Below are 144,179 nucleotides of genomic sequence, written 5' to 3'. Positions count from 1 at the left end.
GAGAGGAATGGAAGATTCGATATAGGCCGATAGTTTTTTATAATTTCTGGGTCAAGATTCGGCTTTTTCAAGAGAGGCTTTATTACTGCCACTTTTAGTGAGCTTGGTACACATCCGGTGGATAGCGAGCCGTTTATTATGTTCAACATAGGAGGGCCGAGCACAGGAAGCAGCTCTTTCAGTAGTTTAGTTGGAATAGGGTCCAGTATGCAGCTTGAGGGTTTAGAGGCCATGATTATTTTCATCATTGTGTCAAGAGATATAGTACTAAAACACTTTAGTATCTCCCTTGATCCTAGGTCCTGGCAGAGTTGTGCAGACTCAGGACAATGGAGCTTTGGAGGAATACGCAGATTTAAAGAGGAGTCCGTAATTTGTTTTCTAATGATCATGATCTTTTCCTCAAAGAAGTTCATAAATGTATTACTGCTGAAGTGAAAGCCATCCTCCATTTGCGAATGCTGCTTTTTATTTAGCTTTGCGACAGTATCAAAAAGAAATTTCGGATTGTTCTTATTTTCCTCAAATAAGTTGGAAAAATAGGATGATCGAGCAGCAGTGAGGGCTCTTCGATACTGCACGGTACTGTCTTCCCAAGCTAGTCGGAAGACTTCCAGTTTGGTGTGGCGCCATTTCTGTTCCAATTTTCTGGAAGCTTGCTTCAGAGCTCGTGTATTTTCTGTATACCAGGGAGCTAGTTTCTTATGACAGATGTTTTTCGTTTTTAGGGGTGCAACTGCATCTAGGGTATTGCGCAAGGTTAAATTGAGTTCCTCGGTTAGGTGGTTAACTGTTTTTTGTCCTCTGACGTCCTTGGGTAGGCAGAGGGAGTCTGGAAGGGCATCAAGGAATCTTTGGGTTGTCTGAGAATTTATAGCACGACTTTTAATGCTCCTAGGTTGGGGTCTGAGCAGATTATTTGATGCAATTGCAAATGCAATAAAATGGTGGTCCGATAATCCAGGATTATGAGGAAAAACATTAAGATCCACAACATTTATTCCATGGGACAAAACTAGGTCCAGAGTATGACTGTGGCAGTGAGTAGGTCCAGAGACATGTTGGACAAAACCCACTGAGTCGATGATGGCTCCGAAAGCCTTTTGGAGTGGGTCTGTGGACTTTTCCATGTGAATGTTAAAGTCACCAAAAATTTGAATATTATCTGCTATGACTACAAGATCCGATAGGAATTCAGGGAACTCAGTGATGAACGCTGCATATGGCCCAGGAGGCCTGTAAACAGTAGCTATAAAAAGTGATTGAGTAGGCTGCATAGATTTCATGACTAGAAGCTCAAAAGACGAAAACGTCATTGTTTTTTTTTTTTGTAAATTGAAATTTGCTATCATAAATGTTAGCAACACCTCCGCCTTTGCCGGATGCACGGGGGGTATGGTCACTAGTGTAACCAGGGGGTGAGGCCTCATTTAACACAGTAAATTCATCAGGCTTAAGCCATGTTTCAGTCAGGCCAATCACATCAAGATTATGATCAGTGATTAGTTCATTGACTATAACTGCCTTGGAAGTGAGGGATCTAACATTAAGCAACCCAATTTTGAGATGTGATGTATCACGATCTCTTTCAATAATGGCAGGAATGGAGGAGGTCTTTATACTAGTGAGATTGCTAAAGCGAACACCGCCATCTTTAATTTTGCCCAACCTAGATCGAGGCACAGACACGGTCTCAATGGGGAAAGCTGAGCTGACTACACTGACTGTGCTAGTGGCAGACTCCACTAAGCTAGCAGGCTGGCTAACAGCCTGCTGCCTGGCCTGCACCCTATTTCATTGTGGAGCTAGAGGAGTTAGAGCCCTGTCTATGTTCGTAGATAAGATGAGAGCACCCCTCCAGCTAGGATGGAGTCCGTCACTCCTCAACAGGCCAGGCTTGGTCCTGTTTGTGGGTGAGTCCCAGAAAGAGGGCCAATTATCTACAAATTATATCTTTTTTTTTGGGGGGGGGGGGGGGGGGGCAGAACACAGAAGAATTGAAGGTGCCAACACATTTTATAGTTATTATAAGAATGTTTTACTGTCAAATATAAAAATCTGCTCCTCCCTCGATGGGGATCGATCAACTTCACGTTTTTCGGCTTCTGCCCACAACTTATAGGCTACTGCATATTTGAATTAATACTTGAGAGAGTAGCCCACCATTCACATGCTATTCCATATTCTGAGCCATAGGCCTATCCAAGCCTTTACACTCAATGTAGTTGGTCCAAAGTTGGCATCACGACACTCACTTTAATTGGATTGATAATGTATTTCTATCCCAGTTCACTTTCACTACAACAAAGTAATCAGCCTCTGTTTTCAGGTAGATACTTGTTAAATTTGATTCATGATAGAATCTTCAGCTTATTAGGACTGGACATGATTTCCTTTACAACCATGTATGTATGTATACTTTTAATGAATTGATACTGCAATTAAATTGTGTAATCATGTCAGCAGTTTCTTGACTTTGAGTGCCTCGACTCCTTTTAAGTTAATTGAGAATTAGACATTATTAATTTTGTGCCATAGTCTGGTCTAGTAGTAATGAGGTGTTTAGTCCCAGGATCCTTAGCTTAGTGATGAGCTTTGAGGGAATTATGGTGTTGAACGCTGAGCTGTAGTCAATGAATAGCATTCTCACGTAAGTGTTCCTTTTGTCCAGGTGGGAAAGGGCAGTGTGGAGTGCAATGGAAATTGCATCATCTGTGGATCTGTTTGGGCGGTATGCAAATTGGAGTGGGTCTAGGGTTTCTGGGATAATGGTGTTGATGTGAGCAATTACCAGCCTTTCAAAGGACTTCATGGCTATGGACCTGAGTGCTATGGGTCTGTAGTCATTTAGGCAGGTTGCCTTTGTGTTCTTGGGCACAGGGACTATGGTGGTCTGCTTGAAACATGTTGGTTTTACAGACTAAATCAGGCACATGTTGAAAATTCCTCTACTTTTCTGTCACCCCCCTCTCATTCATAACTTGATATCTCAACGAAGAGAGAGAAAATACTAATATATACTGCTCAAAAAAATAAAGGGAACACTTAAACAACACAGCCTAGATCTGAATGAAAGAAATAATCTTATTAAATATTTTTTTCTTTACATAGTTGAATGTGTTGACAACAAAATCACACAAAAATAATCAATGGAAATCTAATTTATCAACCCATGGAGGTCTGGATTTGGAGTCACACTCAAAATTAAAGTGGAAAACCACACTACAGGCTGATCCAACTTTGATGTAATGTCCTTAAAACAAGTCAAAATGAGGCTCAGTAGTGTGTGTGGCCTCCACGTGCCTGTATGACCTCCCTACAACGCCTGGGCATGCTCCTGATGAGGTGGCGGATGGTCTCCTGAGGGATCTCCTCCCAGACCTGGACTAAAGCATCCGCCAACTCCTGGACAGTCTGTGGTGCAACGTGGCGTTGGTGGATGGAGCGAGACATGATGTCCCAGATGTGCTCAATTGGATTCAGGTCTGGGGAAAGGGCGGGCCAGTCCATAACATCAATGCCTTCCTCTTGCAGGAACTGCTGACACACTCCAGCCACATGAGGTCTAGCATTGTCTTGCATTAGGAGGAACCCAGGGCCAACCGCACCAGCATATGGTCTCACAAGGGGTCTGAGGATCACATCTCGGTACCTAATGGCAGTCAGGCTACCTCTGGCAAGCACATGGAGGGCTGTGCGGCCCCCCAAAGAAATGCCACCCCACACCATGACTGGCCCACCGCCAAACCGGTCATGCTGGAGGATGTTGCAGGCAGCAGAACGTTCTCCACGGCGTCTCCAGACTCTGTCATGTCTGTCACGTGCTCAGTGTGAACCTGCTTTCATCTGTGAAGAGCACAGGGCGCCAGTGTCGAATTTGCCAATCTTGGTGTTCTCTGACAAATGCCAAACGTCCTGCACGGTGTTGGGCTGTAAGCACAACCCCCACCTGTGGACGTCGGGCCCTCATACCACCCTCATGGAGTCTGTTTCTGATCGTTTGAGCAGACACATGCACATTTGTGGCCTGCTGGAGGTCATTTTGCAGGGCTCTGGCAGTGCTTCTCCTGCTCCTCCTTGCACAAAGGCGGAGGTAGCGGTCCTGCTGCTGGGTTGTTGCCCTCCTACGGCCTCCTCCACGTCTCCTGATGTACTGGCCTGTCTCCTGGTAGCGCCTCCATGCTCTGGATACTACGCTGACAGACACAGCAAACCTTCTTGCCACAGCTCGTATTGATGTGCCATCCTGGATGAGCTGCACTACCTGAGCCACTTGTGTGGGTTGTAGACTCCGTCTCATGCTACCACTAGAGTGAAAGCACCGCCAGCATTCAAAAGTGACCAAAACATCAGCCAGGAAGCATAGGAACTGAGAAGTGGTCTGTGGTCCCCACCTGCAGAACCACTCCTTTATTGGGGGTGTCTTGCTAATTGCCTATAATTTCCACCTGTTGTCTATTCCACTTGCACAACAGCATGTGAAATTTATTGTCAATCAGTGTTGCTTCCTAAGTGGACAGTTTGATTTCACAGAAGTGTGATTGACTAGGAGTTACATTTGTGTTGTTTAAGTGCTCCCTTTATTTTTTTGAGCAGTGTATATGAAGAAATTAGTAATTTCAAGACCATGTACTACCCATACATGGTGAAGGGAACATAAATATAATAATGGGTTTTGACATTGGTGGTGACTTTCTGAACCCTTATAGTTAGAGCAACAGTTTAAAGTAATACAGAAAAATATTGGTATTTGAGTTCTGATTGACTACATTGACAACTTTTTCAGGAAAGTTGTTGTATTTTCCCTTCAATTGACCAGAAACAACCATTCACAGCTATTTGTTTAAAAATGCCTTAGCACAATATGTGTAAATTACATAGTAACTTAAATAGTATAGTATATGTTCCTGCTGTTCTCTCCTTTTTCCTTTTCTTCTAATCTGGTATCAGCTGGTCTTCATCCATTCATCACCCCTCATGTCTGTTTCTGCAGTCACGAAACCCCACTTCCTGCCACCATTGTCACTGTGATAACAGAACAGAACTACAATGAGACCAAAGATGGTGGATAAATGAAGATAGTTCACTCAGGCCGTTTACCACTGTCTGCTTGAGGAGGTGGCTCCTTAAAAACCTGTTACGGCTAGATGTTCTGCGAGCGGACAACATCCGGTGAAATTGCAGAGCGCAAAATTCAAATTAAATTATTAGAAATATTTCACTTTCATTAAATCACAAGTGCAATACACCAAAATAAAGTTTAACTTCTAGTTAATCCAGCCACCGTGTCAGATTTCAAAAAGGCTTTACGGCAAAAGCAAACCATGTGATTATCTGAGGACAGCACCCCACCATACAAACACATGAAAATCATATTTCAACCAAGCAGGTGCGACACGAAAGTCAGAAATAATGGTATAATTCATGCCTTACCTTTGAAGATCTTCTTTTGTTGGCACTCCAATATGTCCCAGAAACATCACAAATGGTCCTTTTGTTCGATAAACTCCTTTTTTATATCCCCAAAATGTCAATTTATTTGGCGCATTTGATCCAGAAAAACACCGGTTCCAATTTGCCCAACATGACTACAAATGATCTAATAAGTTACCTGTAAACTTGGTCCAAACATTTCAAACAACTTTCCTAATCCATCCTTAGGTATCCTAAAACGTAAATAATCGATAAAATTTAAGACGGAATATACTGTGTTCAATTACATTTTAGTCATTTAGCAGACGCTCTTATCCAGAGCGACTTATAGTAGTGAATGCATACATTTCATTTCATACATTTTATTCATTCTGAATAGCCGTACTTCTTAATTTCTCAAAGGAAAAACATCAACCTATATCTAAAGATTGTTGACATCTAGTGGAAGCCATAGGAACGGCAACCAGGTGCTTCATTAATCCAGTTTCCCATAAAAAGTTGTCTTTTTCCTGGATGGTTTGTCCTCGGGGGTTTCACCTGCCAAATAAATTCATTTATACTCACAGACATTATTTTAACAGTTTTAGAAACTTTTGAGTGTTTTCCATCCAAATATACCAATTATATGCATACCCTAGCTTCTGAGCCTGAGAACCAGGCGGTTTACTTTGGGAACGCTTTTCATCCGGACGTGAAAATACTGCCCCATATCCCAAAGAGGTTTTAAGCAGACAACAATGCGATAGTGGTCTGCTTAGTTAATTGACTTCCATTGGGTGGGAAAATGAAGGAGTGGGCTGTCTTGCTTCTTCTTCCGTCTCTGCTTGAGACTACAGAATGCTGAGTCACAATGACAAGGCAGAAATACAGCCAGGGCAGAGCCTAAGTCAGTCCATACTGTAGTAGAACCAACAGGAGGTTATGACAGGAATAAGCGGGGGCGCAACTTTCACCGGGGACAGGGGGACATGCATTTTTGCCCCCCCCCCCAGTATTATCATTGGAATGTGTTACAGAACAAGGCAACGGTGTGCTTTAGGACCATGCGGATAACTCCGAGCAGTCGGGTAGGCTGTTTGCAGTGTTTATTCGACCCCCCCAAAATATAAATATATATGTCCCCCCCACATCTAAAACCAAAGTTGTGCCCCTGGAAAAAATAGTGGGAGGGATCAATAGGGAGAGAGGGGGAAAGAGTACAGACTAAAAACACTGTGTCAACCTCCAGAACTTCAATAGAAAGAGTTATGTAATGGTTAACCATTTACAGTATTACTTACTGTTTATAACTTTGTGCGGCTGGTCACATGATGGACCCGGACGTGACTTTAACAACTTAACACAGGTTCTTGGGGTTGAACATTACAGAAAAGATTTGCATCAAAAAAATAAGACAATTCTTTGTCAATTTCAATTTTAATGCTATGCTTGTACTTCTGCAAAAATAAGGTCACTTAGAACAACCTGGACTCAGGGGTAGACGTAACATAGTAAATGTAAATTCCAGATACTCCAATTAGTATGACATGTTTTGTATGTATGAATTAATTTGTGGATGTCCATCATCCATTTCATATTATATTTTACCAATTGTAATTCGTATTATATGTTACGAATTGCTAAACATATGATATGTTACGAATTCCAATTTGTTGTGGCTAACGTTAGCTCGGTGGCTAGGTGCTAATGTTAGCTAGGTGGCTAAAGATAGCTAGGCTAGGAGTTAGGGTTTAAGGTTAGGTCTAAGGTCAAAGTTAGGAGTTAGATTAAAGGGTTACGGTTAGGGTAAGGGGAAGGGTTAGCTAACATGCTAAGTAGTTGCAAAGTAGCTAAAAAGTAGTAAATCATTGTAAAGTTGCAAATTAGCAAAAAAAGCTAAAGTTGTCCGTGATGAGTTACAAGCAACCATTGGGATGCTAGACGTTCGCGTTATATGATCACCCAAACTTATCCTTTAAGCATGACACATAATTTAGTCAAAAAGTGATGTCCCTTTTCGCAAAAAAAAGGAATGCCAAGTATGTCACAGCCCTTTTAGTAACACCGGTTTAAGCATAAGTCTACTGTCACTCCCAAAGTCTGAAGAGGCTTCGACTCATTGTCTCCAAAACTTTGTTTGCGCTCATAATGAAAATATTACGCTATAAAGTGAGGTTCAGTCTAAAACAGTTGCTCAAAGTAACAGAGAGCAGGGCACATACTTCAAGGACTATATATGTTGAAGACCCTTACCCCCATTTGAAGCAGCTTCATAATTTTTCAACAAACAATGAACCTAGATAGTAGCTGTGACAAACTGATAGAGCCTGTTTTGGCATACATTTTAGGAAAAAGGGGGTCCTGTTCTCAAACAACTGGAGAAGAGGCACTACCTTACATACTAGGCCAGGAAAGACCAGGGGCTGTATAAATCAGTGGAGGCTGGGGGGAGGAGCTTCCCCGTCCATGTAATGTTATTCAATGTGATCGAAAAGGCTAAACTGATCCGAAATCGGCACTCTTACTCTGAGAGGCTTGATGCATACTGCCCCAGAAGACCTAAGCTGTGTTCGAATACCCATACTAACATACTGTATACTACATACTTAATGAGTACATACTGCATACTATATACTATTAGTTCATAGGGTTCCCGAATGGCGCAGCGGTCTAAGGCACTGCAACTCAGTGCAAGCGACGTCACTATAGTACTTGAAAATAAGAATTTGTTCTTAACTGACTTGCCTAGGTTAAATAAAGGTTACATTTGAGTATACTGTAAAAGAACTGTAAACTTTTAGTTGAGCTTACTAGCACTTTGACTGTCTACCAGAAGCTGATGCTGTTGATATGCAACCTCTTGCTAGCTTGTTAGCATAACAAATTACTAGCTAGACATCATACGATTTCAGCTGTGTTTGTAAATTCAATCTGGAGTGCCAGAGTACGCTCTGGGCGTTTGTAAATTCAGAGCGTTGTCAGATTGTCCATTCATAAATTCAAAGTGTTTTGCTCTCTGAGCATTCAGAGCCCATACTGGACGCTCTGGACGAGGAGTAGGGTTCATCCAAGCGTTCTGACCTCACAATGGCAGTCAAGCACCCAAGCTAACTGGCTAACTTTGGCTAGCTTGCTAGCTACTTCCAGACACAAATGAGAGAACACTTCACTCTGACCATTTTACTCACCCTAGCAGAGCTGGTTAGGCTGCTTTCATGTTATCCAGAGCATTGGTGACTGTAACTGTGGTGCTGGCAAGAATTTTATTACTCTTTTTTGCAGACATTTACTGACACCAGTTATATTCAATGGGTGTTACGTTTGTAAATTCATCAATTAATCTGCGCTTTGGCACACTCAGATGAGAGTGCTCTGAAATCGGAGTAGATAGCCAGAGCAAATTAACTATGTCCATTGAGAACGAACAATGTCTATGCCACTTAGCTAAGCCTGATGTCTTAATAGCCAACTAAATGTATGTTAGGTAGCTAGTTAACATAAAGATATATACTACTGTAATGATATGCTATGCGGTTCGTAAGTATAGCGTTGCTAAAGAATTGTAACGTAACTTATTTGAAAATTAATTACATCGCTGAACATTTTCTTAACATTTGTCATAGCTAGTTAAAGCAATGAAATTGTATTCACTCTCGTCGGACTTCAGCTGCATATTTTCCGACATTTTCTTAAAATCTGAAACCGTTGGGAGGCCACGCCCGTTTTCTGAAGAATTGCATTATGGGCCTTGAAAGCACAGAAATAATGTCAATTTTGGCTAATTTAGTACGACATCCGGGAACTTCTGGCATACTAACTATATCCATACTGTGACCAATAACCATACTACATACTCCACTTACATCACAAATAGTATGGTTAGTGCAGTTAGTATGAGTATTCGAACACAGCTCTAGTTCTTATGAATACCAGTGATGTTGCAACTACATGGATGTATTGAACAATAACCCAGCACCCTGAAAGCACCCTGTCAACAGTTGTGGAAGATCAGGTCATGTGAACTGAAGTTCTCAGGAAGGTTACTTTATTACTGTAGTCTTTGATTTTCATTAGCTGTAAAAAAAATCCACTTCACAGTTTTAGCTTAATAACCCATGTATTGTTAGATTTATGTAGCTACTGATTTTGTGTAGTTATTTCTAGGCTAATGTAATCAACTTTGATATACCATTTGTCAACTACAACATGTCATTTGAAACCGAAAGGTCTATCATCAAATACCATTTCTACAAAAGCCAGCCTTTCTTTCTCTGTCCACTACTGTATTCCCATACATCATACTGAAAATTGAATTAATATGAAAAAAGTGTGATAAACCCTACAGTTTTTCTTTTGACTGCATTCTGGAAAAGGTTAATAATTAAGCTAAATGTGCTACTGAAACATGTGCTCTTAGAGAATGAAACAGAAGTTTACAGAACTGCGTCTCAAAGTTCCATTCCTTTTATATCCTAAATCAAATGTAGACATAGACTATTTATCAATTAGCCCAATATTAGAATGAGTGTTCAAATTCTTCCTATTTTCTTCTAATGATATAACACACACACCTTTTTCAACAATAAGCGCTGTAGTTAGACCTGCACTGTAGCATTGCTTTTGGCTGATACTACCGCTTTAGTTGTTTCCAATAAAATGTTACTTTGTAATAAACAAAGTTTTAAAAAAATTAACAGACCGAGATGAAGAGGTCAAGGCGAGAGCATTTACTCCGCCCAAAATCTGTCCGCGTGAGATAAGGCCATTTATTTGTGGAGGTATATAACAGAATGTCAAATTACTTAAGGATTTTGATCGAATAGAAGTTTCGTAATGTTTAAGCTTTTACAAAAGCTTTTACAAACGCCGACATGTATATTATATGTTGATGCACCTTGCATTCCGGCAACTTTGAGAAAAACGACCTTGAATTGTGCGTGTTGTTTACACGCGTACCTGCCCTCTCATTGGTTAGAATCTTGCCTGTCTTCAATCGTTGAGCGTTCGGAACAATAAATAGAGGGAACAAGGCTCCTTCCACTTCAAAAGTCTGAGAAGACGCATGAAGAAGTTCTTGCTTCAACAGTGATTGAACGGAACTCCTCTGCCTTCGTCCCGCACTATAGAACATTCCGGATTGATAACATAACACCTACTTGTACTACAATAGCAAAATAGTCTGAGAAACCCTATTTTTGTACCTTTCATTTAGATATAGAAGAAAATCTGCCAAGATGGAGTCTCAGATCCGCCAGAACTATCACCACGATTGCGAAGCTGCCATCAACCGGATGATCAACATGGAGATGTTTGCCTCCTACACCTACACTTCAATGGTAAGGAGTCTACCAAGATGACCGTTTTGTTGATCTACCTATGTATTATTATTCCTGAGCCTAAATGCCATTTTTCACCTGACATTTCTACTGGCCTAGACAATTAAAGAGCGAAGAAATTTAGCTTCCTGAAGTTCATATTTGAGTTTTTACTTTGTTATTAAGAGCTTTCAGATAGATACAGCATTCAAATTAAGCCGGGAATCTATCCTACCTTGGACAGAGCACGTAACAACTCCTTGACGGGTTACTTGTCAGGTTACCAAGTAGACTACAGACTAGACTGATTCATGCCTTGGTCATCAAGTTTAGTTGCAACAACAAGAATAGAATGCTGTCATATTTTTTTTTTCTTCTAAACACTGTTTTATGTTTATCCACCCAGGCTTTCTATTTCTCCCGTGACGATGTGGCTCTGCCTGGCTTCGCGCATTTCTTCAAGGAGAACAGCGACGAGGAGTGGGAGCACGCCGACAAGCTACTCTCCTTCCAGAAAAAGAGAGGTGGACGCATTTTACTCCAGGACATCAAGGTGAGCCCCTGAGCATCTAAAAACCCAGTTAGATTGTAGGCTGATAGAATTGTCTTTACTCCATGGAGGAGAGTGTCTACAGCATTAAGTTGATGTAGAGAACCTGGAGTAGTCCTGAACATACTGTCTCTAACCACTGAACTGACAGTGTGAGGGGTGTAATTCTGTTCACTTTATCCTAACCTTAATGTCTGCTAGTAGTCCCTAACACTTCTGTGTTCACTCTGTCCTTTGTAGAAGCCAGAACGTGATGAGGGGGGGCAATGGGCTGGACGCCATGCAGTGTGCTCTGCAGCTGGAGAAGAATGTGAACCAGGCCCTGCTGGACCTGCACAAGATTGCCTCTGACAAGGTTGACCCCCATGTAAGTTATGGTGGATCTGCACATCACATGTATATATCATATAGAATACAGGTACTGTCCCAGGAGATGATCAGGTTGTTGTAGCTCTGATAACTAATGACACAGGATTGTGACCTGCTTCACATGCACACAATAGTCCACAGATGCACACTATACACACAATGCAGCTAATGCATAAGGGGTGGCAGGTTGCCTAGTGGTTAGAGCGTTGGGCCAGTAATAAAGGTTGCTGGATTGAATCCCCTAGCTGACCAGGTAAAAATGTTCTGCCCCTGAACAAGGCAGTTAACCCACTGTTCCACGTTAGATTCTCATTGTAAATAAGAACTTGTTCTTAACTGACTTGCCTAGTTAAAATAAGCTGGAAACACATTATCTGCACTTATGCCATTACCACCGGGCTCTTGTTACTGTATCTACAATAGTCTGTTATTCTCTTGTCTGACCTGTGTTTTCCCTCTTTAGCTGTGTCACTTCCTGAAGACCCATTACCTGAACGAACAGGTGGAGGCCATTAAGAAGCTGGGTGACCACATCACCAACCTCACCAAGATGGATGCTGTCAAAAACAAGATGGCAGAGTACCTGTTTGACAAGCACACCCTGGGAGGCCAGAGCTAAACCACTTCATCCCCAGGCTACAGCATCCAGCCTCAGACCAGGACTCCTGGCTTCTCTGATAGATCCTACTGGCTTTGCATTTATGTAGAGGGGAGAGTGTTGAACTGGTGCAGTGCAACACAGCTGTAACATTGAGGTGTTTTTGTTGACAACACTATTGTATTGGAGGCAAGGCGTCTTGTAAAACAATTAAAAATATCACTAAAGTTTATTTTTTAAGTGTTGACCTGTATTAATGGATGTTGTAACAGTCTATTCAGGTTCTTTGCTCTGTCTTACTGAGCATCTCAATTTCCTAGTGATAAATACTGACAATTGTGGATCTACTGAGGGTCATAACAATAGAAGTTTAACATGAGGTTTATAAAGGACATTACATCCTCCACAGAGGTTGTCCTTTACCAGAACTTGTAATAGTGCCATGTCAATTAAGGGCCCGACTGTCAACTCTAGGTCCATAGGAGTAAAATGGGTAACTACAGTTGATGTAGACTTTGACTCTGCATCACAAGTTTAGAGGGCAATCAAACCCTTGCGTTCTGCTCGGTAAATCAGTTAGCCAGCTGTTATGGTGCATTTCTCTAGTGATGGGAAGTTCAACTATTACTGACACATCTTCACTCATTTTGTTTATTTCAGGTGGTAATGTCCATAGTTCCCCTACAGCAAACTATGAACTGAATACTCCAAATAGTAATGATTCTACAAGCCTCTAGTTCACCATAAGGGGCTTATTGGAGCTGTCATATGGTTGTAAAGCTACTGGTAAATTACTGAAGACTTTAATTTTGGTAATTAACAGGCAAGCTGAACTTTAATTCTAAAACTGAAAAAGATATTGCTAGACATTTGTAATGTGTCCATATAGTAAATGAGTATCTAGTGGGTAGACCATTTGGTTAAAGGGGAAAATAGCCTAACGAGAAAAGCGTCTAATCAGCAATGGCATTTTAAATAATTGCCATTGTATTTCACAACTGACAACATTTACAATCAAGAAGTGTTGACATGGTAAAATAATTGAGTACATTTTATTAAAAGATGGGTATGTTATTCACTAAGATGGTTTATATTTAGGATAATGTTTAGCAGCTTTGTCATGTTTGAAAATATACTTTACATGTGATGAGGCCACACAGGGCCAGAGATTTGTGATAATCTGACATATCCAAAAAGCCCACTAGATGGCATCTGATTCATTTGTAAATTCCATAATTGACCAACATTTGTATTTGTTATGGATCCCTATTAGCTGCTATCAAGGCAGCAGTTACTCTTCATGGGGTCCAGCAAAATAAAGGCAGTTCTATACAATAAAACTAACATTACATAACTAAACAGATTTCACAACACATTAAGGGTTTTCTCTCAGGCCACTACTCTACTACCACATATCTACAACAACATCCATGTGTGTGTCTATAGTGCATATGTTATTGTGTCTGTGCCTATGTGTCTCTTCACAGTCCCTGCTGTCTCATAAGGTGTATTTTTATCTATTTTTTATAATGATTTTACTGCTTGCATGAGTTACTTGATGTAGAATAGTAGCCATGTCATGGCTCTATGTAGTACTGTGCACCTCCCATAGTCTGTTCTGGACTTGGGGACTGTGAAGAGGCCTGGTGGCATGTCTTGTGGGGTATGCATTGGTGTCTGAGTTGTGTAGTGATGAAGTCAATCTCTCCTCTACTCTGAGCCATGAGAGATTGACATTCATATTAATGTTTGCTCTCTGTGTACATTTAAGGGTGAGCCGTGCTGCCCAGTTCTGGGGCAATTGTAATTTTCCTAAGTCCTTCTTTGTGGCACCTGACCACACGATTGGACAGTAGTCCATTTGGGGTGTTTCTCCCATTCTTCTCTGCAGATCCACTCAAGCTCTCAGCTCTGTCAGGTTGGATGGAGAGAGTCGCTACACAGCTATTTTCAGTTCTCTCCAGAGATGTTCGATCGGGTTCATGTCCGGGCTCTGGCTGGGCCACTCAAGGACATTCAGAGACTTTTCCCGAAGCCACTCCTGCATTGTCTTGGCTGTGTGCTTAGGGTCGTTGTCCTGTTGGAAGGTGTACCTTCGCCCCCAGTCTGAGGTCCTGAATGCTCTGGAGCAGGTTTTCATCAAGGATCTCTCTGTACTTTTCTTTGTTCATCTTTCCCTCGATCCTTACTAGTCTCCCAGTCCCCTGCCGCTGAAAAACATTCCCACAGCATGATGCTGCCATCACCATGATTCACCGTAGGGATGGTGCCAGGTTTCCTCCAGATGTAACACCATTCATTCAGGCCAAAGAGTTCAGTCTTGGTTTCATCAGACCAGAGAATCTTATTTCTCATGGTCTAAGTGTCACGCCCTGATCTGTTTCACCTGTTCTTGTGATTTTCTCCACCCCCTCCAGGTGTCAATTATTTTCCCTGGTGTATTTTCAGTGTGTTTCCTGTCTCTCTGTGAAGATTCGTAATGTCAAGTCAACCAGCGTGTTTTTCTCATGCCCCTGCTTTTTCTGATCTCTCTTTTGCCAGTCCTCCCGGTTTTGACCCTTGCCTGCCCTGACTCTGAACCTGCCTGCCTGCCTGACCTGACCTGACCTCGAGCCTGCCTGCCACTCTGCACCTCCTGGACTCTGACCTTGTTATGATCTTTTTGCCTGTCCACGACCATTCTCTTGCCTGCCCCTTGGATACTAATAAATATCAGAGACTCAAACCAACTGCCTCTCGTGTCTGCATCTGGGTCTCGCCCTGTGCCCTTATACTAAGAGTCCTTTAGGTGCCTTTTGGCAAACTCCAAATGGGCTGTCATGTGCCTTTTACTGAGAAGTGGCTTCTGTTTGGCCACTCTACCATAAAGGCCTGATTGCTGATGCAGAGATGGTTGTCCTTCTGGAAGGTTCTCCCATCTCTACAGAGGAACTAACCCCCTTAATAAGATAGATTTTTTTGTTGTTGTTAATATTCTGAACAAATATTGTAATCAATGTTCTGCAACATATGCTTCAACAATTAATGTGTTTGCTGTGCTAGACCTAAGGGATAATGTTAGCTTCATAATTGTTATTTTATGTTCAAAATCTAGAAAACCATGCCAGATTGCTAACTAAATTAGCCCTGGAGCATTTAATATGGCTATAAAACAAAACAAAAATATGTTTGGAGATTTGTATTACACATTTATGAATCATCTAAATGTTAGCATTAAACAATCAAGGCCTTTAAACACTTGTTTGACTATAATTGTACAAATGTACCGCCTTTTATGGTGTCTGACGGAGTTGACATAAATCCACTTAGTTGCATTTAATGAACAAATAGGTTGTTCCTTTACATGGTGTTAATAGCTGATACTTTGGTCTGTCAAAATATAAACTTCACATTTTGTTAATATTAAGACAAATAATTGTAAAATAAAGTTGATTGTCCAATCTGTTAAGAATCGATGAGCTCTAAAACAGCAACATTTTCGTATCTGCCCCATGGCAAAAAATTATATTGATTGTAGCTACACTAGATATGATATAACCAAAGATTGTTGTTATCCAGCATTTCTGGACATTACAGGTTTGCCTAATCAAAACACTGCAGTAGATTCTACAACTAACCTGGTATTGGCAGTACTCTCTTCATTCCCAATTCTGGAAACCAGATATCTTATACATGTCCTTGTCCAGTTGCAGGTGGTTCTAGAAGTACCAGAGAAAACGCAGATAGATAGCAAATAAAAATATATTTCTGAGTTTTCTCTAGTGTTTGTGCATTTGCCTGTTGCCTTTTCTTTGTTGCCTTATACATTTTAGTGCAAGAGTATTCAACTCTTACCCAATGAGGCCTGGAGCCTGCTGGTTTTCTGTTCTACCTGATAATTAATTTTTTATTGTTTTCTCCAAGATGGCGTAGCAGTCAGGCATCTTTTGTCTTCGTCTTGTCATGTCCCGTGTATATATATAAAAAAAATTTAAATCTTTTTTTCTTCACATATATTTTTTTTTATTTTTCTTAACCCCAACTTCAACATACTTTCCTGCAACCCGCCTCTCCCAATGTGGTATGGATCTACTATTTTCTTTACTTTAGAACCGGAACCCCCAACAGAAGCTAGCCAGCTAACTAGCTACTAGCTAGTAGTCAGCTAGCCACTGCTAGCGGTCATCAGCTAACCTTTAGCCCGGACAACTCCTGCCAGTCTGCACAGCATGATTCAACCCAGAGCTTATCAGACACCTTTTTCTCCATATCTCCGGAATCCTACCGCAAGCTCTGAACCTCTTCACCTGGATCATCGCAGCTAGCTAGCTGCTGTCCTGATTGGCTTCTCCTGGCTAACGTCCCTCTCCCGAAGCAAGCACCAATTAGCCTGGAGCTAGCCTATGCTAGACCCATCTCCCGGCTAGCTGAAGAGGTCCATCAGCCACTCCTTGGGCTACAATACCTATTTTGCCAATTGGCCTGGACCCCTTTTATTGCCGATACGGAGCCCCGCCGATCCATCACGACTGGACTACCGATGTAATCCGCCCGGTGTTTTTCAACAGGCTTCTCCGTCGCGACATCCCCTGAATGCCCATCTGCTAATCTCGGCCCGTTAGCTGTCTAGAGCATACCGGTTTGGTAGCTGAAGTGGTCCATCAGTCAATTTCTTAGGCTACTATACCTATTTTAACAATTGGCATGGATCCTTTTACTACACAGACCCCTGCTGATAAATCACAACTGGTTTGCCGACGTAACCGCATGAGCGGACGACAACAGACTTCTTCCGTCGCGACGTCCCTCTAAGGCCCTTCTGTTGGCCTGCTAGCCCCGGCCCGCTAGCTGTCTGAATCGCCTTGTCTCCAGCCCGTCCAGCTACTCATTGGACCCTACGATCACTCGGCTATGCATGCCTCTCCCTAATGTGAATATGCCTTGTCCATTGCTGTTTTGGTTAGTGATCATTGTCTTATTTCACTGTACAGCCTCCAGCCCTGCTCAATATGCCTCAGCTAACCCTCTTGTCCCACCTCCCAAACATGAGGTGACCTCACCTGGTTTAATTGATGTCTCTAGAGACAATACCTCTCTCATCGTCACTCAATGCCTAGGTTTACCTCCACGGTATTCACATCCTACCATACCTTTGTCTGTACATTATGCATTGAATCTATTCTACCGCGCCCAGAAACCTGCTCCTTTTACTCTCTGTTCCAAACGTACTAGACGACCAGTTCTTATAGCCCTTAGCCGTACCCTTATCCTACTCCTCCTCTGCTCCTCTAGTGATGTAGAGGTTAATCCAGGCCCTGCAGTGCCTAGGTCCACTCCCATTCCCAAGGCGCTCTCATTTGTTGACTCCTGTAACCGAAAAAGCCTTGGTTTCATGCCTGTTAACATTAGAAGCCTCCTCTGTAAGTTTGTTTTATTCACTGCTTTAGCACACTCTGCCAACCCAGATGTCCTAGCCGTGTCTGAATCGGCCACCAAAAACCCTGACATTTCAATCCCTAACAATAACATTTTCTGACAAGATAGAACTGCCAAAGGGGGCGGAGTTGTAATCTACAGCAGAAATAGCCTGCAGAGTTCTGTCATACTATCCAGGTCTGTGCCCAAACCATTTGAGCTTCTCCTTTTAAAAATCCACCTTTCCAGAAACAAGTCTCTCACCGTTGCCACTTGCTATAGACCACCTTCTGCCCTCAGCTGTGCCCTGGACACCATATGTGAATTGATTGCCCCGCATCTATCTTCAGAGCTTGCGCTGTTAGGTGACCTAAACTGAAACATGCTTAACACCCCGGCCATCCTACAATCTAAGCTTGATGCCCTCAATCTCACACAAATGATCAATGAACCTACCAGGTACAACCCCAAATCCGTAAACACAGGCACCCTCATAGATATCATCCTAACCAATCTGCCCTCCAAATACACCTCTGCTGTCTTCAACCAGGATGTCAGTGATCACTGCTTCATTGCTTGTGTCCGTAATGGGTCTGCGGTCAAACGACCACCCCTCATCACTGTCAAACGCTCCTTAAAACACTTCAATGAGCATGCCTTTCTAATCGACCTGACCGGGGTATCCTGGAATGATATTGACCTTTTTCTGTCAGTAGAAGATGCCTGGTTATTCTTTAAAAGTGCTTTCCTCACAATCTTAAATAAGCATGCCCCATTCAAAAAATGTTGAACCAGGAACAGATACAGCCCGTGGTTCACTCCAGACCTGACTGCCCTTGACCAGCACAAAAACACCACCAATAAATCCCCAATAATTGAGAATTTCAATAAGCATTTTTTTACGGCTGGCCATGCTTTCCACCTGGCCACCCTACCCTGATCAACAGCCCTGCACCCCCCACAGCAACTTGCCCAAGCCTCCCCCATTTCTCCTTCACCCAAATCCCGATAGCTGGTGTTCTGAAAGAGCTGCAAAATCTGGACCCCTACAAATCAGCAGGGCTAGACAATCTGGACCCTCTCTAAAATTATCCGCCGAAATTCTTGCAACCCCTACTACTAGCCTATTCAACCTCTCTTTTGAATCGTCTGAGATCCTCAAAGATTGGAAAGCTGCCGCGGTCATCCCCCACTTCAAAGGGGGAGACACTCTAGACCCAAACTGCTACAGACCTAAATCTATCCTACCCTGCCTTTCTAAGGTCTTCGAAAACCAAGTTAACAAACAGATCACCGACTAATTCGAATCCCACCGTACCTTCTCCGCTATGCAATCTGGTTTCTGAGCTGGTCATGGGTGCACCTCAGCCATGCTCAAGGTCCTAAACGATATCATAACCGCTATCGATAAAAGACAATACTGTGCAGCTGTATTCATCGACCTGGCCAAGGCTTTCGACTCTGTCAATCACCACATTCTTATCGGCAGACTCAACAGCCTTGGTTTCTCAAATGATTGCCTCGCCTGGTTCACCAACTACTTCTCAGACAGAGTTCAGTTTGTCAAATCGGAGGACCTGTTGTCCGGACCTCTGCCAGTCTCTATGGGGGTGCCACAGGGTTCAATTCTCGGCCCGACTCTTTTCTCTGTATACATCAATGATGTCGCTCTTGCTGCTGGTGATTCTCTGATCGACCTTTAAGCAGACGACGCCATTCTGTATACTTCTTGCCCTTCTTTGGACACTGTGTTATTAACTAACCTCTAGACGAGCTTCAATGCCATACAACTCTCCTTCCGTGGCCTCCAACTGCTCTTAAATGCAAGTAAAACTAAATGCATGCTCTTCAACCGATCACTGCCTGCACCTGCCCGCCCGTCCAACATCACTACTCTGGACGGATCTGACTTAGAATATGTCGACAACTACAAATACCTTGGTGTCTGGTTAGACTGTAAACTCTCCTTCCAGACTCACATTAAGCATCTCCAATCCAAAATTAAATCTAGAATCGGCTTCCAATTTCACAACAAAGCATCCTTCACTCATGCTGCCAAACATACCCTCGTAAAACTGACTATCCTGCCGATCCTTGACTTCGGCGATGTCATTTACAAAATAACCTCCAACACTCTACTCAGCAAATTGGATGCAGTCCATCACAGTGCCATCTGTTTTGTAACCAAAGCCCCATATACTACCCACCACTGCGACCTGTATGCTCTCGTTGGCTGTCCCTCACTTCATATTCGTCACCAAACCCACTGGCTCCAGGTCATCTATAAGTCTTTGCTAGGTAAAGCCCCGCCTTATCTCAGCTCACTGGTCACCATAGCAGCACCCACCCATAGCACGCTCTCCAGCAGGCATATTTCACTGGTCACACACAAAGCCAATTCCTCCTTTGGCCGCCTTTCCTTCCAGTTCTCTGCTGCCAATGACTGGAATGAATTGCAAAAATCACTGAAGCTGGAGACTCATATCTCCCTCACTAACGTTAAGCACCAGTTGTCAGAGCAGCTCACAGATCACTGCACATGTACATAGCCCATCTGTAAATAGCTCATCCAACTACCTCATCCCCATACTGTTCTTTTTTTCCTTTACACCCCAGTATCTCTACTTGCACATTCATCTTCTGCACATCTATCACTCCAGTGTTTAATTGCTAAATTGTAATTATTTCGCCACTATGGCCTATTTATTGCCTTACCTCCCTTTTCCTACCTCATTTGCACACACTGTATATAGACTTTTTTCTATTGTGTTATTTACTGTATGTTTGTTTATTCCATGTGTAACTCTGTGTTGTTGTTTGTGTCGCACTGCTTTGCTTTATGTTGGCCAGGTCGCAGTTGTTAATGAGAACTTGTTCTCAACTAGCCAACCTGGTTAAATAAAGGTGAAATTTAAAAAAATTATTTAAAAAAAATTCACACCTGTTGTCCCAGGTATAAATCAGTCCCTGATTAGAGGGGAACAATTTTAAAAAGCAGTGGAACTGGCTTCTTGGTCCAGAGTTGAGTTTGAGGGGTATAGTGCATTTTAGAGTTGAAGAGCACCAACCACAGATAAACATGCACTCTAGACCATCTCGAAGATTAAATTCAATATAGAATCAGTGTGACGAGGTGACAAAGAGATTGTTTTACTATTGTAACATGCAATGAATAGAATTCTGTTGTTCTCTGGTTTAGAAATCAAACTCTGGTTCTCTTATTTCAGACCAAATTGTATACATTTTCCCCAGTTGTTTTTTTAGAGAACATTGTATTGCAAGGTATTCTACAGTATATGTGTAGGATATGCTGTGTTGGCTAATTTGCATATGCAGCTTAGTTTTTAAACCTCCATTCTAGCATACATGACACACACATCTTTCTATCTATATGCTTTTATTTGGCTTTCTAATAAAAGTATATGATTTAATGTTTCTTTAAGCCAGCAGCTAATTAATTGAAAAGAGACATATAATAAGACCAAAACATGACAACAACAAAAAATGTCACTGACAGATAGCAAATAAAACACTAGCATGATGAGCAGGCAAATTTACATTTCCAGTAGCAGGCTAGGCTAGTCAAACTAACATTGGCTAGCTTTAAAAAAAAAAGGCAAAATGGTGAACAGAGTTACCTCTTAATGGAACAATTTGTATTGCATGCTGCATTTTTCAAAGTGCACTCAAAAACAGATGTTTATCTTATTTCAGTCTTTGGGAGTTCATCAAACACATACAGCAAGCAGTTTGAGTTTTCAGACCTCACTTGAGGCTGTGTTTACATCCTAGATAGAAGCAGTGTTAAACTATACTTTTTATGAGAAAATGTGCAAAAATTGAAATTGCCAACAAATCTTATAGTTATTATAAGAATGTTTTACTGTCATATACAAAAAATCTGCTCCTCCCTCGATGGGGATCGATCAACTTCACGTTTTTTGGCTTCTGCCCACAAACTATAGGCTACTGCATATTTGAATTAATACTTGAGAGAGTAGCCCACCATTCACATTCTATTCCATATTCTGAGCCATAGGCCTATCCAAGCCTTTACACATAAGGTAGTTGGTCCAAAGTTGGCATTGCGACACTCACTTTAATTGGATTGATAATGTATTTCTATCCCAGTTCACTTTCACTACAACAAAGTAATCAGCCTCTGTTTTCAGGTAGACTAACACAATACTTGTTTAATTTTATTCATGATAGAATCTTCAGCTTATTAGGACTGAACATGATTTCCTTTACAACCAATGTATGTATGTATGTATGTATGTATGTATGTATGTATGTATGTATGTATGTATGTATGTATGTATGTATGTATGTATGTATGTATGTATGTATGTATGTATGTATGTATGTATGTATGTATGTATGTATACTTTTTAATGAATTGATACTGCGATTAAATTGTGTAATCATGTCAGCAGTTTCTTGACTTTGAGTGCATCGACTCCTTTTAAGTTAATTGAGTATTAGACATTAATTTGGTGCCATAGTCTGATCTAGTGGTAATGCTGCACATGGCCCTTTGCAGCATGGATTCAAACCCTGCCTACGCCTTCAAATCTGTATTCCTCTACCTTTCTGTCACCCCCCTCTCATTCATAACTTGATATCTCAATAAAGAAAGAGAAAATACTAATATATATAAAGAAATTAGTAATTTAAAGACCATGTACTACCCAAACATGGTGAAGGGTTCATAAATAGAATAATGGGATTTTGACATTGGTGGTGACTTTCTGAACTGTTATAGTTAGACCAACAGTTTAAAGTAATACAGAAAAATGTTGGTATTTGAGTTCTGATTGACTAAATTGACAACATTTTCAGGAAAGTTGTTGAATTTTCCCCTAAATTCACCAGAAACAACCATTCACAGCTATTTGTTTTAAAATGCTTTAGTAAGTTACACAGTATATGTAAGTTGCATAGTATAGTATATGTTCCTGCTGTTCTCTCCTTCTTCCCTTTTTCCTTTTCTTCTAATCTGGTATCAGCTGGTCTTCGCCCTTTCATCACCCCTCATGTCTGTTTCTGCAGTCACAAAACTGCGCCTCCTTCCACCATTGTCACTGTGATAACAGAACAGAACTACCTCGAGACCAACGATGGTGGATAAATGAAGATAGTTCACTCAGGCCGTTGATCACTGTCTGCTTAAGGGGGTGGCTCCTTAAGCCGACAACAATACGATAGTGGTCTGCTTAGTTAATTGACTTTCTTTGGTTGAAAAAATGAAGGAGTGGGCTGTCTCGCTTCCTCTTCCATCTCTGCTTGAGACTCCAGAATGCTGAGTCACAACGAAAAGGCAGAAATACAGCCAGGGCAGATCCTAAGTCATTCCATACTGTAGAAGAACCAACAGGAGGTTATGACAGGAAAAATCAGGGGAACAAATTTCACTGGGGACAGGGGGGACATGCATTTTTGTCCCCCCCAGTTTTATCATTGGAATGTGTTACAGAATAAGGCAAAGGTGTGCTTTAGGACCATGCGGATCCTTCCGAGCAGTCGGGTAGGATGTTTGCAGTGTTTATTCGACCCCCCCCCCCCAAAAAAAATAATAATAATATATATATATATATATATGTGTCCCCCACATCTAAAACCAAAGTTGCGTCCCTGGTTATAATAGTGGGAGGGGCAAAGAGTACAGACTAAAAACACTGTGTCACCCTCCAGAACTTCAATAGAAAGAGTTATGTAACGGTTAACCATTTACAGTATTACTGTTTATAACTTTGTGGTCACATGATGGACCCGGTTGTGACTTAACACAGGTTATGGGGGTTGAACATTACAGAAAAGAATTCCATAAAAAAATTAAGACAATTCTTTGCCAATTTTAATTTTAATGCTATGTTTGCCCTTCTGCAAAAATAAGGTCACAACCTGGACTCAGGGGTAGACGTAACATAGTAAAAGTAAATTTGTGATACTCCAATTAGTATGATATGTTTTGTATGGTATGTATTAATTTGTGGATGTCCATCATCAATTTCGTATTATATTTTACGAATTGTAATTTGTACAATATGTTACGAATTACAATTTGTACAATATGTTACGAATTGCAATTTGTACAATATGTTACGATTTGCTAAACATATGATATGTTACGAATTCCAATTTGTTGTGGCCAACTTTAGCTCGGTGGCTAGGTGCAAACGTTAGCTAGGTGGCTAAAGTTAGTTAGGCTAGGGGTTAACCTGTCTGGGCTATGGGGCAGTATTTTCACGGCCGGATGAAAAACGTACCCAATTTCAACAGATTACTACTCTGGCCCAGAAACTAGAATATGCATATTATTAGTAGGTTTGGATAGAAAACATTCTGAAGTTCCTAAAACTCTTTGAATGGTGTCTGTGATTATAACAGAACTCATATGGCAGGCAAAAACCTGAAAAAAATCCAAGCAGGAAGTGAAAAGTCTGAGAATTGTAGTTCTTCTTTTGATTCTCTATCGAAGCTACAGTGTCTGTGGGGTGACGTTGCACTTCCTAAGGCTTTCATTGGCTGTCTAAAGCCTTCAGAAAGTGATTTGAGCATTCTCCTGTCACTGGGCAGATAATAGGAGCTCAGTTACTGAGAGGTCCGCCTGGCAACAAAGGGATTGGATATGCGCAGTCACGCGAGCACGCCGTTCCTTCTTTTTCTTCTTGAATGAATATGCTATTGTCCGGTTGGAATATTATCGCAATTTTACGTAAAAAATACCATAAAGATTGATTTTAAACAGCGTTTGACATGCTTCTAAGTACGGTAATGGAACATTTTGACTTTTCGTCTCTCGTTCCGCGCTTGCGCGTTATGCCTTTGGATAAGTGATCTGTACGCACGAACAAAACGGAGGTATTTGTACATAAATATGGATTATTTCGAACAAAAACAACATTTCTTGTGGAAGTAGCAGTCCTGGGAGTGCATTCTGACAAAGATCAGCAAAAGTAAGAGAATATTTCTAATACTAATTCTGAGTTTAGGTTGCCCCGAACTTGGCGGGTGTCTGAATAGCTCACCGTGATGGCTGAGCTATGTACTCAGAATATTGACAAATGTGCTTTCTCCGTAAAGCTATTTTAAAATCTGACACAGCGGTTGCATACATGGGTAGTCAATCTATAATTCTTTAAATAATTGTTATATATTTTGTCAATGTTTATGATGAGTATTTTTGTAAAATGATGTGCACATTCACCGGACGTTTTGGTGGGAATACATTTTCCTAACATTACGCGTCAATGTAAAATGCTGTTTTTGGATATAAATATGAACTTTATCGAACAAAACATACATGTATTGTGTAACATAATGTCCTAGGAGTGTCATCTGATGAAGATCGTCAAAGGTTAGTGCTTCATTTAGCTGTGTTATGGGTTTTATTGACACATGTCCTTGCTTGGAAAATGGCTGTGTGATTATTTTTGTCTATGTACTCTCCTTACATAATCTAATGTTTTGCTTTCGGTGTAAAGCCTTTTTGAAATCGGACAATGTGGTTAGACCAACGAGAAGTTTATCTTTAAAATGGTGTAAAATAGTTGGATGTTTGAGAAAGTTGAATTATGACATTTTTTTTATTTTTTATTTTCCGCCCTGATATTTCACTAGCGTCCCACCTAGCCCATAGAAGTTAAGGGTTAAGGTTACGTCTAAGGTTAAGGTTTGGAGTTAGGTTACAGGGTTGCGGTTAGGGTTATGGGAAGGGTTAGCTAACATGCTAAGTCGTTGCAAAGTATCTAAAAAGTAGTAAATAGTTGCAAAGTTGCTAATTAGCAAAACAGCTGATGTTGTCCGTGATGAGTTACAAGCAATTTTTGGGATGCTAGACGTTCGCCTTATATGCTCACCCAAACTTATCCTTTAAGCATGCCACATAATTTAGTCAAAAAGTGATGTCCCTTTTCGCCAAAAAAAAGGAATGCCAAGTATGTCACAGCCCTTTTTGTAACACCGGTTTAAGCATAAGTCTAATGTCACTCCCAACAGTCTGAAGAGGCTTGACTCATTGTCTCCTATTCTTTGTTTGCTCTCATAATGAAAACATTACGCTATAAAGTGAGGTTCAGTCTAAAACAGTTGATCAAAGTAACACAGAGCAGGGCACATACTTCAAGGATTATCTATGTTGAAGAAGACCCTTACCCCCATTTGAAGCAGTCTCATCATTTTTCAAGAAACAATAAACCTAGATAGTAGCTATGACAACCTGATAGATAGAGCCTGGTTTGGCTTACATTTAAGGAAAAAGGGGGTCCTGTTCTCAAACAGGTCCTGTTCTCCAGCGTCGTCCGGGTTTGACTGGAGTAGGCCGTCATTGAAAATAAGAATTTGTTCTTAACTGACTTGCCTAGTTTATATAAAGGTTACATTTGAGTATACTGTAAAAGAACTGTAAACTTTTAGTTGAGCTTACTAGCACTTAGACTGTCTACCGGAAGCTGATGCTGTTGATATGCAACCTCTTGCTAGCTTGTTAGCATAACAAATTACTAGCTAGACATCATACCATTTCGGATGTGTTTGTAAATTCAATCTGGAGTGCCAGAGTACGCTCTGGGCATTTGTAAATTCAGAGCGTTGTCAGATTGTCCGTTCATAAATTCAAAGTGTTTTGCTCTCTGAGCATTCAGAGCCCACACTGGACGCTCTGGCCGAGGAGTAGGGTTCATCCAAGCGTTCTGACTTCACAACGGCAGTCAAGCACCCAAACTAACTGGCTAACTTTGTCTAGCTTGCTAGCTACTTCCAGACACAAATGAGAGAACACCTCACTCTGACCATTTTACTCACCCTAGCAGAGCTGGTTAGGCTGTTTTCATGTTATCCAGAGCATTGGTGACTGTAACTGTGGTGCTGGCAACAATTTAATTACTCTTTTTTTGCAGACATTTACTGACACCAGTTATATTCAATGGGTGTTACGTTTGTAAATTCATCAATTAATCTGCGCTTTGGCACACTCAGATGAGAGTGCTCTGAAATCGGAGTAGATAGCCAGAGCAAATTAACTATGTCCATTGAGAACGAACAATGACTATGCCACTTAGCTAAGCCTGATCTCTTAATAGCCAACTAAATGTATGTTAGGTAGCCAGCTAACATAACGGTACATACTACTGTAACGATATGCTATGCGGTTCATAAGTATAGCGTTGTTAAAGGATTGTAACATAACTTATTTGAAAATTAATTACATCGCTGAACATTTTCTTAACATTTGTCATAGCTAGTTAAAGCAATGCAATTGTATCCACTCTCGTCGGACTTCGGCTGCATATTTTCCGCCATTTTCTTAAAATCTGAAACCATTGGGAGGCCACGCCCGTTTTCTGAAGAATGCATTATGGGCCATGAAAGCACGGAAATAATGTCCATTTTGGCTAATTTATTACGACATCCGGGAACTTCTGGCATACTAACTATATCCATACTATGACCAATAACCATACTACATACTCCACTTACATCACAAATAGTATGGGTAGTGCAGTTAGTATGAGTATTCGAACACAGCTCTAGTTCTTATGAATACCAGTGATGTTGCAACTACATGGATGTACTGAACAATAACCCAGCACCCTGAAAGCACCCTGTCAACAGTTGTGGAACATCAGGTCATGTGAACTGAAGTTCTTAGGAAGGTTACTTTATTACTGTGGTCTTTGATTTTCATTAGCTGTAAAAAGTTTTCCACTTCACAGTTTTATCTTAATAACCTATGTATTGTTAGATGTATGTAGCTACTGATTTTGTGTAGTTATTTCTAGGATAATGTAATCAACTTTGATATACCATTTGTCAACTACAATATGTCATTTGAAATCGAAAGGTCTATCATCAAATACCATTTCTACAAAAGCCAGCCTTTCTTTCTCTGTCCACTACTGTATTCCCATACCTCATACTGAAAATTGAATTGATATGAAAAAAGTGTGATAAACCCTACAGTTTTTCTTTTGACTGCATTCTGGAAAAGGTACATAATTAAGCTAAATGTGCTATTGAAACATGTGCTCTTAGAGAATGAAACAGAAGTTTACAGAACTGCGTCTCAACGTTCGATTCCTTTTATATCCTAAATCAAATGTAGACATAGACTATTTCTCAATTAGCCCAATATTAGAATGTGTTCAAATTCTTCCTATTTTCTTCTAAGGATATAACACACACCTTTTTCAACAATAAGCGCTGTAGTTAGACCTGCACTGTAGCATTGCTTTTGGCTGATACCACTGCTTTAGTTGTTTCCAATAAAATGTTACTTTCTAATAAACAAAGTAAAAAAATAAAAAAAATAAAAGACAGAGATGAAGAGGTCAAGGCGAGAGTATTTACTCCTCCCAAAATCTGTCCGCGTGAGATAATGACATTTATGTGTGGAGGTATATAACAGAGTGTCAAATTACTTAAGGATTTTGATCGAATACAAGTTTCGTAATGTTTAAGATTTTACTAAACCTTTTACAAACGCCGACATATTATATGTTGATGCACGTGGCATTCCGGCAACTTTGAGAAAAACGACGTTTAGTTGTGCGTGTTGTTTACTCGCGTACATGCCCTCTCATTGGTTAGAATCTTGCCTGTCTTCAATCGCTGAACACCTGTATTTCCATTGTTAGAGTTGTCACTCGTCTCTCTTGTTAATATAATAATCTTAGCTTTAGGTCATGAGGTGTACGAGTGGGCTCGTCGTCAAATTATCCGCCTAGTTCCTGTTGAAATTCTAAAGGTGATTGGCTACGCTCTGTGAGGGTGGATTTCACTGACGCGTTCCGTTCGGAACAATAAATAGAGGGAACAAGGCTCCTTCCACTTCACAAGTCTGAGAAGACGCATGAAGAAGTTCTTGCTTCAACAGTGATTGAACGGAACTCCTCTGCCTTCGTCCCGCATTATAGAACATTCCGGATTGATAACGTAACACTTACTTGAACTGTAATAGCAAAATAGTCGACGGAAATTTATTTTTGTACATTTCATTTTGATATAAAAGAAAATCTGCCAAGATGGAGTCTCAGATCCGCCAGAACTATCACCACGATTGCGAAGCTGCCATCAACCGGATGATCAACATGGAGATGTTTGCCTCCTACACCTACACTTCAATGGTAAGGAGTCTACCAAGATGACCGTTTTGTTGATCTACCTGTGTATTATTATGCCTGGGCCTAAATATTTTTCTGTACACCTAGGCAATTAACATCCTTGGGGTAGATCTATCATTCAAATGAAGCTGATTGGCTCTGTCCAAGGATATATTTATCTTCTTGGCAGGTTACTAAGTAGGCTGAGTTTCTGGATCATATTGCTGTGTCAATCATGCATAGATCCCTCAATAATAGAATGAGTCATGTTTGACATGTTTCTAAACACTTGTCTGTCCACCCAGGCTTTCTATTTCTCCCGTGACGATGTAGCTCTGCCTGGCTTCGCGCATTTCTTCAAGGAGAACAGCGACGAGGAGCGGGAGCACGCCGACAAGCTACTCTCCTTCCAGAACAAGAGAGGTGGACGCATTTTACTCCAGGACATCAAGGTGAGCCCCTGAGCAGCTAAAACCACATTTACATTGTATACTGCGCAACAAAAAGATCGTACATTTCTTCATAGAGGAGGCTTCTCTGGTAGCAATGGTTCTTGTCTCAGTTGAAAAGGTTCTACCTGGAAACAAGTGGTTTATCTAGACTGTATGGCAAGAAGTCTAAAGGACCCTTTATAGTCAATCTAGAGCCTTTTCTTTAATACTGTGAACTTCAAGTTTTGGATGAGTAGTCATTCATGTTAATACAGTTCATTGTAAGGCACGCCCTATGTGGCTGCCCTGGTATTAGAGCAAGGTGGCCAGAGGAGAAAATGTCCTGACTGATTAGGCCTGAACACACTGCCTGCATGAGGGGTGTAACTCCATCCACTCTATCCAAACTCTCCCAATGTTAATATAATACATGCTCACTATTGGTCACGTGCACCGACTACAACAGGTGTAGACTTTACAGTGACGTGTACTTATGAGCCCATTCCCAACAATGCAGAGTTAAATGTAAATATTTGCTAAATAAAAAAGGAAATGGTAAAACAAAGAATAGCAAGGCTTTATACAAGTACTGAGACCATGTGCAGGGGTACAAGGTTGTTGAAGGAATACAGTATGTAGGTAAGGTGAAGAGTGACTAGGCAATCAGGATATGTGACTGGTGTCAATATGCATGTAGGCTTATGTAGTGTCTGGGGGTATGGCCTAGTGAGTGTGAAACAAGTGGTTTATACACATCTACTCAGACCCCTGTTTGCCTCCAGAACAGCCTGAATTTTTGGGGGGATGTTCAGATGGTGTCTGAAACAATCCACATGGATGTTGGTCCATGTTCACACGCTGAAATCAGGCAGTTGCTGCAGATTTTACGGCGACGTAGTCATGCTGTGAACTGCCCGTTCCAAACATGCTCTATTGGTTTGAGGTCTTGGGACTGTGCAGTAAACTGAACTCACTGTTCCGGGCAAAGTTTTTCCACTCAATTGCCCACTGGAGTCACTTGTTTTTAGCTGAAAGGAGTGTAACCCGGTGTGGTCGTCTGCTGCAATAGCCCATCCGTGAGAATGATCGAGTTGTGTTCTGAGCTTGGGTTCTGGAAACCTTTGGGGTTGCAAGCGCCTTGCTCTATCCACTGAGCCACACCGGACCCATGATATGTGCTTCATAAACTCTAGCTTATGTGGTTGTTCATAGTCACTGTTAAAGTGACTCCATCTTGGTCTTTCTGCGTTGGTTCCAGTTTGTCAGATATACTCATTTAATTGACTTTTAATTGTCTAAACATCTGTTAGTAGTCCCTAACCCTCCTGTGTTCACTCTGTCCTGTGTAGAAGCCAGAACGTGATGAGTGGGGCAATGGGCTGGAGGCCATGCAGTGTGCTCTGCAGCTGGAGAAGAATGTGAACCAGGCCCTGCTGGACCTGCACAAGATTGGCTTGGACAAGGTTGACCCCCATGTAAGTTATGGTGGATCTGCACATCACATGTATATATCACATAGAATACAGGTACTGTCCCAGGAGATGATCAGGTTGTTGTAGCTCTGATAACTAACACACAATGCAGCTCATGCAGGAGTTACAGCTGCAAACACCTCATTATCTGCCCTTATGCCATTACCACCAGGCTCTTGTGTGTTACTGTATCTACAATAGTCTGTAGTTATTCTCTTGTCTGACCTGTGTTTTCCCTCTTTAGCTGTGTGACTTCCTGGAGACCCATTACCTGAACGAGCAGGTGGAGGCCATTAAGAAGCTGGGTGACCACATCACCAACCTCACCAAGATGGATGCTGTCAAAAACAAGATGGCAGAGTACCTGTTTGACAAGCACACCCTGGGAGGCCAGAGCTAAACCACTTCCATCCCCAGGGTACGGCATCCAGCCTCAGACCAGGACTCCTGGCTTCTCTGATAGATCCTACTGGCTTTGTGTTTAGAGGGAGGGGAGAGTGTTAAACTGGTGCAGTGCAACACAGCTGTAACATTGAGGTGTTTTTGTTGACAACACTTGTGTTTTGGAGGCAAGGCATCTTGTAAAACAATAAAAAGAAAGTGTTGACCTGTAGTAATGGATGTTGTAACAGTCTATTCAGGTTCTTTGCTCCGTCTTACTGAGCATCTCAATACCAGTGATAAATACTGACGATTGTAGACCTACAATAGTAAATCTTTAACATGAGATTTATGAAGGACATTACCTCTGACCACTGTCCTCCACCATATCTTGTAATAGTGCCATGTCAATTAAGGGCCCAACTGTCAACTCTAGGTCCATATGAGTAAAATTGGTAACTACAGTTGATGTAGACCTTTACACTGCATCACCAGTTTAGATGGCCTAGAGGTCAATTAAATCCATTAGCCAGCTGTTATGGCGCATTTCTCTGGGAAGTACGGCTCTTACTGACAAATCTTTACTCATGTTTATTTCAGGTGGTAATGCCCATAGTTCCCCTGAAGCGAACTATGAAATGAATACTCATTGTAATGATTCTACAAGCCTCTAGTTCATAAGGGGCTTATTGGAGCTGTCATATGGTTGCGACGCTACTAGTAATTTACTGAAGACTTTCATTTTGGTTATTGACAGGTAAGTTAATGTTTAAAACAAAAATATTGATAAACAATGTGTCCATATAGTACATGAGTTTCTAGTGTATAGACCACTTGGTTAATTGGGAAAATGGTGTAACGAGGTGTCTCATCAGCGGTGGCATTTTCTATAATGGCTACTATTTTATTTTCACAACTGCCAACCAATCAGTATTGACATGGTAAAATAATTGAGTACATTTTTATGGTATTGACTAAGTTGGTTAACATTTGGGGTGACGTTTCACAGCTTTGTCATTCTATTTGAAAATATATTTAACTTGTCAAAAGGATATGCAGAGGGGCAGAGTTTTGTGATAATCTGACATACCCAAAAAGGCCACTAGATGGCATCTGATTAAATTGCATATTCCTTAACCAAAATTTGTATTTGTTATGGATCCCTATTAGCTGCTGTCAATTCAGCAGTTATTCTTCATGGGGTCCAGCAAAATAAAGGCAGTTCTATACAATAAAACTAACATTACATTAAACCGATTTCACAATATATGAAGGGTTTGCCCTCAGGCCACTACTCTACCACATATCTGCAACACAAAATCGATGTATGTGTGTCTATAGTGCATATGTGTCTCTTCACAGTCCCTATTGTCCCATAAGGTGTATTATCTATTTTTAAATAGTATTTTACTGCTTGCATGAGTTACTTGATGTGAAATAGCCAGGTCATGGCTCTATGTAGTACTGTGCACCTCCCATAGTCTGTTCTGGACTTGGGGACTGTGAAGAGACCTGGTGGCATGTCTTGTGGGGTATGATTTGGTGTCTGAGTTGTATGCTAGTAGTTTAAACTGACAGCTTGGTGCATTCAACATGTCAATACTTCTCACAAATACAAGTAGTGATTAAGTAAATCTCTACTTTGAGCCATGAGAGATTGACATTCATAATATTAATGTTAGCTCTCTGTGTACATTTAAGGCTGAGCCGTGCTGCCCAGTTCTGGGCCAATTGTAATTTTCCTAAGTCCTTTTTTGTGGCACCTGACCACACGACTGGACAGAAGTCCAGGTGCGACAAAACAAGGGCCTGTAGAATCTACCTTGTTGATAGTGTTGTTAAGGCAGAGCAGAGCTTTATTATGGACAGATCTATCCCCATCTTAGTTACTGTTGTATCAATATGTTTTGACCATGACAGAAGTTTATTCTCAACTTGTTACATTTCCACATTATTCATTACAAGGGTTTAGTGTTTTAATTTTATGTCCCAAATATAATGCCTTTAACTTATTTCTTGCCACCCATTCTGAAACTGACTGCAGCTCTTAAGTGTTGCAGTGATTTCACCTGCTGTGGTAGCTGATGTGTATAGTGTTTCCTGATCTCATGACCTGGTCAGGTTTAACTCTGGGTCCTATTCGTAGGAAGGTTATGTGGATTGGAAATACTCCTGGCCTAAGGTGGATCAAACTCTTTCAAACTACCACAAACCTTGCTCTTACTCATTATGAATCTGATACCAAAAGAGCCAGAGACAACAACTTCAATGGACAGCATACTCTTGTGTTTGATTAACTTCTATAGCAGGAATGAGCGTTATGCAAAGAAAAGTTACAATGTTTTCAAATATATATTTCCCTCTATGCACAATGTTAAGCAATAGACAGACAGGTTTACATTTTATGACATAATACCTATTATTTGTTCATCTAATTACAATGCTCTTCTACAATTATTCATTCTGGAAGATTTATGAAAGGCAGAGTTACAATGAAGACAGTACACGTTGTAATCACTTTTTTTAATGCTCAAGTCATAAAAGCACTAAGCTATTGTTGTCCTGGTCTCCATCTGGTCCACCAGAGGTTTGTTTACTAGGGCTCACTATAGGAACTGATTTCCTGTAAAATCCAATTATTCAATCATTAAATCAACTTTTTTCAACATTTTAATTGAAAATAATATCCCCTTTTCATGAAGTAGATTTTATTGAATGTCATTCATTCTATTGCACTATTCTAACCAAACGTGCATTACCAGTTCATATCAGTAGGTGTCACTATACACTAGCTAGTCGAATAAGACTGATGCCATGATAGCTGCCTGTCTCTGTATATGTGAAAGTTCTGGTTGTGTTAGCTGGAATCCATCAATTCATTCTTTCTGAATTAGCCATCCATGTGTTATGGTTGGACAAACGTGTTTCTTTTTCCTTTTTAAGACAGTGGAATTTGCACGACAAACATTTGTAAAGAACCACCAGAGGTGGAAATAAAATAATACGCCAACAAACATTACTGGACTAACAAACTGTCTGACAAACCTTTTCAGGAACTTCAATATACCTTGGATTCGGTTAGCAGCAGGAGATCGTTTCATCTTTATAAAGTGCCAAACACATTTATTCAGTGAGTCTATTGATAAAAGTCACCTTGTCCAAGAGAGATTTACATGGTTATCAAAACCTCACACCAAGGTAAGCCTACACGTCTCACTTCCGGTTCCCGTGACATGCATTGAAACATGGCTTTATTTTGATAAATATCTATGAATTAACAGACTTATTTTCAAATCATTTTCAACATCACATCCAGGTGTGGGACGTTCACTGTCTAACAAGGAACAATAGCAGGTCTATTTTGCTCCAGCAGCTGGCATATTCTGTCCATTCACAATTAATCTGTGGGAACATGGCGGCTCTCAACACCCGACAACTGAAAGAGGTGATTGTTAGTGAGGAAATTACCCCCGACCACCCCTGTCTCAGTCTCCAGAAAATAGTACCAGTCAAAAGTTTGGTCACAGCTACTCATTCAAGGGTTTTTATTTATTTTACATTGTAGAATAATATTGAAGACATCAAAACTATGAAATAACACATATGGAATCATGTACTAACCAAAACAAGTGTTAAACAAATCAAAATATATTTTATTTTTGAGATTCTTCAAAGTAGCCACCCTTTGCCTTGATTACAGCTTTGCACACGCTTGGCATTCTCTCAACCAGCTTCACGAGTTAGTCACCTGGAATGCATTTCAAATAACAGGTGTGCCATCGTAAATGTTAATTTGTGGAATTTCTTTCCTTCTTAATGCATTTGTACATTAAGGTTGGGGTGGAATACAGAATATAGCCCTATGGGGTAAAATACCAAGTCTATATTATGGCAAGAGCAGCCCAAAAAGCAGAGAAATGACAGTCCATCATTACGTTAAGACATGATGGTCAGTCAACACATTCACTCAACCTCAACCCATAAAACAGATAAAGCAACACCTCACGGCACAAAGCCTCTCCCTTATTTGACCTAGATAGTTTGTGTATATGCATTGATATGTAGGATACGTGTGCCTTGAATTTTTTTTATGTAGTTCTGTCCTTGAGCTGCTCCTGTCTATTGATATTCTGTATTGTTATGTTTCGTGTGGACCCCAGGAAGAGTATCTGCTGCTATCGCAACAGCTAACGGGGATCCTAATAAAATACCAATTACCAAATTGTGATGGTTTAGGATGAGTTGGACTGCAGAATGAAGGAAAAGCAGCCAACAAGTGCTCAGCATATGTGGGAACTCCTTCAAGACTGTTGGAAAAGCATTCCAGGTGAAGCTGGTTGAGAGAATGCCAAGAGTGTGCAAAGTTATCATCAAGGCAAAGCGTGGCTACTTTGATGAATCTAAAGTGTTTAACACTTCTTTGGTTACTACATGATTCCATATGTGTTTTTTCATAGTTTTGATGTCTTCACTACTATTCTACATTGTGGAAAATTGTAAAAATAAAGAAAATGATCCTGTCTTATCTGTATGCTCCAATTCCCCCCCCCCCCCCCCCCACACCAGAGGACCTATTTGGGGTGTTTCTCCCATTCTTCTCTGCAGATCCTCTCAAGCTCTCAGCTCTGTCAGGTTGGATGGAGAGAGTTGCTACACAGCTATTTTCAGTTCTCTCCAGAGATGTTCGATTGGGTTCATGTCCGGGCTCTGGCTGGGCCACTCAAGGACATTCAGAGACTTGTCCCGAAGCCACTCCTGAGTTCTCTTGGCTGTGTGCTTAGGGTCGTTGTCCTGTTGGAAGGTGCACCTTCGCCCCCAGTCTGAGGTCCTGAATGCTCTGGAACAGGTTTTCATCAAGGATCTCTCTGTACTTTTCTTTGTTCATCTTTCCCTCGGTCCTTACTAGTCTCCCAGTCCCTGCCGCTGAAAAACATTCCCACAGTATGATGCTGCCATCACCATGATTCACCATAGGGATGGTGCCAGGTTTTCTCCAGACGTGACACCCTGCGATCAGGCCAACGAGTTCAGTCTTGGTTTCGTCAGACCAGAGAATCTTATTTCTCATGGTCTAAGTGTCACGCCCTGATCTGTTTCACCTGTTCTTGTGATTATCTCCACCCCCTCCAGGTGTCAATTATTTTCTCCAGTGTATTTATCACTGTGTTTCCTGTCTCTCTGTGCCAGTTCGTAATGTCAAGTCAACCAGCGTGTTTTTCCCGGGCCCCTGCTTTTTCTTATCTCTCTTTTGCCAGTCCTCCTGGTTTTGACCCTTGCCTGCCCTGACTCTGAACCTGCCTGACCTGACCTGACCTCGAGCCTGCCTGCCACTCTGTACCTCCTGGACTCTGACCTTGTTATGATCTTTTTGCCTGTCCACGACCATTCTCTTGCCTGCCCCTTAGATACTAATAAATATCAGAGACTCAAACCAACTGCCTCCCGTGTCTGCATCTGGGTCTCACCCTGTGCCCTTATACTAAGAGTCCTTCAGGTGCCTTTTGGCAAACTCCAAATGGTCTGTCATGTGCCTTTTACTGAGAAGTGGCTTCTGTCTGGCCACTCTACCATAAAGGCCTGATTGGTTTCTGCAGAGATGGTTGTCCTTCTGGAAGGTTCTCCCATCTCGACAGAGGAACTAACCCCCATAATAAGATAGATTTTTTTGTTGTTGTCAATATTCTGAACAAATATTGTAATCACTGTTCTGCATCATATGCTTCAACAATTAATGTATTTGCTGTGCTAGACCTAAGGGATAATGTAAGCTTCATAATTGTTCTTTTATGTTCAAAATCTAGAACCCCATGCCAGATTGCTAACTAAATTAGCCCTGGAGCATTTAATATAGCTATAAAACAAAACAAAAATATGTTTGGAGATTTGTATTACACATTTATGAATGATCTAATGTTAGCATAAAACACTCAAGGCCATTGAACACTTGTTGGCCAATAATTGTGCAAATGTAACGCCGTTTATGGTGTCTGACAGAATTTACATAAATCCACTTAGTTGCATTTAATGAAAAAATAGTTTGTTCCTTTACATGGTGTTAATAGCTGATACTTTGGTCTGTCAAAATATAAACTTCACATTTTGTTAATATTAATACAAATATTTGTAGAAAAAGGTAGATTGTCCCATCTTTTAAGAATCTCTGAGCTCTAAAACAGCAAATTTTTCTCTCTGCCCCATGGCAAAAAAATCCATAGATTTTAGCTACACTAGATATGATATAACCAAAGATTGTTGTTATCCAGCATTTCTGGACATTACAGGTTTGCCTAATCAAAACACTGCAATAGATTCTACAACTAACCTGGTATTGGCTTGGTTCCCAATTCTGGAAACCAGTTATCTTAAACGTCCGTTTCCAGTTGCAGGTGGTTCTAGAAATACCAGAGAAAACACAGATGATAGTAAATATATCTTTCTGAGTTTTCTCTAGTGTTTGTGCATTTGTCTGTTGCCTTTTCTTTGCAGGTTTTGCTCAAACTCAAACTCAACCGCTTTTCTATAATCCTGCAGATTCATTATCATTCTCCAATGACTCCAATATTACGCATGCCTGCCCATCATGGTATTGGGCAGCTGCTGACACTTGAGAACTCATCTGGTTTAGAAATCAAACTCTGGTTCTCTTATTGCAGACCAATTTTTATACATTTTCCCCAGTTGTTTTTTAGAGAACATTGTATTGCAAGGTATTCTACATTATATATGTGTAGGATATGCTGTGTTGGCTAATTTGCATATGCAACTTCATTTTTAAACGTACATTCTAGCATACATGACACACACATCTTTCTATCTAAACGCTTTTGCTTGGCTTTCTACGTAAAGTATATGATTGAATGTATCTTCAAGCCTGCAGCTTGTTACTTGAAAAAAGACATAATCAGGTCAAAACATGACAGCAACAAAAATGTCACTGAAAGATAGCTAATGAAACACAAGCCTCATGAACAGGGAAATTGACATTTACTGTAGCAGGCTAGGCTAGTCAAACTAACATTGACTAACTTAAAAAACAACAAAAAATCTAAATGGTGAACGGAGTTACCTCTTCATAGGACAATTTGTATTGCATGCTGAATATTTCAAGTGCACTCAAAAACAGATGTTGATCTTATTTCAGTCTTTGGGAGTTCATCAAACACATACAGCAAGGAGTTTGAGTTTTCAGACATCATTTGAGACTGTGTTTACATCCTAGATAGAAGCAGTGTTAAACTGTTATTTTTATGAGAAAATGTGCAAATCAAATCAAATTTATTTATATAGCCCTTCGTACATCAGCTGATATCTCAAAGTGCTGTACAGAAACCCAGCCTAAAACCCCAAACAGCAAGCAATGCATGTGAAAGAAGCACGGTGGCTAGGAAAAACTCCCTAGGAAAAACTCCCTAGAAAGGCCAAAAACCTAGGAAGAAACCTAGAGAGGAACCAGGCTATGAGGGGTGGCCAGTCCTCTTCTGGCTGTGCCAGGTGGATATTATAACAAAACATGGTCATGATGTTACAATGTTCATAAATGGTCAAATAATAATAATCATAGTAGTTGTCGAGGGTGCAACAAGCACGTCCGGTGAACAGGTCAGGGTTCCATAGCCGCAGGCAGAACAGTTGAAACTGGAGCAGCAGCATGGCCAGGTGGACTGGGGACAGCAAGGAGTCATCATGCCAGGTAGTCCTGAGGCATGGTCCTAGGGCTCAGGTCCTCCGAGAGAAAGAAAGAAAGAGAGAAAGAGAGAATTAGAGAGAGCATATTTAAATTCACACAAGAGAAATACTCCAGATGTAACAGACTGACCCTAGCCCCCCGACACATAAACTACTGCAGCATAAATACTGGAGGCTGAGACAGGAGGGATCAGAAGACACTGTGGCCCCATCCGATGATACCCCCGGACAGGGCCAAACAGGCAGGATATAACCCCACCCACTTTGCCAAAGCACAGCCCCCACACCACTAGAGGGATGTCTCCAACCACCAACTTACCGTCCTAAGACAAGGCCGAGTATAGCCCACAAAGATCTCCGCCACGGCACAACCCAGACAGGAAGACCACGTCAGTGACTCAACCCACTCAAGTGACGCACCCCTCCCATGGACGGCATGGAAGAACACCAGTAAGCCAGTGACTCACCCCCTGTAATAGGGTTAGAGGCAGAGAATCCCAGTGGAGAGAGGGGAACCGGCAAGGCAGAGACAGCAAGGGCGGTTCGTTGCTCCAGCCTTTCCGTTCACCTTCACACTCCTGGGGCAGACTATACTTAATCATAGGACCTACTGAAGAGATAAGTCTTCAGTAAAGACTTAAAGGTTGAGACTGAGTCTGCGTCTCTCACATGGGTAGGCAGACCATTCCATAAAAATGGAGCTCTATAGGAGAAAGCCCTACCTCCACCCGTTTGCTTAGAAATTCTAGGGACAATTAGGAGGCCTGCGTCTTGTGACCGTAGCGTACGTGTAGGTATGTACGGCAGGACCAAATCGGAAAGATAGGTAGGAGCAAGCCCATGTAATGCTTTGTAGGTTAGCAGTAAAACCTTGAAATCAGCCCTTGCCTTAACAGGAAGCCAGTGTAGGGAGGCTAGCACTGGAGTAATATGATCATTTTTTGGTTTTGGGCAGGATCCTAGCAGCCGTATTTAGCACTAACTGAAGTTTGTTTAGTGCTTTATCCGGGTAGCCGGAAAGTAGAGCATTGCAGTAGTCCAGCCTAGAAGTAACAAAAGCATGGATACATTTTTCTGCATCATTTCTGGACAGAAAGTTTCTGATTTTTGCAATGTTACGTAGATGGAAAAAAGCTGTCCTTGAAACAGTCTTGATATGTTCTTCAAAAGAGAGATCAGGGTCCAGAGTAACGCCGAGGTCCTTCACAGTTTTATTTGAGACGACTGTACAACCATCCAGATTAATTGTCAGATTCAACAGAGGATCTCTTTGTTTCTTGGGACCTAGAACAAGCATCTCTGTTTTGTCCGAGTTTAAAAGTAGAAAGTTTGCAGCCATCCACTTCTTTATGTCTGAAACACAGGCTTCTAGCGAGGGCAGTTTTGGGGCTTCACTAAACCAGGCCAGAACTTGTCCATGTAGACCAATTTGGGTTTCCAATCTCTCCAAAAGAATGTGGTGGTCGATGGTATCAAAAGCAGCACTAAGATCTAGGAGCACGAGGACAGATGCAGAGCCTCGGTCTGACGTCATTAAAAGGTCATTTACCACCTTCACAAGTGCAGTCTCAGTGCTATGATGGGGTCTAAAACCAGACTGAAGCGTTTCGTATACATTGTTTGTCTTCAGGAAGGCAGTGAGTTGCTGCGCAACAGCTTTTTCAAAAATTTTGGAGAGGAATGGAAGATTCGATATAGGCCGATAGTTTTTTATAATTTCTGGGTCAAGATACGGCTTTTTCAAGAGAGGCTTTATTACTGCCACTTTTAGTGAGCTTGGTACACATCCGGTGGATAGCGAGCCGTTTATTATGTTCAACATAGGAGGGCCGAGCACAGGAAGCAGCTCTTTCAGTAGTTTAGTTGGAATAGGGTCCAGTATGCAGCTTGAGGGTTTAGAGGCCATAATTATTTTCATCATTGTGTCAAGAGATATAGTACTAAAACACTTTAGTATCTCCCTTGATCCTAGGTCCTGGCAGAGTTGTGCAGACTCAGGACAATGGAGCTTTGGAGGAATACGCAGATTTAAAGAGGAGTCCGTAATTTGTTTTCTAATGATCATGATCTTTTCCTCAAAGAAGTTCATAAATGTATTACTGCTGAAGTGAAAGCCATCCTCCATTTGCGAATGCTGCTTTTTAGTTAGCTTTGCGACAGTATCAAAAAGAAATTTCGGATTGTTCTTATTTTCCTCAAATAAGTTGGAAAAATAGGATGATCGAGCAGCAGTGAGGGCTCTTCGATACTGCATGGTACTGTCTTCCCAAGCTAGTCGGAAGACTTCCAGTTTGGTGTGGCGCCATTTCTGTTCCAATTTTCTGGAAGCTTGCTTCAGAGCTCGTGTATTTTCTGTATACCAGGGAGCTAGTTTCTTATGACAGATGTTTTTCGTTTTTAGGGGTGCAACTGCATCTAGGGTATTGCGCAAGGTTAAATTGAGTTCCTCGGTTAGGTGGTTAACTGTTTTTTGTCCTCTGACGTCCTTGGGTAGGCAGAGGGAGTCTGGAAGGGCATCAAGGAATCTTTGGGTTGTCTGAGAATTTATAGCACGACTTTTAATGCTCCTAGGTTGGGGTCTGAGCAGATTATTTGATGCAATTGCAAATGCAATAAAATGGTGGTCCGATAATCCAGGATTATGAGGAAAAACATTAAGATCCACAACATTTATTCCATGGGACAAAACTAGGTCCAGAGTATGACTGTGGCAGTGAGTAGGTCCAGAGACATGTTGGACAAAACCCACTGAGTCGATGATGGGTCTGTGGACTTTTCCATGTGAATGTTAAAGTCACCAAAAATTAGAATATTATCTGCTATGACTACAAGATCCGATAGGAATTCAGGGAACTCAGTGATGAACGCTGCATATGGCCCAGGAGGCCTGTAAACAGTAGCTATAAAAAGTGATTGAGTAGGCTGCATAGATTTCATGACTAGAAGCTCAAAAGACGAAAACGTCATTGTTTTTTTTTTTTGTAAATTGAAATTTGCTATCATAAATGTTAGCAACACCTCCGCCTTTGCCGGATGCACGGGGGGTATGGTCACTAGTGTAACCAGGGGGTGAGGCCTCATTTAACACAGTAAATTCATCAGGCTTAAGCCATGTTTCAGTCAGGCCAATCACATCAAGATTATGATCAGTGATTAGTTCATTGACTATAACTGCCTTGGAAGTGAGGGATCTAACATTAAGCAACCCAATTTTGAGATGTGATGTATCACGATCTCTTTCAATAATGGCAGGAATGGAGGAGGTCTTTATACTAGTGAGATTGCTAAAGCGAACACCGCCATCTTTAATTTTGCCCAACCTAGATCGAGGCACAGACACGGTCTCAATGGGGAAAGCTGAGCTGACTACACTGACTGTGCTAGTGGCAGACTCCACTAAGCTAGCAGGCTGGCTAACAGCCTGCTGCCTGGCCTGCACCCTATTTCATTGTGGAGCTAGAGGAGTTAGAGCCCTGTCTATGTTCGTAGATAAGATGAGAGCACCCCTCCAGCTAGGATGGAGTCCGTCACTCCTCAACAGGCCAGGCTTGGTCCTGTTTGTTGGTGAGTCCCAGAAAGAGGGCCAATTATCTACAAATTATATCTTTTTTGGGGGGGGGGGGCAGAACACAGAAGAATTGAAGGTGCCAACACATTTTATAGTTATTATAAGAATGTTTTACTGTCAAATATAAAAATCTGCTCCTCCCTCGATGGGGATCGATCAACTTCACGTTTTTCGGCTTCTGCCCACAACTTATAGGCTACTGCATATTTGAATTAATACTTGAGAGAGTAGCCCACCATTCACATGCTATTCCATATTCTGAGCCATAGGCCTATCCAAGCCTTTACACTCAATGTAGTTGGTCCAAAGTTGGCATCACGACACTCACTTTAATTGGATTGATAATGTATTTCTATCCCAGTTCACTTTCACTACAACAAAGTAATCAGCCTCTGTTTTCAGGTAGATACTTGTTAAATTTGATTCATGATAGAATCTTCAGCTTATTAGGACTGGACATGATTTCCTTTACAACCATGTATGTATGTATACTTTTAATGAATTGATACTGCAATTAAATTGTGTAATCATGTCAGCAGTTTCTTGACTTTGAGTGCCTCGACTCCTTTTAAGTTAATTGAGAATTAGACATTATTAATTTTGTGCCATAGTCTGGTCTAGTAGTAATGAGGTGTTTAGTCCCAGGATCCTTAGCTTAGTGATGAACTTTGAGGGAATTATGGTGTTGAACGCTGAGCTGTAGTCAATGAATAGCATTCTCACGTAAGTGTTCCTTTTGTCCAGGTGGGAAAGGGCAGTGTGGAGTGCAATGGAAATTGCATCATCTGTGGATCTGTTTGGGCGGTATGCAAATTGGAGTGGGTCTAGGGTTTCTGGGATAATGGTGTTGATGTGAGCAATTACCAGCCTTTCAAAGGACTTCATGGCTATGGACCTGAGTGCTATGGGTCTGTAGTCATTTAGGCAGGTTGCCTTTGTGTTCTTGGGCACAGGGACTATGGTGGTCTGCTTGAAACATGTTGGTTTTACAGACTAAATCAGGCACATGTTGAAAATTCCTCTACTTTTCTGTCACCCCCCTCTCATTCATAACTTGATATCTCAACGAAGAGAGAGAAAATACTAATATATACTGCTCAAAAAAATAAAGGGAACACTTAAACAACACAGCCTAGATCTGAATGAAAGAAATAATCTTATTAAATATTTTTTTCTTTACATAGTTGAATGTGTTGACAACAAAATCACACAAAAATAATCAATGGAAATCTAATTTATCAACCCATGGAGGTCTGGATTTGGAGTCACACTCAAAATTAAAGCGGAAAACCACACTACAGGCTGATCCAACTTTGATGTAATGTCCTTAAAACAAGTCAAAATGAGGCTCAGTAGTGTGTGTGGCCTCCACGTGCCTGTATGACCTCCCTACAACGCCTGGGCATGCTCCTGATGAGGTGGCGGATGGTCTCCTGAGGGATCTCCTCCCAGACCTGGACTAAAGCATCCGCCAACTCCTGGACAGTCTGTGGTGCAACGTGGCGTTGGTGGATGGAGCGAGACATGATGTCCCAGATGTGCTCAATTGGATTCAGGTCTGGGGAAAGGGCGGGCCAGTCCATAACATCAATGCCTTCCTCTTGCAGGAACTGCTGACACACTCCAGCCACATGAGGTCTAGCATTGTCTTGCATTAGGAGGAACCCAGGGCCAACCGCACCAGCATATGGTCTCACAAGGGGTCTGAGGATCACATCTCGGTACCTAATGGCAGTCAGGCTACCTCTGGCAAGCACATGGAGGGCTGTGCGGCCCCCCAAAGAAATGCCACCCCACACCATGACTGACCCACCGCCAAACCGGTCATGCTGGAGGATGTTGCAGGCAGCAGAACGTTCTCCACGGCGTCTCCAGACTCTGTCATGTCTGTCACGTGCTCAGTGTGAACCTGCTTTCATCTGTGAAGAGCACAGGGCGCCAGTGTCGAATTTGCCAATCTTGGTGTTCTCTGACAAATGCCAAACGTCCTGCACGGTGTTGGGCTGTAAGCACAACCCCCACCTGTGGACGTCGGGCCCTCATACCACCCTCATGGAGTCTGTTTCTGATCGTTTGAGCAGACACATGCACATTTGTGGCCTGCTGGAGGTCATTTTGCAGGGCTCTGGCAGTGCTTCTCCTGCTCCTCCTTGCACAAAGGCGGAGGTAGCGGTCCTGCTGCTGGGTTGTTGCCCTCCTACGGCCTCCTCCACGTCTCCTGATGTACTGGCCTGTCTCCTGGTAGCGCCTCCATGCTCTGGATACTACGCTGACAGACACAGCAAACCTTCTTGCCACAGCTCGTATTGATGTGCCATCCTGGATGAGCTGCACTACCTGAGCCACTTGTGTGGGTTGTAGACTCCGTCTCATGCTACCACTAGAGTGAAAGCACCGCCAGCATTCAAAAGTGACCAAAACATCAGCCAGGAAGCATAGGAACTGAGAAGTGGTCTGTGGTCCCCACCTGCAGAACCACTCCTTTATTGGGGGTGTCTTGCTAATTGCCTATAATTTCCACCTGTTGTCTATTCCACTTGCACAACAGCATGTGAAATTTATTGTCAATCAGTGTTGCTTCCTAAGTGGACAGTTTGATTTCACAGAAGTGTGATTGACTAGGAGTTACATTTGTGTTGTTTAAGTGCTCCCTTTATTTTTTTGAGCAGTGTATATGAAGAAATTAGTAATTTCAAGACCATGTACTACCCATACATGGTGAAGGGAACATAAATATAATAATGGGTTTTGACATTGGTGGTGACTTTCTGAACTGTTATAGTTAGAGCAACAGTTTAAAGTAATACAGAAAAATATTGGTATTTGAGTTCTGATTGACTACATTGACAACTTTTTCAGGAAAGTTGTTGTATTTTCCCTTCAATTGACCAGAAACAACCATTCACAGCTATTTGTTTAAAAATGCCTTAGCACAATATGTGTAAATTACATAGTAACTTAAATAGTATAGTATATGTTCCTGCTGTTCTCTCCTTTTTCCTTTTCTTCTAATCTGGTATCAGCTGGTCTTCATCCATTCATCACCCCTCATGTCTGTTTCTGCAGTCACGAAACCCCACTTCCTGCCACCATTGTCACTGTGATAACAGAACAGAACTACAATGAGACCAAAGATGGTGGATAAATGAAGATAGTTCACTCAGGCCGTTTACCACTGTCTGCTTGAGGAGGTGGCTCCTTAAAAACCTGTTACGGCTAGACGTTCTGCGAGCGGACAACATCCGGTGAAATTGCAGAGCGCAAAATTCAAATTAAATTATTAGAAATATTTCACTTTCATTAAATCACAAGTGCAATACACCAAAATAAAGTTTAACTTCTAGTTAATCCAGCCACCGTGTCAGATTTCAAAAAGGCTTTACGGCAAAAGCAAACCATGTGATTATCTGAGGACAGCACCCCACCATACAAACACATGAAAATCATATTTCAACCAAGCAGGTGCGACACGAAAGTCAGAAATAATGGTATAATTCATGCCTTACCTTTGAAGATCTTCTTTTGTTGGCACTCCAATATGTCCCAGAAACATCACAAATGGTCCTTTTGTTCGATAAACTCCTTTTTTATATCCCCAAAATGTCAATTTATTTGGCGCATTTGATCCAGAAAAACACCGGTTCCAATTTGCCCAACATGACTACAAATGATCTAATAAGTTACCTGTAAACTTGGTCCAAACATTTCAAACAACTTTCCTAATCCATCCTTAGGTATCCTAAAACGTAAATAATCGATAAAATTTAAGACGGAATATACTGTGTTCAATTACATTTTAGTCATTTAGCAGACGCTCTTATCCAGAGCGACTTATAGTAGTGAATGCATACATTTCATTTCATACATTTTATTCATTCTGAATAGCCGTACTTCTTAATTTCTCAAAGGAAAAACATCAACCTATATCTAAAGATTGTTGACATCTAGTGGAAGCCATAGGAACGGCAACCAGGTGCTTCATTAATCCAGTTTCCCATAAAAAGTTGTCTTTTTCCTGGATGGTTTGTCCTCGGGGGTTTCACCTGCCAAATAAATTCATTTATACTCACAGACATTATTTTAACAGTTTTAGAAACTTTTGAGTGTTTTCCATCCAAATATACCAATTATATGCATACCCTAGCTTCTGAGCCTGAGAACCAGGCGGTTTACTTTGGGAACGCTTTTCATCCGGACGTGAAAATACTGCCCCATATCCCAAAGAGGTTTTAAGCAGACAACAATGCGATAGTGGTCTGCTTAGTTAATTGACTTCCATTGGGTGGGAAAATGAAGGAGTGGGCTGTCTTGCTTCTTCTTCCGTCTCTGCTTGAGACTACAGAATGCTGAGTCACAATGACAAGGCAGAAATACAGCCAGGGCAGAGCCTAAGTCAGTCCATACTGTAGTAGAACCAACAGGAGGTTATGACAGGAATAAGCGGGGGCGCAACTTTCACCGGGGACAGGGGGACATGCATTTTTGCCCCCCCCCCCAGTATTATCATTGGAATGTGTTACAGAACAAGGCAACGGTGTGCTTTAGGACCATGCGGATAACTCCGAGCAGTCGGGTAGGCTGTTTGCAGTGTTTATTCGACCCCCCCAAAATATAAATATATATGTCCCCCCCACATCTAAAACCAAAGTTGTGCCCCTGGAAAAAATAGTGGGAGGGATCAATAGGGAGAGAGGGGGAAAGAGTACAGACTAAAAACACTGTGTCAACCTCCAGAACTTCAATAGAAAGAGTTATGTAATGGTTAACCATTTACAGTATTACTTACTGTTTATAACTTTGTGCGGCTGGTCACATGATGGACCCGGACGTGACTTTAACAACTTAACACAGGTTCTTGGGGTTGAACATTACAGAAAAGATTTGCATCAAAAAAATAAGACAATTCTTTGTCAATTTCAATTTTAATGCTATGCTTGTACTTCTGCAAAAATAAGGTCACTTAGAACAACCTGGACTCAGGGGTAGACGTAACATAGTAAATGTAAATTCCAGATACTCCAATTAGTATGACATGTTTTGTATGTATGAATTAATTTGTGGATGTCCATCATCCATTTCATATTATATTTTACCAATTGTAATTCGTATTATATGTTACGAATTGCTAAACATATGATATGTTACGAATTCCAATTTGTTGTGGCTAACGTTAGCTCGGTGGCTAGGTGCTAATGTTAGCTAGGTGGCTAAAGATAGCTAGGCTAGGAGTTAGGGTTTAAGGTTAGGTCTAAGGTCAAAGTTAGGAGTTAGATTAAAGGGTTACGGTTAGGGTAAGGGGAAGGGTTAGCTAACATGCTAAGTAGTTGCAAAGTAGCTAAAAAGTAGTAAATCATTGTAAAGTTGCAAATTAGCAAAAAAAGCTAAAGTTGTCCGTGATGAGTTACAAGCAACCATTGGGATGCTAGACGTTCGCGTTATATGCTCACCCAAACTTATCCTTTAAGCATGACACATAATTTAGTCAAAAAGTGATGTCCCTTTTCGCAAAAAAAAGGAATGCCAAGTATGTCACAGCCCTTTTAGTAACACCGGTTTAAGCATAAGTCTACTGTCACTCCCAAAGTCTGAAGAGGCTTCGACTCATTGTCTCCAAAACTTTGTTTGCGCTCATAATGAAAATATTACGCTATAAAGTGAGGTTCAGTCTAAAACAGTTGCTCAAAGTAACAGAGAGCAGGGCACATACTTCAAGGACTATATATGTTGAAGACCCTTACCCCCATTTGAAGCAGCTTCATAATTTTTCAACAAACAATGAACCTAGATAGTAGCTGTGACAAACTGATAGAGCCTGTTTTGGCATACATTTTAGGAAAAAGGGGGTCCTGTTCTCAAACAACTGGAGAAGAGGCACTACCTTACATACTAGGCCAGGAAAGACCAGGGGCTGTATAAATCAGTGGAGGCTGGGGGGAGGAGCTTCCCCGTCCATGTAATGTTATTCAATGTGATCGAAAAGGCTAAACTGATCCGAAATCGGCACTCTTACTCTGAGAGGCTTGATGCATACTGCCCCAGAAGACCTAAGCTGTGTTCGAATACCCATACTAACATACTGTATACTACATACTTAATGAGTACATACTGCATACTATATACTATTAGTTCATAGGGTTCCCGAATGGCGCAGCGGTCTAAGGCACTGCAACTCAGTGCAAGCGACGTCACTATAGTACTTGAAAATAAGAATTTGTTCTTAACCTGTTGAGGACAGACGTTCCACTAGCGGAACCCTGTTCCGCCTGCGGAACCCCTAGCCAACAGCCAATGGCATTTCACGGAGCAAAATACAAAACCAACTAAAATACCACAATTAAATTTTCTCAAACAATCAACTATTTTACACCATTTTAAAGATAAGACTCTCGTTAAATCTAACCACATTGTCCGATTTCAAAAAGGCTTTACAGCGAAAGCAAAACATTAGATTATGTTAGGAGAGTACATAGACACAAATAATCACACAGCCATTAGCCAAACAAGCATATATGTCACATAAACCCAAACCACAGCTAAATGCAGCACTAACCTTTGATGATCTTCATCAGACGACAATCCTAGGACATTATGTTATACAATACATGCATGTTTTGTTCAATCAAGTTCATATTTATATCAAAAACCAGCTTTTTACATTAGCATGTGATGTTCAGAACTAGCATACCCACCGAAAACTTCCAGTGAATTTCCAAAATTACTCATGATAAACGTTGACAAAATACATAACAATTATTTTAATAATTATAGATACAGAACTCCTTTATGCAATCGCTATGTTCGATTTTAAAATAGCTTTTCGGCGAAAGCACATTTTGCAATATTCTGAGTACATAGCTTGGCCATCACAGGCTAGCTAATTTGACACCCACCAAGTTTGGGGCTCACTAAACTCAGAATTACTATTAGAAAAATTGGATTACCTTTGCTGTTCTTCGTCAGAATGCACTCCCAGGACTTCTACTTCAACAACAAATGTTGTTTTGGTTCCAAATAATCCATAGTTATATCCAAATACCTCAGTTTTGTTCGTGCATTCAGGTCACTATCCGAAGGGTAACGCGCGAGCGCATTTCGTGACAAAAAAATCTAAATATTCCATTAGCGTACTTAGAAGCATGTCAAACGCTGTTTAAAATCAATTTTTATGCTATTTTTCTCGTAAAATAGCGATAATATTCCAACCGGGCAACGTTGTATTCATTCAAAGGCTGAAAGAAAAAAATTGAGAAGTCTCGTGAATGCGCATCTCAGTCTCACCGTCACCAGGCTGACCACTTACAAACAGAGCTGTTGGACTTTTCCCAGAGAAAGCAGACACCCCATTCCACTTTCTGGCGGCTTTAGAGAGCCAATGGAAGCCTTAGAAAGTGTGAAGTTACAGCACAGATGTTGTAATGTCGATAGAGATGCAACAGAAGGACAACAAATTGTCACACAGGGCACTTCCTGAATGGAATCTTCTCAGGTTTTGGCCTGCCATATGAGTTCTGTTATACTCACAGACACCAGTCAAACAGTTTTAGAAACTTTAGAGTGTTTCCTATCCAAATCTACTAATTATATGCATTTTCTAGTTTCTGGGCAGGAGTAGTAACCAGATTAAATCGGGTACGTTTTTTATCCGGCTGTGAAAATACTGCCCCCTATCCCAAAGAAGTTAACTGACTTGCCTAGGTTAAATAAAGGTTACATTTGAGTATACTGTAAAAGAACTGTAAACTTTTAGTTGAGCTTACTAGCACTTTGACTGTCTACCAGAAGCTGATGCTGTTGATATGCAACCTCTTGCTAGCTTGTTAGCATAACAAATTACTAGCTAGACATCATACGATTTCAGCTGTGTTTGTAAATTCAATCTGGAGTGCCAGAGTACGCTCTGGGCGTTTGTAAATTCAGAGCGTTGTCAGATTGTCCATTCATAAATTCAAAGTGTTTTGCTCTCTGAGCATTCAGAGCCCATACTGGACGCTCTGGACGAGGAGTAGGGTTCATCCAAGCGTTCTGACCTCACAATGGCAGTCAAGCACCCAAGCTAACTGGCTAACTTTGGCTAGCTTGCTAGCTACTTCCAGACACAAATGAGAGAACACTTCACTCTGACCATTTTACTCAACCTAGCAGAGCTGGTTAGGCTGCTTTCATGTTATCCAGAGCATTGGTGACTGTAACTGTGGTGCTGGCAAGAATTTTATTACTCTTTTTTGCAGACATTTACTGACACCAGTTATATTCAATGGGTGTTACGTTTGTAAATTCATCAATTAATCTGCGCTTTGGCACACTCAGATGAGAGTGCTCTGAAATCGGAGTAGATAGCCAGAGCAAATTAACTATGTCCATTGAGAACGAACAATGTCTATGCCACTTAGCTAAGCCTGATGTCTTAATAGCCAACTAAATGTATGTTAGGTAGCTAGTTAACATAAAGATATATACTACTGTAATGATATGCTATGCGGTTCGTAAGTATAGCGTTGCTAAAGAATTGTAACGTAACTTATTTGAAAATTAATTACATCGCTGAACATTTTCTTAACATTTGTCATAGCTAGTTAAAGCAATGAAATTGTATTCACTCTCGTCGGACTTCAGCTGCATATTTTCCGACATTTTCTTAAAATCTGAAACCGTTGGGAGGCCACGCCCGTTTTCTGAAGAATTGCATTATGGGCCTTGAAAGCACAGAAATAATGTCAATTTTGGCTAATTTAGTACGACATCCGGGAACTTCTGGCATACTAACTATATCCATACTGTGACCAATAACCATACTACATACTCCACTTACATCACAAATAGTATGGTTAGTGCAGTTAGTATGAGTATTCGAACACAGCTCTAGTTCTTATGAATACCAGTGATGTTGCAACTACATGGATGTACTGAACAATAACCCAGCACCCTGAAAGCACCCTGTCAACAGTTGTGGAAGATCAGGTCATGTGAACTGAAGTTCTTAGGAAGGTTACTTTATTACTGTAGTCTTTGATTTTCATTAGCTGTAAAAAAAAATCCACTTCACAGTTTTAGCTTAATAACCCATGTATTGTTAGATTTATGTAGCTACTGATTTTGTGTAGTTATTTCTAGGCTAATGTAATCAACTTTGATATACCATTTGTCAACTACAACATGTCATTTGAAACCGAAAGGTCTATCATCAAATACCATTTCTACAAAAGCCAGCCTTTCTTTCTCTGTCCACTACTGTATTCCCATACATCATACTGAAAATTGAATTAATATGAAAAAAGTGTGATAAACCCTACAGTTTTTCTTTTGACTGCATTCTGGAAAAGGTTAATAATTAAGCTAAATGTGCTACTGAAACATGTGCTCTTAGAGAATGAAACAGAAGTTTACAGAACTGCGTCTCAAAGTTCCATTCCTTTTATATCCTAAATCAAATGTAGACATAGACTATTTATCAATTAGCCCAATATTAGAATGAGTGTTCAAATTCTTCCTATTTTCTTCTAATGATATAACACACACACCTTTTTCAACAATAAGCGCTGTAGTTAGACCTGCACTGTAGCATTGCTTTTGGCTGATACTACCGCTTTAGTTGTTTCCAATAAAATGTTACTTTGTAATAAACAAAGTTTTTAAAAAATTAACAGACCGAGATGAAGAGGTCAAGGCGAGAGCATTTACTCCGCCCAAAATCTGTCCGCGTGAGATAAGGCCATTTATTTGTGGAGGTATATAACAGAATGTCAAATTACTTAAGGATTTTGATCGAATAGAAGTTTCGTAATGTTTAAGCTTTTACAAAAGCTTTTACAAACGCCGACATGTATATTATATGTTGATGCACGTTGCATTCCGGCAACTTTGAGAAAAACGACCTTGAGTTGTGCGTGTTGTTTACACGCGTACCTGCCCTCTCATTGGTTAGAATCTTGCCTGTCTTCAATCGTTGAGCGTTCGGAACAATAAATAGAGGGAACAAGGCTCCTTCCACTTCAAAAGTCTGAGAAGACGCATGAAGAAGTTCTTGCTTCAACAGTGATTGAACGGAACTCCTCTGCCTTCGTCCCGCACTATAGAACATTCCGGATTGATAACATAACACTTACTTGAACTACAATAGCAAAATAGTCTGAGAAACCCTATTTTTGTACCTTTCATTTAGATATAGAAGAAAATCTGCCAAGATGGAGTCTCAGATCCGCCAGAACTATCACCACGATTGCGAAGCTGCCATCAACCGGATGATCAACATGGAGATGTTTGCCTCCTACACCTACACTTCAATGGTAAGGAGTCTACCAAGTTGACCGTTTTGTTGATCTACCTATGTATTATTATTCCTGAGCCTAAATGCCATTTTTCACCTGACATTTCTACTGGCCTAGACAATTAAAGAGCGAAGAAATTTAGCTTCCTGAAGTTCATATTTGAGTTTTTACTTTGTTATTAAGAGCTTTCAGGTAGATACAGCATTCAAATGAAGCCGGGAATCTATCCTACATTGGACAGAGCACGTAACAACTCCTTGAGGGGTTACTTGTCAGGTTACAAAGTAGACTACAGACTAGACTGATTCATGCCTTGGTCATCAAGTTTAGTTGCAACAACAAGAACAGAATGCTGTCATATTTTTTTTTTCTTCTAAACACTGTTTTATGTTTATCCACCCAGGCTTTCTATTTCTCCCGTGACGATGTGGCTCTGCCTGGCTTCGCGCATTTCTTCAAGGAGAACAGCGACGAGGAGCGGGAGCACGCCGACAAGCTACTCTCCTTCCAGAACAAGAGAGGTGGACGCATTTTACTCCAGGACATCAAGGTGAGCCCCTGAGCATCTAAAAACCCAGTTAGATTGTAGACTGATAGATAATGTCTTTACTCCATGGAGGAGAGTGTCTACAGCATTAAGTTGATGTAGAGAACCTGGAGTAGTCCTGAACATACTGTCTCTAACCACTGAACTGACAGTGTGAGGGGTGTAATTCTGTTCACTTTATCCTAACCTTAATGTCTGCTAGTAGTCCCTAACACTTCTGTGTTCACTCTGTCCTTTGTAGAAGCCAGAACGTGATGAGTGGGGCAATGGGCTGGAGGCCATGCAGTGTGCTCTGCAGCTGGAGAAGAATGTGAACCAGGCCCTGCTGGACCTGCACAAGATTGCCTCTGACAAGGTTGACCCCCATGTAAGTTATGGTGGATCTGCACATCACATGTATATATCATATAGAATACAGGTACTGTCCCAGGAGATGATCAGGTTGTTGTAGCTCTGATAACTAATGACACAGGATTGTGACCTGCTTCACATGCACACAATAGTCCACAGATGCACACTATACACACAATGCAGCTAATGCATAAGGGGTGGCAGGTTGCCTAGTGGTTAGAGCGTTGGGCCAGTAATAAAGGTTGCTGGATTGAATCCCCTAGCTGACCAGGTAAAAATGTTCTGCCCCTGAACAAGGCAGTTAACCCACTGTTCCACGTTAGATTCTCATTGTAAATAAGAACTTGTTCTTAACTGACTTGCCTAGTTAAAAAAAGCTGGAAACACATTATCTGCACTTATGCCATTACCACCGGGCTCTTGTTACTGTATCTACAATAGTCTGTTATTCTCTTGTCTGACCTGTGTTTTCCCTCTTTAGCTGTGTCACTTCCTGAAGACCCATTACCTGAATGAGCAGGTGGAGGCCATTAAGAAGCTGGGTGACCACATCACCAACCTCACCAAGATGGATGCTGTCAAAAACAAGATGGCAGAGTACCTGTTTGACAAGCACACCCTGGGAGGCCAGAGCTAAACCACTTCATCCCCAGGCTACAGCATCCAGCCTCAGACCAGGACTCCTGGCTTCTCTGATAGATCCTACTGGCTTTGCATTTATGTTGAGGGGAGAGTGTTGAACTGGTGCAGTGCAACACAGCTGTAACATTGAGGTGTTTTTGTTGACAACACTATTGTATTGGAGGCAAGGCGTCTTGTAAAACAATTAAAAATATCACTAAAGTTTATTTTTTAAGTGTTGACCTGTAGTAATGGATGTTGTAACAGTCTATTCAGGTTCTTTGCTCTGTCTTACTGAGCATCTCAATTTCCTAGTGATAAATACTGACAATTGTGGATCTACTGAGGGTCATAACAATAGAAGTTTAACATGAGGTTTATGAAGGACATTACATCCTCCACAGAGGTTGTCCTTTACCAGAACTTGTAATAGTGCCATGTCAATTAAGGGCCCGACTGTCAACTCTAGGTCCATAGGAGTAAAATGGGTAACTACAGTTGATGTAGACTTTGACTCTGCATCACAAGTTTATTAGAGGGCAATCAAACCCTTGCGTTCTGCTCGGTAAATCAGTTAGCCAGCTGTTATGGTGCATTTCTTAGTGATGGGAAGTTACACTATTACTGACACATCTTCACTCATTTTGTTTATTTCAGGTGGTAATGTCCATAGTTCCCCTACAGCAAACTATGAACTGAATACTCCAAATAGTAATGATTCTACAAGCCTCTAGTTCACCATAAGGGGCTTATTGGAGCTGTCATATGGTTGTAAAGCTACTGGTAAATTACTGAAGACTTTAATTTTGGTAATTAACAGGCAAGCTGAACTTTAATTCTAAAACTGAGAAAGATATTGCTAGACGTTTGTAATGTGTCCATATAGTAAATGAGTATCTAGTGGGTAGACCATTTGGTTAAAGGGGAAAATAGCCTAATGAGAAAAGCGTCTAATCAGCAATGGCATTTTAAATAATTGCCATTTTATTTCACAACTGCCACCATTTACAACCAAGAAGTGTTGACATGGTAAAATAATTGAGTACATTTTAAAAGATGGGTATGTTATTCACTAAGATGGTTTATATTTAGGATAATGTTTAGCAGTTTTGTCATGTTTGAAAACATATTTTACATGTGATGAGGCCACACAGGGCCAGAGATTTGTGATAATCTGACATATCCAAAAAGCCCACTAGATGAATATGATTCACTTGTAAATTCCATAATTTACCAACATTTGTATTTGTTATGATCCCTATTAGCTGCTGTCAAGGCAGCAGTTACTCTTCATGGGGTCCAGCAAATTAAAGGCAGTTCTATACAATAAATCTAACCTTACATTACTAAACAGATTTAACACATTAAGGGTTTTCTCTCAGGCCACTACTCTAACACATATCTACAACAACAATGTCTGTGTGTCTATAGTGCATATGTTATTGTGTCTGTGCCTATGTGTCTCTTCACAGTCCCTGCTGTCTCATAAGGTGTATTTTTATCTATTTCTTAAAATCTGATTTTACTGCTTGCATGAGTTACTTGATGTGGAATAGTAGCCATGTCATGGCTCTATGTAGTACTGTGCACCTCCCATAGTCTGTTCTGGACTTGGGGACTGTGAAGAGGCCTGGTGGCATGTCTTGTGGGGTATGCATTGGTGTCTGAGTTGTGTAGTGATGAAGTCAATCTCTCCTCTACTCTGAGCCATGAGAGATTGAAATTCATAAAATTAATGTTAGCTCTCTGTGTACATTTAAGGGTGAGCCGTGCTGCCCAGTTACATTTACATTTACATTTAAGTCATTTAGCAGACGCTCTTATCCAGAGCGACTTACAAATTGGTGCATTCACCTTATAATATCCAGTGGAACAACCACTTTACAATAGTGCATCTAAATCTTTAAGGGGGGGGGGGGGGTTAGAAGGATTACTTTATCCTATCCCAGGTATTCCTTGAAGAGGTGGGGTTTCAGGTGTCTCCGGAAGGTGGTGATTGACTCCGCTGTCCTGGCGTCGTGAGGGAGCTTGTTCCACCATTGGGGTGCCAGAGCAGCGAACAGTTTTGACTGGGCTGAGCGGGAACTGTGCTTCCTCAGAGGTAGGGAGGCGAGCAGGCCAGAGGTGGATGAACGGAGTGCCCTTGTTCTGGGCCAATTGAAATTTTCCTAAGTCCTTTGTGGCACCTGACCACACGATTGGACAGAAGTCCAGGTGCAACAAAACAAGGGCCTGTAGAACCTACCTTGTTGATAGCGTTGTTAAGAAGTCAGAGCAGTGCTTTATCATGGACAGACCTATCCCCATCTTAGCTACTGTTGTATCAATATGTTTTTACCATGACAGAAGTTTATTCTCAACTTGTTACATTTCCACATTATTCATTACAAGGGTTTAGTGTTTTAATTTTATGTCCCAAATATAATGCCTTTAACTTATTTCTTGCCACCCATTCTGAAACTGACTGCAGCTCTTAAGTGTTGCAGTGATTTCACCTGCTGTGGTAGCTGATGTGTATAGTGTTTCCTGATCTCATGACCTGGTCAGGTTTAACTCTGGGTCCTATTCGTAGGAAGGTTATGTGGATTGGAAATACTCCTGGCCTAAGGTGGATCAAACTCTTTCAAACTACCACAAACCTTGCTCTTACTCATTATGAATCTGATACCAAAAGAGCCAGAGACAACAACTTCAATGGACAGCATACTCTTGTGTTTGATTAACTTCCATAGCAGGGATGAGCGTTATGCAAAGAAAAGTTACAATGTCTTTAAATATATATTTCCCTCTATGCACAATGTTAAGCAATGGACAGACAGGTTTAAATTTTATGACATAATACCTATTATTTGTTCATCTGATTACAGTGCTCTTCTACAATTATTCATTCTAGGAGATTTATGAAAGGCAGAGTTACAATGAAGACAGTACACGTTGTAACCACTTTTTTTAATGCTCAAGTCATAAAAGCACTAAGCTATTGTTGTCCTGGTCTCCATCGGGTCCACCAGAGGTTTGTTTACTAGGGCTCACTATAGGAACTGATTTCTTATCAAATCCAATTATTCAATCATTAAATCAACTTCTTTCAACATTTTCATTGAAAATAATATCCCCTTTTCATGAAGTAGATTTTATTGAATGTCATTCATTCTATTGCACTATTCTAACCAAACATGCATTACCAGTTCATATCATTAGGTGTCACTATACACTAGCTAGTCGAAAAAGACTGATGCCATGATAGCTGCCTGTCTCTGTATATGTGAAAGTTCTGGTTGTGTTAGCTGGAATCCATCAATTCATTCTTTCTGAATTAGCCATTCATGTGTTATGGTTGGACAAGCGTGTTGATTTCTTTTTCCTTTTTAAGACAGTGAAATTTGCACGACAAACATTTGTAAATAACCACCAGAGGTGGGAATAAAATACCAACAAAGCCTACACGTCTCACTTCTGGTTCCCGTGACATGCATTGAAACATGGCTTTATTTTGCAAAATATCTGGAATGCATTTCAAATAACAGGTGTGCCATCGTAAATGTTAATTAGTGGAATTTCTTTCCTTCTTATTGCATTTGTACATTAAGGTAGGGTTGGTATACAGAATATAGCCCTATGTGGTAAAAGACCAAGTCTATATTATGGCAAAAGCAGCCCAAAAAGCTGAGAAATGACAGTCCATCATTACTTTAAGACATGATGGTCAGTCAACACATTCCCCCAACCTCAACCCAAAAAACAGATAAAGCAACACCTCACGGCACAAAGCCTCTCCCTTATTTGACCTAGATGGTTTGTGTGTATGCATTGATATGTAGGATACGTGTGCCTTGAATTTTTATGTAGTTCTGTCCTTGAGCTGCTCCTGTCTATTGATGTTCTGTATTGTTATGTTTCGTGTGGACCCCAGGAAGAGTATCTGCTGCTATCGCAACAGCTAATGGGGATCCTAATAAAATACCAATTACCAAATTGTGATGGTTTAGGATGAGTTGGACTGCAGAATGAAGGAAAAGCAGCCAACAGGTGCTCAGCATATGTGGGAACTTCTTCAAGACTGTTGGAAAAGCATTCCAGGTGAAGCTGGTTGAGAGAATGCCAAGAGTGTGCAAAGTTGTCATCAAGGCAAAGCGTGGCAACTTTGAAGAATCAAAATTGTTTAACACTTTTTTGGTTACTACATGATTCTATATGTGTTTTTTCATAGTTTTGATATCTTCACTATTATTCTACATTGTGGAAAATTGTAAAAATAAAGAAAATTATCCTGTCTTATCTGTATGCTCCAATCCCCCCCCCCCCCCCACACACACACCAGAGGACCTGAGCCCTATGACCATGCCTCAGAACTACCTGGCCTGAAGACTCCCCAGTCCACCTGGTTGTGCTGCTTCTCCAGTTTCTGCTGTTCTGCCTGCAGCTATGGAACTCTTACCTGTTCACCTGACATGTTACCTTATCCCGGGACCTGCTGTTTCGTTTCTCCTCTGTCTCTATCGACCTCTCAACCTTTGAATGCTCGGCTATGACAAGCCAACTGACATTTCCTCCTGAGGTGCTGACCTGTTGCGTCCTCTATAACCACTGTGATTATTAATTGCCCCTGCTAGTCACCTATGAACGTCTGAACATCTTGAAGAACCATCTGGCCTTAATGGCCTTATACAGTGCATTCAGAAAGTATTCAAACCCCTTGACTTTTTCCACATTTTGTGACTTTTAAGCCTTATTGTAAAACTGCTTAATTGTTTTTTCCCCCTCATCAGTATACACACAATACCCCATATTGGCGAAGCAAAAACAGGTTTTCAGACATTTTTGCAAATCTTTATAAAAATAAATAAATACGGAAATATCACATTTACTTATGTATTCAGACCCTTTACTCAGTACTTTGTTGAAGAACCTTTAGCAGCGATTACAGCCTGGAGTGTTCTTGGGTATGACATTACACGCTTGGCACACCTGTATTTGGGGTGTTTCTCCCATTCTTCTCTGCAGATCCTCTCAAGCTCTCAGCTCTGTCAGGTTGGATGGAGAGAGTCGCTACACACCTACTTTCAGTTCTCTCCAGAGATGTTCGATCGGGTTCATGTCCGGGCTCTGGCTGGGCCACTCAAGGACATTCAGAGACTTGTCCTGAAGCCACTCCTGCGTTGTCTTGGCTGTGTGCTTAGGGTCGTTGTCCTGTTGGAAGGTGTACCTTTGCCCCCAGTCTGAGGTCCTGAATGATCTGGAGCAGGTTTTCATCAAGGATCTCTCTGTACTTTTCTTTCTTCATCTTTCCCTCGATCCTTACTAGTCTCCCAGTCCCCTGCCGCTGAAAAACATTCCCACAGTATGATGCTGCCATCACCATGATTCACCGTAGGGATGGTGCCAGGTTTCCTCCAGACGTGACACCCTGCGTTCAGGCCAACGAGTTCAGTCTTGGTTTCATCAGACCAGAGAATCTTAATTCTCATGGTCTAAGTGTCACGCCCTGATCTGTTTCACCTGTTCTTGTGATTTTCTCCACCCCCTCCAGGTGTCAATTATTTTCCCTGGTGTATTTATCCCTGTGTTTCCTGTCTCTCTGTGCCAGTTCGTAATATCAAGTCAACCAGCGTGTTTTTCTCATGCCCCTGCTTTTTCTTATCTCTTTTTTGCCTGTCCTCCTGGTTTTGACCCTTGCCTGCCCTGACTCTGAACCTGCCTGACCTCGAGCCTGCCTGCCACTCTGTACCTCCTGGACTCTGACCTTGTTATGATCTTTTTGCCTGTCCACGACCATTCTCTTGCCTGCCCCTTGGATACTAATAAATATCAGAGACTCAAACCATCTGCCTCTCGTGTCTGCATCTGGGTCTCGCCCTGTGCCCTTATACTAAGAGTCCTTTAGGTGCCTTTTGGCAAACTCCAAATGGGCTGTCATGTGCCTTTTACTGAGAAGTTGCTTCGGTCTGGCCACTCTACCATAAAGGCCTGATTGCTGATGCAGAGATGGTTGTCCTTCTGGAAGGTTCTCCCATCTCTACAGAGGAACTAACCCCCTTAATAAGATAAATTTTTTTGTTGTTGTTAATATTCTGAACAAATATTGTAATCACTGTTCTGCAACATATGCTTCAACAATTAATGTATTTGCTGTGCTAGACCTAAGGGATAATGTTAGCTTCATAATTGTTCTTTTATGTTCAAAATCTAGAAAACCATGCCAGATTGCTAACTAAATTAGCTCTGGAGCATTTAATATGGCTATAAAAGAAAACAAAAATATGTTTGGAGATTTTGTATTACACATTTATGAATCATCTAAATGTTAGCATTAAACACTCAAGGCCTTTAAACACTTGTTTGACTTTAATTGTACAAATGTATCGCCTTTTAAGGTGTCTGACGGAGTTGACATAAATCCACTTAGTTGCATTTAATGAACAAATAGTTTGTTCCTTTACATGGTGTTAATAGCTGATACTTTGGTCTGTCAAAATATAAACTTCACATTTTGTTAATATTAAGACAAATATTTGTATATTAAAGTTGATTGTCCAATCTGTTAAGAATCCCTGAGCTCTAAAACTGCAACATTTTTGTATCTGACCCATGGCAAAAAAAAATTGATTGTAGCTACACTAGATATGATATAACCAAAGATTGTTGTTATCCAGCATTTCTGGACATTACAGGTTTGCCTAATCAAAACACTGCAGTAGATTCTACAACTAACCTGGTATTGGCAGTACTCTCTTCATTCCCAATTCTGGAAACCAGATATCTTATACATGTCCTTGTCCAGTTGCAGGTGGTTCTAGAAGTACCAGAGAAAACGCAGATAGATAGCAAATAAAAATATATTTCTGAGTTTTCTCTAGTGTTTGTGCATTTGCCTGTTGCCTTTTCTTTGTTGCCTTATACATTTTAGTGCAGGAGTATTCAACTCTTACCCAATGAGGCCTGTAGCCTGCTGGTTTTCTGTTCTACCTGATAATTTATTTTTTATTGTTTTCTCAAAGATGGCGTAGCAGTCAGGCATCTTTTGTCTTCGTCTTGTCATGTTCCTTGTATATATTTGTATATATTTTTTTTAAATCTTTTTTACCTCACATATAAATTTTTTATATTTTTCTAAACCCCAACTTCAACATACTCTCCTGCAACCCGCCTCTCCCAATGTGGTATGGATCTGCTATTTTCTTTACTTTAGAACCGGAACCCCCAACAGAAGCTAGCCAGCTAACTAACTACTAGCTAGTAGTCAGCTAGCCACAGCTAGCGGTCATCAGCTAACTTTTAGCCCGGACAACTCCTGCCAGTCTGCACAGCATGATTCAACCCAGAGCTTATCAGACTCCTTTTTCTCCATATCTCCGGAATCTTACCGCAAGCTCTGAACCTCTTCACCTGGATCATCGCAGCTAGCTATCTGCTGTCCTGATTGGCTTCTCCTGGCTAACATCCCTGTCCCGAAGCAAGCACCAATTAGCCTGGAGCTAGCCTATGCTAGGCCCATCTCCCGGCTAGCTGAAGAGGTCCATCAGCCACTCCTTGGGCTACAATATCTATTTTGCCAATTGGCCTGGACCCCTTTTATTGCCGATACGGAGGCCCGCCGATCCATCAGGACTGGACAACCGACGTAATCCGCCCGGTGTTTTTCAACAGGCTCCTCCGTCGCGACATCCCCTGAATGCCCATCTGCTAGTTGCGGCCCGTTAGCTGTCTAGAGCATACCGGTTTGGTAGCTGAAGTGGTCCATCAGTCAATTTCTTAGGCTACTATACCTATTTTAACAATTGGCATGGATCCTTTTACTACACAGACCCCTGCTGATAAATCACAACTGGTTTGCCGACGTAACCGCATGAGGGGGCGACAACAGACTTCTTCCGTCGCGACGTACCTCTAAGGCCCTTCTGTTGGCCTGCTAGCCCCGGCCCGCTAGCTGTCTGAATCGCCTTGTCTCCAGCCCGTCCAGCTACTCATTGGACCCTACGATCACTCGGCTATGCATGCCTCTCCCTAATGCCAATATGCCTGGTCCATTGTTGTTTTGGTTAGTGATTATTGTCTTATTTCACTGTACAGCCTCCAGCCCTGCTCAGTATGCCTCAGCTAACCCTCTTGTCCCACCTCCCAAACATGAGGTGACCTCACCTGGTTTAATTGATGTCTCTAGAGACAATACCTCTCTCATCGTCACTCAATGCCTAGGTTTACCTCCACGGTATTCACATCCTACCATACCTTTGTTTGTACATTATGCATTGAATCTATTCTACCGCGCCCAGAAACCTGCTCCTTTTACTCTCTGTTCCAAACGTACTAGACGACCAGTTCTTATAGCCCTTAGCCGTACCCTTATCCTACTCCTCCTCTGCTCCTCATGTGATGTAGAGGTTAATCCAGGCCCTGCAGTGCCTAGGTCCACTCCCATTCCCCAGGCGCTCTCATTTGTTGACTTCTGTAACTGAAAAAGCCTTGGTTTCATGCATGTTAACATTAGAAGCCTCCTCTGTAAGTTTGTTTAATTCACTGCTTTAGCACACTCTGCCAACCCAGATGTCCTAGCCGTGTCTGAATCGGCCACCAAAAACACTGAAATTTCAATCCCTAACAATAACATTTTCTGACAAGATAGAACTGCTAAAGGGGGCGGAGTTGTAATCTACAGCAGAGATAGCCTGCAGAGTTCTGTCATACTATCCAGGTCTGTGCCCAAACCATTTGAGATTCTACTTTTAAAAATCCACCTTTCCAGAAACAAGTCTCTCACCGTTGCCACTTGCTATAGACCACCTTCTGCCCCCAGCTGTGCCCTGGACACCATATGTGAATTGATTGCCCCCCATCTATCTTCAGAGCTTGCGCTGTTAGGTGACCTAAACTGGAACATGCTTAACACCCCGGCCATCCTACAATCTAAGCTTGATGCCCTCAATCTCAGACAAATGATCAATGAACCTACCAGGTACAACCCCAAATCCGTAAACACAGGCACCCTCATAGATATCATCCTAACCAATCTGCCCTCCAAATACACCTCTGCTGTCTTCAACCAGGATCTCAGTGATCACTGCTTCATTGCTTGTGTCCGTAATGGGTCTGCGGTCAAACGACCACCCCTCATCACTGTCAAACGCTCCTTAAAACACTTCAATGAGCAGGCCTTTCTAATCGACCTGACCGGGGTATCCTGGGAGGATATTGACCTCATTCTGTCAGTAGAAGATGCCTGGTTATTCTTTAAAAGTGCTTTCCTCACAATCTTAAATAAGCATGCCCCATTCAATTTTTTTTTAACCAGGAACAGATACAGCCCGTGGTTCACTCCAGACCTGACTGCCCATGACCAGCACAAAAACATCCTGTGGCGTACGGCATTAGCATTGAATAGCCCCCGCGATACGCACTTTTCAGGGAAGTTAGGAGCCAATATACATAGGCAGTTAGGAAAGCAAAGGCTAGCTTATTCAAACAGAAATTTGCATCCTGCAGCACAAACTCCAAAAAGTTCTGGGACACTGTAAGGTCCATTGAGAATAAGAGCACCTCCTCCCAGATGCCCACTGCACTGAGGCTAGGAAACACTGTCACCACCAATACAATCCCAATAATTGAGAATTTCAATAAGCATTTTTTTACGGCTGGCCATGCTTTCCACCTGGCCACCCCTACCCTGGTCAACAGCCCTGCACCCCCCACAGCAACTCCCAAGCCTCCCCCATTTCTCCTTCACCCAAATCCAGATAGCTGATGTTCTGAAAGAGCTGCAAAATCTGGACTCCTACAAATCAGCAGGGCTAGACAATCTGGACCCTCTCTTTCTAAAATTATCCGCCGAAATTGTTGCAACCCCTACTACTAGCCTATTCAACCTCTCTTTTGTATAGTCTGAGATCCTCAAAGATTGGAAAGCTGCCGCGGTCATCCCCCTCTTCAAAGGGGGAGACACTCTAGACACAAACTGCTACAGACCAAAATCTATCCTACCCTGCCTTTCTAAGGTCTTCGAAAACCAAGTTAACAAACAGATCACCGACTAATTCGAATCCCACCGTACCTTCTCCGCTATGCAATCTGGTTTCCGAGCTGGTCATGGGTGCACCTCAGCCATGCTCAAGGTCCTAAACGATATCATAACCGCTATCGATAAAAGACAATACTGTGCAGCTGTATTCATCGACCTGGCCAAGGCTTTCGACTCTGTCAATCACCACATTCTTATCGGCAGACTCAACAGCCTTGGTTTCTCAAGTGATTGCCTCGCCTGGTTCACCAACTACTTCTCAGACAGAGTTCAGTTTGTCAAATCGGAGGACCTGTTGTCTGGACCTCTGCCAGTCTCTATGGGGGTGCCACAGGGTTCAATTCTCGGCCCGACTCTTTTCTCTGTATACATCAATGATGTCGCTCTTGCTGCTGGTGATTCTCTGATCGACCTCTAAGCAGACGACACCATTCTGTATACTTCTTGCCCTTCTTTGGACTGTGTTAACTAACCTCTAGACGAGCTTCAATGCCATACAACTCTCCTTCCGTGGCCTCCAACTGCTCTTAAATGCAAGTAAAAGTAAATGCATGCTCTTCAACCGATCACTGCCCACACCTGCCTGCCCGTCCAGCATCACTACTCTGGACGGATATGACTTAGAATATGTGGACAACTACAAATACCTAGGTGTCTGGTTAGACTGTAAACTCTCCTTCCAGACTCACATTAAGCATCTCCAATCCAAAATGAAATCTAGAATCGGCTTCCAATTTCACAACAAAGCATCCTTCACTCATGCTGCCAAACATACCCTCGTAAAACTGACTATCCTGCCGATCCTTGACTTCGGCGATGTCATTTACAAAATAACCTCCAACACTCTACTCAGCAAATTGGATGCAGTCCATCACAGTGCCATCTGTTTTGTCACCAAAGCCCCATATACTACCCACCACTGCGACTTGTATGCTCTCGTTGGCTGTCCCTCACATCATATTCGTCACCAAACCCACTGGCTCCAGGTCATCTATAAGTCTATGCTAGGTAAAGCCCGGCCTTATCTCAGCTCACTGGTCACCATAGCAGCACCCACCCATAGCACGCTCTCCAGCAGGCATATTTCACTGGTCACACCCAAAGCCAATTCCTCCTTTGGCCGCCTTTCCTTCCAGTTCTCTGCTGCCAATGACTGGAACAAATTGCAAAAATCACTGAAGCTGGAGACTCATAGCTCCCTCACTAACGTTAAGCACCAGTTGTCAGAGCAGCTCACAGATTACTGCACATGTACATAGCCCATCTGTAAATAGCTCATCCAACTACCTCATCCCCATACTGTTCTTTTTTCCCTTTGCACCCCAGTATCTCTACTTGCACATTCATCTTCTGCACATCTATCACTCCAGTGTTTAATTGCTAAATTGTAATTATTTCGCCACAATGGCCTATTTATTGCCTTACCTCCCTTTTCCTACCTCATTTGCACACACTGTATATAGACTTTTTTCTATTGTGTTATTGACTGTATGTTTGTTTATTCCATGTGTAACTCTGTGTTGTTGTTTATGTCGCACTGCTTTGCTTTATGTTGGCCAGGTCGCAGTTGTTAATGAGAACTTGTTCTCAACTAGCCAACCTGTTTAAATAAAGGTGAAATAAAAACAAATTATTAAACAATTGTTCACACCTGTTGTCCCAGGTCTAAATCAATCCCTGATTAGAGGGGAACAATTTAAAAAAGCAGTGGAACTGGCTTCTAGGTCCAGAGTTGAGTTTGAGGGGTATAGTGCATTTTAGAGTTGAAGAGCACCAACCACAGATACACATGCTCTCTAGACCGTCTCGAAGACTAAATTCAATATAGAATGTGTGACGAGGTGACAAAGAGATTGTTTTACTATTGTAACATGCAGTGAATAGAATTCTGTTGTTCTCTGGTTTAGAAATCAAACTCTGGTTCTCTCATTTCAGACCAAATTTTATACATTTTTCCCAGTTGTTTTTTTAGAGAACATTGTATTGCAAAGTATGCTACAGTATATGTGTAGGATATGCTGTGTTGGCTAATTTGCAAATGCAGCTTAGTTTTTAAACCTCCACTCTAGCATACATGACACACACATCTTTCTATCTACATGCTTTTATTTGGCTTTCTAATAAAAGTACCACGATTGAATGTTTCTTTAAGCTTGCAGCTAGTTACTTGAAAAGAGACATATAATAAGACCAAAACATGACAACAACAAAAAATGTCACTGACAGATAGCTAATAAAACACTAGCATGATGAGCAGGCAATTTTACATTTCCAGTAGCAGGCTAGGCTAGTCAAATTAACATTGGCTGAGCTATGTACTCAGAATATTGAAAAATGTGCTTTCTCCGTTAAGCTGTTTTAAAATCTGACACAGCGGTTGCATCCATGGGTAGTCAATCTATAATTCTTTAAATAATTATATATTTTGTCAATGTTTATGATGAGTATTTTTGTAAATTGATGTGCACATTCACTGGACGTTTTGGTGGGAATACATTTTCCTAACATCAAGCGTCAATGTAAAATGCTGTTTTTGGATATAAATATGAACTTTATCGAACAAAACATACATGTATTGTGTAACATAATGTCCTAGGAGTGTCATCTGATGAAAATCGTCAAAGGTTAGTGCTTCATTTAGCTGTGTTTTGGGTTTTATTGACACATGTCCTTGCTTGGAAAATGGCTGTGTGATTATTTTTGTCTATGTACTCTAACACAATCTAATGTTTTGCTTTCGCTGTAAAGCCTTTTTGAAATTGGACAATGTGGTTAGATTAAGGAGAAGTTTATCTTTAAAATGGTGTAAAATAGTTGATTGTTTGAGAAAGTTGAATTATGACATTTTGTTGTTTTTGAATTTTCCGCCCTGATATTTCACTAGCGTCCCACCTAGCCCATAGAAGTTAACCTGTTGGGGCTACAGGTTAGCAATGAACCCCGAGCCGGGATTGCTAACAAGGCTGGAAATTCAAAACATCAAAAATCTAATAATTTCAATTTCTCAAACAATCAACTATTTTACACAATTTAAATGATAAACATCTCCTTAATCTAACCACATTGTTCGATTTTCAAAGAGGCTTTACGGCAAAAGCATAAAGTTAGATTATGTTAGGACAGTACATAGCCACAAAAGTACAAACATCCATTTTCAATTCAAGGTCAGGCGTCACCAAAAGCAGAAACCAGCTTGAATTATGCACTAACTTTTGTCAATCTCCATCAGATGACACTCCTAGGACATTATGTTATACAATACATGCATTTTTTGTTCCATCAAGTTCATATTTATATCCAAAAACAGCATTTTACAGTAGCGTGAAATTCAGATTTTTTTCTTCTCTGAAATGCTTCCGGTGAACATAACAAAATTACTATTCGAAAACATTGGTACATTATAATATTGTCATTCAAAGAATAATATATTATCATCTCGTAATTGCTACCGAATGGCCAGATCTCAAAATAACTTTACTGGGAAATCACATTTTGCAATAAACGGGGTGCTATGCTAAGAACAACAGGCTATGCTATACAGTTAGCATCATCTAAAATCGATAATAACATTGTAAATACCCCCTTACCTTTGATTATCTCCATCAGAAGGCAGGATCCCAGGTCCGGAAGGCATTCCAGGTCCGGAACAAATGTGGTTTCTTTTGACAAAGTTCATAATTTATGTCCAAATAACACCAAGTACTTAGCGTTCATTATGCTCCCACAAAACGTGGTTGGGGGGCTGGTAAAATCACGCCGAAAAGCTAAAAAACCCTAGTAAATAATCTATTTATGTTCGTTCAAACATGTCAAATGTTGTTTAGCATTAATCTTTTGGTCCATTTTTAACGTTAAACATCAGTAATATTTTCACACAACCTATCCTATGTCTAGATAAAAAATGATGACAAACTCACGTTTCTCAGATTTATGCGCAGGCGCAAAAAAATGAAGTGATAACATGTCAACTTCCTTGGATTCTAATTTGCTCTCTGTTTATCATAGACGCTTCAAACAACTTTATAAAGATCGTTGACATCTAGTGGAAGCCGTAGGTGTTGCGAAATGAATCCTTTCTCACTATGGTATCTATAAAACAATGACACTAAATAGTACAGTCACAAAATTCACATTTTTTTTTAATCTATTTTTCACAGGTTTTTGCCTGCAATATGAGTTTTGTTATACTTACAGACACCATTCAAACTGTTTTAGAAAATTCAGAGTGTTTTCTATCCGAATGTGTTAATAATATGCATATCCTAGCTTCTGAGTTGGTGTAGGAGGCAGTTAAAAATGGGCACATATTTTTTTTCAAAATGTCTCAATACTGCCCCCGAGCCCCAACTAAGGGTTAAGGTTACGTCTAAGGTTAAGGTTTGGAGTTAAGTTACAGGGTTACGGTTAGGGTTATGGGAAGGGTTAGCTAACATGCTAAGCAGTTGCAAAGTATCTAAAAAGTAGTAAATAGTTGCGAAGTTGAAAATTAGCAAAAAGGCTGATGTTGTCCGTGATGAGTTACAAGCAACTTTTGGGTTGCTAGACGTTCGTGTTATATGCTCACCCAAACTTATCCTTTAAGCATGACACACCATTTAGTCAAAAAGTGATGCCCCTTTTCGCAAAAAAAAAAAGGAATCTACAGGCCCTAGTTTTGTCACACCTGGACTACTGTCCAGTCGTGTGATCAGGTGCCACAAAGAGGGACTTAGGAAAATTACAACTGGCCCAGAACTGGGCAGCACGGCTCACCCTTAAATGTACACAGAGAGCTAACGTTAATATGAATGTCAATCTCTCATGGCTCAGAGTAGAGGAGAGATTGACTTCATCACTACACAACTCAGACACCAATGCATACCCCACAAGACATGCCACCAGGTCTCTTCACAGTCCCCAAGTCCAGAACAGACTATGGGAGGTGCACAGTACTACATAGAGCCATGACATGGCTACTATTCCACATCAAGTAACTCATTCAAGCAGTAAAATAAGATTTAAAAAATAGATAAAAATACACCTTATGAGACAGCAGGGACTGAGAAGAGACACATAGGCACAGACACAATAACATATGCACTATAGACACACACATGGATGTTGTGTTGTAGATATGTGGTAGTAGAGTAGTGGCCTGAGAAAACCCTTAATGTGTTGTGAAATCTGTTTAGTAATGTAATGTTAGATTTATTGTGTAGAACTGCCTTTATTTTGCTGGACCCCATGAAGAGTAACTGCTGCAAATGTTGGTAAATTAAGGAATATGCAAATGAATCAGATGCCATCTAGTGGTCTTTTTGGGTTTGTCAGATTATCACAAATCTCTGGCCCGGTGTGGCCTCATCTCACATAAAATATATTTTCAAATAGGATGACAAATCTGCTAGCATTACCCTAAATATAAACCATCTTAGCAAACACAATTACCATCTTTTATTTTAACGTACTGAATTATATTACCATGTCAACACTGCTTGGTTGTAAATGTTGGGAGTTGTGAAAAAATAGTTGCAGAGTTATTGAAAATGCCATTGCTGATTAGACACTTTACTCATTAAGCCATTTTCCCCTTTAACCAAATGGTGTACCCACTAGAAACTTATTTACCATATGGACACATTACAAATGTCTAGCAATATCTTTTTCAGTTTTAGAATTAAAGTTCAGCTTGCCTGTTAATTACCAAAATTAAAGTCTTCAGTATTTTACCAGTAGCTTTACAACCTTATGACAGCTCCAATAAGCCCCCTATGATGAACTAGAGGCTTGTAGAATCATTACTATTTGGAGTATTCACTTCATAGTTTGCTGTAGGGGAACTATGGACATTACCACCTGAAACAAACAAAATGAGTGAAGATGTGTCAGTAATAGTGTAACTTCCCATCACTAGGAAATGCGCCATAACAGCTGGCTAACTGATTTACCGAGCAGAAAGCAAGGGTTTGATTGCCCTCTAATAAACTTGTGATGCAGTCAAAGTCTACATCAACTGTAGTTACCCATTTTACTCCTATGGACCTAGAGTTGACAGTTGTGCCCTTAATTGACATGGCACCATTACAAGTTATGGTAAAGGACAACCTCTGTGGTCAGAGGTAATGTCCTTTATAAACCTCATGTTAACAATAGAAGTTGATGACCCTCAGTCACTAGCAGTTCTACAACTGTCAGTATTTATCACTGGGTATTGAGATGCTCAGTAAGACGGAGCAAAGAACCTGAATAGACTGTTACAACATCCATTACAAGTCAAAGCTTTTTCTTTTTATTGTTTTACAAGACGCCTTGCCTCCATTACAATAGTGTTGTCAACAAAAACACCAATGTTACAGCTGTGTTGCACTGCACCAGTTTAACACTCTCCCCTCCCTATAAATGCAAAGCCAGTAGGATCTATCAGAGAAGCCAGGAGTCCTGGTCTGAGGCTGGATGCCGTAGCCTGGGGATGGAAGTGGTTTAGCTCTGGCCTCCCAGGGTGTGCTTGTCAAACAGGTACTCTGCCATCTTGTTTTTGACAGCATCCATCTTGGTGAGGTTGGTGATGTGGTCACCCAGCTTCTTAATGGCCTCCACCTGCTCATTCAGGTAATGGGTCTCCAGGAAGTCACACAGCTAAAGAGGGAAAACAGGTCAGACAAGAGAATAACTACAGAATATTGTAGATACAGTAACAAGAACCTGGTGGTAATGGCATTAGTGCAGATAATGTGTTTCCAGCTTTTTTTAACTAGCCAAGTCAGTTAAGAACAAGTTCTTATTTACAATGACATCCTAACGTGGAACAGTGGGTTAACTGCCTTGTTCAGGGGAAGAACATGTTTCTACCATGTCAGCTCGGGGATTCGATCCAGCAACCTTTTGGTTACTTGCCCAACGCTCTAACCACTAGGCAACCTGCCGCCCCTTATACACACAATGCAGCTAATGCATAAGTTTGCATAGTGTGCATCTGTGGACTATTGTGTGCGTGTGAAGCAGGTCACAATCTTGTGTCATTAGTTATCAGAGCTACAACAACCTGATCATCTCCTGGGACAGTACCTGTATTCTATGTGATATATACATGGTATGTGCAGTTCCACCATAACTTACATGGGGGTCAACCTTGTCAGAGGCAATCTTGTGCAGGTCCAGCAGGGCCTGGTTCACATTCTTCTCCAGCTGCAGAGCACACTGCATGGCCTCCAGCCCATTGCCCCACTCATCACGTCCTGGCTTCTACACAGGACAGAGTGAATACAGGAGGGTTAGGGACTACTAGCAGATGTTAGAGTTAGGATAAAGTGAACAGAGTTACACCCCTCACACTGTCAGTTCAGTGGTTAGAGACAGCATGTTCAGGACTACTCCAGGTTCTCTAGATCAACTTAATGCTGTAGACACTCTCCTCCATGGAGTAAAGACATTTCTATCAGTCTACAATCTAACTGGGTTTTTAGATGCTCATGGGCTCACCTTGATGTCCTGGAGTAAAATGCGTCCACCTCTCTTGTTCTGGAAGGAGAGTAGCTTGTCGGCGTGCTCCCGCTCCTCGTCGCTGTTCTCCTTGAAGAAATGCGCGAAGCCAGGCAGAGCCACATCGTCACGGGAGAAAAAGAAAGCCTGGGTGGATAAATATAAAACTGTGTTTAGAAGAAAAAAAACATAACAGCATTCTGTTCTTGTTGTGGCAACTAAACGTGATGACAAAGGCATGAATCAGTCTAGCCTGTAGTCTACTTGGTAACCTGACAATTAACCCGTCAAGGAGTTGTTACGCGCTCTGTCCAATGTAGGATAGATTCCCGGCTTCATTTGAAAAAAAATCTGAAATATGCACTTCACGGAGTTGAGATTCTTGACTATTAACTGTCTAGGCCTACAGAAAAGCCATTTAGGCCCAGGCATATCAACAAAACGGCCATCTTGGTAGAGTCCTTACCATTGAAGTGTAGGTGTAGGAGGCAAACATCTCCATGTTGATCATCCGGTTGATGGCAGCTTCGCAATCGTGGTGATAGTTCTGGCGGATCTGAGACTCCATCTTGGCGGATTTTCTTTTATATCAAAATAAAGTGTAGAAAAATAAAGTTCCTCCGACTATTCTGCTATTACAGTTAAAGTAAGTGTTACGTTATCAATCCGGAATGTTCTATAGTGCGGGACGAAGGCAGAGGAGTTCCGTTCAATCACTGTTGAAGCAAGAACTTCTTCATGCGTCTTCTCAGACTTGTGAACTGGAAGGAGCCTTGTTCCGTCTATTTATTGTTCCGAACGGAACGCGTCAGTGAAATCCACCCTCACAGAGCGTAGCCAATCACCTTTAGAATTTCAACAGGAACTAGGCGGATCATTTGACGACGAGCCCACTCATACACCTCATGACCTAAAGCAATGATTATTTATTATATTAACAAGAGACGAGTGACAACTCTAACAATGGAAATACATGTGCTCAACGATTGAAGACAGGCAAGATTCTAACCAATTAGAGGGCAGGTACGCGTGTAAATAACACGCACAACTAAACGTCGTTTTTCTCAAAGTTGCCGGAGTACAACGTGCATCAACATATAATATATGTGTCGGCGTTTGTAAAAGCTTTTGTAAAAGCTTAACCATTACGAAATTTCAATTCGATCAAGATCCTTAAGTAATTTGACACTCTGTTATATACCTCCACACATAAATGGCCTTATCTCACGCGGACAGATTTTGGGCAGAGTAAATGCTCTCGCCTTGACCTCTTCATCTCGGTCTGTTATTTTTTTTAAACATGTTGTTACGGTCACGACCGGGTCAATCATGTGACCAGCTGCAAAAAGTTATAAACAGTAAGTAATACTGTAAATGGTTAACCATTACATAACTCTTTCTATTGAAGTTCTGAAGGGTGACACAGCGTTTTTAGTCTGTACTCTTACCCCCTCCCCCTCTCTCCCTATTGCTCCCTCCCACTATTATTACCAGGGGCGCAACTTTGGTTTTAGATGTGGGGGGACATATATATTTATATTTTTTGAACCTCCTGAGACAGGCGGCAGTCCGGAACCTCCTGAGACGGGCCGCAGTCCGGAACCTCCAGCGACGGCCGCTTTCCGGACCCTCCAGCGACAGCCCGTAGTCAAGAGTCTTCAGCGGCGGCCCGCAGTCCAGAACCTCCAGCGGCGGTACATCATGGGCGAGAAACATATTGTTTTTCTTAAAATCAATTATAGTAGTAGCAAGCTATCAAAGTTGACCTCCGGTCCTCAAATGCTCTCCTTCTCAAACTGAACAGAATATAGGCTATAGGCTAGTCTACGTGCAAGATACTGCATTTTTTGGACTCGCCTAATAAAAAGAATTTTCTGAAGAATTCTTTGACTCTCCTCCTGAACTGCGACTGTAGTCCTACACAGCACAGGATTGGTTAGGCAGCACAAAAAAAGGTTTTGATCAGCAAGGGCAGAACAGGCCTTAGGGTTGGAATATCCATTACAGTGTGTAATGCAGTCTAGTTTTATTTACGCGATCCCAGCAGCTATCTTAGAAATATAACTTTACTCTGTGCTTCTCTGAGCATGCACAATCAAACTGAAGTGAGCTTGTTTATCTATAATTGCAGGATTAAATTGGAGTTGATGCTTTAAGTCAATGTTTTCTACTGGTTATGCTCTTTTCAGTGTACCGACACATGTATGAATCATTTGATTGAGACCATGCTAAATAGCCTATAGGCACACTTCATATTGCATTTCTAGCAGAGAACCGGGTGGAATCGGACATACATCGATATATAGCCTAATAAGCAACGAATTCTAAAACACTGAGAAATATTGAAATTTCTTTAATTACAAATTACATGACCCTCCCCTGGACTAGATTAAAAAAATTCTGAACTATCCTCTTGACTGAAATTGAAAAGCATGACCCTCCCCTATTTTCCTCCAGGTACCCACCCTGTACATTTTTATCCATCTCTTAGCATTACAGTTTTACTGTAAAAACTAAGAATGTTCTTGTTAAAGTTATAAACAGAAGTGATAGTAACACTGTAAATGATTAACCGTTACAGAACTCTTTCTTTTGAAGTTCTGAAGGGTGACACAGCGTTTTTAGTCTGTACTCTTTCCCCCTCCCCCTCTATTCTTATTTCCCTCCCTCCTTCCCAGTCCTCCTGTCATAACCTCCTGTTGGTTCTACTACAGTATGGAATGACTCAGGCTCTGCCCTGGCTGTATTTCTGCCTTGTCATTGTGACTCAGCATTCTGGAGTCTCAAGCAGAGACAGAAGAGGAAGCGAGATGTTCCACTCCCTCAATGGTTCTGTTTCAATGGAAGTCAAGGACTAAGCAGACCGCTATCGCATTGATGTCTATGGAGAACCCCGCCCCCCTTAATTATACAATGGTAAAAGGCCTGAGTGAACTGCCTTCAATTATCCACCATCTTTGGCCTGAAGGCCATTCTTTTCTGCTATCACCGTGACAATGGTGGAAGGAGTCTGGGTCTCATGACTGTGTAAACAGACTTGAGCGTGGTGAGTGGGCGAAAATGTGCTGAGACCAGGGAAAAAAAGGGAAGAATGAGAAAACAGCAGTATCATATACTATGTAACTTACTAAGGCATTTTTAAACAAATAACTGTAATATGGTTGTTTCTGATGAATGTTGGAGGTAAAATACACCAACAACTTTCCTGATCATTTGGCCAATATACCCCAATCACAACTCAAATAACAATATTTTTCAATATTACTTTAAACTGTTGGTCTAACTAACAGTTTAGAAAATCACCACCAAAACCCTTGGTTTTTCACACTCAATAGTTTCCCGTGTGTATCAAGAATGGTCCACCTCCCATAGGGACATCCAGCCAATTTAACACAACTGTGGGAAGCATTGGAGTCAACATGGGCCAGCATCCCTGTAGAAGGCTGCTCTGAGGGAAAAAGGGACGTTTGCAATTCAATATTAGGAAGTTGTTCTTAATGTTTTATACACTCAGTGTTTATATAAAAAAAAGTATTTCCCCTTTTCTGATTCTCTCTATTTTTCAACGTTTTTGTAACTGAATGTTATCAGATCTTCAACCAAAACATAATATTAGATAAAGGGAACATGAGTTTACAAATAACAAAAGAATGGATACTTAATTTTATCTATTTAATTAACCAAGTTACGCAACACCATATTCCCCTGTGTTAAAAAGTTATTGCCCCCTTACACTCAATAATTGGTATTGCCACCTTTAGCTGCAACGACTGCAACCAAATGCTTCCTGTAGTTGATGATCAGTCTCTCACATTGCTGTGGAGGAATTTTGTCCCACTCAATGCTTGCATTCAGAACTGCTTTAATTCAGCGTAATTTGTGGGTTTTCAAGCATGAACTGCTCATTTCAAGTCCTCCCACTACATCTAAATTGGGATTAGGTCTGGACTTTGACTAGGCCATTCCAAATCAAATTTCATGTACAGTCGTGGCCAAAAGTTTTGAGAATGACACAAATATTAATTTTCACAAAGTCTGCTGCCTCAGATTGTATGATGGCAATTTGCATATACTGTACTCCAGAATGTTATGAAGAGTGATCAGATGAATTGCAATTCATTGCAAAGTCCCTCTTTGCCATGCAAATGAACTGAATCCAAAATAAACATTTCCACTGCATTTCAGCCCTGCCACAAAAGAACCAGCTGACATCATGTCAGTGATTCTCTCATTAACACAGATATGAGTGTTGACGAGGACAAGGCTCGAGATCACTTTGTCATGCTGATTGAGTTCGAATAACAGACTGGAAGCTTCGAAATGAGGGTGGTGCTTGGAATCATTGTTCTTCCTCTGTCACCCATGGTTACCTGCAAGGAAACACGTGCCGTCATCATTGCTTTGCACAAAAAAGGGCTTCACAGGCAAGGATATTGCTGCCAGTAAGATTGCACCTAAATCAACCATTTATTGGATCATCAAAAACTTCAAGGAGAGCGGTTCAATTGTTATGAAGAAGGCTTCGGGGCGCCCAAGAAAGTCAAGCGCCAGGACCATCTCCTAAAGTTGATTCAGCTGCGTGATCTGGGCACCACCAGTACAGATCTTGCTCAGGAATGGCAGCAGGCAGGTGTGAGTGCATCTGCACGCACAGTGAGGCGAAGACTTTTGGAGGATGGCCTGGTGTCAAGAAGGGCAGCAAAGAAGCCACTTCTCTCCAGGAAAAACATCAGGGACAGACTGATATTCTGCAAAAGGTACAGGGATTGGATTGCTGAGGACTGGGGTAAAGTCATTTTCTCTGATGAATCCCCTTTCCGATTGTTTGGGGCATCTGGAGAAAAGCTTCTCCGGAGAAGACAAGGTGAGCGCTACCATCAGTCCTGTGTCATGCCAACAGTAAAGCATCCTGAGACCATTCATGTGTGTGGTTGCTTCTCAGCCAAGTGAGTGGGCTCACTCACAATTTTGTTGAAGAACACAGCCATGAATAAAGAATGGTACCAACACATCCTCCGAGAGCAACTTCTCCCAACCATCCAGGAACAGTTTGGTGACGAACAATGCCTTTTCCAGCATGATGGAGCACCTTGCCATAAGGCAAAAGTGATAACTAAGTGGCTCGGGGAACAAAACATCAATATTTTGGGTCCATGGCCAGGAAACTCCCCAGACCTTAATCCCATTGAGAACTTGTGGTCAATCCTCAAGAGGCGGGTGGACAAACAAAAACCCACAAACTCCAAGCATTGATTATGCAAGAATGGGCTGCCATCAGTCAGGATGTGGCTCAGAAGTTAATTGACAGCATGCCAGGGCAGATTACAGATGTCTTGAAAAAGAAGGGTTAACACTGCAAATATTGACTCTTTGCATCAACTTCATGTAATTGCCAATAAAAGCCTTTGACACTTATGAAATGCTCGTAATTATACTTCAGTATTCCATAGTAACATCTGACAAAAATATCTAAAGACACTGAAGCAGCAAACTTGGTGGAAATTAATATTTGTGTCATTCTCAAAACTTTTGGCCATGACTGTAGACTTGATTTTGTGTTTTGGATCATTGTCTTGCTGCATGACCTAGCTGCGCTTCAGCTTCAGCTCACAGACGGATGGCCTGACATTCTGCTGTAGAATTCTCTGATACAGAGCAGATTTCATGGTTCCTTCTATTAAGGCAAATCATCAAGGTCCTGTGGCAGCAACGCATCCCCAAACCATCACACATCCAGCACCATGCTTGACCGTTGGTATGAGGTTCTTACTGTGGAATGCAGTGTTTGGTTTTCGCCAGACATAATGGGACCCATCCCTTGTATAGGAATTCATATCCAGTCCTAATAGGCTGAAGATTCTATTATGAATAAAAGTATTGTGTTGATCTACCTGGAAAAAGAGGGGCTAATTACTTTGGACTTTTCAGACTGATTTTATTACTCCAAAATGAATGAAAATAAAATCATGCTGACACCACCTAAAATAACATTTTCCTTTCTAGTAATGAGCCCAATACCATATCGGTCCATATTATCAGACAGGTGTGGTATTTAGCAATAAGACAGATCATGAACTCAAAACATTATCTTGTTGCTAGCAACATAGACTATTGCTGACTTGACTGTCCCAAACTTTCCACTGGTACTCAGCCAAGGATGTATAAACACTGAATAATGTAGGCCTATCTGTTACAACAGAATTCTGTTACTGCCTACCATGCTATGTTGTTGTCTTAGGTCTCTCTTTATGTAGTGTTGTGTTGTCTCTCTTGTCGTGATGTGTGTTTTGTCATATATTTTTATGTAATTTAGCCTCCGTCCATTTTTCCTTTTGGTAGGCCGTCATTGTAAATAAGAATTTGTTCTTAACTGACTTGCCTAGTCAAATAACGGTTAAATAAAAAATACAAATAAAATAAAATACATTTAGCCCTCTGGCGGTGATTACCATTTTCAATTGGTTGTTCAGCACAGTACCGTGTCCGTTGAATTCAATGCTGCCCATTGTTCCGTCTTACAGAACGAAACCATGAAGTTTATGCTAATACTCGGCAATATCATGGCGCGATTGACCAATAGAAGTTCACTATAGTTTCCAACATGTTCTGGATTGGCTATTGATACCTAGCCTACTGTCAGCTTGCTAACAACCACTTGGCAAGCCACTCTGGATGATGCTAGAATGGCTAAGCGTTGCATTGCTGTATACATATATCTCCTGTAATGCCTAAACCAAGCTGTTTCTAAAAACTCATGTTTTAAAATGGTGCAGTTCACATATTTTTAAGAGCAGAAATAAATGTAGTAGTAATGGAAAGTTAGGATCTCCCTCTTAACAGTGGCCATGAAAGCTGCTTTCAAAGTGTGTTTCTCCCCGGATTGCATTAAGAAATGTTGTGAAATGACTGTGCACAAGGGCCTCAGGGGAAATTTGTAGGATTTGGGATGTCAATTTGTATCCCTCCATTTAGTATGATACAGTGCATTTGGAAATAATTTAGACCCTTTGACTTTTTCCAAATTTTGTTATGTTACAACCTTATTCTAAAATGGATACAATACATATTTCCCCTCATAAATCTACACCTAATACGACATAATGACAAAGTGAAAACAAGTTTTCAGACATTTTTGCCAAAACGAGAAATATCTTATTTACATAAATATACAGACCCTTTGCAATGAGACTCGTAATTGAGCTCAGATGCATCCTGTTTCCATTGATATATGGATAAGACAGGAGAATTACACCAGCCCTCCTGCACATAGACTATTGCAGAATGCACAGCACCAATCAAAAGTTTGGACACACCTACTCATTCAAGGGATTTTCTTTATTGTTTACTATTTTTCACACTGTAGAATAATAGAGAAGACATCAAAACTATGAAATAACACATATGGAATCATGTAGTAACTAAAAAAAGTGCTAAACAAATCAAAATATATTTTAGATTTTAGATTCTTCAAAGTAGCCATGCTTTGCCTTGATGACATCTTTGCACACTCTTGGCATTCTCTCAACCAGCTTCACCTGGAATGCTTTTCCAACAGTCTTGAAGGAGTTCCCACATATGCTGAGCACCTGTTGGCTGCTTTTCTTTCACTCTGCGGTCCAACTCATCCCAAACCATCTCATTTTGGAATTTGGTATTTTATTACGATGCCCATTAGCTGTTGCAAAAGCAGCAGCTACTCTTCCTGGGGTCCACATACAGAACATCAACAGACAAGAGCGGCTCATAATTTTTTTTTAAAGGCACACGTAGCCTACATATCAATGCATACACACAAACTATCTAGGTCAAATATGGGAGAGGCGTTGTGCCGTGAGGTGTTGCTTTATCTGTTTTTTGGGTTGAGGTTGGGTGATTGTGGAGGCCAGGTCATCTGATGCAGCACTCCATCACTCTCCTTCTTGGTCAGTAGCCCTTACACAGCCTGGAGGTGTGTTGGGTCATTGTCCTGTTGAAAAACAAATGATAGTCCCACTAAGTGCAAACAAGATGTGATGGTGTATCGCTGTGGTAGCCATGCTGGTTAACGGTGCCTTGAATTTAAAATTAATCACAGACAGTGTCACCAGCAAAGCACACCCACACCATCACACCTCCTCCTTGATGCTTCACTGTGGGAACTATACATGAGGAGATCATCCGTTCATCTACTATGCGTCTCACAAAGATATGGCGGTTGGAACCAAAAGTCTCAAATTTGGACTCATCAGACCAAAGGACAGACTTCCAACGGCCTAATGTTCATTTCTCTTGTTTCTTGGCCTAAGCAAGTCTCTTCTTTTTATTGGTGTCCTTAAGTAGTGGTTTCTTTGCAGCAATTCAACCATGAACGTCTGATTCACTCATTCTCCTCTGAACAGTTGATGTTGAGATGTGTCTGTTACTTGAACTCTGTGAAGCATTTATTTGGGCTGCAATCTGAGGTGCAGTTAATTGCCTATTTCTGAGGCTGGTAACTCTAATGAACTTATCTTCTGCAGCAGAGGTAACTCTGGGTCTTCCTTTCCTGTGGTGGTCCTCATGAGAGCCAGATTCATCATAGCGCTTGATGGTTTTTGCGACTGCACTTGATGAAACTTTCAAAGTTCTTGAAATTTTCCGGATTGACTGAACGTCATGTCTTAAAGTAATGACGGACTGTTGTTTTTCATTGCTTCTTTGGACTGTTCTTGCCATAATATGGACTTGGTCTTTTACCACATAGGGCTATCTCCTGTATACCACCCCTACCTTAATGCTCAAATGCATTAAGAAGTAAAGAAAGAGAAGGCACACCTGTTCTTTGAAATGCATTCCAGGTGACTACCTCATGAAGCTAGTTGAGAGAATACCAAGAGTGTGCAAAGCTCTCATCAAGGCATCTCAAAAATAAAATATATTTTGATTTGTTTAACACTTTTTTGGTTACTACATGTTTCCATATGTGTTATTTCATAGTTTTGATGTCTTCACTATTATTCTACAATGTAAAATAAAGAAAAACCCTTGAATGAGTAGCTGTGTCCAAACTTTTGACTGGTACTATTTTCTGGAGACTGAGACAGGGGTGGTCGGGGGTAATTTCCTCACTAACAATCACCTCTTTCAGTTGTCGGGTGTTGAGAGCCGCCATGTTCCCACAGATTAATTGTGAATGGACAGAATATGCCAGCTGCTGGAGCGAAATAGACCTGCTATTGTTCCTTGTTAGACAGTGAACGTCCCACACCTGAATGTGATGTTGAAAATTATTTGAAAATAAGTCTGTTAATTCACAGATATTTTGCAAAATAAAGCCATGTTTCAATGCATGTCACCGGAAATGGAAGTGAGACACCTAGCTGCCCTGATTCTTTCTATGTGTTAATAGTAGAGGTGTCATAATACCTATAAAACCTAGCCGTCAAACAGGGTGATGGTTCCAATCATTTTTCCACCATTCATTTTTCCCATAGAGGATTTCAGAAACACTTAAAATAAGGGCTGTGTTTCGTGTTGGCCTACCTTGGCGTGAGGTTTTGATAACCATGTAAATCTCTCTCGGACGAGGTGACTTTTATCAATAGACTCACTGAATAAATGTGTTTGGCACAGGATAAAGATGAAACGATCTCTTGCTGCTATCCAAAGCCAAGGGATACTGAATTTCCTGAAAAGGTTTGTCAGACAGTTTGTTAGTCCAGTAATGTTTGTTGGCATCTTATTTTATTTCCAATTCTGGTGGTTATTTACAAATGTTTGTGGTGCAAATTTCACTGTCTTAAAAAGGAAAAAGAAATAAACACGTTTGTCCAACCATAACACATGTATGGCTAATGCAGAAAGAATGAATTGATGGATTCTAGCTAACACAACCAGAACTTTCACATATACAGAGACAGGCAGCTATCATGGCATCAGTCTTTTTCGACTAGCTAGTGTATAGTGACACCTACTGATATGAACCTATGGTGCCAACCTCTGGCAAATGACATGCAGTTCAAGAACGATTCATTCTTTTGGAACAACTTTTTACTGACTCAATAGTCATGACTCATGATTTGTTTTTTTCTGAGTGAATTATATTAGTTAGTTTGTTTGTTAGTTTAGTTAGTTTGACCTACTGGCCGCAATGAATTATACAGCAAGATTAATATGCAATCCATTGGTGATGTGCTGCGACCAACAACTGTCTGTCATATGGTTGTAGGCAAAATAGATCATGCTACAGGCAGCATCGAGAAGAAAAATATATTGAATGCAATTAATTGATTGTTGTATGTTATTATGGACACAGCTCTGTAGAACCAAAACATAAACAGCCTCTGCTCAACAAACTCGAGAATGGGTGGTGCACAATTGGCCCAGTGTAGGCCATCATTGTAAATAAGAAGTTGTTTGTAACCGACTTGCCTCGTTAAATAAAGGTTAAATAAATTATTAGCGTTTGACGTTATTGATCATAATCTGCTGCTGGAAAAAGCGTAAGTATTATGGCTTTACATTCCCTGCTTAATTGTGGATCTAGAGTTACCTGTCTAACAGAACACAGAGGGTGTTCTTTAATGGAATCCACTCCAACATAATCTAGGTAGAGTCAGGCATTCCCCAGAGCAGCTGTTTAGGCCCCTTACTTTTTCTATCTTTACTAATGACCTGCCACTGGCGCTGAGTGAAGCCTGTGTGTCTATGTACACTGATGACTCAACACTATATACATCAGCTACCACAGCAGGTGTAATCACTGCCAGTGGCGGTTCTACACCATTTCAACTGGGGCCAGTTGTACTGTTAGAGGGGCCAGTTACATTAGACGTTATTGTTGTCATATCGTTTTCTTCACTGCATTGCAGGCATTAGCAGGCAAAAGACCATGTTAATAATCATCATCCTTGCCACTTTCTAATAACAGATGTAAAAAAAGAACGATAGCAAAAATTTGTTATGTAAAAATCATTTCATTCTGCACATTTAGGGGGGCAGCTGTCTAGGCCCCTTACTTTTTCAATCTTTACTAATGACTTGCCACTGGTGCTAAGTGAAGCCTGTGTGTCTATGTATGCTGATGACTCAACACTATACACATCAGCTACCACAGCAGGTGAAATCACTGCAACACTTAACTTCTTACATCTAGACGTTCCGCTAGCGGAACACCGCTCCAATATCCAATGATAGGGCGTGGCGCGAAATACAAACTCCTCGAAAATCCGAAAACTTCCATTTTTCAAACATATTACTATTTGCTCCTTTATCTAACCACACAGTCTGATTTCAAAAAGGCTTTACAACGAAAGCAAAACATTAGATTATGTCAGGAGAGTACCCAGCCAGAAATAATCAGACACCCATTTTTCAAGCTAGCATATAATGTCACAAAAACCAAAACCACAGCTAAATGCAGCACTAACGTTTGATGATCTTCATCAGATGACACTCCTAGGACATTATGTTATACAATACATGCATGTTTTGTTCAATCAAGTTCATATTTATATCAAAAACCAGCTTTTTACATTAGCATGTGACGTTCAGAACTAGCATTCCCACCGAACACTTCTGGTGAATTTACTAAATTACAAAAAACATAACAATTATTTTAAGAATTATAGATACAGAACTCCTTTATGCAATCGCGGTGTCCGATTTTAAAATAGCTTTTCGGTGAAAGCACATGTTGCAATATTCTGAGTAGATAGCCCGGCCATCACAGGCTAGCTATTTTGACACCCACCAAGTTTGGTACTCACCAAACTCAGATTTGCTATAAGAAAAATTGGATTACCTTCTACTTCAACAACAAATGTTGGTTTGGTTCCAAATAATCCATAGTTATATCAAAATAGCGGCGTTTTGTTCGTGCGTTCAAGACACTATCCGAAGGGTAACGAAGGGTGACGCACCGGCGCATATCGTGACAAAAAAATTCAAAATATTCCATTACCGTACTTCGAAGCATGTCAAACGCTGTTTAAAATCAATTTTTATGCGATTTTTCTCGTAAAATAGCGATAATATTCCAACCGGGAGTCGTTGTTTTCATTCAAAGACTCAAAATGTAAAATGGACTCTTCACGTGCACGCGACCACCCGTCTCATTGTTCTCAGATCGACCACTATCCAAATGCGCTACTGTTTTTCAGCCATGGACTGCAAAGTCATCATTCAACGTTCTGGCGCCTTCTGAGAGCCTATGGGAGCGTTAGAAAGTGTCACGTTACAGCAGAGATCCTCAGTTTTCAATAAAGACATTATAGAAGGCCAAGAAATGGTCAGAGAGGGCACTTCCTGTTTGGAATCTTCTCAGTTTTTGGCCTGCCATATGAGTTCTGTTATACTCACAGACACCATTCAAACAGTTTTAGAAACTTTAGGGTGTTTTCTATCCAAATCAAACAATTATATGCATATTCTAGTTTCTGGGCAGGAGTAATAAACAGATTAAATCGGGTACGTTTTTTTATCCGGCCGTGAAAATACTGCCCCCTATCCATAACAGGTTAAGAGCTGCAGTCAGTTCCAGAATGAGTGGCAAGAAATAAGTTAGTCCTAAATACATGAATTTCAAAAACTAAAGGCATTGTATTTGGGACCTAAAATTAAAACACTAAACCTCAACTAAATCTTGTTCTGAATAATCTGGAAATGTAACAAGTTGAGACTAAACTTATTGGAGTTGCCCTGGATTGTAAACGGTCATGGTCAAAACATATTGATTCAACAGTAACTAAGATGGGTAGAGGTCTGTCCATAATAAAGCACTGCTCTGCCTTTCTAACACAATCAACAAGGTAGGTCCTACAGGCCTTAGTTTTGTCGCACCTGGACTACTGTCCAGTCGTGTGGTCAGGTGCCACAAAGAGGGACTTAGGAAAATTACAATTGGCCCAGAACTGGACAGCACGGCTCACCCTTAAATGTACACAGAGCTAACAATATGCATGTCAATCTCTCATGGCTCAAAGTAGAGATTTACTTAATCACTACTTGTATTTGTGAGAAGTATTGACATGCTGAATGCCCCGAGCTGTCAGTTTAAACTACTAGCACACAACTCAGACACCAATGCATACCCCACAAGACATGCCACCAGGTCTCTTCATAGTCCCCAAATCCAGAACAGACTATGGGAGGTGCACAGTACTACATAGAGCCATGACATGGCTACTATTCCACATCAAGTAACTCATTCAAGCAGTAAAATCATATTTTAAGAAATAGATAAAAATACACCTTATGGGACAGCAGGGACTGTGAAGAGACACATAGGCACAGAAACGATAACATATGCACCAGACACACACACATGTTGTAGATATGTGGTAGTAGAATAGTGGCCTGAGGGCAAACCCTTAATGTGTTAAATCTGTTTAGTAATGTAATGTTAGTTTTATTGTATAGAACTGCCTTTATTTTGCTGGACCCCATGAAGAGTAACTGCTGCCTTGACAGCAGCTAATAGGGATCCATAAATGTTGGTCAATTAAGGAATATGTAATTTAGTCAGCTGCCATCTAGTGGCCTTTTTGGGTACTTCAGATCTCAAATCTCTGGCCCTCTGTGTGGCCTTAGCACATGTCATTCTATTTTAAAGTATATTTTACAAAGCCACACAACATTACCCTAAATATAAACCAACTTACATACCATTACCTTTATTTAATAAAAATGTAAATGTCACCATGTCAAGTTACTTTCCCCTTCAATCATCTGGTCTATCAACCAGAAACCCATGCACTATGGACACATGAAAAATAGCAATATTTTCAGTTAAAGTATGAGTTAAAGTTGGCTTGCCTGTTCATGACAGAAGACTTTATTAATTTTGGGTAATTACCAGTAGCTTTGCAACCATATGACAGCTCCAATAAGCCCCTTCTGGTGAACTAATGGCTTGTAGAATCACTACTATTTAGAGAATTCAGTTCATAGTATGCTGTAGAGAACACTACCGGGTATTACCAACTGAAATAAAATGATTAAAGTTTTAATATTGTGTCAGTAAGAGCCAAACTTCCCATCAGAGAAATACGCCATATGGATTTACCGAGCAGGACGCAAGGGTTTGATTTACCTCTAGGCCGTCTAATGACGACCTTTTGAGATACACAGAGTAAAGGTCCACATTGACTGTAGTTAACTCTACCCCTAAAAGTGAAATGGGTAACAGTTGGGCCCTTATTTGACATGATGTCTTTAACATATCTTGTAATAGTGACCTCTGTGGTCAAAGGTAATGTCCTCTAAACCTCATGTTAAACTTCTCCTATTGTTATGACCCTCGGTCACTAGTAGGTCCAAAATTGTCAGTATTTATCACTAGGAAATTGAGATGCTCAGTAAGACGGAGCAAAGAACCGGAATAGACTGTTACAACATCCATTACTACAGGTCAACACTTAATTTCAGTGATTTTTAATTGTTTTACAAGATGCCTTGCCTCCAAAATACAAGTGTTGTCAACAAAAACACCTCAATGTTACAGCTGTGTTGCACTGCACCAGTTTAACACTCCACCCTCCCTATAAATGCAAAGCCAGTAGGATCTATCAGAGAAGCCAGGAGTCCTGGTTTGAGGCTGGATGCTGTAGCCTGGGGATGGAAGTGGTTTAGCTCTGGCCTCCCAGGGTGTGCTTGTCAAACAGGTACTCTGCCATCTTGTTTTTGACAGCATCCATCTTGGTGAGGTTGGTGATGTGGTCACCCAGCTTCTTAATGGCCTCCACCTGCTCATTCAGGTAATGGGTCTCCAGGAAGTCACACAGCTAAAGAGGGAAAACACAGGTCAGACAAGAGAATAACTACAGACTATTGTAGATACAGTAACACAAGAGCCTGGTGGTAATGGCATAAGGGCAGATAATGAGGTGTTTGCAGCTGTAACTCCTGCATGAGCTGCATTGTGTGTTAGTTATCAGAGCTACAACAACCTGATCATCTCCTGGGACAGTACCTGTATTCTATGTGATATATACATGTGATGTGCAGATCCACCATAACTTACATGGGGGTCAACCTTGTCCAAGCCAATCTTGTGCAGGTCCAGCAGGGCCTGGTTCACATTCTTCTCCAGCTGCAGAGCACACTGCATGGCCTCCAGCCCATTGCCCCACTCATCACGTTCTGGCTTCTACACAGGACAGAGTGAACACAGGAGGGTTAGGGACTACTAACAGATGTTTAGACAATTAAAAGTAAATTAAATTAGTATATCTGACAAACTGGAACCAACGCAGAAAGACCAAGATGGAGTCACTTTAACAGTGACTATGAACAACCACATAAGCTAGAGTTTATGAAGCACATATCATGGGTCCGGTGTGGCTCAGTGGATAGAGCAAGGCGCTTGCAACCCCAAAGGTTTCCAGAACCCAAGCTCAGAACACAACTCGATCATTCTCACGGATGGGCTATTGCAGCAGACGACCACACCGGGTTACACTCCTTTCAGCTAAAAACAAGTGACTCCAGTGGGCAATTGAGTGGAAAAATATTGCCTGGAACAGCGAGTTCAGTTTACTGCACAGTCCCAAGACCTCAAACCAATAGAGCATCTTTGGAACGGGCAGTTCACAGCATGACTACGTCGCCGTAAAATCTGCAGCAACTGCCTGATTTCAGCGTGTGAACATGGACCAACATCCCTGTGGATTGTTTCAGACACCTTCTGAACATCCCCCCAAAAATTCAGGCTGTTCTGGAGGCAAACAGGGGTCTGAGTAGATGTGTATAAACCACTTATTTCACACTCACTAGGCCATACTCCCAGACACTACATAAGCCTACACGCATATTGACACCAGTCACATATCCTGATTGCCTAGTCACTCTTCACCTTACCTACATACTGTATTCCTTCAACAACCTTGTACCCCTGCACATGGTCTCAGTACTTGTATAAAGCCTTGCTGTTCTTTGTGTTACCATTTCCTTTTTTATTTAGCAAATATTTACATTTAACTCTGCATTGTTGGGAATGGGCTCATAAGTACACGTCACTGTAAAGTCGACACCTGTTGTAGTCGGTGCACGTGACCAATCAAATTTGAAACTGTCAGTGAGCATGTATTATATTAACATTGGGAGAGTTTGGATAGAGTGGATGGAGTTACACCCCTCATGCAGGCAGTGTGTTCAGGCCTAATCAGTCAGGAAATGTTCTCCTCTGGCCACCTTGCCCTAATACCAGGGCAGCCACATAGGGCGTGCCTTACAATGAACTGTATTAACATGAATGACTACTCATCCAAAACTTGAAGTTCACAGTATTAAAGAAAAGGCTCTAGATTGACTATAAAGGGTCCTTTAGACTTCTTGCCATAGAGTCTAGATCAACCACTTGTTTCCAGGTAGAACCTTTTCAACTGAGACAAGAACCATTGCTACCAGAGAAGCCTCCTCTATGAAGAAATGTACGATCTTTTTGTTGCGCAGTATACAATGTAAATGTGGTTTTAGCTGCTCAGGGGCTCACCTTGATGTCCTGGAGTAAAATGCGTCCACCTCTCTTGTTCTGGAAGGAGAGTAGCTTGTCGGCGTGCTCCCGCTCCTCGTCGCTGTTCTCCTTGAAGAAATGCGCGAAGCCAGGCAGAGCTACATCGTCACGGGAGAAATAGAAAGCCTGGGTGGACAGACAAGTGTTTAGAAACATGTCAAACATGACTCATTCTATTATTGAGGGATCTATGCATGATTGACACAGCAATATGATCCAGAAACTCAGCCTACTTAGTAACCTGCCAAGAAGATAAATATATCCTTGGACAGAGCCAATCAGCTTCATTTGAATGATAGATCTACCCCAATGATGTTAATTGCCTAGGTGTACAGAAAAATATTTAGGCCCAGGCATAATAATACACAGGTAGATCAACAAAACGGTCATCTTGGTAGACTTACCATTGAAGTGTAGGTGTAGGAGGCAAACATCTCCATGTTGATCATCCGGTTGATGGCAGCTTCGCAATCGTGGTGATAGTTCTGGCGGATCTGAGACTCCATCTTGGCAGATTTTCTTTTATATCAAAATGAAATGTACAAATATAAATTTCCGTCGACTATTTTGCTATTACAGTTCAAGTAAGTGTTACGTTATCAATCCGGAATGTTCTATAATGCGGGACGAAGGCAGAGGAGTTCCGTTCAATCACTGTTGAAGCAAGAACTTCTTCATGCGTCTTCTCAGACTTGTGAAGTGGAAGGAGCCTTGTTCCCTCTATTTATTGTTCCGAACGGAACGCGTCAGTGAAATCCACCCTCACAGAGCGTAGCCAATCACCTTTAGAATTTCAACAGGAACTAGGCGGATCATTTGACGACGAGCCCACTCATACACCTCATGACCTAAAGATAAGATTATTATATTAACAAGAGAGACGAGTGACAACTCTAACAATGGAAATACAGGTGTTCAGCGATTGAAGACAGGCAAGATTCTAACCAATGAGAGGGCAGGTACGCGTGTAAACAACACGCAGAACTAAACGTCGTTTTTCTCAAAGTTGCCGGAATGCCACGTGCATCAACATATAATATGTCGGCGTTTGTAAAAGTTTTTGTAAAATCTTAAACATTACGAAACTTCTATTCGATCAAAATCCTTAAGTAATTTGACACTCTGTTATATACCTCCACACATAAATGGTCTTATCTCACGCGGACAGATTTTGGGCGGAGTAAATACTCTCGCCTTGACCTCTTCATCTCTGTCTTTTATTTTTTTATTTTTTTTACTTTGTTTATTAGAAAGTAACATTTTATTGGAAACAACTAAAGCAGTGGTATCAGCCAAAAGCAATGCTACAGTGCAGGTCTAACTACAGCGCTTATTGTTGAAAAAGGTGTGTGTGTTATATCCTTAGAAGAAAATAGGAAGAATTTGAACACTCATTCTAATATTGGGCTAATTGAGAAATAGTCTATGTCTACATTTGATTTAGGATATAAAAGGAATCGAACGTTGAGACGCAGTTCTGTAAACTTCTGTTTCATTCTCTAAGAGCACATGTTTCAATAGCACATTTAGCTTAATTATGTACCTTTTCCAGAATGCAGTCAAAAGAAAAACTGTAGGGTTTATCACACTTTTTTCATATCAATTCAATTTTCAGTATGAGGTATGGGAATACAGTAGTGGACAGAGAAAGAAAGGCTGGCTTTTGTAGAAATGGTATTTCATGATACACCTTTCGGTTTCAAATGACATATTGTAGTTGACAAATGGTATATCAAAGTTGATTACATTATCCTAGAAATAACTACACAAAATCAGTAGCTACATAAATCTAACAATACATGGGTTATTAAGCTAAAACTGTGAAGTGGATTTTTTTTTACAGCTAATGAAAATCAAAGACTACAGTAATAAAGTAACCTTCCTAAGAACTTCAGTTCACATGACCTGATCTTCCACAACTGTTGACAGGGTGATTTCAGGTTGCTGGGTTATTGTTCAGTACATCCATGTAGTTGCAACATCACTGGTATTCATAAGAACTAGAGCTGTGTTCGAATACTCATACTAACTGCACTACCCATACTATTTGTGATGTAAGTGGAGTATGTAGTATGGTTATTGGTCATAGTATGGATATAGTTAGTATGCCAGAAGTTCCCGGATGTCGTAATAAATTAGCCAAAATTGACATTATTTCCGTGCTTTCATGGCCCATAATGCATTCTTCAGAAAACGGGCGTGGCCTCCCAATGGTTTCAGATTTTAAGAAAATGGCGGAAAATATGCAGCCGAAGTCCGACGAGAGTGGATACAATTTCATTGCTTTAACTAGCTATGACAAATGTTAAGAAAATGTTCAGCGATGTAATTAATTTTCAAATAAGTTACGTTACAATCCTTTAACAACGCTATACTTATGAACCGCATAGCATATCGTTACAGTAGTATGTACCGTTATGTTAGCTGGCTACCTAACATACATTTAGTTGGCTATTAAGAGATCAGGCTTAGCTAAGTGGCATAGTCATTGTTCGTTCTCAATGGACATAGTTAATTTGCTCTGGCTATCTACTCCGATATCAGAGCACTCTCATCTGAGTGTGCCAAAGCGCAGATTAATTGATGAATTTACAAACGTAACACCCATTGAATATAACTGGTGTCAGTAAATGTCTGCAAAAAAAGAGTAATTAAATTGTTGCCAGCACCACAGTTACAGTCACCAATGCTCTGGATAACATGAAAGCAGCCTAACCAGCTCTGCTAGGGTGAGTAAAATGGTCAGAGTGAAGTGTTCTCTCATTTGTGTCTGGAAGTAGCTAGCAAGCTAGACAAAGTTAGCCAGTTAGTTTGGGTGCTTGACTGCCGTTGTGAAGTCAGAACGCTTGGATGAACCCTACTCCTCGGCCAGAGCGTCCAGTGTGGGCTCTGAATGCTCAGAGAGCAAAACACTTTGAATTTATGAACGGACAATCTGACAACGATCTGAATTTACAAATGCCCAGAGCGTACTCTGGCACTCCAGATTGAATTTACAAACACATCCGAAATGGTATGATGTCTAGCTAGTAATTTGTTATGCTAACAAGCTAGCAAGAGGTTGCATATCAACAGCATCAGCTTCCGGTAGACAGTCGAAGTGCTAGAAAGCTCAACTAAAAGTTTACAGTTCTTTTACAGTATACTCAAATGTAACCTTTATATAAACTAGGCAAGTCAGTTAAGAACAAATTCTTATTTTCAATGACGGCCTACTCCAGTCAAACACGGACGACGCTGGAGAACAGGACCTGTTTGAGAACAGGACCCCCTTTTTCCTTAAATGTAAGCCAAAACAGGCTCTATCTATCAGGTTGTCATAGCTACTATCTAGGTTTATTGTTTCTTGAAAAATGATGAGACTGCTTCAAATGGGGGTAAGGGTCTTCTTCAACATAGATAATCCTTGAAGTATGTGCCCTGCTCTGTGTTACTTTGATCAACTGTTTTAGACTGAACCTCACTTTATAGCGTAATGTTTTCATTATGAGAGCAAACAAAGAATAGGAGACAATGAGTCAAGCCTCTTCAGACTGTTGGGAGTGACATTAGACTTATGCTTAAACCGGTGTTACAAAAAGGGCTGTGACATACTTGGCATTCCTTTTTTTTTGCGAAAAGGGACATCACTTTTTGACTAAATTATGTGGCATGCTTAAAGGATAAGTTTGGGTGAGCATATAAGGCGAACGTCTAGCATCCCAAAAATTGCTTGTAACTCATCACAGACAACATCAGCTTTTTTGCTAATTAGCAACTTTGCAACTATTTACTACTTTTTAGATACTTTGCAACTACTTAGCATGTTAGCTAACCCTTCCCATAACCCTAACCGCAACCCTGTAACCTAACTCCAAACCTTAACCTTAGACGTAACCTTAACCCTTAACTTCTATGGGCTAGGTGGGACGCTAGTGAAATATCAGGGCGGAAAATTCAAAAACAACAAAATGTCATAATTCAACTTTCTCAAACATACAACTATTTTACACCATTTTAAAGATAAACTTCTCGTTGGTCTAACCACATTGTCCGATTTCAAAAAGGCTTTACAGCGAAAGCAAAACATTAGATTATGTAAGGAGAGTACATAGACAAAAATAATCACACAGCCATTTTCCAAGCAAGGACATGTGTCAATAAAACCCATAACACAGCTAAATGGAGCACTAACCTTTGACGATCTTCATCAGATGACACTCCTAGGACATTATGTTACACAATACATGTATGTTTTGTTCGATAAAGTTCATATTTATATCCAAAAACAGCATTTTACATTGACGCGTAATGTTAGGAAAATGTATTCCCACCAAAACGTCCGGTGAATGTGCACATCAATTTACAAAAATACTCATCATAAACATTGACAAAATATATAACAATTATTTAAAGAATTATAGATTGACTACCCATGGATGCAACCGCTGTGTCAGATTTTAAAATAGCTTTACGGAGAAAGCACATTTGTCAATATTCTGAGTACATAGCTCAGCCATCACGGTGAGCTATTCAGACACCCGCCAAGTTCGGGGCAACCTAAACTCAGAATTAGTATTAGAAATATTCTCTTACTTTTGCTGATCTTTGTCAGAATGCACTCCCAGGACTGCTACTTCCACAAGAAATGTTGTTTTTGTTCGAAATAATCCATATTTATGTACAAATACCTCCGTTTTGTTCGTGCGTACAGATCACTTATCCAAAGGCATAACGCGCGAGCGCGGAACGAGAGACGAAAAGTCAAAATGTTCCATTACCGTACTTAGAAGCATGTCAAACGCTGTTTAAAATCAATCTTTAAGGTATTTTTTACGTAAAATTGCGATAATATTCCAACCGGACAATAGCATATTCATTCAAGAAGAAAAAGAAGGAACGGCGTGCTCGCGTGACTGCGCATATCCAATCCCTTTGTTGCCAGGCAGACCACTCAGTAACTGAGCTCCTATTATCTGCCCAGTGACAGGAGAATGCTCAAATCACTTTCTGAAGGCTTTAGACAGCCAATGGAAGCCTTAGGAAGTGCAACGTCACCCCACAGACACTGTAGCTTCGATAGAGAATCAAAAGAAGAACTACAATTCTCAGACTTTTCACTTCCTGCTTGGATTTTTTTCAGGTTTTTGCCTGCCATATGAGTTCTGTTATAATCACAGACACCATTCAAAGAGTTTTAGGAACTTCAGAATGTTTTCTATCCAAACCTACTAATAATATGCATATTCTAGTTTCTGGGCCAGAGTAGTAATCTGTTTAAATTGGGTACGTTTTTCATCCGGCCGTGAAAATACTGCCCCATAGCCCAGACAGGTTAACCCCTAGCCTAACTAACTTTAGCCACCTAGCTAACGTTTGCACCTAGCCACCGAGCTAAAGTTGGCCACAACAAATTGGAATTCGTAACATATCATATGTTTAGCAAATCGTAACATATTGTACAAATTGCAATTCGTAACATATTGTACAAATTGCAATTCGTAACATATTGTACAAATTACAATTCGTAAAATATAATACGAAATTGATGATGGACATCCACAAATTAATACATACCATACAAAACATATCATACTAATTGGAGTAACCCAAATTTACTTTTACTATGTTACGTCTACCCCTGAGTCCAGGTTGTGACCTTATTTTTGCAGAAGGGCAAACATAGCATTCAAATTAAAATTGGCAAAGAATTGTCTTAATTTTTTTATGGAATTCTTTTCTGTAATGTTCAACCCCGATAACCTGTGTTAAGTCACAACCGGGTCCATCATGTGACCACAAAGTTATAAACAGTAATACTGTAAATGGTTAACCGTTACATAACTCTTTCTATTGAAGTTCTGGAGGGTGACACAGTGTTTTTAGTCTGTACTCTTTGCCCCTCCCACTATTATAACCAGGGACGCAACTTTGGTTTTAGATGTGGGGGACACATATATATTATATATATATATATATATATTATTATTATTATTTTTTTTGGGGGGGGGGTCGAATAAACACTGCAAACATCCTACCCGACTGCTCGGAGGGATCCGCATGGTCCTAAAGCACACCTTTGCCTTGTTCTGTAACACATTCCAATGATAAAATGTGTCCCCCCTGTCCCCAGTGAAATTTGTTCCCCTGATTTTTCCTGTCATAACCTCCTGTTGGTTCTTCTACAGTATGGAATGACTTAGGATCTGCCCTGGCTGTATTTCTGCCTTGTCGTTGTGACTCAGCATTCTGGAGTCTCAAGCAGAGACGGAAGAGGAAGCGAGACAGCCCACTCCTTCATTTTTTCAACCAAAGAAAGTCAATTAACTAAGCAGACCACTATCGTATTGTTGTCGGCTTAAGGAGCCACCCCCTTAAGCAGACAGTGGTCAACGGCCTGAGTGAACTATCTTCATTTATCCACCATCGTTGGTCTCGAGGTAGTTCTGTTCTGTTATCACAGTGACAATGGTGGAAGGAGGCGCAGTTTTGTGACTGCAGAAACAGACATGAGGGGTGATGAAAGGGCGAAGACCAGCTGATACCAGATTAGAAGAAAAGGAAAAAGGGAAGAAGGAGAGTATAGCAGGAACATATACTATACTATGCAAATTACATATACTGTGTAACTTACTAAAGCATTTTAAAACAAATAGCTGTGAATGGTTGTTTCTGGTGAATTTAAGGGAAAATACAACAACTTTCCTGAAAATGTTGTCAATTTAGTCAATCAGAACTCAAATACCAACATATTTCTGTATTACTTTAAACTGTTGGTCTAACTATAACAGTTCAGAAAGTCACCACCAATGTCAAAATCCCATTATTCTATTTATGAACCCTTCACCATGTTTGGGTAGTACATGGTCTTTAAATTACTAATTTCTTTATATATATTAGTATTTTCTCTTTCTTTATTGAGATATCAAGTTATGAATGAGAGGGGGGTGACAGAAAGGTAGAGGAATACAGATATGAAGGCGTAGGCAGGGTTTGAATCCATGCTGCAAAGGGCCATGTGCAGCATTACCACTAGATCAGACTATGGCACCAAATTAATGTCTAATACTCAATTAACTTAAAAGGAGTCGATGCACTCAAAGTCAAGAAACTGCTGACATGATTACACAATTTAATCGCAGTATCAATTCATTAAAAAGTATACATACATACATACATACATACATACATACATACATACATACATACATACATACATACATACATACATACATACATACATACATACATTGGTTGTAAAGGAAATCATGTTCAGTCCTAATAAGCTGAAGATTCTATCATGAATAAAATTAAACAAGTATTGTGTTAGTCTACCTGAAAACAGAGGCTGATTACTTTGTTGTAGTGAAAGTGAACTGGGATAGAAATACATTATCAATCCAATTAAAGTGAGTGTCGCAATGCCAACTTTGGACCAACTACCTTATGTGTAAAGGCTTGGATAGGCCTATGGCTCAGAATATGGAATAGAATGTGAATGGTGGGCTACTCTGTCAAGTATTAATTCAAATATGCAGTAGCCTATAGTTTGTTGGCAGAAGCCAAAAAACGTGAAGTTGATCGATCCCCATCGAGGGAGGAGCAGATTTTTTGTATATGACAGTAAAACATTATTTTAATAACTATAAGATTTGTTGGCACTTTCAATTTTTGCACATTTTCTCATAAAAAGTATAGTTTAACACTGCTTCTATCTAGGATGTAAACACAGCCTCAAGTGAGGTCTGAAAACTGAAACTGCTTGCTGTATGTGTTTGATGAACTCCCAAAGACTGAAATAAGATAAACATCTGTTTTTGAGTGCACTTTGAAAAATGCAGCATGCAATACAAATTGTTCCATTAAGAGGTAACTCTGTTCACCATTTAGCCATTTTTTTTTTAAAGCTAGCCAATGTTAATTTGACTAGCCTAGCCTGCTACTGGAAATGTAAAATTGCCTGCTCATCATGCTAGTGTTTTATTAGCTATCTGTCAGTGACATTTTTTGTTGTTGTCATGTTTTGGTCTTATTATATGTCTCTTTTCAATTAACTAGCTGCAGGCTTAAAGAAACATTAAATCATATACTTTTATTAGAAAGCCAAATAAAAGCATATAGATAGAAAGATGTGTGTGTCATGTATGCTAGAATGGAGGTTTAAAAACTAAGCTGCATATGCAAATTAGCCAACACAGCATATCCTACACATATACTGTAGAATACCTTGCAATACAATGTTCTCTAAAAAAACAACTGGGGAAAATGTATAAAATTTGGTCTGAAATAAGAGAACCAGAGTTTGATTTCTAAACCAGAGAACAACATAATTCTATTCATTGCATGTTACAATAGTAAAACAATCTCTTTGTCACCTCGTCACACTGATTCTATATTGAATTTAATCTTCGAGATGGTCTAGAGTGCATGTTTATCTGTGGTTGGTGCTCTTCAACTCTAAAATGCACTATACCCCTCAAACTCAACTCTGGACCTAGAAGCCAGTCCACTGCTTTTTAAAATTGTTCCCCTCTAATCAGGGACTGATTTATACCTGGGACAACAGGTGTGAATTTTTTTTAAATATATTTTTTTAATTTCACCTTTATTTAACCAGGTTGGCTAGTTGAGAACAAGTTCTCATTAACCACTGCGACCTGGCCAACATAAAGCAAAGCAGTGCGACACAAACAACAACACAGAGTTACACATGGAATAAACAAACATACAGTAAATAACACAATACAAAAAAGTCTATATACAGTGTGTGCAAATGAAGTAGGAAAAGGGAGGTAAGGCAATAAATAGGCCATGGTGGCGAAATAATTACAATTTAGCAATTAAACACTGGAGTGATAGATGTGCAGAAGATGAATGTGCAAGTAGATATACTGGGGTGTAAAGGAAAAAAAGAACAGTATGGGGATGAGGTAGTTGGATGAGCTATTTACAGATGGGCTATGTACATGTGCAGTGATCTGTGAGCTGCTCTGACAACTGGTGCTTAACGTTAGTGAGGGAGATATGAGTCTCCAGCTTCAGTGATTTTTGCAATTCGTTCCAGTCATTGGCAGCAGAGAACTGGAAGGAAAGGCAGCCAAAGGAGGAATTGGCTTTGTGTGTGACCAGTGAAATATGCCTGCTGGAGAGCGTGCTATGGGTGGGTGCTGCTATGGTGACCAGTGAGCTGAGATAAGGTGGGGCTTTACCTAGCAAAGACTTATAGATGACCTGGAGCCAGTGGGTTTGGTGACGAATATGAAGTGAGGGACAGCCAACGAGAGCATACAGGTCGCAGTGGTGGGTAGTATATGGGGCTTTGGTGACAAAACAGATGGCACTGTGATGGACTGCATCCAATTTGCTGAGTAGAGTGTTGGAGGTTATTTTGTAAATGACATCGCCGAAGTCAAGGATCGGCAGGATAGTCAGTTTTACGAGGGTATGTTTGGCAGCATGAGTGAAGGATGCTTTGTTGTGAAATTGGAAGCCGATTCTAGATTTAATTTTGGATTGGAGATGCTTAATGTGAGTCTGGAAGGAGAGTTTACAGTCTAACCAGACACCAAGGTATTTGTAGTTGTCGACATATTCTAAGTCAGATCCGTCCAGAGTAGTGATGTTGGACGGGCGGGCAGGTGCGGGCAGTGATCGGTTGAAGAGCATGCATTTAGTTTTACTTGCATTTAAGAGCAGTTGGAGGCCACGGAAGGAGAGTTGCATGGCATTGAAGCTCGTCTAGAGGTTAGTTAATAACACAGTGTCCAAAGAAGGGCAAGAAGTATACAGAATGGCGTCGTCTGCTTAAAGGTCGATCAGAGAATCACCAGCAGCAAGAGCGACATCACTGATGTATACAGAGAAAAGAGTCGAGCCGAGAATTGAACCCTGTGGCACCCCCATAGAGACTGGCAGAGGTCCGGACAACAGGTCCTCCGATTTGACAAACTGAACTCTGTCTGAGAAGTAGTTGGTGAACCAGGCGAGGCAATCATTTGAGAAATCAAGGCTGTTGAGTCTGCCGATAAGAATGTGGTGATTGACAGAGTCGAAAGCCTTGGCCAGGTCGATGAATACAGCTGCACAGTATTGTCTTTTATCGATAGCGGTTATGATATCGTTTAGGACCTTGAGCATGGCTGAGGTGCACCCATGACCAGCTCAGAAACGAGATTGCATAGCGGAGAAAGTACGGTGGGATTCGAATTAGTCGGTGATCTGTTTGTTAACTTGGTTTTCGAAGACCTTAGAAAGGCAGGGTAGGATAGATTTTGGTCTGTAGCAGTTTGGGTCTAGAGTGTCTCCCCCTTTGAAGTGGGGGATGACCGCGGCAGCTTTCCAATCTTTGAGGATCTCAGACGATTCAAAAGAGAGGTTGAATAGGCTAGTAGTAGGGGTTGCAACAATTTCGGCGGACAATTTTAGAAAGAGAGGGTCCAGATTGTCTAGCCCTGCTGATATGTAGGGGTCCAGATTTTGCAGCTCTTTCAGAACACCAGCTATCGGGATTTGGGTGAAGGAGAAATGGGGGAGGCTTGGGCAAGTTGCTGTGGGGGGTGCAGGGCTGTTGATCAGGGTAGGGGTGGCCAGGTGGAAAGCATGGCCAGCCGTAAAAAAATGCTTATTGAAATTCTCAATTATTGGGGATTTATTGGTGGTGACAGTGTCTCCTAGCCTCAGTGCAGTGGGCAGCTGGGAGGAGGTGCTCTTATTCTCCATGGACTTTACTGTGTCCCAGAACTTTTTGGAGTTTGTGCTGCAGGATGCAAATTTCTGTTTGAATAAGCTAGCCTTTGCTTTCCTAACTGCCTGTGTATATTGGCTCCTAACTTCCCTGAAAAGTGCGTATCGCGTGGGCTTTTCAATGCTTATGCCGTACGCCACAGGATGTTTTTGTGCTGGTCAAGGGCAGTCAGGTCTGGAGTGAACCACGGGCTGTATCTGTTCCTGGTTCAACATTTTTTGAATGGGGCATGCTTATTTAAGATTGTGAGGAAAGCACTTTTAAAGAATAACCAGGCATCTTCTACTGACAGAATGAGGTCAATATCCTTCCAGGATACCCCGGTCAGGTCGATTAGAAAGGCATGCTCATTGAAGTGTTTTAAGGAGCGTTTGACAGTGATGAGGGGTGGTCGTTTGACCGCAGACCCATTACGGACACAAGCAATGAAGCAGTGATCACTGACATCCTGGTTGAAGACAGCAGAGGTGTATTTGGAGGGCAGATTGGTTAGGATGATATCTATGAGGGTGCCTGTGTTTACGGATTTGGGGTTGTACCTGGTAGGTTCATTGATCATTTGTGTGAGATTGAGGGCATCAAGCTTAGATTGTAGGATGGCCGGGGTGTTAAGCATGTTCCAGTTTAGGTCACCTAACAGCGCAAGCTCTGAAGATAGATGCGGGGCAATCAATTCACATATGGTGTCCAGGGCACAGCTGAGGGCAGAAGGTGGTCTATAGCAAGTGGCAATGGTGAGAGACTTGTTTCTGGAAAGGTGGATTTTTAAAAGGAGAAGCTCAAATGGTTTGGGCACAGACCTGGATAGTATGACAGAACTCTGCAGGCTATTTCTGCTGTAGATTACAACTCCGCCCCCTTTGGCAGTTCTATCTTGTCAGAAAATGTTATTGTTAGGGATTGAAATGTCAGGGTTTTTGGTGGCCGATTCAGACACGGCTAGGACATCTGGGTTGGCAGAGTGTGCTAAAGCAGTGAATAAAACAAACTTACAGAGGAGGCTTCTAATGTTAACAGGCATGAAACCAAGGCTTTTTCGGTTACAGGAGTCAACAAATGAGAGCGCCTGGGGAATGGGAGTGGACCTAGGCACTGCAGGGCCTGGATTAACCTCTACATCACTAGAGGAGCAGAGGAGGAGTAGGATAAGGGTACGGCTAAGGGCTATAAGAACTGGTCGTCTAGTACGTTTGGAACAGAGAGTAAAAGGAGCAGGTTTCTGAGCGCGGTAGAATAGATTCAATGCATAATGTACAGACAAAGGTATGGTAGGATGTGAATACCGTGGAGGTAAACCTAGGCATTGAGTGACGATGAGAGAGGTATTGTCTCTAGAGACATCAATTAAACCAGGTGAGGTCACCTCATGTTTGGGAGGTGGGACAAGAGGGTTAGCTGAGGCATATTGAGCAGGGCTGGAGGCTGTACAGTGAAATAAGACAATGATCACTAACCAAAACAGCAATGGACAAGGCATATTGACATTAGGGAGAGGCATGCATAGCCGAGTGATCGTAGGGTCCAATGAGTAGCTGGACGGGCTGGAGACACGGCGATTCAGACAGCTAGCGGCCCGGGGCTAGCAGGCCAACAGAAGGGCCTTAGAGAGACGTCGCGACGGAAGAAGTCTGTTGTCGTCCGCTCATGCGGTTACGTCGGCAAACCAGTTGTGATTTATCAGCAGGGGTCTGTGTAGTAAAAGGATCCATGCCAATTGTTAAAATAGGTATAGTAGCCTAAGAAATTAACTGATGGACCACTTCAGCTACCAAACCGGTATGCTCTAGACAGCTAACGGGCCGAGATTAGCAGATGGGCATTCAGGGGATGTCGCGATGGAGAAGCCTGTTGAAAAACACCGGGCGGATTACATCGGTAGTCCAGTCGTGATGGATCGGCGGGCCTCCGTATCGGCAATAAAAGGGGTCCAGGCCAATTGGCAAAATAGGTATTGTAGCCCAAGGAGTGGCTGATGGACCTCTTCAGCTAGCCGGGAGATGGGTCTAGCATAGGCTAGCTCCAGGCTAATTGGTGCTTGCTTCGGGAGAGGGACGTTAGCCAGGAGAAGCCAATCAGGACAGCAGCTAGCTAGCTGCGATGATCCAGGTGAAGAGGTTCAGAGCTTGCGGTAGGATTCCGGAGATATGGAGAAAAAGGAGTCTGATAAGCTCTGGGTTGAATCATGCTGTGCAGATTGGCAGGAGTTGTCCGGGCTAAAGGTTAGCTGATGACCGCTAGCAGTGGCTAGCTGACTACTAGCTAGTAGCTAGTTAGCTGGCTAGCTTCTGTTGGGGGTTCCGGTTCTAAAGTAAAGAAAATAGTAGATCCATACCACATTGGGAGAGGCGGGTTGCAGGAAAGTATGTTGAAGTTGGGGTTAAGAAAAATATAAAAAAATATATGTGAAGAAAAAAAGATTTAAAAAAATGTATATAAATATATATACACGGGACATGACAAGACGAAGACAAAAGATGCCTGACTGCTACGCCATCTTTGAGAAAACAATAAAAAATTAATTATCAGGTAGAACAGAAAACCAGCAGGCTCCAGGCCTCATTGGGTAAGAGTTGAATACTCTTGCACTAAAATGTATAAGGCAACAAAGAAAAGGCAACAGGCAAATACACAAACACTAGAGAAAACTCAGAAATATATTTTTATTTGCTATCTATCTGCGTTTTCTCTGGTACTTCTAGAACCACCTGCAACTGGACAAGGACATGTATAAGATATCTGGTTTCCAGAATTGGGAATGAAGAGAGTACTGCCAATACCAGGTTAGTTGTAGAATCTACTGCAGTGTTTTGATTAGGCAAACCTGTAATGTCCAGAAATGCTGGATAACAACAATCTTTGGTTATATCATATCTAGTGTAGCTACAATCAATATAATTTTTTGCCATGGGGCAGATACGAAAATGTTGCTGTTTTAGAGCTCAGGGATTCTTAACAGATTGGACAATCAACTTTATTGTACAATTATTTGTCTTAATATTAACAAAATATGAAGTTTATATTTTGACAGACCAAAGTATCAGCTATTAACACCATGTAAAGGAACAACCTCCTATTTGTTCATTAAATGCAACTAAGTGGATTTATGTCAACTCCGTCAGACACCATAAAAGGCGGTACATTTGTACAATTATAGTCAAACAAGTGTTTAAAGGCCTTGATTGTTTAATGCTAACATTTAGATGATTCATAAATGTGTAATACAAATCTCCAAACATATTTTTGTTTTGTTTTATAGCCATATTAAATGCTCCAGGGCTAATTTAGTTAGCAATCTGGCATGGTTTTCTAGATTTTGAACATAAAATAACAATTATGAAGCTAACATTATCCCTTAGGTCTAGCACAGCAAATACATTAATTGTTGAAGCATATGTTGCAGAACATTGATTACAATATTTGTTCAGAATATTAACAACAACAAAAAAATCTATCTTATTAAGGGGGTTAGTTCCTCTGTAGAGATGGGAGAACCTTCCAGAAGGACAACCATCTCTGCATCAGCAATCAGGCCTTTATGGTAGAGTGGCCAGACAGAAGCCACTTCTCAGTAAAAGGCACATGACAGCCCATTTGGAGTTTGCCAAAAGGCACCTAAAGGACTCTTAGTATAAGGGCACAGGGCGAGACCCAGATGCAGACACGGGAGGCAGTTGGTTTGAGTCTCTAATATTTATTAGTATCCAAGGGGCAGGCAAGAGAATGGTCGTGGACAGGCAAAAAGATCATAACAAGGTCAGAGTCCAGGAGGTGCAGAGTGGCAGGCAGGCTCGAGGTCAGGTCAGGCAGGCAGGCAGTTTCAGAGTCAGGGCAGGCAAGGGTCAAAACCGGGAGGACTGGCAAAAGAGAGATCAGAAAAAGCAGGGGCATGGGAAAAACACGCTGATTGACATGACATTACGAATCTTCACAGAGAGACAGGAAACACAGGGAAAATACACCAGGGAAAATAATTGACACCTGGAGGGGGTGGAGAAAATCACAAGAACAGGTGAAACAGATCAGGGCGTGACACTTAGACCATGAGAAATAACATTCTCTGGTCTGACGAAACCAAGACTGAACTCTTTGGCCTGAATGAAGGGTGTCACATCTGGAGGAAACCTGGCACCATCCCTACGGTGAATCATGGTGATGGCAGCATCATACTGTGGGAATGTTTTTCAGCGGCAGGGAACTGGGAGACTAATAAGGATCGAGGGAAAGATGAACAAAGAAAAGTACAGAGAGATCCTTGATGAAAACCTGCTCCAGAGCATTCAGGACCTCAGACTGGGGGCGAAGGTACACCTTCCAACAGGACAACGACCCTAAGCACACAGCCAAGACAATGCAGGAGTGGCTTCGGGAAAAGTCTCTGAATGTCCTTGAGTGGCCCAGCCAGAGCCCGGACATGAACCAAATCGAACATCTCTGGAGAGAACTGAAAATAGCTGTGTAGCGACTCTCCATCCAACCTGACAGAGCTGAGAGCTTGAGACGATCTGCAGAGAAGAATGGGAGAAACACCCCAAATGGACTACTGTCCAATCGTGTGGTCAGGTGCCACAAAGAAGGACTTAGGAAAATTACAATTGGCCCAGAACTGGGCAGCACGGCTCACCCTTAAATGTACACAGAGAGCAAACATTAATATGAATGTCAATCTCTCATGGCTCAGAGTAGAGGAGAGATTGACTTCATCACTACACAACTCAGACACCAATGCATACCCCACAAGACATGCCACCAGGCCTCTTCACAGTCCCCAAGTCCAGAACAGACTATGGGAGGTGCACAGTACTACATAGAGCCATGACATGGCTACTATTCTACATCAAGTAACTCATTCAAGCAGTAAAATCATATTTAAAAAAATAGATAAAAATACACCTTATGAGACAGCAGGGACTGTGAAGAGACACATAGGCACAGACACAATAACATATGCACTATAGACACACACACATGGATGTTGTGTTGTAGATATGTGGTAGTAGAATAGTGGCCTGAGGGAAAACCCTTAATGTGTTAAATCTGTTTAGTAATGTAAGGTTAGATTTATTGTATAGAACTGCCTTTAATTTGCTGGACCCCATGAAGAGTAACTGCTGCCTTGACAGCAGCTAATAGGGATCATAACAAATACAAATGTTGGTAAAATATGGAATTTACAAATGAATCAGATGCCATCTAGTGGGCTTTTTGGATATGTCAGATTATCACAAATCTCTGGCCCTGTGTGGCCTCATCACATGTAAAATATATTTTCAAACATGACAACTGCTAAACATTATCCTAAATATAAACCATCTTAGTGAATAACATACCCATCTTTTAATAAAATGTACTCAATTATTTTACCATGTCAATACTTCTTGATTGTAAATGGTGGCAGTTGTGAAATACAATGGCAATTATTTAAAATGCCATTGCTGATTAGACGCTTTTCTCATTAGGCTATTTTCCCCTTTAACCAAATGGTCTACCCACTAGATACTCATTTACTATATGGACACATTACAAACGTCTAGCAATATCTTTCTCAGTTTTAGAATTAAAGTTCAGCTTGCCTGTTAATTACCAAAATTAAAGTCTTCCCTGTAGCTCAGTAGCCTTCCCTGTAGCTCAGTTGGTAGAGCATGGTGTTTGCAACGCCAGGGTTGTGGGTTCGATTCCCACGGGGGACCAGCACAGGGAAAAAAAATGTATGAAATGTATGCATTCACTACTGTAAGTTGCTCTGGATAAGAGCGTCTGCTAAATGACTAAAATGTAAATTACCACCTGAAACAAAGAAAATGAGTGAAGATGTGTCAGTAATAGTGTAACTTTCCATCACTAGGAAATGTGCCATAACAGCTGGCTAACTGATTTACCGAGCAGAACGCAAGGGTTTGATTGCCCTCTAATAAACTTGTGATGCAGAGTCAAAGTCTACATCGACTGTAGTTACCCATTTCACTCTTAAGGACCTAGACAGTTGAGCCCTTAATTGACATGGCACTATTACAAGTTATGGTAAAGGACATCCTCTGTGGTCAGAGGTAATGTCCTTTATAAACCTCATGTTAACAATAGAAGTTGATGACCCTCAGTCACAGAACTGCCTTTCGGTTTCAAATGACATATTGTAGTTGACAAATGGTATATCAAAGTTGATTACATTAGCCTAGAAATAACTACACAGAATCAGTAGCTACATAAATCTAACAATACATGGGTTATTAAGCTAAAACTGTGAAGTGGAAAACTTTTTACAGCTAATGAAAATCAAAGACTACAGTAATAAAGTAACCTTCCTAAGAACTTCAGTTCACATGACCTGATCTTCCACAACTGTTGACAGGGTGCTTTCAGGGTGCTGGGTTATTGTTCAGTATATCCATGTAGTTGCAACATCACTGGTATTCTTAACATTTACATTTACGTCCTTTAGCAGAATCACTGGTATTCATAAGAACTAGAGCTGTGTTCGAATACTCATACTAACTGCACTAACCATACTACCCCCATTTGAAGCAGCTTCATAATTTTTCAACAAACAATGAACCTAGATAGTAGTTATGACAAACTGATAGATAGAGCCTGTTTTGGCTTACATTTTAGGAGAAAGGGGGTCATGTCCTCAAACAATTGGAGTAGAGGCACTACCTTACATACTAGGCCAGGAAAGACCAGGGGCTGTATAAAATAGTGGAGGCTGGGGGGAGGAGCTTATTCAATGTGATCCAGAAGGCTCAACTGATCCTTAATCGGCACTCTTACTCTGAGAGGCTTGATGCATACTGCCCCAGAAGAAGAAGACCTAAGCTGTGTTTGAATACCCATACTAACATACTGTATACTACATACTTAATGAGAACATACTGCAAACTAAATACTATTCGTTCATAGGGCTCCCGAGTGGCGCAGCGGTCTTTGGCACTGCATCTCAGTGCAAACGACGTCACTATAGTACCTGGTTTGAATCCAGGCTGTATCATATCTGGCTGTGATTGACCCCAGTGTCGTCTGGGTTTTTCTGGAGTAGGCCGTCATTGAAAATAAGATTTTGTTCTTAACTGACTTGCCTAGTGAAATAAAGGTTACATTTGAGTATACTGTAAAATAACTGTAAACTTTTAGTTGAGCTTACTAGTGTCTGTCTACCAGAAGCTGATGCTGTTGCTATGCAACGTCTTGCTAGCTTGTTAGCATAACAAATTACTAGCTAGACATCATACGATTTCTGGTGTGTTTGTAAATTCAATCTGGAGTGCCAGAGTATGCTCTGGGCCTTCGTAAATTCAGAGAGTGGTCAGATTGTCCGTTCGTAAATTCAGAGCGTTCGCTCTCGGAGCGTTCAGAGCCCACACTGGCCGCTCTGGTCGAGGAGTAGAGTTGATTCGAGCATTTTGACCTCACAACGGCAGTCAAGCACCCAAGCTAACTGGCTAACTTTGGCTAGCTTGCTAGCTACTTCCAGTGTCCATTGAGAACGCATAATCACTATACCACCTAGCTAATCCTGGTGTATTAATAGCCAACTAACTTTACGTTAGGTAGCTAGCTAACATACCGGTACAAACTGCTGTAATGATATGCTATGCGGTTCGTAAGGATAGCGTAGCTAAATAATTGTCAGCCAACATCAGACATAACGTGTAGCGTAACTTACTTGAAAAGTCATTACATCGCTCAACATTTTCTTAACTTTTGTCATAATTAGTTAAAACAATGAAATGTATCCGCTCTCGTAATAAACAAAGTACATTTTTTTAAATAGATTAAGATGAGGACGAGGCGAGAGCATTTACTCCACCCAAAATCTGTCCGTGTGAGATAAGACTGTTTTTGTGTGGAGGTATATAACAGTGTCAAATTACTTGCGGATTTTGATCGAATAGAAGTTTCGTAATGTTTAAGCTTTAACAAATGTACTAATATATGTGGATGCACGTAGCATTCCGGAAACTTTAAGAAGAACAACGTTTAGTTCTGCGTGTTGTTCGAACCTGTGCCTGCCCTCTCATTGGCTAGAATGGTCCCACCTGAATTTGACTGTCTTCAATCGTTGAGCACATGTATTTCCATTGTTAGATGGGTCACTCGGCTCTCACGTCAATATAATAAATGTCTTGGATTTAGGTCATGTGAATGAGTGGGATCATCATTTATTTTTTATATATATATTTTTTAAATTAATAATTTTGAACACAACAATACCAAAAATATACAAAGAAAAGTACATAAACCTAACAGACAGGGGTATTAAATATCAAGATTCCTTTTCAATTTGTTAAACACTTTTTATTAAATGTTTTTACTTCACCTTTATTTAACCAGGTAGGCCAGTTGAGAACAAGTAATCATTTACAACTGCGACCTGGCCAAGATAAAGCAAAGCAGTGCGACACAAACAATAGCACAGAGTAGCACATGGAATAAACAAACGTACAGTCAATAACACAATAGAAAAAAATCTATATACAATGTGTGCAAATGAGGTAAGATTAGGGAGGTAGGGCAATACATTGGCCATAGTGGCGAAGTGATTACAATTTAGCAATTAAACACTGGAGTGATAGATGTGCAGAAGATTAATGTGCAAATAGAGATACTGGGGTGGAAAGGAGCAAAAAAATAAGTAACAATATGGGGATGTGGTAGTTGGATGGGCTACTTACAGATGGGCTATGTACAGGTGCAGTGATCTGTGACCTGCTCTGACAGCTGATGTTTAAAGTTAGTGAGGGAGATATGAGTCTCTTTATGGTGCATAATGCTTTTTTGTTTTTACATTTACTGATCATTTCAAAATGATATTTAAATTCTATCGTAAATAATGTGAAGAGGGTTTTGTTCTCTGCCCACTTCATTTTATGGATGAAGAAGCTTCCATGAAAGATAAACTAATGAACAATGAAAGTTAAATCAGGGTCCATATCATTTGGACCAAAATAAAACATAATATCAGAGTCTCTCAGATTAACATTAATAGTCGTCTCTTTTAAGATGAAATCTTCTAACTCACTCCACAATCTTCTGACATAAGAACATAAGTATACAATCTGGAATAATAAAAACATGAAACACAAAAACAAGTCTTTATTTTTCCAAGACTGGTTAGACAACAACATTATTTGGATTAAACAATTATTGAATAATGATGGCCAACTATATGATTATCAAGAAGTCATGAGAACACACAATGTTACACTCACTCCAGAGGAGTGGGATCGTCATCAAATGATCCGCCTAGTTCCTGTTGAAATTCTAAAGGTGATTGGCTACGCTCTGTGAGGGTGGATTTCACTGACGCGTTCCGTTCGGAACAATAAATAGAGGGAACAAGGCTCCTTCCACTTCACAAGTCTGAGAAGACGCATGAAGAAGTTCTTGCTTCAACAGTGATTGAACGGAACTACTCTGCCTTCGTCCCGCACTATAGAACATTCCGGATTGATAACATAACACTTACTTGAACTACAATAGTAAAATAGTCTGAGAAACCCTATTTTTGTACCTTTCATTTCAATATGAAAGCATCTGCCAAGATGGAGTCTCAGATCCGCCAGAACTATCACCACGATTGCGAAGCTGCCATCAACCGGATGATCAACATGGAGATGTTTGCCTCCTACACCTACACTTCAATGGTAAGGAGTCTCCCAATATGACCGTTTTGTTGATATGCCTGGGCCTAAATGGCTTTTCTGTAGGCCTAGACAGTTAATAGTCAAGAAATATAACTCACTGACGTTCATATTTCAGTTTTACTTTGCAATTAAGAGCTTTCAGGTAGATATAACATTCAAATGAAGCCGGGAATCTATCCTACCTTGGACAGAGCGCGTAACAACTCCTTGACGGGTTACTTGTCAGGTTACCAAGTAGACTACGGACTAGACTGATTCATGCCTTTGTCATCAAGTTTAGTTGTAACAACAAGAACAGAATGCCGAGTCACGTTCGGCATGTCATTTTTTTTCTAACAACCACTCTTATGTATATCCACCCAGGCTTTCTATTTCTCCCGTGACGATGTGGCTCTGCCTGGCTTCGCGCATTTCTTCAAGGAGAACAGCGACGAGGAGCGGGAGCACGCCGACAAGCTACTCTCCTTCCAGAACAAGAGAGGTGGACGCATTTTACTCCAGGACATCAAGGTGAGCCCCTGAGCATCGAAAAACGCATTTAGATTGTAGACTGATAGAAAATGTCTTTATTCCATGGAGTAGTGTCTACAGCGTTAAGTTGCTCTAGAGAACCTGGAGTAGTCCTGAACATTCCGTTTCTAACCACTGAACTGACAGTGTGAGGGGTGTAACTCTGTTCACTTTATCTTAACTTTAACATCTGCTAGTAGTTCCTAACACTTGTGTTCACTCTGTCCTGTGTAGAAGCCAGAACGTGATGAGTGGGGCAATGGGCTGGAGGCCATGCAGTGTGCTCTGCAGCTGGAGAAGAATGTGAACCAGGCCCTGCTGGACCTGCACAAGATTGCCTCTGACAAGGTTGACCCCCATGTAAGTTATATTGGAACTGCACATCACATGTATATATCACATAGAATACAGGTACTGTCCCAGGAGATGATCAGGTTGTAGCTCTGATAACTAATGACACAGGATTGTGACCTGCTTCTTCACACGCACACAATAGTCCACAGATGCACACTATACACACAATGCAGCTAATGCATAAGTTTGCATAAGGGGCGGCAGCTTGCCTAGTGGTTAGAGCTTTGGGCCAGTAACCAAAAGGTTGCTGGATCGAATCCCCGAGCTGACAAGGTAAAAATATGTTCTTCCCCTGAACAAGGCAGTTCAGAACTGTTCCACGTTAGGATGTCATTGTAAATAAGAACTTGTTCTTAACTGACTTGCCTAGTGAAAAATGCTGCAAACACTCTGCACTTATGCCATTACCACCAGGCTCTTGTGTGTTACTGTATCTACAATAGTCTGTTATTCTCTTGTCTGACCTGTGTTTTCCCTCTTTAGCTGTGTGACTTCCTGGAGACCCATTACCTGAACGAGCAGGTGGAGGCCATTAAGAAGCTGGGTGACCACATCACCAACCTCACCAAGATGGATGCTGTCAAAAACAAGATGGCAGAGTACCTGTTTGACAAGCACACCCTGGGAGGCCAGAGCTAAACCACTTCCATCCCCAGGGTACGGCATCCAGCCTCAGACCAGGACTCCTGGCTTCTCTGATAGATCCTACTGGCTTTGTGTTTAGAGGGAGGGGAGAGTGTTAAACTGGTGCAGTGCAACACAGCTGTAACATTGAGGTGTTTTTGTTGACAACACTATTGTATTGGAGGCAAGGCGTCTTGTAAAACAATAAAAAGAAAAAGCATTGACTTGTAATGGATGTTGTAACAGTCTATTCAGGTTCTTTGCTCCGTCTTACTGAGCATCTCAATACCCAGTGATAAATACTGACAGTTGTAGAACTACTAGTGACTGAGGGTCATCAACTTCTATTGTTAACATGAGGTTTATAAAGGACATTACCTCTGACCAGAGGTTGTCCTTTACCATAACTTGTAATGGTGCCATGTCAATTAAGGGCTCAACTGTCAACTCTAGGTCCTTAAGTGTGAAATGGGTAACTACAGTCGATGTAGACTTTGACTCTGCATCACAAGTTTATTAGAGGGCAATCAAACCCTTGCGTTCTGCTTGGTAAATCAGTTAGCCAGCTGTTATGGTGCATTTCTCTAGTGATGGGAAGCTCAACTATTACTGACACCTCCATCTTCACTCATTTTGTTTGTTTCAGGTGGTAATGTCCATAGTTCCCCTACAGCAAACTATGAACTGAATACTCCAAATAGTAATGATTCTACAAGCCTCTAGTTCACCATAAGGGGCTTATTGGAGCTGTCATATGGTTGTAAAGCTACTGGTAAATTACTGAAGACTTTAATTTTGGTAATTAACAGGCAAGCTGAACTATAATTCTAAAACTGAGAAAGATATTGCTAGACGTTTGTAATGTGTCCATATAGTAAATTAGTATCTAGTGGGTAGACCATTTGGTTAAAGGGGAAAATAGCCTAATGAGAAAAGCGTCTAATCAGCAATGGCATTTTAAATAATTGCCATTTTATTTCACAACTGACAACATTTACAATCAAGAAGTGTTGACATGGTAAAATAATAGAGTACATTTTATTAAAAGATGGGTATGTTATTCACTAAGATGGTTTATATTTAGGATAATGTTTAGCAGCTTTGTCATGTTTGAAAACATATTTTACATGTGATGAGGCCACACAGGGCCAGAGATTTGTGATAATCTGACATATCCAAAAAGCCCACTAGATGAATATGATTCACTTGTAAATTCCATAATTTACCAATGTTTGTATTTGTTATGGATCCCTATTAGCTGCTAACAAGGCAGCAGTTACTCTTCATGGGGTCCAGCAAAATAAAGGCAGTTCTATACAATAAATCTTACATTACTAAACAGATTTAACAACATTAAGGGTTTGCCCTCAGGCCACTACTCTACTACCACATATCTACAACACAACATCCATGTGTGTGTGTCTATAGTGCATATGTTATTGTGTCTGTGCCTATGTGTCTCTTCACAGTCCCTGCTGTCTCATAAGGTGTATTTTTATCTATTTCTTAAAATCTGATTTTACTGCTTGCATGAGTTGCTTGATTTGGAATAGTAGCCATGTCATGGCTCTATGTAGTACTGTGCACCTCCCATAGTCTGTTCTGGACTTGGGGACTGTGAAGAGACCTGGTGGCATGTCTTGTGGGGTATGCATTGGTGTCTGAGTTGTGTAGTGATGAAGTCAATCTCTCCTCTACTCTGAGCCATGAGAGATTGAAATTCATAAAATTAATGTTAGCTCTCTGTGTACATTTAAGGGTGAGCCGTGCTGCCCAGTTCTGGGCCAATTGAAATTTTCCTAAGTCCTTTGTGGCACCTGACCACACGATTGGACAGAAGTCCAGGTGCGACAAAACAAGGGCCTGTAGAACCTACCTTGTTGATAGCGTTGTTAAGAAGCCTGAGCAGTGCTTTATCAGGGACAGACCTATCCCCATCTTAGCTACTGTTGTAATAATATGTTTTTACCATGACAGAAGTTTATTCTCAACTTGTTACATTTCCACATTATTCATTACAAGGGTTTAGTGTTTTAATTTTATGTCCCAAATATAATGCCTTTAACTTATTTCTTGCCACCCATTCTGAAACTGACTGCAGCTCTTAAGTGTTGCAGTGATTTCACCTGCTGTGGTAGCTGATGTGTATAGTGTTTCCTGATCTCATGACCTGGTCAGGTTTAACTCTGGGTCCTATTCGCAGGCCATGACAAAATATTATTGTTTTCGATAGCTTCCCCTTTCATCTGTGCTATGACTATAGGACTGAGGGTTTTCTTGTCAGGTTATGTGGATTGGAAACACTCCTGGCCTAAGGTGGATCAAACTCTTTCAAACTCCCATAAACCTTGCTGTTACTCATTCTGAATCTGACACCAAAAGAGCCAGAGACTATACTTCAGAATACTCTTGTGTTTAATTAACTTCCATAGCAGGGATGAGCGTTATGCAAAGAAAAGTTACAATGTCTTTAAATATATATTTCCCTCTATGCACAATGTTAAGCAATGGACAGACAGGTTTAAATTTTATGACATAATACCTATTATTTGTTCATCTGATTACAGTGCTCTTCTACAATTATTCATTCTAGGAGATTTATGAAAGGCAGAGTTACAATGAAGACAGTACACGTTGTAACCACTTTTTTTAATGCTCAAGTCATAAAAGCACTAACCTATTGTTGTCCTGGTCTCCATCGGGTCCACAAGAAGTATGTTTACTAAGGCTCACTATAGGAACTGATTTCTTATCAAATCCAGTTATTCAATCATTAAATCAACTTCTTTCAACATTTTCATTGAAAATAATATCCCCTTTTCATGAAGTAGATTTTATTGAATGTCATTCATTCTATTGCACTATTCTAACCAAACATGCATTACCAGTTCATATCAGTAGGTGTCACTATGCACTAGCTAGTCGAAAAAGACTGATGCAATGATAGCTGCCTGTCTCTGTATATGTGAAAGTTCTGGTTGTGTTAGCTGGAATCCATCAATTCATTCTTTCTGAATTAGCCATTCATGTGTTATGGTTGGACAAACGTGTTGATTTCTTTTTCCTTTTTAAGACAGTGAAATTTGCACGACAAACATTTGTAAATAACCACCAGAGGTGGGAATAAAATACCAACAAAGCCTACACGTCTCACTTCTGGTTCCCGTGACATGCATTGAAACATGGCTTTATTTTGCAAAATATCTGGAATGCATTTCAAATAACAGGTGTGCCATCGTAAATGTTAATTTGTGGAATTTCTTTCCTTCTTAATGCATTTGTGCATTAAGGTTGGGGTGGTATACAGAATATAGCCCTATGTGGTAAAAGACCAAGTCTATATTATGGCAAAAGCAGCCCAAAAAGCAGAGAAATGACAGTCCATCATTACTTTAAGACATGATGGTCAGTCAACACATTCACCCAACCTCAACCCAAAACACAGATAAAGCAACACCTCACGGCACAAAGCCTCTCCCTTATTTGACCTAGATAGTTTGTGTGTATGCATTGATATGTAGGATACGTGTGCCTTGAATTTTTTTTCATGTAGTTCTGTCCTTGAGCTGCTCCTGTCTATTGATATTCTGTATTGTTATGTTTCGTGTGGACCCCAGGAAGAGTATCTGCTGCTATCGCAACAGCTAATGGGGATCCTAATAAAATACCAATTACCAAATTGTGATGGTTTAGGATGAGTTGGACTGCAGAATGAAGGAAAAGCAGCCAACAGGTGCTCAGCATATGTGGGAACTTCTTCAAGACTGATGGAAAAGCATTCCAGGTGAAGCTGGTTGAGAGAATGCCAAGAGTGTGCAAAGTTGTCATCAAGGCAAAGCGTGGCAACTTTGAAGAATCAAAAGTGTTTAACACTTTTTTGGTTACTACATGATTCTATATGTGTTTTTTCATAGTTTTGATATCTTCACTATTATTCTACATTGTGGAAAAATGTAAAAATAAAGAAAATTATCCTGTCTTATCTGTATGCTCCAATCCCCCCCCCCCCCCCCCCCCCCCCCCCCCCCCCCACACACACACCAGAGGACCTGAGCCCTATGACCATGCCTCAGAACTACCTGGCCTGAAGACTCCCCAGTCCACCTGGTTGTGCTGCTTCTCCAGTTTCTGCTGTTTTGCCTGCAGCTATGGAACTCTTACCTGTTCACCTGACATGTTACCTTATCCCGGGACCTGCTGTTTCGTTTCTCCTCTGTCTCTATCGACCTCTCAACCTTTGAATGCTCGGCTATGACAAGCCAACTGACATTTACTCCTGAGGTGCTGACCTGTTGCGTCCTCTATAACCACTGTGATTATTAATTGCCCCTGCTAGTCACCTATGAACGTCTGAACATCTTGAAGAACCATCTGGCCTTAATGGCCTTATACAGTGCATTCAGAAAGTATTCAAACCCCTTGACTTTTTCCACATTTTGTGACTTTAAAGCCTTATTCTAAAACTGCTTAATTGTTTTTTTCCCCTCATCAGTATACACACAATACCCCATATTGGCGCAGCAAAAACAGGTTTTCAGACATTTTTGCAAATCTTTATAAAAATAAATAAATACGGAAATATCACATTTACTTATGTATTCAGACCCTTTACTCAGTACTTTGTTGAAGAACCTTTAGCAGCGATTACAGCCTGGAGTGTTCTTGGGTATGACATTACACGCTTGGCACACCTGTATTTGTGGTGTTTCTCCCATTCTTCTCTGCAGATCCTCTCAAGCTCTCAGCTCTGTCAGGTTGGATGGAGAGAGTCGCTACACACCTACTTTCAGTTCTCTCCAGAGATGTTCGATCGGGTTCATGTCCGGGCTCTGGCTGGGCCACTCAAGGACATTCAGAGACTTGTCCTGAAGCCACTCCTGCGTTGTCTTGGCTGTGTGCTTAGGGTCGTTGTCCTGTTGGAAGGTGTACCTTTGCCCCCAGTCTGAGGTCCTGAATGATCTGGAGCAGGTTTTCATCAAGGATCTCTCTGTACTTTTCTTTCTTCATCTTTCCCTCGATCCTTACTAGTCTCCCAGTCCCCTGCCGCTGAAAAACATTCCCACAGTATGATGCTGCCATCACCATGATTCACCGTAGGGATGGTGCCAGGTTTCCTCCAGACGTGACACCCTGCGTTCAGGCCAACGAGTTCATTCTTGGTTTCATCAGACCAGAGAATCTTATTTCTCATGGTCTAAGTGTCACGCCCTGATCTGTTTCACCTGTTCTTGTGATTTTCTCCACCCCCTCCAGGTGTCAATTATTTTCCCTGGTGTATTTATCCCTGTGTTTCCTGTCTCTCTGTGCCAGTTCGTAATATCAAGTCAACCAGCGTGTTTTTCTCATGCCCCTGCTTTTTCTTATCTCTTTTTTGCCTGTCCTCCTGGTTTTGACCCTTGCCTGCCCTGACTCTGAACCTGCCTGACCTCGAGCCTGCCTGCCACTCTGTACCTCCTGGACTCTGACCTTGTTATGATCTTTTTGCCTGTCCACGACCATTCTCTTGCCTGCCCCTTGGATACTAATAAATATCAGAGACTCAAACCATCTGCCTCTCGTGTCTGCATCTGGGTCTCACCCTGTGCCCTTATACTAAGAGTCCTTTAGGTGCCTTTTGGCAAACTCCAAATGGGCTGTCATGTGCCTTTTACTGAGAAGTTGCTTCTGTCTGGCCACTCTACCATAAAGGCCTGATTGCTGATGCAGAGATGGTTGTCCTTCTGGAAGGTTCTCCCATCTCTACAGAGGAACTAACCCCCTTAATAAGATAGATTTTTTTGTTGTTGTTAATATTCTGAACAAATATTGTAATCACTGTTCTGCAACATATGCTTCAACAATTAATGTATTTGCTGTGCTAGACCTAAGGGATAATGTTAGCTTCATAATTGTTCTTTTATGTTCAAAATCTAGAAAACCATGCCAGATTGCTAACTAAATTAGCTCTGGAGCATTTAATATGGCTATAAAAGAAAACAAAAATATGTTTGGAGATTTTGTATTACACATTTATGAATCATCTAAATGTTAGCATTAAACACTCAAGGCCTTTAAACACTTGTTTGACTTTAATTGTACAAATGTACCGCCTTTTAAGGTGTCTGACGGAGTTGACATAAATCCACTTAGTTGCATTTAATGAACAAATAGTTTGTTCCTTTACATGGTGTTAATAGCTGATACTTTGGTCTGTCAAAATATAAACTTCACATTTTGTTAATATTAAGACAAATATTTGTATATTAAAGTTGATTGTCCAATCTGTTAAGAATCCCTGAGCTCTAAAACAGCAACATTTTTGTATCTGACCCATGGCAAAAAAATCTTGATTGTAGCTACACTAGATATGATATAACCAAATATTGTTGTTATCCAGCATTTCTGGACATTACAGGTTTGCCTAATCAAAACACTGCAGTAGATTCTACAACTAACCTGGTATTGGCAGTACTCTCTTCATTCCCAATTCTGGAAACCAGATATCTTATACATGTCCTTGTCCAGTTGCAGGTGGTTCTAGAAGTACCAGAGAAAACGCAGATAGATAGCAAATAAAAATATATTTCTGAGTTTTCTCTAGTATTTGTGCATTTGCCTGTTGCCTTTTCTTTGTTGCCTTATACATTTTAGTGCAGGAGTATTCAACTCTTACCCAATGAGGCCTGGAGCCTGCTGGTTTTCTGTTCTACCTGATAATTTATTTTTTATTGTTTTCTCAAAGATGGCGTAGCAGTCAGGCATCTTTTGTCTTCGTCTTGTCATGTTCCTTGTATATATTTGTATATATTTTTTTTAAATCTTTTTTTCCTCACATATATTTTTTTTATATTTTTCTTAACCCCAACTTCAACATACTCTCCTGCATCCCGCCTCTCCCAAAGTGGTATGGATCTGCTATTTTCTTTACTTTAGAACCGGAACCCCCAACAGAAGCTAGCCAGCTAACTAACTACTAGCTAGTAGTCAGCTAGCCACAGCTAGCGGTCATCAGCTAACTTTTAGCCCGGACAACTCCTGCCAGTCTGCACAGCATGATTCAACCCAGAGCTTATCAGACTCCTTTTTCTCCATATCTCCGGAATCTTACCGCAAGCTCTGAACCTCTTCACCTGGATCATCGCAGCTAGCTAGCTGCTGTCCTGATTGGCTTCTCCTGGCTAACATCCCTGTCCCGAAGCAAGCACCAATTAGCCTGGAGCTAGCCTATGCTAGGCCCATCTCCCGGCTAGCTGAAGAGGTCCATCAGCCACTCCTTGGGCTACAATATCTATTTTGCCAATTGGCCTGGACCCCTTTTATTGCCGATACGGAGGCCCGCCGATCCATCAGGACTGGACAACCGACGTAATCCGCCTGGTGTTTTTCAACAGGCTCCTCCGTCGCGACATCCCCTGAATGCCCATCTGCTAGTTGCGGCCCGTTAGCTGTCTAGAGCATACCGGTTTGGTAGCTGAAGTGGTCCATCAGTCAATTTCTTAGGCTACTATACCTATTTTAACAATTGGCATGGATCCTTTTACTACACAGACCCCTGCTGATAAATCACAACTGGTTTGCCGACGTAACCGCATGAGGGGGCGACAACAGACTTCTTCCGTCGCGACGTACCTCTAAGGCCCTTCTGTTGGCCTGCTAGCCCCGGCCCGCTAGCTGTCTGAATCGCCTTGTCTCCAGCCCGTCCAGCTACTCATTGGACCCTACGATCACTCGGCTATGCATGCCTCTCCCTAATGCCAATATGCCTTGTCCATTGTTGTTTTGGTTAGTGATTATTGTCTTATTTCACTGTACAGCCTCCAGCCCTGCTCAGTATGCCTCAGCTAACCCTCTTGTCCCACCTCCCAAACATGAGGTGACCTCACCTGGTTTAATTGATGTCTCTAGAGACAATACCTCTCTCATCGTCACTCAATGCCTAGGTTTACCTCCACGGTATTCACATCCTACCATACCTTTGTTTGTACATTATGCATTGAATCTATTCTACCGCGCCCAGAAACCTGCTCCTTTTACTCTCTGTTCCAAACGTACTAGACGACCAGTTCTTATAGCCCTTAGCCGTACCCTTATCCTACTCCTCCTCTGCTCCTCATGTGATGTAGAGGTTAATCCAGGCCCTGCAGTGCCTAGGTCCACTCCCATTCCCCAGGCGCTCTCATTTGTTGACTTCTGTAACTGAAAAAGCCTTGGTTTCATGCATGTTAACATTAGAAGCCTCCTCTGTAAGTTTGTTTAATTCACTGCTTTAGCACACTCTGCCAACCCAGATGTCCTAGCCGTGTCTGAATCGGCCACCAAAAACACTGAAATTTCAATCCCTAACAATAACATTTTCTGACAAGATAGAACTGCTAAAGGGGGCGGAGTTGTAATCTACAGCAGAGATAGCCTGCAGAGTTCTGTCATACTATCCAGGTCTGTGCCCAAACCATTTGAGATTCTACTTTTAAAAATCCACCTTTCCAGAAACAAGTCTCTCACCGTTGCCACTTGCTGTAGACCACCTTCTGCCCCCAGCTGTGCCCTGGACACCATATGTGAATTGATTGCCCCCCATCTATCTTCAGAGCTTGCGCTGTTAGGTGACCTAAACTGGAACATGCTTAACACCCCGGCCATCCTACAATCTAAGCTTGATGCCCTCAATCTCAGACAAATGATCAATGAACCTACCAGGTACAACCCCAAATCCGTAAACACAGGCACCCTCATAGATATCATCCTAACCAATCTGCCTTCCAAATACACCTCTGCTGTCTTCAACCAGGATCTCAGTGATCACTGCTTCATTGCTTGTGTCCGTAATGGGTCTGCGGTCAAACGACCACCCCTCATCACTGTCAAACGCTCCTTAAAACACTTCAATGAGCAGGCCTTTCTAATCGACCTGACCGGGGTATCCTGGGAGGATATTGACCTCATTCTGTCAGTAGAAGATGCCTGGTTATTCTTTAAAAGTGCTTTCCTCACAATCTTAAATAAGCTTGCCCCATTCAAAAAATGTTGAACCAGGAACAGATACAGCCCGTGGTTCACTCCAGACCTGACTGCCCATGACCAGCACAAAAACATCCTGTGGCGTACGGCATTAGCATTGAATAGCCCCCGCGATACGCACTTTTCAGGGAAGTTAGGAGCCAATATACATAGGCAGTTAGGAAAGCAAAGGCTAGCTTATTCAAACAGAAATTTGCATCCTGCAGCACAAACTCCAAAAAGTTCTGGGACACTGTAAGGTCCATTGAGAATAAGAGCACCTCCTCCCAGCTGCCCACTGCACTGAGGCTAGGAAACACTGTCACCACCAATACAATCCCAATAATTGAGAATTTCAATAAGCATTTTTTTACGGCTGGCCATGCTTTCCACCTGGCCACCCCTACCCTGGTCAACAGCCCTGCACCCCCCACAGCAACTCCCAAGCCTCCCCCATTTCTCCTTCACCCAAATCCAGATAGCTGATGTTCTGAAAGAGCTGCAAAATCTGGACCCCTACAAATCAGCAGGGCTAGACAATCTGGACCCTCTCTTTCTAAAATTATCCGCCGAAATTGTTGCAACCCCTACTACTAGCCTATTCAACCTCTCTTTTGTATAGTCTGAGATCCTCAAAGATTGGAAAGCTGCCGCGGTCATCCCCCTCTTTAAAGGGGGAGACACTCTAGACACAAACTGCTACAGACCAAAATCTACCCTACCCTGCCTTTCTAAGGTCTTCGAAAACCAAGTTAACAAACAGATCACCGACTAATTCGAATCCCACCGTACCTTCTCCGCTATGCAATCTGGTTTCCGAGCTGGTCATGGGTGCACCTCAGCCATGCTCAAGGTCCTAAACGATATCATAACCGCTATCGATAAAAGACAATACTGTGCAGCTGTATTCATCGACCTGGCCAAGGCTTTCGACTCTGTCAATCACCACATTCTTATCGGCAGACTCAACAGCCTTGGTTTCTCAAGTGATTGCCTCGCCTGGTTCACCAACTACTTCTCAGACAGAGTTTAGTTTGTCAAATCGGAGGACCTGTTGTCTGGACCTCTGCCAGTCTCTATGGGGTGCCACAGGGTTCAATTCTCGGCCCGACTCTTTTCTCTGTATACATCAATGATGTCGCTCTTGCTGCTGGTGATTCTCTGATCGACCTCTAAGCAGACGACACCATTCTGTATACTTCTTGCCCTTCTTTGGACTGTGTTAACTAACCTCTAGACGAGCTTCAATGCCATACAACTCTCCTTCCGTGGCCTCCAACTGCTCTTAAATGCAAGTAAAAGTAAATGCATGCTCTTCAACCGATCACTGCCCACACCTGCCTGCCCGTCCAGCATCACTACTCTGGACGGATATGACTTAGAACATGTGGACAACTACAAATACCTAGGTGTCTGGTTAGACTGTAAACTCTCCTTCCAGACTCACATTAAGCATCTCCAATCCAAAATGAAATCTAGAATCGGCTTCCAATTTCGCAACAAAGCATCCTTCACTCATGCTGCCAAACATACCCTCGTAAAACTGACTATCCTGCCGATCCTTGACTTCGGTGATGTCATTTACAAAATAACCTCCAACACTCTACTCAGCAAATTGGATGCAGTCCATCACAGTGCCATCTGTTTTGTCACCAAAGCCCCATATACTACCCACCACTGCGACTTGTATGCTCTCGTTGGCTGTCCCTCACATCATATTCGTCACCAAACCCACTGGCTCCAGGTCATCTATAAGTCTATGCTAGGTAAAGCCCGGCCTTATCTCAGCTCACTGGTCACCATAGCAGCACCCACCCATAGCACGCTCTCCAGCAGGCATATTTCACTGGTCACATCCAAAGCCAATTCCTCCTTTGGCCGCCTTTCGTTCCAGTACACTGCTGCCAATGACTGGAACAAATTGCAAAAATCACTGAAGCTGGAGACTCATAGCTCCCTCACTAACGTTAAGCACCAGTTGTCAGAGCAGCTCACAGATTACTGCACATGTACATAGCCCATCTGTAAATAGCTCATCCAACTACCTCATCCCCATACTGTTCTTTTTTCCCTTTGCACCCCAGTATCTCTACTTGCACATTCATCTTCTGCACATCTATCACTCCAGTGTTTAATTGCTAAATTGTAATTATTTCGCCACAATGGCCTATTTATTGCCTTACCTCCCTTTTCCTACCTCATTTGCACACACTGTATATAGACTTTTTTCTATTGTGTTATTGACTGTATGTTTGTTTATTCCATGTGTAACTCTGTGTTGTTGTTTGTGTCGCACTGCTTTGCTTTATGTTGGCCAGGTCGCAGTTGTTAATGAGAACTTGTTCTCAACTAGCCAACCTGTTTAAATAAAGGTGAAATAAAAACAAATTATTAAACAATTGTTCACACCTGTTGTCCCAGGTCTAAATCAATCCCTGATTAGAGGGGAACAATTTAAAAAAGCAGCGGAACTGGCTTCTAAGTCCAGAGTTGAGTTTGAGGGGTATAGTGCATTTTAGAGTTGAAGAGCACCAACCACAGATACACATGCTCTCTAGACCATCTCGAAGACTAAATTCAATATAGAATCAGTGTGACGAGGTGACAAAGAGATTGTTTTACTATTGTAACATGCAGTGAATAGAATTCTGTTGTTCTCTGGTTTAGAAATCAAACTCTGGTTCTCTCATTTCAGACCAAATTTTATACATTTTTCCCAGTTGTTTTTTTAGAGAACATTGTATTGCAAAGTATGCTACAGTATATGTGTAGGATATGCTGTGTTGGCTAATTTGCAAATGCAGCTTAGTTTTTAAACCTCCACTCTACCATACATGACACACACATCTTTCTATCTATATGCTTTTATTTGGCTTTCTAATAAAAGTACACGATTTAATGTTTCTTTAAGCTTGCAGCTAGTTACTTGAAAAGAGACATATAATAAGACCAAAACATGACAACAACAAAAAATGTCACTGACAGATAGCTAATAAAACACTAGCATGATGAGCAAGCAAATTGACATTTACAGTAGCAGGCTAGGCTAGTCAAATTAACATTGGCTGAGCTATGTACTCAGAATATTGAAAAATGTGCTTTCTCCGTTAAGCTATTTTAAAATCTGACACAGCGGTTGCATCCATGGGTAGTCAATCTATAATTCTTTAAATAATTATATATTTTGTCAATGTTTATGATGAGTATTTTTGTAAATTGATGTGCACATTCACTGGACGTTTTGGTGGGAATACATTTTCCTAACATCTAGCGTCAATGTAAAATGCTGTTTTTGGATATAAATATGAACTTTATCGAACAAAACATACATGTATTGTGTAACATAATGTCCTAGGAGTGTCATCTGATGAAAATCGTCAAAGGTTAGTGCTTCATTTAGCTGTGTTTTGGGTTTTATTGACACATGTCCTTGCTTGGAAAATGGCTGTGTGATTATTTTTGTCTATGTACTCTAACACAATCTAATGTTTTGCTTTCGCTGTAAAGCCTTTTTGAAATTGGACAATGTGGTTAGATTAAGGAGAAGTTTATCTTTAAAATGGTGTAAAATAGTTGTATGTTTGAGAAAGTTGAATTATGACATTTTGTTGTTTTTGAATTTTCCGCCCTGATATTTCACTAGCGTCCCACCTAGCCCATAGAAGTTAAGGGTTAAGGTTACGTCTAAGGTTAAGGTTTGGAGTTAAGTTACAGGGTTACGGTTAGGGTTATGGGAAGGGTTAGCTAACATGCTAAGCAGTTGCAAAGTATCTAAAAAGTAGTAAATAGTTGCGAAGTTGCTAATTAGCAAAAAGGCTGATGTTGTCCGTGATGAGTTACAAGCAACTTTTGGGTTGCTAGACGTTCGCCTTATATGCTCACCCAAACTTATCCTTTAAGCATGACACACCATTTAGTCAAAAAGTGATGCCCCTTTTCGCAAAAAAAAAAAAGGAATGCCAAGTATGTCACAGCCCTTTTTGTATCACCGGTTTAAGCATAAGTCAACTGTCACTCCCAACAGTCTGAAGAGGCTTTGACTCATTGTCTCCAAATCTTTGTTTGCTATCATAATGAAAACATAACACCATAAAGTGAGGTTCAGTCTAAAACAGTTGATCAAAGTAACATAGATAATCCTTGAAGTATGTGCCCTGCTCTCTGTTACTTTGATCAACTGTTCTAGACTGAACCTCACTTTATAGTGCAATGTTTTCATTATGAGAGCAAACAAAGAATAGGAGACAATGAGTCAAAGCCTCTTCAGACTGTTGGGAGTGACAGTAGACTTATGCTTAAACCGGTGTTACTAAAAGGGCTGTAACATGCTTGGCATTCCTTTTTTTTGTGAAAAGGGACATCACTTTTTGACTAAATGATGTGTCATGCTTAAAGGATAGGTTTGGGTGAGCATATAACGCGAACGTCTATCATCACAAAGGTTGCCCTTTAACCTAACTCCTAACCTTAGACTTAACCTTAACCCTTAACCCCTAGTCTAGCTAACTTTAGCCACCTAGCTAACGTTAGCCATAAAAAATTGGAATTCGTAACATATCATATGTTTAGCAAGTCGTAACATATTGTACGAATTACAATTCGTAAAATATAATACGAAATGGATGTTGGACATCCACAAATGAATACATACCATACAAAACATATCACACTAATTGGAATATCCCAAATTTACTTTCACTTTGTTACGTCTACCCCTGAGTCCAGGTTGTTCTAAGTGACCATATTTTAGCAGAAGGGCAAACATAGCATTAAAATAGCAATTGACAAAGAATTGTCTTAATTTTTTTACGCAATTCTTTTCTGTAATGTTCAACCCCGAGAACCTGTGTTAAGTTGTTAAAGTCATGACCGGGTCCATCATGTGACCAGCTGCAAAAAATGATAAACAGTAAGTAATACTATAAATGGTTACCCATTACATAACTCTTTCTATTGAAGTTCTGAAGGGTGACAGTGTTTTTAGTCTGTACTCTTTCCCCCTCCCCCTCTCTCCCTATTGCTCCCTCCCACTATTATTACTAGAGGCGCAACTTTGGTTTTAGATGTGGGGGGGACATATATTTATATATTTTTTGGGACGAATAAACACAGCAAACAGCCTACCCGACTGCTCGGATGCATTTGCATGGTCCTAAAGCACGCCGTTGCCTCGTTCTGTATCACATTCCAATTATAAAACTGGGGGGGGGGGGGGGGGGGGGGGGACGAAAATGCATGTCCCCCCTGTCCTCAGGGAAATTTGCACCCCTGCTAATTCCTGTCAGAACCTTCTGTTGTTTCTACTACAGTATGGACTGACTCAGGCTCTTCCCGGGCTGTATTTCTGCCTTGTCATTGTGACTCAGCATTCTGGAGTCTCAAGCAGATGCGGAAGATGAAGCGAGATGTTCCACTCCATCAATGGTTCTGTTTCAATGGAAGTCAAGGACTAAGCAGACAGCTATCGCATTGGTGTCTATGGAGAACACACCCCCCCCCCCCTTCAGCAGACAGTGGTAAATGGCCTGAGTGAACTACCTTCATTTATCCACCATCTTTGGCCTGAAGGCCATTCTTTTCCGCTATCACCGTGACAATGGTGGAAGGAGACTGGGTCTCATGACTGTGGAAACAGAGTTGAGCGGTGGTGAGTGGGTGAAAACGTGCTGAGACCAGGGAAAAAAGGGAAGAATGAGAAAACAGCAGTATCATATACTATGTAACTTACTAAGGCATTTTTAAACAAATAACTGTAATATGGTTGTTTCTGATGAATGTTGGAGGTAAAATACACCAACAACTTTCCTGATCATTTGGCCAATATACCCCAATCACAACTCAAATAACTATATTATCCAATATTTCTTTAAACTGTTGGTCTAACTAACAGTTTAGAAAATCACCACCAAACCCCTTGGTTTTTCACACTCAATAGTTTTCCGTGTGTATCAAGAATGGTCCACCTCCGATAGGGACATTCAGCCAATTTAACACAACTGTGGGAAGCATTGGAGTCAACATGGGCCAGCATCCCTGTAGAAGGCTGCTCTGAAGGAAAAAGGGGCGTTTGCAATGAAATATTAGGAAGTTGTTCTTAATGTTTTATACACTCAGTGTTTATATAAAAAAAGTATTTCCCCTTTTCTGATTCTCTCTATTTTTCAACGTTTTTGTAACTGAATGTTATCAGATCTTCAACCAAAACATAATATTAGATAAAGGGAACATGAGTTTACAAATAACAAAAGAATGGATACTTAATTTTATCTATTTAATTAACCAAGTTACGCAACACCATATTCCCCTGTGTTAAAAAGTTATTGCCCCCTTACACTCAATAATTGGTATTGCCACCTTTAGCTGCAACGACTGCAACCAAATGCTTCCTGTAGTTGTTGATCAGTCTCTCACATTGCTGTGGAGGAATTTTGTCCCACTCTTGCATTCAGAACGGCTTTAATTCAGCGTAATTTGTGGGTTTTCAAGCATGAACTGCTCATTTCAAGTCCTGCCACTACATCTAAATTGGGATTAGTTCTGGACTTTGACTAGGCCATTCCAAATCAATTTTCATGTACAGTCGTGGCCAAAAGTTTTGAGAATGACACAAATATTAATTTTCACAAAGTCTGCTGCCTCAGATTGTATGATGGCAATTTGCATATACTGTACTCCAGAATGTTATGAAGAGTGATCAGATGAATTGCAATTCATTGCAAAGTCCCTCTTTGCCATGCAAATGAACTGAATCCCAAATAAACATTTCCACTGCATTTCAGCCCTGCCACAAAAGAACCAGCTGACATCATGTCAGTGATTCTCTCATTAACACAGATATGAGTGTTGACGAGGACAAGGCTCGAGATCACTTTGTCATGCTGATTGAGTTCGAATAACAGACTGGAAGCTTCGAAATGAGGGTGGTGCTTGGAATCATTGTTCTTCCTCTGTCACCCATGGTTACCTGCAAGGAAACACGTGCCGTCATCATTGCTTTGCACAAAAAAGGGCTTCACAGGCAAGGATATTGCTGCCAGTAAGATTGCACCTAAATCAACCATTTATTGGATCATCAAGAAGTTCAAGGAGAGCGGTTCAATTGTTATGAAGAAGGCTTCGGGGCGCCCAAGAAAGTCAAGCGCCAGGACCATCTCCTAAAGTTAATTCAGCTGTGGGATCTGGGCACCACCAGTACAGATCTTGCTCAGGAATGGCAGCAGGCAGGTGTGAGTGCATCTGCACGCACAGTGAGGCGAAGACTTTTGGAGGATGGCCTGGTGTCAAGAAGGGCAGCAAAGAAGCCACTTCTCTCCAGGAAAAACATCAGGGACAGACTGATATTCTGCAAAAGGTACAGGGATTGGATTGCTGAGGACTGGGGTAAAGTCATTTTCTCTGATGAATCCCCTTTCCGATTGTTTGGGGCATCTGGAGAAAAGCTTCTCCGGAGAAGACAAGGTGAGCGCTACCATCAGTCCTGTGTCATGCCAACAGTAAAGCATCCTGAGACCATTCATGTGTGGGGTTGCTTCTCAGCCAAGTGAGTGGGCTCACTCACAATTTTGTTGAAGAACACAGCCATGAATAAAGAATGGTACCAACACATCCTCCGAGAGCAACTTCTCCCAACCATCCAGGAACAGTTTGGTGACGAACAATGCCTTTTCCAGCATGATGGAGCACCTTGCCATAAGGCAAAAGTGATAACTAAGTGGCTCGGGGAACAAAACATCAATATTTTGGGTCCATGGCCAGGAAACTCCCCAGACCTTAATCCCATTGAGAACTTGTGGTCAATCCTCAAGAGGCGGGTGGACAAACAAAAACCCACAAACTCCAAGCATTGATTATGCAAGAATGGGCTGCAAACAGTCAGGATGTGGCCCAGAAGTTAATTGACAGCATGCCAGGGCAGATTACAGAGGTCTTGAAAAAGAAGGGTTAACACTGCAAATATTGACTCTGCATCAACTTCATGTAATTGTCAATAAAAGCCTTTGACACTTATGAAATGCTTGTAATTATACTTCAGTATTCCATAGTAACATCTGACAAAAAATATCTAAAGACACTGAAGCAGCAAACTTGGTGGAAATTAATATTTGTGTCATTCTCAAAACTTTTGGCCATGACTGTAGACTTGATTGTGTGTTTTGGATCATTGTCTTGCTGCATGACCTAGCTGCGCTTCAGCTTCAGCTCACAGACGGATGGCCTGACATTCTGCTGTAGAGTTCTCTGATACAGAGCAGATTTCATGGTTCCTTCTGTTAAGGCAAATCATCAAGGTCCTGAGGCAGCAAAGCATCCCCAAACCATCACACTACCAGCACCATGCTTGACCGTTGGTATGAGGTTCTTACTGTGGAATGCAGTGTTTGGTTTTCGCCAGACATAATGGGACCCATCCCTTGTATAGGAATTCATATCCAGTCCTAATAGGCTGAAGATTCTATTATGAATAAAAGTATTGTATTGGTCTACCTGGAAACAGAGAGGCTAATTACTTTGGACTTTTCAGACTGATTTTATTACTCCAAAATGAATGAAAATAAAATTATGCTGACACGATCTAAAATATAATTTTCCCTTCTAGAAATGAGCCCAACACCATATCGGTCCATATTATCTGGCAGGTGTGTTATTTAGCAATAAGCATGATAACCTGTAGCATGGGGTGCCCATCTTCATTTACCCCAGTGAGCTAATCATTAGCTAGATCATGAACTCAAAACATGATCTTGTTGCTGGCAACATAGGCTATTGCTGACTTGACTGTCCCAAACTTTCCACTGGTACTCAGCCAAGGATGTATAAACACTGAATAATGTAGGCCTATCTGTTACAACAGAATTCTGTTACTGCCTACCATGCTATGTTGTCTCTTTATGTCGTGTTGTGTTGTCTCTCTTGTCGTGATGTGTGTTTTGTCATATATTTTTATGTAATTTAGCCTCCGTCCCTTTTTCCTTTTGGTAGGCCGTCATTGTAAATAAGAATTTGTTCTTAACTGACTTGCCTAGTCAAATAACGGTTAAATAAAAAATACAAATAAAATAAATTTAGCCCTCTGGCGGTGATTACCATTTTTCAATTGGTTTTTCAGCACAGTACCGTGTCCGTTGAATTCAATGCTGCCCATTGTTCCGGCTTACAGAACGAAACCATGAAGTTTATGCTAATACTCGGCAATATCATGGCACGATTGACCAATAGAAGTTCACTATAGTTTCCAACATGTTCTGGATTGGCTGTTGATACCTAGCCTGCTGTCAGCTTGCTAACAACCACTTGGCAAGCCACTCTGGACGATGCTAGAATGGCTAAGCGATGCATTGATGTATACATATTGTCACAATCTTCTTCGTCAGATGATAAAGAAAAATCATTGTCGGACCAAAACGCAGCAGGGTTATGTGCACTCATCTTCTTTTATTGAATTGGCAAAGAAGGAAAAAACAAAATAAACACGGACACAAAACACAATGCTGACTAACAGGACATTAAGGCTATACCTAGCACAACCTCCCACAAACTACCAACACAAACACATACCTATATATAGGACTCTCAATCAGAGGCAACTAGGAAACACCTGCCTCCAATTGAGAGTCCAACGCCCAATGACCTAAACAAAGAAATACTAATACTAGAATGAACATAGAAATACAAAACACATAACATAGCCCAAAACCCGGAAATAATAAATCAAACACCCTTCTAAACAACCAACCACCCCGAACCACATAAAACAAATACCCCCTGCCACGTCCTGACCAAACTACAATACAAATAACCCCTATTACTGATCAGGACGTGACACATATACCTCCTGTAACGCCTAAACCAAGCTGTTTCTAAAAACTCATGTTTTAAAATGGTGCAGTTCACATATTTTTAAGAGCAGAAATAAATGTAGTAGTAATGGAAAGCTAGGATCTCCCTCTTAACAGTGGCCATGAAAGCTGCTTTCAAAGTGTGTTTCTCCCCGGATTGCATTAAGAAATGTTGTGAAATGACTGTGCACAAGGGCCTCAGGGGAAATTTGTAGGATTTGGAATGTCAATTTGTATCCCTCCATTTAGTATGATACAGTGCATTTGGAAATAATTTAGACCCCTTGACTTTTTCCACATTTTGTTATGTTACATCCTTATTCTAAAATGGATACAATACATTTTTCCCCTCATAAATCTACACCTAATACGACATAATGACAAAGTGAAAACAGGTTTTCAGACATTTTTGCAAAAACGAGAAATACCTTATTTACATAAGTATACAGACCCTTTGCCATGAGACTCGAAATTGAGCTCAGATGCATCCTGTTCCATTGATAATCCTTGCGCTATTTCTACAACTTGATTGGAGTCCACCTATGGTACATTCAATTGATTGGACATGATTTGGTAAGGCACACACACCTGTCTATATAAGGTCCCACAGTTGACAGTGCATGTCAGAGCAAAAAAAACAAGCAATGAGGTCCAAGGAATTGTTTGTAGAGCTCCGAGACAGGATTGTGTCGAGGCACAGATCTGGGGAAGGGTACCAAAAAAATGTCTGCAGCATTGAAGGTCCCCAAGAACACAGTGGCCTCCATCATTCAAAAATGGAAGAAGTTTGGAACCACTAAGAATCTTCCTAGAACTGGCCGCCCAGCCAAACTGAGCAATCGGAGAAGAAGGGCCTTGGTCCGGGCGGGGATCAAGAACCTGACGATCACTCTGACAGATCTCTAGAGTTCCTCTGTGTAGATGGGGGAACCTTCCAGAAGGACAACCATCTCTGCAGCACTCCACCAATCAGGCCTTTATGGGAGAGTGGCCAGACGGAAGACACTCCTCAGTAAAAGGCACATGACAGCCCGCTTGTATTTTACCAAAAGGCATCTTTAGACTCTCAGACCATGAGAAATAAGATTCTCTGGTCTGATGAAACCAAGACTGAACTTTTTGGCCTGAATGCCAAGCGTCACGTCTGGAGCAAACCTGGCACCATCCCTACAGTGAATCATGGTTATGGCAGCATCATGCTGTGGGGATGTTAATGCTCAAATGCATTAAGGAAAGAAAGAGAAGGCACACTTGTTATTTGAAATGCATTCCAGGTGACTACCTCATGAAGCTAGTTGAGAGAATACCAAGGGTGTGCAAAGCTCTCATCAAGGCATCTCAAAATAAAATATATTTTGATTTGTTTAACACTTTTCTGGTTACTACATGTTTCCATATGTGTTATTTCATAGTTTTGATTTCTTCACTATTATTCTACAATGTAAAATATAGAAAACCCCTTGAATGAGTAGCTGTGTCCAAACTTTTGACTGGTACTATTTTCTGGAGACAGACAGGGTTGGTCGGGGGTAATTTCCTCACTAACAATCACCTCTTTCTGTTGTCGGGTGTTGAGAGCCGCCATGTTCCCACAGATTCATTGTGAATGGACAGAATATGCCAGCTGCTGGAGCAAAATAGACCTGCTATTGTTCCTTGTTAGACCGTGAACGTCCCACACCTGAATGTGATGTTGAAAATTATTTGAAAACAAGTCTGTTAATTCACAGATATTTTGCAAAATAAAGCCATGTTTCAATGCATGTCACCGGAAACGGAAGTGAGACACCTAGCTGCCCTGATTCTTTCTATGTGTTAATAGTAGAGGTGTCATAATACCTATAAAACCTAGCCGTCAAACAGGGTGATGGTTCCAAACATTTTTCCACCATTCATTTTTCCCATAGAGGATTTTAGAAACACTTAAAATAAGGGCTGTGTTTCGTGTTGGCTTACCTTGGCGTGAGGTTTTGATAACCATGTAAATCTCTCTCGGACGAGGTGACTTTTATCAATAGACTCACTGAATAAATGTGTTTGGCACAGGATAAAGATGAAACGATCTCTTGCTGCTATCCAAATCCAAGGTATATTGAAGTTCCTGAAAAGGTTAGTCCAGTAATGTTTGTTGGCATATTATTTTAATTCCAATTCTGGTGGTTATTTACAAATGTTTGTGGTGCAAATTTCACTGTCTTTAAAATAAAAAAGCTAAAAAACACACTTGTCCAACCATAACACATAGATGGCTAATGCAGAAAGAATGAATTGATGGATTCTAGCTAACACAACCAAACTTTCACATGTACAGAGACAGGCAGCTATCATTGCATCAGTCTTTTTCGACTAGCTAGTGTATAGTGACACCTACTGATATGAACTGGTAATGCATGTTCGGTTAGAATAGTGCAATAGAATGAATGACATTCAATAAAATCTACTTCATGAAAAGGGGATATTATTTTCAATTAAAATGTTTAAAGAAGTTGATTTATTGATTGAATAATTGGATTTTACAGGAAATCAGTTCCTATAGTGAGCCCTAGTAAACAAACCTCTGGTGGACCAGATGGAGACCAGGACAACAATAGCTTAGTGCTTTTATGACTTGAGCATAAAAAAAGTGATTACAACGTGTACTGTCTTCATTGTAACTCTGCCTTTCATAAATCTCCTAGAATGAATAATTGTAGAAGAGCACTGTAGTCAGATGAACAAATAATAGGTATTATGTCATAAAATTTAAACCTGTCTGTCTATTGCTTAACATTATGCATAGAGGGAAATATATATTTAAAGACATTGTAACTTTTCTTTGCATAACGCTCATCCCTGCTATGGAAGTTAATTAAACACAAGAGTATGCTGTCCATTGAAGTTGTTGTCTCTGGCTCTTTTGGTATCAGATTCATAATGAGTAAGAGCAAGGTTTGTGGTAGTTTGAAAGAGTTTGATCCACCTTAGGCCAGGAGTGTTTCCAATCCACATAACCTGACAAGAAAACTCTCAGTCCTATAGTCATAGCACAGACAAAAAGGGAAGCTGCCTAAAACAATAATATTTTGTCATGGCCTACGAATAGGACCCAGAGTTAAACCTGACCAGGTCATGAGATCAGGAAACACTCTACGCCCCAGAAAAGACACTTACACATTTTGCCACACCACCTTGGACCCTGTGGTGTCACCTCTGGCTAATGACGTGCAGTTCAAGAACAATTAATTCTTTTGGAACAACTTTTTACTGACTCAAGAGTCATGACTCATGATTTGTTTTTTTCTGAGTGACTCATATTAGTTCTTAGTTTGACCAACTGGCCGCATGAATTATACAGGAAGATTAATATGCAATCCTTTGGTGATGTGCTCCGACCAAGAACTGTCTGTCATATGCGCACAGGCAAAATAGATCATGCTGCAGGCAGCATAGAGAAGAAAAATATATTGAATGCAATTAATTGATTGTTGTATGTTATTATGGACACAGCTTTGTAGAACCAAAACATAAACAGCCTCTGCTCAACAAACTCGAGAATGGGTGGTGCACAATTTGCCCAGTGTTGGCCGTCATTGTAAATAAGAAGTTGTTTGTAACCGACTTGCCTCGTTAAATAAAGGTTAAATTATTTAATACAGAAACATAAAAAATATATTTTAAACACTTCTCTGCAGCTTTTGACGTTATTGATCATAATCTGCTGCTGGAAAAAGCGTAAGTATTATGGCTTCACATCCCCTGCTATATTGTGGATCTAGAGTTACCTGTCTAACAGAACACAGAGGGTATTCTTCAATGGAATCCTCTCCAACATAATCTAGGTAGAGACAGGCATTCCCCAGAGCAGCTGTCTAGGCCCCTTACTTTTTCTGTCTTTACTAATGACCTGCCACTGGCGCTGAGTGAAGCCAATGTGTCTATGTTCGCTGATGACTCAACACTATACACATCAGCTACTACAGCAGTTGAAATCACTGTAACACTTAAGAGCTGCAGTCAGTTTCAGAATGGATGGCAAGAAATAAGTTAGTCCTAAATACATGAATGTCAAAAACTAAAGGCATTGTATTTGGGACCTAAAATTAAAACACTAAACCTCAACTAAATCTTGTAATGAATAATGTAGAAATGTAACAAGTTGAGGAGACTAAACTTATTGGAGTTACCCTGGATTGTAAACTGTCATGGTCAAAACATATTGATACAACAGTAACTAAGATGGGGAGCGATCTGTCCATAATAAAGCACTGCTCCGCCTTCTTAACACTATCAACAAGGTAGGTCCTACAGGCCCTAGTTTTGTCGCACCTGGACTACTGTCCAGTCGTGTGGTCAGGTGCCACAAAGAGGGACTTAGGAAAATTACAATTGGCCCAGAACTGAGTGAGCAGCACGGCTCACCCTTAAATGTACACAGAGAGCTAACATTATGCATGTCAATCTCACATTGCTCAGAGTAGAGGAGAGATTTACTTCATCACTACTTGTATTTGTGAGAAGTATTGACATGTTGAATGCACCGAGCTGTCAGTTTAAACTACTAGCACACAACTCAGACACCAATGCATACCCCACAAGACATGCCACCAGGTCTCTTTACAGTCCCCACGTCCAGAACAGATTATGGGAGGTGCACAGTACTACACAGTACTGGTCCTGTGTGGCTCAGTTGGTAGAGCATGGTGTTTGCAACGCCAGGGTTGTGGGTTCGACTCCCACGGGGGACCAGTACGGGAAGAAAAAAAATAACGTATGAAATGTATGCATTCACTACTGTAAGTCGCTCTGGATAAGAGTGTCTGCTAAATGACTAAAATTTAAAAATGTACATAGCCATGACATGGCTACTATTCCACATCAAGCAACTCATTCAAGCAGTAAAATAAGATTTAAAAACTAGATAAAAATACAGCTTATGGGACTGTGAAGAGACACATAGGCACAGACAATACCATATGCACTATAGACACACACATGGATTTTGTGTTGTAGCTATGTGGTAGTAGAGAAGTGGCCTGAGGGCAAACCCTTAATGTGTTGTGAAATCTGTTTAGTAATGTAATGTTAGTTTTATTGTATAGAACTGCCTTTAATTTGCTGGACCCCATGAAGAGTAACTGCTGCCTTGACAGCAGCTAATAGGGATCCATAAAGAAATGTTGGTAAATGTCAAGGAATGTCATTTAGTCAGGTGCCATCTAGTGGCCTTTTTGGATACTTCAAATTATCACAACTCTCTGGCCTTCCTTGTGGCCTTATCACATGTAAAATATACTTTAAAATAGAATGACAAAGCCACAAAACATTACCCTAAATGTAAACCAACTTAAAGAATGCTATCACATTTAATTTAAAAAAAAGTGAAAAATATTTTTACCATGTCAATATTTCATGGTTGTAAATGTTGGTGGCAGTTGTGTAAAGAAAAATGGATGAGTTGCAGATTTGAGAATGCCATTGTTGATAAAACACTTTAAGGTTATTTTCCCCTTCAACCATCTGGTCTATCCACTAGAATCCCATGCACTATATGGACACATGAAAAATAGCAATATTCCCAGTTAAAGTATAAATTACCGAAGTTAGATTCCCTGTTACAGAAGACTTCAGTAATTTTGGTAAATTACCAGTAGCTTTGCAACCTTATGACAGCTCCAATAAGCCGGTTATGGTGATTTAGAGGCTTGTAGAATCACTACTATTTTGAGAATTCAGTTCATAGTTTGCGATAGGGGGAACAATTGGGTATTACCAACTGAAACAAAATGAGTAAAGATTTAGTTGTGTGTCAGTAAGAGCCAAACTTCACCATCACTAGAGAATTGCGCCATTTGGATTTACCGAGCAGGAAGCAAGGTTTTGATTTACCTCTAGGTCGTCTAATGACCTGAGATGCTGAGTGAAGGTCCACCTTGACTAGTTACCCACTTCACTTATGGGTAAAACGTTGACAGTTGGGCCCTTAATTGACATGTCTAACATTTATTTTACTAGTGCCTTCTGGTGACAGGTAATGTCCTTTATAAACCTCATGTTAAATTTTTATTGTTATGACCCTCAGTCACTAGTAGTTCTACAACTGTCAGTATTTATCACTGGGTATTGAGATGCTCAGTAAGACGGAGCAAAGAACCTGAATAGACTGTTACAACATCCATTACAAGTCAATGCTTTTTCTTTTTATTGTTTTACAAGACGCCTTGCCTCCAATACAATAGTGTTGTCAACAAAAACAACAATGTTACAGCTGTGTTGCACTGCACCAGTTTAACACTCTCCCCTCCCTCTAAACACAAAGCCAGTAGGATCTATCAGAGAAGCCAGGAGTCCTGGTCTGAGGCTGGATGCCGTAGCCTGGGGATGGAAGTGGTTTAGCTCTGGCCTCCCAGGGTGTGCTTGTCAAACAGGTACTCTGCCATCTTGTTTTTGACAGCATCCATCTTGGTGAGGTTGGTGATGTGGTCACCCAGCTTCTTAATGGCCTCCACCTGCTCATTCAGGTAATGGGTCTCCAGGAAGTCACACAGCTAAAGAGGGAAAACACAGGTCAGACAAGAGAATAACTACAGACTATTGTAGATACAGTAATATACAAGAGCCTGGTGGTAATGGCATAAGTGCAGAGTGTTTCCAGCTTTTTTAACTAGGCAAGTCAGTTAAACAAATTCTTCTTGTAAATAACATTATCATGTGGAACAGTGGGTTAACTGCCTTGTTCAGGGGCAGAACATATTTCTACCTTGTCAGCCAATGGATTCAATCCAGCATCCTTTGTTACTGGCCCAATGCTCTAACCGCTAAGCAACCTGCCGCCATTTATGCAAACTTACGCATTAGCTGCATTGTGTGTATAGTGTGCATCTGTGGACTACTGTGTGCGTGTGAAGAAGCAGGTCAGAATCTTGTGTCATTAGTTATCAGAGCTACAACAACCTGATCATCTCCTGGGACAGTACCTGTATTCTATGTGATAAATACATGGTATGTGCAGTTCCACTATAACTTACATGGGGGTCAACCTTGTCAGAGGCAATCTTGTGCAGGTCCAGCAGGGCCTGGTTCACATTCTTCTCCAGCTGCAGAGCACACTGCATGGCCTCCAGCCCATTGCCCCACTCATCACGTTCTGGCTTCTACACAGGACAGAGTGAACACAGAAGTGTTAGGGACTACTAGCACACATTAAGGTTAGGATAAAGTGAACAGAGTTACACCCCTCACACTGTCAGTTCAGTGGTTAGAGGCAGAATGTTCAGAACTACTCCAGGTTCTCTACATCAACTTAATGCTGTAGACACTCTCCTCCATGGAGTAAAGACATTATCTATCAGTCTACAATCTAACTGGGTTTATCGATGCTCAGGGGCTCACCTTGATGTCCTGGAGTAAAATGCGTCCACCTCTCTTGTTCTGGAAGGAGAGTAGCTTGTCGGCGTGCTCCCGCTCCTCGTCGCTGTTCTCCTTGAAGAAATGCGCGAAGCCAGGCAGAGCCACATCGTCACGGGAGAAATAGAAAGCCTGGGTGGATAAACGTAAGTGTGGTGGTTAGTGTGGTGGTTGTTGTTGTGGCAACTAAACTTGATGACAAAGGCATGAATCAGTCTAGTCCGTAGTCTACTTGGTACCCTGACAAGTAACCCGTCAAGGAGTTGTTACGCGCTCTGTCCAATGTAGGATAGATTCGCGGCTTCATTTGAATGCTATATCTACCTGAAAGCTCTTAATAACAAAGTAAAAACTCAAATATGAACTTCAGGGAGCTAAATTTCTTGGTTCTTTAATTGTCTAGGCCAGTAGAAATGTCAGGTGAAAAATGGCATTTAGGCCCAGGAATAATAATACACAGGTAGATCAACAAAACGGTCATCTTGGTAGACTCCTTACCATTGAAGTGTAGGTGTAGGAGGCAAACATCTCCATGTTGATCATCCGATTGATTGCAACTTCGCAATCGTGGTGATAGTTCTGGCGGATCTGAGACTCCATCTTGGCAGATTTTCTTCTATATCTAAATGAAAGGTACAAAAATAGGGTTTCTCAGACTATTTTGCTATTGTAGTTCAAGTAAGTGTTATGTTATCAATCCGAAATGTTCTATAGTGCGGGACGAAGGCAGAGGAGTTCCGTTCAATCACTGTTGAAGCAAGAACTTCTTCATGCGTCTTCTCAGACTTGTGAAGTGGAAGGAGCCTTGTTCCCTCTATTTATTGTTCTGAACGGAACGCGTCAGTGAAATCCACCCTCACAGAGCGTAGCCAATCACCTTTAGAATTTCAACAGGAACTAGGCGGATCATTTGACGACGAGCCCACTCATACACCTCATGACCCAAAGCTAAGATTATTTATTATATTAACAAGAGAGACGAGTGACCACTCTAACAATGGAAATACATGTGTTCAGCGATTGAAGACAGGCAAGATTCTAACCAATGAGTGGGCAGGTACGCTTGTAAACAACACACACAACTAAATGTCGTTTTTCTCAAAGTTGCCGGAATGCAACTTGCATCAACATATAATATACATGTCGGCGTTTGTAAAAGCTTTTGTAAAAGCTTAAACATTACGAAACTTCTATTCGATCAAAATCCTTAAGTAATTTGATACTCTGTTATATACCTCCACACATAAATGGTCTTATCTCACGCGGACAGATTTTGGGCGGAGTAAATGCTCTCGCCTTGACCTCTTCATCTTTGTCTGTTAATTTTTTTTAAACTTTGTTTATTACAAAGTAACATTTTATTGGAAACAACTAAAGCGGTAGTATCAGTCAAAAGCAATGCTACAGTGGAGGTCTAACTACAGCGCTTATTGTTGAAAAAGGTGTGTGTGTTATATCCTTAGAAGAAAATAGGAAGAATTTGAACACATTCTAATATTGGGCTAATTGATAAATAGTCTATGTCTACATTTGATTTAGGATATAAAAGGAATGGAACTTTGAGACGCAGTTCTGTAAACTTCTGTTTCATTCTCTAAGAGTACATGTTTCAATAGCACATGTAGCTTAATTATGTACCTTTTCCAGAATGCAGTAAAAAAAAAAAAAATGTAGGGTTTATCACACTTTTTTCATATTAATTCAATTTTCAGTATGATGTATGGGAATACAGTAGTGGACAGAGAAAGAAAGGCTGGCTTTTGTAGAAATGGTATTTGATGATAGACCTTTCGGTTTCAAATGACATATTGTAGTTGACAAATGGTATATCAAAGTTGATTACATTAGCCTAGAAATAACTACACAAAATCAGTAGCTACATAAATCTAACAATACATGGGTTATTAAGCTAAAACTGTGAAGTGGAATTTTTTTTACAGCTAATGAAAATCAAAGACTACAGTAATAAAGTAACCTTCCTAAGAACTTCAGTTCACATGACCTGATCTTCCACAACTGTTGACAGGGTGCTTTCAGGGTGCTGGGTTATTGTTCAATACATCCCTGTATTTGCAACATCACTGGTATTCATAAGAACTAGAGCTGTGTTCGAATACTCATACTAACTGCACTAACCATACTATTTGTGATGTAAGTGGAGTATGTAGTATGGTTATTGGTCATAGTATGGATATAGTTAGTATGCCAGAAGTTCCCGGATGTCGTACTAAATTAGCCAAAATTGACATTATTTCCGTGCTTTCAAGGCCCATAATGCAATTCTTCAGAAAACGGGCGTGGCCTCCCAACGGTTTCAGATTTTAAGAAAATGTCGGAAAATATGCAGCTGAAGTCCGACGAGAGTGAATACAATTGCATTGCTTTAACTAGCTATGACAAATGTTAAGAAAATGTTCAGCGATGTAATTAATTTTCAAATAAGTTACGTTACAATTCTTTAGCAACGCTATACTTACGAACCGCATAGCATATCATTACAGTAGTATGTACCGTTATGTTAGCTAGCTACCTAACATAAATTTAGTTGGCTATTAAGAGATCAGGCTTAGCTAAGTGGCATAGTCATTGTTCGTTCTCAATGGACATAGTTAATTTGCTCTGGCTATCTACTCCGATTTCAGAGCACTCTCATCTGAGTGTGCCAAAGCGCAGATTAATTGATGAATTTACAAACGTAACACCCATTGAATATAACCGGTGTCAGTAAATGTCTGCAAAAAAAGAGTAATTCAATTGTTGCCAGCACCACAGTTACAGTCACCAATGCTCTGGATAACATGAAAGCAGCCTAACCAGCTCTGCTAGGGTGAGTAAAATGGTCAGAGTGAAGTGTTCTCTCATTTGTGTCTGGAAGTAGCTAGCAAGCTAGCCAAAGTTAGCCAGTTAGCTTGGGTGCTTGACTGCCATTGTGAGGTCAGAACGCTTGGATGAACCCTACTCCTCGGCCAGAGCGTCCAGTATGGGCTCTGAATGCTCAGAGAGCAAAACACTTTGAATTTATGAACGGACAATCTGACAACGCTCTGAATTTACAAACGCCCAGAGCGTACTCTGGCACTCCAGATTGAATTTACAAACACATCTGAAATCGTATGATGTCTAGCTAGTAATTTGTTATGCTAACAAGCTAGCAAGAGGTTGCATATCAACAGCATCAGCTTCTGGTAGACAATCAAAGTGCTAGTAAGGTCAACTAAAAGTTTACAGTTCTTTTACAGTATACTCAAATGTAACCTTTATTTAACCTAGGCAAGTCAGTTAACTTCTTTGGGATAGGGGGCAGTATTTTCACAGCCGGATAAAAAACGTACCCGATTTAATCTGGTTACTACTCCTGCCCAGAAACTAGAATATGCATATAATTAGTAGATTTGGATAGGAAACACTCTAAAGTTTCTAGAACTGTTTGACTGGTGTCTGTGAGTATAACAGAACTCATATGGCAGGCCAAAACCTGAGAAGATTCCATTCAGGAAGTGCCCTGTCTGACAATTTGTTGTCCTTCTGTTGCATCTCTATCGACATTACAGCATCTGTGCTGTAACGTCACACTTTCTAAGGTTTCCATTGGCTCTCTAAAGCCGCCAGAAAGTGGAATGGGGTGTCTGCTTTCTCTGGGAAAAGTCCAACAGCTCTGTTTGTAAGTGGTCAGCCTGGGGACGGTGAGTTTGAGATGCGCGTTCACGAGACTTCTCCATTTTTTTCTTTCAGCCTTTGAATGAATACAACGTTGCCCGGTTGGAATATTATCGCTATTTTACGAGAAAAATAGCATAAAAATTGATTTTAAACAGCGTTTGACATGCTTCGAAGTACGCTAATGGAATATTTTGAATATTTTTGTCACGAAATGCACTCGCGCGTTACCCTTCGGATAGTGACCTGAATGCACGAACAAAACGGAGGTATTTGGATATAACTATGGATTATTTGGAAGCAAAACAACATTTGTTGTTGAAGGAGAAGTCCTGGGAGTGCATTCTGACGAAGAACAGCAAAAGTAATCCAATTTTTCTAATAGTAAGTCTGAGTTTAGTGAGCCCCAAACTTGGTGGGTGTCAAATTAGCTAGCCTGTGATGGCCAAGCTATGTACTCAGAATATTGCAAAATGTGCTTTCGCCGAAAAGCTATTTTAAAATCGAACATAGCGATTGCATAAAGGAGTTCTGTATCTATAATTCTTAAAATAATTGTTATGTATTTTGTCAATGTTTATCATGAGTAATTTTGGAAATTCACCAGAAGTTTTCGGTGGGTATGCTAGTTCTGAACATCACATGCTAATGTAAAAAGCTGGTTTTTGATATAAATATGAACTTGATTGAACAAAACATGCATGTATTGTATAACATAATGTCCTAGGATTGTCATCTGATGAAGATCATCAAAGGTTAGTGCTGCATTTTGCTGTGGTTTGGGTTTATGTGACATTTATGCTTGTTTGGCTAATGGCTGTGTGATTATTTGTGTCTATGTACTCTCCTAACATAATCTAATGTTTTGCTTTCGCTGTAAAGCCTTTTTGAAATCGGACAATGTGGTTAGATTAACTAGAGTCTTATCTTTAAAATGGTGTAAAATAGTTGATTGTTTGAGAAAATTGAATTGTGGTATTTTAGTTGGTTTTGTATTTTGCGCCGTGCGATGCCATTGGCTGTTGGCTAGGGGTTCCGCAGGCGGAACAGGGTTCCGCTAGTGGAACGTCTGTCCTCAACAGGTTAAGAACAAATTCTTATTTTCAAGTACTATAGTGACGTCGCTTGCACTGAGTTGCAGTGCCTTAGACCGCTGCGCCATTCGGGAACCCTATGAACTAATAGTATATAGTATGCAGTATGTACTCATTAAGTATGTAGTATACAGTATGTTAGTATGGGTATTCAAACACAGCTTAGGTCTTCTGGGGCAGTATGCATCAAGCCTCTCAGAGTAAGAGTGCCGATTTAGGATCAGTTTAGCCTTTTCGATCACATTGAATAACATTACATGGACGGGGAAGCTCCTCCCCCCAGCCTCCACTGATTTATACAGCCCCTGGTCTTTCCTGGCCTAGTATGTAAGGTAGTGCCTCTTCTCCAGTTGTTTGAGAACAGGACCCCCTTTTTCCTAAAATGTATGCCAAAACAGGCTCTATCAGTTTGTCACAGCTACTATCTAGGTTCATTGTTTGTTGAAAAATTATGAAGCTGCTTCAAATGGGGGTAAGGGTCTTCAACATAGATAGTCCTTGAAGTATGTGCCCTGCTCTCTGTTACTTTGAGCAACTGTTTTAGACTGAACCTCACTTTATAGCGTAATGTTTTCATTATGAGCGCAAACAAAGTTTTGGAGACAATGAGTCGAAGCCTCTTCAGACTTTGGGAGTGACAGTAGACTCATGCTTAAACCGGTGTTACTAAAAGGGCTGTGACATACTTGGCATTCCTTTTTTTTGCGAAAAGGGACATCACTTTTTGACTAAATTATGTGTCATGCTTAAAGGATAAGTTTGGGTGAGCATATAACGCGAACGTCTAGCATCCCAATGGTTGCTTGTAACTCATCACAGACAACTTTAGCTTTTTTTGCTAATTTGCAACTTTACAATGATTTACTACTTTTTAGCTACTTTGCAACTACTTAGCATGTTAGCTAACCCTTCCCCTGACCCTAACCGTAACCATTTAACCTAACTCCTAACTTTGACCTTAGACCTAACCTTAAACCCTTACCCCTAGCCTAGCTAACTTTAGCCACCTAGCTAACATTAGCACCTAGCCACCGAGCTAACGTTAGCCACAACAAATTGGAATTTTTAACATATCTTGTGTTTAGCAATTCGTAACATATAATACGACTTACAATTGGTAAAATATAATATGAAATGGATGATGGACATCCACAAATTAATACATACATAAGAAACATGTCATACTAATTGGAGTATCTGGAATTTGCGTTTACTATGTTACGTCTACCCCTGAGTCCAGGTTGTTCTAAGTGACCTTATTTTTGCAGAAGTGCAAGCATAGCATTAAAATTGAAATTGACAAAGAATTGTCTTAATTTTTTTATGCAAATCTTTTCTGTAATGTTCAACCCCGAGAAGCTGTGTTAAGTTGTTAAAGTCACGACCGGGTCCATCATGTGACCAGCCGCACAAAGTTATAAAGAGTAAGTAATACTGTAAATGGTTAACCATTACAAAACTCTTTCTATTGAAGTTCTGGAGGTTGACACAGTGTTTTTAGAGTGTACTCTTTCCCCCTCCCCCTCTCTCCCTATTGATCCCTCCCACTATTTTTTCCAGGGGCACAACTTTGGTTTTAGATGTGGGGGGGACATATATATTTATATTTTGGGGGGGTCGAATAAACACTGCAAACAGCCTACCCGACTGCTCGGAGTTATCCGCATGGTCCTAAAGCACACCGTTGCCTTGTTCTGTAACACATTCCAATGATAAAACTTGGGGGGGGGGGGTTAAAAATGCATGTCCCCCTGTCCCCAGTGAAATTTGCGCCCCCGCTTATTCCTGTCATAACCTCCTGTTGGTTCTACTACAGTATGGACTGACTTAGGCTCTGCCATGGCTGTTTTTCTGCCTTGTCATTGTGACTCAGCATTCTGTAGTCTCAAGCAGAGACGGAAGAAGAAGCGAGACAGCCCACTCCTTCATTTTCCCACCCAATGGAAGTCAATTAACTAAGCAGACCACTATCGCATTGTTGTCTGCTTAAAACCTATTTGGGATATGGGGCAGTATTTTCACGTCCGGATGAAAAAGCGTTCCCAAAGTAAACCGCCTGGTTCTCAGGCTCAGAAGCTAGGGTATGCATATAATTGGTATATTTGGATGGAAAACACTCTAAGGTTTCTAAAACTGTTAAAATAATGTCTGTGAGTATAAATTAACTTATTTGGCAGGTGAAACCCCGAGGACAAACCATCCTATTGGTTTTCTATGGGAAACTGGATTAATGAAGCACCTGGTTGCAGTTCCTATGGCTTCCACTAGATGTCAACAGTCTTTAGATATAGGTTGATGTTTTCCTTTGAGAAATTAAGAAGTACGGCTATTCAGAATGAGTGTCAAGCCAAGTGGACTCTTTTGTTTGGGGAGCGAGACCTGGAGCTCGCTCCACTTTGATTTTATCCGCTCCCTGTAGCTCAGTTGGTAGAGCATGGTGTTTGCAACGCCGGAGTTGTGGGTTCGATTCCCACGGGGGGCCAGCACAGAAAAAAAAATGTATGAAATGAAATGTATGCATTCACTACTGTAAGTCGCTCTGGATAAGAGCGTCTGCTAAATGACTAAAATGTAAAATGTAATTGAACACAGTATATTCCGTCTTAAATTTTATCGATTATTTACGTTTTAGGATACCTAAGGATGGATTAGGAAAGTTGTTTGAAATGTTTGGACCAAGTTTACAGGTAACTTATTAGATCATTTGTAGTCATGTTGGGCAAATTGGAACCGGTGTTTTTCTGGATCAAATGCTCCAAATAAATTGACATTTTGGGGATATAAAAAAGGAGTTTATCGAACAAAAGGACCATTTGTGATGTTTCTGGGACATATTGGAGTGCCAACAGAAGAAGATCTTTAAAGGTAAGGCATGAATTATATCATTATTTCTGACTTTCGTGTCGCACCTGCTTGGTTGAAATATGATTTTCATGTGTTTGTATGGTGGGGTGCTGTCCTCAGATAATCACATGGTTTGCTTTTGCCGTAAAGCCTTTTTGAAATCTGAAACGGTGGCTGGATTAACTAGAAGTTAAACTTTATTTTGGTGTATTGCACTTGTGATTTAATGAAAGTGAAATATTTCGAATAATTTAATTTGAATTTTGCGCTCTGCAATTTCACCGGATGTTGTCCGCTCGCGGAACGTCTAGCCGTAACAGGTTTTTAAGGAGCCACCTCCTCAAGCAGACAGTGGTAAACGGCCTGAGTGAACTATCTTCATTTATCCACCATCTTTGGTCTCGAGGTAGTTCTGTTCTGTTATCACAGTGACAATGGTGGCAGGAAGTGGGGTTTCGTGACTGCAGAAACAGACATGAGGGGTGATGAATGGATGAAGACCAGCTGATACCAGATTAGAAGAAAAGGAAAAAGGAG

At 41.0% G+C, this 144,179-nt stretch overlaps 6 protein-coding genes, 1 long non-coding RNA gene and 1 pseudogene across 8 annotated transcripts; 5 read left to right on the top strand and 3 right to left on the bottom strand.

The window, feature by feature from the left end:
* The first annotated feature begins 10,446 nt into the window (after positions 1 to 10,446).
* LOC145877585 (ferritin, middle subunit-like) lies at positions 10,447 to 12,476 on the top strand (annotated as a pseudogene). Its single transcript, XR_014391922.1, has 4 exons — positions 10,447 to 10,748; positions 11,134 to 11,280; positions 11,518 to 11,644; positions 12,110 to 12,476. The product of XR_014391922.1 is annotated as a ferritin, middle subunit-like (transcript).
* A 15,980-nt stretch (positions 12,477 to 28,456) lies between these two features.
* Positions 28,457 to 31,256, top strand: LOC106600657 (ferritin, middle subunit). Its single transcript, XM_082973595.1, has 4 exons — positions 28,457 to 28,764; positions 29,046 to 29,192; positions 30,521 to 30,646; positions 30,888 to 31,256. The coding sequence occupies exons 1-4, from the start codon at positions 28,663 to 28,665 to the stop codon at positions 31,041 to 31,043; spliced, it is 531 nt and encodes a 176-aa protein (XP_082829721.1). The 5' UTR covers positions 28,457 to 28,662; the 3' UTR covers positions 31,044 to 31,256.
* Positions 31,257 to 52,236: 20,980 nt separating this feature from the next.
* LOC106600954 (ferritin, middle subunit) lies at positions 52,237 to 54,289 on the top strand. Its single transcript, XM_014192762.3, has 4 exons — positions 52,237 to 52,561; positions 52,947 to 53,093; positions 53,332 to 53,457; positions 53,923 to 54,289. The coding sequence occupies exons 1-4, from the start codon at positions 52,460 to 52,462 to the stop codon at positions 54,076 to 54,078; spliced, it is 531 nt and encodes a 176-aa protein (XP_014048237.3). The 5' UTR covers positions 52,237 to 52,459; the 3' UTR covers positions 54,079 to 54,289.
* Positions 54,290 to 70,319: 16,030 nt separating this feature from the next.
* On the bottom strand, positions 70,320 to 72,328 carry LOC123741664 (ferritin, middle subunit). The gene is made up of 4 exons (XM_082973594.1): positions 71,999 to 72,328; positions 71,533 to 71,679; positions 71,170 to 71,295; positions 70,320 to 70,689 (listed from the first exon to the last, which is right to left on the bottom strand). The coding sequence occupies exons 1-4, from the start codon at positions 72,098 to 72,100 to the stop codon at positions 70,534 to 70,536; spliced, it is 531 nt and encodes a 176-aa protein (XP_082829720.1). The 5' UTR covers positions 72,101 to 72,328; the 3' UTR covers positions 70,320 to 70,533.
* A 159-nt stretch (positions 72,329 to 72,487) lies between these two features.
* LOC106600957 (uncharacterized) lies at positions 72,488 to 73,693 on the top strand. Its single transcript, XR_014391921.1, has 2 exons — positions 72,488 to 72,890; positions 73,094 to 73,693. It is a non-coding gene; the product is annotated as an uncharacterized LOC106600957 (long non-coding RNA).
* Positions 73,694 to 85,907: 12,214 nt separating this feature from the next.
* On the bottom strand, positions 85,908 to 88,708 carry LOC106600115 (ferritin, middle subunit). The gene is made up of 4 exons (XM_045714924.2): positions 88,408 to 88,708; positions 87,983 to 88,129; positions 86,513 to 86,638; positions 85,908 to 86,273 (listed from the first exon to the last, which is right to left on the bottom strand). The coding sequence occupies exons 1-4, from the start codon at positions 88,507 to 88,509 to the stop codon at positions 86,118 to 86,120; spliced, it is 531 nt and encodes a 176-aa protein (XP_045570880.2). The 5' UTR covers positions 88,510 to 88,708; the 3' UTR covers positions 85,908 to 86,117.
* Positions 88,709 to 108,039: 19,331 nt separating this feature from the next.
* LOC106600765 (ferritin, middle subunit) lies at positions 108,040 to 110,083 on the top strand. The gene is made up of 4 exons (XM_082973593.1): positions 108,040 to 108,364; positions 108,728 to 108,874; positions 109,109 to 109,234; positions 109,712 to 110,083. The coding sequence occupies exons 1-4, from the start codon at positions 108,245 to 108,247 to the stop codon at positions 109,865 to 109,867; spliced, it is 549 nt and encodes a 182-aa protein (XP_082829719.1). The 5' UTR covers positions 108,040 to 108,244; the 3' UTR covers positions 109,868 to 110,083.
* Positions 110,084 to 134,818: 24,735 nt separating this feature from the next.
* LOC123741662 (ferritin, middle subunit) lies at positions 134,819 to 136,886 on the bottom strand. The gene is made up of 4 exons (XM_045714920.2): positions 136,546 to 136,886; positions 136,033 to 136,179; positions 135,669 to 135,794; positions 134,819 to 135,188 (listed from the first exon to the last, which is right to left on the bottom strand). The coding sequence occupies exons 1-4, from the start codon at positions 136,645 to 136,647 to the stop codon at positions 135,033 to 135,035; spliced, it is 531 nt and encodes a 176-aa protein (XP_045570876.1). The 5' UTR covers positions 136,648 to 136,886; the 3' UTR covers positions 134,819 to 135,032.
* Between the last annotated feature and the right edge of the window lie 7,293 nt (positions 136,887 to 144,179).

This window comes from Salmo salar, chromosome 03 (assembly GCF_965601325.2).
Source record: "Salmo salar chromosome 03, fSalSal1, whole genome shotgun sequence".
Taxonomy (NCBI): domain Eukaryota; kingdom Metazoa; phylum Chordata; class Actinopteri; order Salmoniformes; family Salmonidae; genus Salmo; species Salmo salar.
Note: the sequence above shows the minus strand (reverse complement) of the source record. Positions and strands in the feature narration are given on the sequence as shown.

Coding starts and splice junctions, on each gene's coding strand:
- LOC106600657 (XM_082973595.1), top strand. CDS start 28,663: ATGGAGTCTCAGATCCGCCAGAACTATCACCACGATTGCGAAGCTGCC. Junction 29,193..30,520: donor TTTTACTCCAGGACATCAAG/GTGAGCCCCTGA, acceptor TGTCCTGTGTAG/AAGCCAGAACGTGATGAGTG. Junction 30,647..30,887: donor TGGACAAGGTTGACCCCCAT/GTAAGTTATGGT, acceptor TTCCCTCTTTAG/CTGTGTGACTTCCTGGAGAC.
- LOC106600954 (XM_014192762.3), top strand. CDS start 52,460: ATGGAGTCTCAGATCCGCCAGAACTATCACCACGATTGCGAAGCTGCC. Junction 52,562..52,946: donor CCTACACCTACACTTCAATG/GTAAGGAGTCTA, acceptor TTATCCACCCAG/GCTTTCTATTTCTCCCGTGA. Junction 53,458..53,922: donor CTGACAAGGTTGACCCCCAT/GTAAGTTATGGT, acceptor TTCCCTCTTTAG/CTGTGTCACTTCCTGAAGAC.
- LOC123741664 (XM_082973594.1), bottom strand. CDS start 72,100: ATGGAGTCTCAGATCCGCCAGAACTATCACCACGATTGCGAAGCTGCC. Junction 71,680..71,998: donor CCTACACCTACACTTCAATG/GTAAGGACTCTA, acceptor TTATCCACCCAG/GCTTTCTTTTTCTCCCGTGA. Junction 71,296..71,532: donor TTTTACTCCAGGACATCAAG/GTGAGCCCATGA, acceptor TGTCCTGTGTAG/AAGCCAGGACGTGATGAGTG.
- LOC106600115 (XM_045714924.2), bottom strand. CDS start 88,509: ATGGAGTCTCAGATCCGCCAGAACTATCACCACGATTGCGAAGCTGCC. Junction 86,639..87,982: donor TTTTACTCCAGGACATCAAG/GTGAGCCCCTGA, acceptor TGTCCTGTGTAG/AAGCCAGAACGTGATGAGTG. Junction 86,274..86,512: donor TGGACAAGGTTGACCCCCAT/GTAAGTTATGGT, acceptor TTCCCTCTTTAG/CTGTGTGACTTCCTGGAGAC.
- LOC106600765 (XM_082973593.1), top strand. CDS start 108,245: ATGAAAGCATCTGCCAAGATGGAGTCTCAGATCCGCCAGAACTATCAC. Junction 108,365..108,727: donor CCTACACCTACACTTCAATG/GTAAGGAGTCTC, acceptor ATATCCACCCAG/GCTTTCTATTTCTCCCGTGA. Junction 108,875..109,108: donor TTTTACTCCAGGACATCAAG/GTGAGCCCCTGA, acceptor TGTCCTGTGTAG/AAGCCAGAACGTGATGAGTG.
- LOC123741662 (XM_045714920.2), bottom strand. CDS start 136,647: ATGGAGTCTCAGATCCGCCAGAACTATCACCACGATTGCGAAGTTGCA. Junction 135,795..136,032: donor TTTTACTCCAGGACATCAAG/GTGAGCCCCTGA, acceptor TGTCCTGTGTAG/AAGCCAGAACGTGATGAGTG. Junction 135,189..135,668: donor CTGACAAGGTTGACCCCCAT/GTAAGTTATAGT, acceptor TTCCCTCTTTAG/CTGTGTGACTTCCTGGAGAC.